This window comes from Carya illinoinensis, chromosome 1 (genome assembly GCF_018687715.1).
Source record: "Carya illinoinensis cultivar Pawnee chromosome 1, C.illinoinensisPawnee_v1, whole genome shotgun sequence".
NCBI lineage: Eukaryota > Viridiplantae > Streptophyta > Magnoliopsida > Fagales > Juglandaceae > Carya > Carya illinoinensis.
In genome coordinates this window covers 40769101-40912555 of record NC_056752.1, presented here as the reverse complement: position 1 = coordinate 40912555, position 143455 = coordinate 40769101, and the positions used below count along the sequence as shown (strand labels likewise).

Sequence of the window (143455 nt, the reverse complement as noted above, 5' to 3'; positions counted from 1 at the left end):
GAGGGAAGGGGCGATGGAGAAGACGAGGGGAGTCGGCTGAAGAGTTTGGATAAAGTTAGGGTTTGGTGAGAGTAATGAATATAAACTATTGACAATACGCACCGTTTCATTACTAAGGTGGGTGTCTGTTTGATTTCCACTCAGTTCCTTTTCAACTCACTTTAATGAAACGAACCAGTGCCACGTAGGATCCCGACTGCGCCGCCACTCCCCAAAACGACTGTAAACAACATTTTCCTTTTTTTTTTTTTTTCTTTTTCAAGAACTCTGAAAAAGTCATATGATATAGGACAGTGCTACTCTGCCACTTTTTTTTTTCCTCTTTTTCAAGAAATCTGAGAAAGTCATGTGATATAAGACGGTATTATTATGTCGCCTAAAGTGTACCGCTCCTTTTAATGGCATGATCATTTTTTTTCAAATTTTTTTAATATATTTAAATATTTTTTAAAAATATAAAAAAATATTAATATACTTAAAATCACTTTTCTTTAATCACTAAATAAAAAATATTAAAAAAAAATTATGACCAGCTATCACTTTGAAGGGCAGGGGAGAGAGGGCATCATAACATTTTCTTTTGATATAAAACTGAAAGCTTAGTTCCTTTTTTCAGTTTAGGGAATAAAAAATAAAAATAAAAATAACTTTTTTTTGTTATCAGCGAGCAGGCTTGAGGGAAACTGGGACACTTCCCTCATAAAAGCATTGGTTCCTTTCAGAAAGAGCAAACAAATTATGCAGTTTTCTATTCCAGTAAAACCAGGATGCGCCTAGCTAATTCTCCTGTATGCTCTTTCAAATGCAACCTCTTCTGTAACCCTCAAAGGAAGATCCAAGCCAACATTCACCATATCGTAAAAGGTCAATAATACAAATAAAATCATATTGAATCATTATAAAGAGTAAAAACTTTACATTTTCAATATGAAATCTTATACATCACCTACCCTTTATTATTTACCAGAACGAGATATCATGTTCTCATACAATTCAACCCTTATTATTTATCAGACAGAGATATCATGTTCTCATATCAGATAATACACACGTTGATCAATATATATACAGCAATATGCCCAACTCTAAACTCTGACTAAACCGCTTGCATGTGAACGCTTGCTTCTGAACTTACATTCAGAGAGTGAGCAGTTTCTTCCTCTTCTTCAGGGAGATCATCGGAATGCAATTCTGGTTGGTTAAGACTCCGGACGAACTGTGTGAATGAAGGAAAGTGCTCTGGAGAGAAAAAATAAGCTCCCATTCTCTGATAACTGAACAAGTCCACAATATTCTCACCCAACAAATTCTTCTTTATCTGCTGAAATCCTCCAGGTGCCATGGAAGCCGAAGAATTTTGTCCACAAACCTCGACCCCGTGCTTTCTGCAAGCTTTCTTAATGTCCGCAAGTAAAAGCTCAGGGCTTGAGAGAGACGCACGAGACTGGTGCTCATCCGAGAGGTCCATTCCAGGTAAAATCATTTTGCATGAATTACGTGCAAACATCTCTGCAACAACTTCATAACCATCTCTTGTGGTTGTGTTATAATACCCTGCTGTCAGCTCAGAAGGATGGGATCTGGTTTTGTACCAGGAGTGCATCAGGGGGATTTTCCCACATACTGTGGCTGCAGATTCACTGAAAGTTGAGGCGGCAAGGGAGAGGAGGAGATTTCCATGAGAAATGAGCTGGTTTGAGTACCAGGAAAGGAAGAAGTCACCATATAGAGAATCCCATGATCCACCATTGTCCCTGAAGAAGTTGTTTGAATTGGGTGACTGGTCATAAGTGGGGACATCGTGGGGACCACCAAGTCCCCATAAAGGATTTCCCGTTGCTTCAGCATGTTGTTTCAGAATGCCAAGCATGTTTTTATCATAACACTGGAATTCCCCAACTCCCGGGATTTGTTTACTTTTGGTTAGCATGTGGTGTGAAGGATATCGAAGCTCACCATCTGGTCCTAGACCCATAGAGATGCCCTGGAAAATAGCAACATAGAACCCTTGCCAGTATCAACATCCATGTTAATTAAAACTAGTACAGTTGCTGCTTATAGAACTTTGGAACCAAACTTCTCACCGTGAGAGTGGAACCCATGAAAGGTGAAAAAGAAGACTTGAAGCTTTCACAGAACTCATGGTAGACTTGGATCGGAGTCCTGCCATCAAGCACTGGAAGATCATCAACAGCTAGTGATAGGCACTCTTTGTAATGCTGTCCTGCCCTATCAGTGAAGAAAATATTGGGGTTGGATTCACCAATTCGGGATACCCACTCAGGTAGAGGAATTTTTGGTCGTTTGGAAGCGTGGAAGGAAAGCGACACGTGAAGCTTGAGACCTGCATCCTGAACCATCTTGGCAAGAGCAAGATAGCCAGACCACTCATATTTTCCCATGGCTTCTTTCTCTACTATTCCCCACCAAACTGGAAGCTCTACACCTTCCACTCCCAATAGCTTTAGAGCCTTTAGGCCAGCTGCAATTGCCCTAGCATGGTTTACTGTATTGCAGTCGGAAACAGAATCCAAGGGCAGCCCAACAAACAATCTTACACCATCACGCTGTAATTAAACATGCCAAGATAACAAGGTCATGTTCAAATTCGCATCAATTAACTAAATAATAAATAAGACCCTCGAATAAAAAGAGCATGAAATCTCTAAAGCATACGAAATCATTTCAGAAGGATTGAAGTAAGTCAAGTTGTCCCTTTTATAATAATTGTGAAGTGGTTAAACTCATTCTTTGCAATTAATTACTCGGACTTGTTTACTCAAGTGATAGCTCTCTACGGTGATTAGAACTGTGTTCTTCTTTCTCTTCCTCCTGCAACCAGGGTGTTTTATCCTATTGCAATACATCCGGCATCCTTGCGTGTGCCGATTGCACTTTAAACAAGATTAATTTTCTTATAAGAAAATAGATACTAAGACAATGTTTGGTTAGTGGGGTGATTTCAAGTCATCTGAATAGTAATGAAAAAATTATCAAAAAATAATGATAAAATATTAAATAATAGTAAATAATAATAAGAAGTAATAAAAATAGGTAAAAATTAATGATAAAATATTAAACAGTCCACTCCCCAAACACATACTAAAAATATCTCAGATGATGTGAATAACAGTGAAATGACCGTTAATAATTTGTAAATAACAGTGAAGTATGAGAATATCTGAAAAAAGTTACGTTTCAAAATTGATCTTAAAATTCCCAGTATTCTGGGATCTGTATATTTTCCATTGACTTCAAGTACATAACAGTTCGAAATATTGCAAAAACATAAAACAACTTCAACCAAAACTCGGAGAGCCCATCCAATTGTATGTCTTTCCCTATTACACTTCACCTAACCCATCTGTCTGCAACAAAATTGAGCTTTATAATTTGCCATTTAATTATAATCACTGGTTCATGCAGATTTGAAACAGCAACCAGGAAAATCACGGAAAAACAAAAATACAAAACCTTGCGTTTAATTAATAATTTCTTATTTTTATAGCAACAGATAAGAGTTCTAAGAAAGAAAAATAGAGATATAAATAAGAAGGGAATGAATTGTGACGCAACTAGCAGGTCAGGCTTACTCCGACTTTCTACAATTCCATTCTCAGCAACCAAACGTATAAGGTCGGGAAAACACTCACCGATCTGGATATTCTGGAAGAAGCCGCGACTTTCTCAGATCGTACCGCTTCAGATTGAACGGCCCTCAAAGTGAATCGAATCCCAGCCTTTCTCCACCTCGTGCTCGGACTGAAACAGACCCTGCTTTTAGCAGAAAACGCCTTGCTAACACCTTTCGGATCGAAACAGCCAAGTTCCCGGTACGCCAACTCGGTTTTCCCAATCTTCGCCTGAGAGCAACCGATCACCGACACCTCCATATCCGATAACCCGAGGAACCACAAAAAAAAGAGACAAAAAATTGGGAACTTTTCACTGCACGAAGCACAGTTTCGAACTCAGATATCGCAATCAGTTTGAAATCTTGAGAAGCAGATAAGGGGAAAAATTAAAAAAGAAGAAGCCTATCTCAGATATATTACAGAGAGAGGAAAATGCGAAATTTTGTTGTGTGTGGAAAAGAGTTTGAAAAGTTCGTGGAAACGCGGAACCTAAATATATAGAGAAGAGGAGAGAGAGAGAAGGTGCTAGAAACGGTGTGCCACATGTCGTTCTGTGGGGATGCCAAAGTTTAGCCGCGTAAAATTAATGGGATTTATTTATTTATTCTGCTGTTACTGCGTAGACTTTTTTGCCCGTTTGGCAGAAAGAAACGAGAAAAATTAAGGAACAGTTTATATTTACGTGTTTGGTAATGGTTGGTCGACGTGGAAAGTCAGGAGTCCTCGTCACGCATCGCGATTTACTTGTTTTTTTTTTCAAAGAATTAATGATGGAGGTCTGGATTGGTATGAACGTGGCGGTGGTACGTGGTGCGCGGCTGCTGAGTCAGGTCCAGGGCAGACTGCTGCCCCGTGTTCCCCCTCTTTTGTCTGCTCTCTCAGATTCTGTGGCCGTTGATTGCCGACGACAGCATTCCAATTTCAATCACTTGCCTTGCCTTGCCTTGCAGAAAAAGCCAAACAGGGACGCCAATAGTTTTGTGGATAAGAAAGTTTTCGTGGTTGAGAAAAATCCATTTTATTTTTTGATAATATTTTATGAGTAATATTACATACAGTCATTTTTACGTACTTTCTGCACACTCTATTGATATGATTGCTGGATTAATTTTTTTTTAATACACAACTAATCATATCACTGGAGTGCATAAAGGAATCCACAAAAATAACTACACATAAAATTTTCTATATTTTATAGTTTATAACGGATATAGAAGTGAATATTAGTAATTATTCGTCTTTTTTTTTTAATTATTTTTTATTAGGAAGAGAAATATTCTTCTTTCTTCTAATTTTATTTTTTTTATTTATAATCTATAAAAAAATAATATTTGCAATCCCCTATTATGTATATTTCACGCGCGCATTATTTTTAAAAAGTATAATATTTTTAGTTTGACGTGGAAAGAAAATGATCGTATTAATGTGAGATTTAGATAATGAAATGAGATTATATAAAAATTAAAAATTTAATAAAACATCAAGATTTAAAAAAATTATAATTATAAAATAAGTTAAAATTATTTTTATATCGAAACCTAGTCTAACTCGTAAGTTTGGTTGAACGTTGAGTTAATTAAATTGCATATATATATATATATATATATATTAGGAAAGATGAACGTGTACCTAGTTAAATAATTTACGAAATCAGAAGTGATTTATAGACCAAAACAAATAAAAAGTTAACTCGACTAATAAATATATAAAAAAAGTTATACAATCTCTTATTATTCACAAAATCTTTTCATATTATATTTTTTCAATTTTTATTATTTTTTTATCAAATATTTAATATATAGATAATAGATAAAAAAAAAAAAAAAGCCTAAAAGGAATAAACTCATAAAAAACTTTTTAAAAAATTTAAAAAAAAAAATTGATTTATGGAGATTGGGGAGCTCTAAATATATTAAACCGACGTAAAACTATTTTGTAAACATCGAAGAACTTGCCGCCCACGTGAAACTTCACGTTCAAAACACTTTATCCTAACACTTTCAAAATAAAAGGTATAATAATAATTTAATACAGCTAAAATGTAAAAGCAAACCTAAGCAACTCAGAAATTATTAGAATTTGACTGGCAGCAGCCATACCCAAAGCAAAACCATGCAGACGCCTCGGGAAGAAGATGAGATGTGTCTGCCATTCCAACATATTTTATATTTGTACCTAGGGGAGAGAGAGAGAGAGAGAGCAGCACAGGCACCCATGTTGGAAATGTGCAGTCAACAGGGGGGACCACATGATGCTCGCCACGGTCGTTTTCTTCCTTATTTTTCTTCTCCGCCATTTCGTCATGGATATCATCAAATTATCAATCATCTCTTCCATCTCCCTCCTCAATCCTTTTTTATTTGTTTTGTTTTTCTTCTTATCACTATAATATTCCTTCGACAACCCAATCCCATTTTTATTCTGATCTCTGACTCATTCAATTATCCCCTTAATAGGAGATTGCGATGTTCAATCATTCAATTGGGACTGTGGTGGCTCAAAGTGGTTCGGTGGTAGCTTCGGGCTGAGAGCACAACCGTGTGATTGAGCTGGTGGTTACCGTGTGTGGAGCTGGAAAGTGGCTTTGGTGGTGACGTCATGGAGGGGCTCACGTTGAGCTTGCACTGTGCCTCCTTGCTCTGTTTTCACTTCTTAAAACAGAGGACATGATGGAGCTATTTCGGAAAGTGCACTGTTGGGATGGATGATGCCGAGGCTGATGTGAACGTCTTGATGGTTCTCGGTTGTTGAACGTGGACGGGCATGGACGCAAAGGAGGTGGTTGAGCTTGCGGAGGTGATTGTTCATCGTTGCCGTGGGGAAGACGTGGGTTGCTTGGTGCGAAGCCGTGTCTCTTAACGGAAAACAGGATAAAATTAACGGAAAAACAAGAATTTATGTTAAATAACCATTTTTTTTTTTTTTGAAATCAAATAACCACTTATTATAATAAAATAGAGTAGATATACAGAAGTTTGATGGTTTTTTACGTACGTTTCGGAAATTATAATGCTCTAGTGCGGACTGTGTGTTTTCTTGTTGTATTATCAGTGTACCGATTTAAAATGTTATCCAGAATGGATGTTTACAAAATAACAATAATAGAAATCCATTAATTAATCATGGAGCTAGGATGCATGGTAAGGCAGCAAGACATGGGACGAGTAGGATATCCACCCGCCCTTCATCTATCGACACGAAGTTACAGAACAATAAAATCCTGTAATTTCTTCATTTCCTCTCTTCTCCTCGCTGTAACTCTCCCCTCCTCTTCATTTCCTTGTTTCTCGTTCTTCTTCTTCTCTCATGGCCTTTGGTTCTTGAATCTTTGGTCGCAGAGGGCTTGCTATCCGGTCGCCACTAGAAACCATTGTTTATGGCTTCGACGGTCTCAAGGTAGAGTACCAGAGAGTTGCGCAGAGACCTTGCTTTCTTGTTTGTGGTCAATGTTTTTTTTTTTTTTTTTATTGGATATGTGATTTCTTGTTAAATTAGTAAAATTAAAATTAATGATGAAATATTTTGTTAAAAATTAAATAAAATATTATTATAATATAACTTTTTAATATTAATTTTGTTTTAAAACTTAAAAAAATTAAATTATTTATTATATTTTAGGTGAGAATTTGATAAAATTATAATAATAAGATAGATGAGATATTTTAATTTTTGATAACCAAGCCACATCTTAGTAATCTCTTCATTTTATATATGGTTAATGAATATTAAATAATTTCATTGTATATATGATCAATTATTATCCCTTGAATGAAAATTATATAATTAACTTATACAACTATTATATAAAATAATATATTATATATAATATTTAAAAATATATATATAATAATTCAACATCTAATCATGAAATTTGTAAATATCGCGTAATCTTTTTAAAAAAGAGTAGAATCTATTATTCAAAAATTAATTTTTTTTATGTTCTATATTTTATTTAATTTTTTTAAAATAATTATACAACAATTGTACAATTTACGATTATAAATATTTTTTAATATATATATACAGTCAATTGGTTTCGGTTCAAAAAATACATGTCGAGACCAGCCAATAAAACTATTTATCCAGTCGGTTTTTTAGATCTAGATTGATAGTCTTACATCCCTAATGGAGACAGGATGATGAGCCAAAAAAAACCACCCTTTGTTTGGACGATTATTACTTTATTACTACTCATCTACTACTTAAATATATTTTAAATTTTTTTATTTTTATTTTTATTTTATTTTTTAATTAATTTTTTAACATTCTTAATCATTAAAAAAAATTAAAAAAATATATAATTTTATTAATATTCATTTTCTTAATTATTAAGTAAAGTAAAAAATTAAAAAAAAAATTAAATATAAAAAAAAGTAATAAATTAGTTGTAGGGCTCTATCGTCTTCCAACGACATTAGGGCCAGGTCGGGACGGGGTGCAAAATGATCACCCTGCCTAAGTGGGGCCGGGGTAAGTGGGGCCGAGGTAGCACCCCTAAATCATGGAATGGATCAATGATGATAGAGCATGTGGTGTAGGAGTAAACAACATGGCATGATAATGCATGTGACCGAAAATGGATCCGTCACTATGAAAATGAAAATGAAAATGAAAATTGATAGAGCAAGTGTTTGACAAAATGCCATACCCAATTGCTTGTCTTTTTGACACTCGCTCAACGTACTGATTGATTGGTAGGGTATGGTTTCCTATATACAAGGAAAATGGCATACGCATGCACCTCTTATCTATATGTTTTTCTTTTTCTTTTTTAATGCCCATGTTTGAATTTTATCATTTTCAGTCATATACAATAAAGGAATTATATATGATTATAGGTAAATATTTTTGTTTCTTTTTATAAAAAAAATAATAATTCAAAATCAGAATGATCTAATTCTTTATATATAACAGCTGATTGTTATAAATGTCGGGTGGATGAAGAAGCTTAGCTAGCTAGCTAGATGTTAGGGCTGCATGAATGCATGCAAGAACCGAGAAGAAATTGCAAGCATCACTGAGAAGCGGATTTTTATGATTAAAATTTAATCACAAAAGTCTACTTTTTTTGTAGTGCGTGATCTGCCTTAATTAGCAGCTTGCTTCGACGCTTCCCATGGCCACCAGCTGCATGCAAATGCAAACTTCCATTCAATTCTCTGACTTTTGCTTGCACGCAGGAGCATCGATCTATGGAGTACACTATATTTCTGAAATATTAATTACATTATATTTGAAACAAAACTGTTATTTGTAATGAAGCCCTCCCTGTGGAATATGGAGTACCACACAAACTATACATGACCATTTTCAATATTTAGTTTATTTTTCGTTTTAATACATAGCATTTCAAAAATCCATATATATCGGACAATCCACTTGATGTGTTTTGGTTGCCTACATGATTGAGGGGGGGCAATGAAATGTTAGTTTAATGAAACCTCAGCATCCAGCTGCATTATGATGATCGAGATCGGCAAACTTTGAATGGATCTGAGTGAATTATTTGTGCTGATCCTCATATGAAAAAGAGTAAACTATTTGTGCCATTATCATGACTGCATTTGATAAGGACCTGTATCAGTGTCATCATGTGGTCCCCTCTGAAGCATCCCACGACCATCAGCTTTATCTTTTGTTTTAATTTTCTTCCCCAGAAAATGCCGCCTAGCTTTACAGTGTGCACTTTTCCTCTGATGTCATTGTTTGAAAGACTTAATTCTTGTAGAAATGTCCAAAAATAGAAAAAAAAAAAAAAATCTTGTAGAGGATATAATTGTAATATACTAATGTCCCACATGACACGTGTATGACTTTTAGACATGGTCTAATCCAAATTTATAGAATATTGGCTGTGGTAGGATAAGGAGTTTCCTATTTCCTATTTTAATGGGAAGTGGAGGCCGAAAGTTACTAAATAATTGACAGTTACCGAAAGGAAATAGGGCTCTGTCTATCCTATAATTGAAGAAATTACTATGGATTCTTATATGTAATTTATTATTGTGAAAACCGGGATAGTCAAGATCTTAGGATACATAACACATGAAGTTGAGATCTATTCCATTTTTACGTCTATGCAATTTATAATAATAAAATAAAAAATGAGATGGAGAAGAGAAAATGGAAAAAGAGATAGAATTTGAGGATTACATTTTTGGTATTCTTAATTTTTATTGAATATATAACATATGTTCTTATTTATAGATGAATGAAGTTAGAGAAAGAATGTTAATACAATGAATCAGCTATACTAATTAATTTACATGACAATAAACTAAATATGTTAAAATAAATCATATTACAATTTACATGCTCGGCTATTATGAATAAATTCTATCATAAGTGTGGTAATATTTTAACATTCCCACAAACTCAAGATGTTGTCTTCGTCATCATTCTCCTGAGTTCAAAAATAAAATCACGTTGTCGGCCAGGTAGATGGGATTTGGGGATCTAATTGATGACCTGACAAAAGGAGTCTCGGTGGCGTCTATGGCACATGGTGCAAGTGGACGACGGCCAGAAAACTTCAAGCAGAGTGTGGGGTGGTTTACCAAAATTGAATATTTTTTTGATGCTATATATGGTAGTAATTGGTTTAAATAAAATGACAACAGGAGTTGTACAAGGCGTGAAAGCAAACCAATGTACAAAATTAATGATAAAAATGAGGACAATGATTTATTAAGTGCGTAGGAAGCTTCTAGATGATATGTGGTGAATAGAAAATAAGAATTTGAATATAAGACTTGTCATGAACGAACAAAAAAGAAGTTGTAAAAGACAACGGAAAATTGGTTACTTTCATGCCAAAATGTCGATGACAACTCATACAGTCGATTGGTGGTCTGACATGAGAAAAATTAGATTGAAAAAGAGACGTAATTATTATCAAATAGATGAAGCACGAACACAAATGATGGAAAATTAGAAAACGAGATGGAGAAGAGATGAGGGAGATAGAATTTGAGAGCTACATGTTCATTATTCTCAATTATTATTGAATACATAACATTTGTCCTTTTTTTTTTTTATAGCGAATAAGGCTACATAAAGAATGGAAATATAATAAATCGACGACAATAATTTATACTAATTAATTTACACAATAAACTAGATATGATAGAGAATAAATCATATTACAAAACATATGATACACGAGAAAACCTAGAGAGCGGTCGGGCTAATAAAGATAGAAGAGCAGCCCACCACTAATCTAAGCTATCATGTGTTGCACAACATCTTACACATAGGCTTTCTCTTCTACATTTTAGCAAACACCTTGTATGGACACTATGTTCTCCATTGCAATAGTTCTTCTACGTTTACATCATCCCTAATATTTCAATACATCAAAATAGAAATTGAGAAATTTTCCGGGAGACCATCATCATCTTCTTCTTCTTTCTTTTGTTATTCTAATCTAATTCCATTGTTTTGTTTACTTTACTCATGTGTTTTTAGAAATTGGATATAAAATTTATTTACTTATTTTTTGCTGGAGTTTGAACGCCATATGATACTTCTCTCCAGCCACCGCCAAAGACTTATACAAATTGAATTTGGTAAATCCAATTGATTTACAGTCAAACCTAAGAAAATATGGATTGAATTTTCTCCAATAGAAAACCAATGATTTTTGTTGCCAAAAAAATGTTGAAAAATTGGAAGATTTCTCTGAATACCGTAAAAAATGGGAAGAAATAGAGCTTTATGTATAGATTTACAGAAATCACATTTCTTCACCGAAAGCAATATTCAGAGGTTTTTATTATCTGTTGGATTCCATCACAATCAGTGCCAGCCGTTCAAGTTGCCATCAGGGATTATTTTTTCAGTCGAGATCTTCAATTGGGTTGGGATGGAGTGGAAGATAGGAGCAGCAAGGAAGACAAACAGACAAAAACAAGAAGTGCTCTTGGGTGAAATTAAAAGTACGTGTTTCTATGTGGTAGAACCTATTTCTCTTATGGTGTATTTTCTTACTTGGCAAGCAGTGATTGGAGGGATGCTCTTCTATGTTTATTAGCCTAACTGTTCTGCAGCGGCTTTATATTATACACCTATAACCATTTTCCATGCTGGGTAATTATACATACACATACAACTAATTTTTTATAACTATTTTACAATTTATTTTAAATTAATCAATGTAATTGTGCCACTTCATTACAAAAAATAATCACAATTTTACATGTACCCTTCATCTTAAATAGAGTCGTAACATAGTTGTAAACTAATTGTAAATTTATCATTTTTCATGCTAAAATATTATTAATATATTCTATTATAAGTACGGCAATATTGTAAGAATAGTAAGATCTAAATTTATGAATTATGTGACTTGATTTGGACCTAGTTTTATCTTTATTGTTTAATGTATAAGGGATGCCATTAAAAAAACCCAAAAAAGAACAAATAAAAAAAGTAAATGGATTAATGCCATTGAAAATGGTCCAGCCAAGTCTGAGATGGACCAGGATGGGTTGCATATTTCCAAAATACTCTGATTCTACTCACATGGCCGTGTATGGTCTTTTAATGACAGGACTGTGCCAGCCCTTTTAAGCAACAGGCTGCTGCTCAAATAGTCGACCATCCCGTCTCCCGTCTCCCGTAAGAAAATTAAAAAACTCGATTTGCAGCTGATCATGTGAAGGATATCTTTTAGTGTAAAGTTTGAAACGACATGGCAGAGAAGGAGCTTTCAACAATACTTCGTTATATATTGTGTTGTTATTATTTGGGACGGAGCAAAACGAGAATCCGGAAGATCTCAACCACGGAGATACAAATAACAGAGCAGAAACTTAGGTGGGAAAAAACGGGGCTTTTGGATTTAGAAATTCATCTCATAATTATAATTTTTTTAAATTTTTACACAAAATATAATAAATAATTTAATTTTTTTTAATTTTTACACAAAATATAATAAATAATTTAATTTTTTTAAATTTTTATACAAAATATAATAAATAATTTAATTTTTTTAAATTTTAAAATAATAATAATATTAAAAAATAAAATTATAATAATATTTTATTTTATTTTATTTTTTCATTTAAAATTATCTCATGTCAGCTCACTGCCTAAACAAATCTTTATTTGAACACATCCAATAGATTTCTCGGCTAGAAATCTTCATAAATGTCTGTAATGGATACAGATGGATACTCTCAATATATAATATGTGAAATTACAACATTAAGGTGGTGGCGGAGGTCCAGGTGGCCCCCCAGGAGGGCCAGGTGGAGGAAACGGGTCAAAAAAGGGGTCAGGAGGCGGAGGGCCACTTAAGGGTAAAGGAGGCCCAGGAGGAGGTGCCCATAAAGGCCCAGGAGGAGGAGGTGGTGGTGGTCCAGGTGGGGGAGGTGTCCATGCAGGCCCAGTAGGTGGTGGTGGTGGTGGTCCAGGTGGGGGAGGTGTCCAAGCAGGCCCAGGAGGAGGTGGGGGTGGTGGGCTAGCAGGAGGCTCAGGTGGACCACCAATGCAGTCTTGGAGCAACCAGCAGCAGCATATCCAGTAGAAGCTGCCGAACAAAAGTAATCACTCGTTAGTTCTTAAATTAAACATTTTTTAAAAGAAAACAAAAAGAAAAGGTTGAAACTTCACTTTTTTGTATGAAAACTCGAGTTCTTAACTTCTTTAGTGAGTTCTTAACTTCTTTAGTTTCATTCTCTCTCTCTCTCTCTCTCTCTCTCTCTCTCTCTCTCTAAAATATCTGTTCATAATTTCCTTTAAGATGGGGAAAGAATAATAAGAGTGATATAAAGCAATCCACCGTTCAGTCAACTTGGAGAAAAGCTAAAACTGGTCAAAACTTAAAAAACATTCGGCCGAATTTATGTCCCCCCAACACATATGCACTCTTGATGGTGAATGAATTATAATATGGAATAATAGAATTGTCACATACCAAGAAGATATGGTGCTGCATAATCCACCGAACAAGCCACCCGCAAAGCCCGGTGGTCCAGGCAATGGAGCCGGAGGGCCGGGAGGTCCAGGAGGACCCCAGCCAGGCGGAGGCCCACCGGGACGCGGCGGTCTCATTCAGGCTCAGTACTGCTGCTGTCACCGTAGAAACTTGCTGCAAAACCAAGTTCTGAGAGTAAAGAGAGTTTGCTCGGGTGTGTGTGTGTGTTAAGGTTGGAGATAGCAAGCAATAAGTGGGAAAGCAAGAAACAAAGAATCTTAGATAGGGAGTTAGTTAGGCTTGTGAAGATGCAGTTAGGCCACTGGACATGTATGTATATATAGAGAGAGGCAGGCTCTCAGATTAATGTACGTACGGTTTCGATATGCTACATTACATATATAGATTTTGCGACAGCCAGAAATATGTATGTGAGACGTAAAGCAATTCTATGAAGTTGTTAGCTTCACAACCTGCCTGTCAAACCCAGCAGCTGTTCCTCTTCCACCTACCTTTCTTTGAGAAGTATAAAATAATATGCTAGTTAGGAGATCAACAGATACGTGGCCACTAATATTTCTAGTTGAGTTGCATGCAAGAATTCATGAGAAAACTGGTGGGGAAGACTCTTGAACAGCCACATCTTTGAATGCTTAGTAGAGGTTGATTCTCTGTTGCCATTTGGAAAGTTTGTTGCTCTGGAACATTAATGGCTGCAGCATGAATAACAGGTAGCAGTTTAGGTCCTTTGAGGATCTCTTCGTTGAACTTCACCTATCTGTTCTCGCAACACCCTACTTCTTTCATACAGAAAAGAAGTCAGGAACAGAAGACAGGTAAGGTAAAAGAGGCGAAGAAAAGTAAAAAGACGGTATATTATTATTATTATTATTATTGTTGTAGTTGTTGTTTAACAGTAAAAGAGGGTAGGAATGGGGTATTGCTTTTAAAATTGGCATGTGAAATGGGCCAATTGAGTGCTTTAATTGCTTTTAGGCAATTGTCAGCGTGCAATGTTCGAGGAAAACACTCAATTACCGTCTGGCATTATTAAGTGAATGATTGGATTTAGAGATTGATTTCGTGCTGGTGAAGCAAGCTAACTGCCCATTAGAGAAGATTTTGTCATGGGTAATTAAGTACATGGAATATTTGATAATGTTCATATTTCAGCATCACTCAATGGGGTAGATTGGTAGTTGTCACCAAACGCTCCTACCCATCTTGAAAATCGCATGAACGGGTTCAGCATCCTTTGTACGTGCGACGCCACGTACGTACACCCCGGACATATTCCGTTTAATGTTCTTATTTCGGAGACATTGGTGGATTGATTATAAATTGCCATTTGAACATTCGGGCATTCGAATCCAAGCTCACTTCTATCCATAGACCCCAACACTGGGAATAAGGATTGACTTAAATATTCGTTATATGAACAGCCCGAAAGCAAGATCTCTGAGAGGAATAACTATATGAAAGTACTTCACTAAGAAGAAACCAAGATATACAGAAAAATCAAACACCACTAGGTAGGGTTTATTATAATTTCAACAGTTCGACTGACCTAATAGAGTATTTCAACTCGAGGGAAATAATATATAAAAAAAATATACAATATTGAGAAGACTCGCGATGCAAAAATAGAACAAGAAATGTGAAAACTGGATTACAAGATGTGTATTACCTCTCTTTTTAATTTAATTGGCTTTCCCGGCTCGAATATACCAAGACTGAGAGTGAGCAGCATTTGCAGCCTCATGAATTAAGATTATATGACATGCCTGTTTCTCTTTGATCCGAGCAGAACCCTTTTATCTTTTCTTTGATGATTTTGACTGTGCATCACCAGATGTATGTTTCTTTCTCCTTGGAGCACCACCAGCAGCAGATTCCACCAATGGCCCAGACCAAGTTTGGATAGATGGTTTTGAATATGAGAAGTGTGTAGAACTGAATGGAACCTCAGGGGGATCAAAACCTGGATCCATATGATGTGCAGAACCCAAAGGATAGCCAAGCGTTCCATCTTGGTGTGGAGGAGGAAACTTCTCACTCTTGCTCTTTGCATTTGCATGTGTTATTAGCCGCCTCCTCTGGAATTAGAAGTAGCATAAAAATACAGTTATCATAACTAATCAAAATTGGAAATAGACTCCGCTGGCTTAGTTTTTAAGTGGTACAGTAAGACCTTGGAGAGAGAGAGAGAGAGAGAGAGAGAGAGAGAGAGGGCACATTTATGAAAGGCTTAAAATCAGCAAAGAAAGAACAAATGTGTTCTAATCTATATCCTATAACTTAGCATACAGAGCACTCTATAATTAGATAATTAATCACTTGGCTCAGATACTAGAATGTTAGCTCACTCTATTTTGGCCCCAGCAAAAAGATATGACCTGCTATCCATTATTAGTAGTTCATACTAGTCAATTGCTACATAGGTCCATACGTGTCAAGCCTAAGACATATATGAGTTCCCAAGGTTTCAAGCATTATCTATGTCATTTCTCAACAATTCCACACACATCCCTTCCATCAATACTTCAAACAACAACACAGCTTAGCCCACCAACTTGTTCCTCATGATACAAAAGTCAGCTGTTCCTTTTTATTTCTCTTATGTTAAGGTAATTGTATGACATTATTCACATATTGGCATTGGTTAACCATATACTAGCAAACAGGTTCTTTTGTTTCTAGGGAATTTGCATGCTTGAAGGTGCTTTCCCTGCGAAAGCAGAGGGAGTGAAAAGGAAGACATCAGAATTATAGATAGAATTATAGATGCTGGGAACCATGGAGATCCATGGGCATCTCCACATCGATCTACCTAATAAGCCAATAATGGAAGAGTTTGAATGTTCCTAGCCTTTCAAGGTAACACTTTCTCCTCCAAATAACTTAATCCATTGAATTTCACCGAAAGTTTATTGACACAAAATTATCCTGTCTGTCTGTTAACTTGATGCAAAACATAAGCTAGAAATTTTTTATTTTCCCCGAAAGAAGCAACTTTTTTTTTTATAAGTAAAATAAACCGAAAGAAGCAACTTATCTGACATACATCAAGATTGGCTTGAAGCTCAGCATTTGCTTCTGGAGCAGGAATTGCCCTTACAGCTCGATCACGCTGGCGAGATCTTTTCACACCATCTACGTTTGCTTTCCCAGCAGCTCTCAATCTATGGTCATGAAGCTCATTTAAGGTTAGAATTGGAGAATCCTTTACTCTTTTTTCTTTTCTTTTCTTTTCTTTTTTAAGATATTTAGACAATAACAGAACTGCTTGTCTTTGCAAAGAAGAGCAGGATAAAGATGAAGAAAAAGGATTTTCAAATGATCTAGAAATGAACTCATATAAGAAATGCCTAACAAACTGGACTAGTAAAAGAGCAAAAAGAAAATAGTTCATCAGACGACAAAGTCCCTATGACAAAAGTGCAATAGTGCTGCAGACATATTATAGAGACACTGGATTTGAGTAACATATGGAAATTGTTAAAAAATGCACTTTGTCAAATTCCCTACACAAATTAATTGACAATTTTTCAGATTTTTTTTTTTAGGTAAAAGGAAGGAACAATCAAACACAAGTCGAGTTCAATGGAACTGGATCTGAGCTATTTTTCAGATTGTTACATGGAACATGGAGCTTTATAAAGAAACCTCACAACATTATACAACCCTATAAAGCCATGCACTAAATTCAACCAGTACCAAACTTGATCACATGAACAAACAGATATCAAAATTCATTGCAGCAATCTACCTTCTAGCTTCCTCGTCCCGTAGCTTAGCATCCATCTCCTTGCTTGGAGGATATTTGGGAAGGCTAGAAGGCTCACATGCAAAAGGTTTAGATGTGAAGAACTGCCAAAAACATTAAAAAAAAAAAAAATGTAACATCACATATACACATCAAATACTCTTCTATAATTTTATTTAAAAAAAAAAAAAAAATTGGTTTCAGCTAATGAATGTGCCATTTAGGCATGTGTACAGCATAAGCTTAAAGAAATCTACATGAAACCAAGCATGGACACTACAAATTTAAAGATCAATACAAGCTTGAACTAATCCCTTTTATTCTCTTTTTATAGATAAAAACTATCAAATTCTTAGCTAGGCTTGGGTCTGCTCATTTGCATCCAGCCATTGATCCATAACCTAATTTATTTACCTGTTTCAATTTGAAACAGAGAAAAGTTAAAATGGAGAGTCTTTTAAACACTACTTGATGAACAAAAATTGTGTTTAAAATGAGAGAGAGAAAAAGGCACTCATATCTCCAGGCTCCAGCAGTAGTAACAAAGCTCCTGTCTAGAAAGTCAAAGACTAAATACATCCAGATCGCTTAAGACCAGAGTAAACAATGCAAATCCAATGTTGATGTCATGGAAATCAGATTGCATTCAAGTAGCCAAAATAGTTTACAGAACCTCGCGTTCGTCTATCCAATACGAAAGTTTATCAGTCTTAATTGGAACTGTTTTGTAATTCATGGTACATATCGGTTCTCCTTATAAAAGAAAATAGCGAGTGCAGAGCTCTTACAAAGTTAACAATTGAAACAAACCTAGACCGTAGATGGCTAACCTTAAAAATGACGTCTAAAGAAACTTAACTTTGAAGAAAATTGGATGCTTCACCCAGAGATGTACATTTTCCAACAACCACCTTAAAATAATGCAATATCCTTTCTTATCCTAACATCAATTGATGTTATGCCTCACCATAAAATTATTCAGGCATCTCTATCTTGAAATACAGATATTCTTAATCAAACCAGCCATACAAAGAGGCAAATTAAGAAGATTAAATATAGTAGTTGAATAAAAATTCTCACTTCACTCCTCAATGCAGCAGTGGCCGTCTGACGTTCAGCTGGGTCAATTGCAAGGAGGGTCTCGATTAGTGGCAACGATGATAGTGGAAAATCTTTGAAAGTCTCGGTGATGCATCGTTTGTATGATTGTTGGGGCTTAAATATGGTTGCATGTGGCAACTTTGACTTTTTCCAATACTCTTCAGATGGAGAACCACAGAGCTTAAATATCTTATGAAGCTGCTCCACCTAATTAATGTAAAAGATAAACTTCATCAGCAATGGCGGCAACAGAAGCAAGTGTTGGGTCACAACAACTTCAAGTAACACAGAATGCAATAGATCTCCAGAATCTCAAAAAATCAATCAGCCCATAAAGAGCATCATAAATATATTGAAGAAAGCAATAAATTAATTTATAGAACCCATTCAAACACAGAGTAGATACCTCTGTGCGACCAGGCATGATAGGCTTCCCTGCCAACAACTCAGCTAAAATGCAACCAGCACTCCAGAGGTCCACACCTACACCATAATCAGTAGCACCGAGAAGAAGTTCCGGAGGTCGATACCATAAAGTAACCACCCTGCTGGTCATAGGCTGCTTCTGATTAGGATCGAAGAATGAAGCCAATCCAAAATCAGCAATCTTAAGAACCCCTTCATTGTCAAGTAAAAGATTTGAACCCTTTATATCACGATGCAGCACATTACGGTTGTGACAGTGTTCAAGCCCGGATAATAATTGGTGCATATAACATTTGACCTGCCACGTCCATAATATAGACGAGATAAGAAACAACAGGACCTCTTCAGGATTACTGGCCCATAGACTAAAAGTTACCCAAGGCATATATCTCTCTTCAACTAAACTAATAAGGAACTGGAAAATAAGACTGCCAATACCTGAGGTTCTGTGAACTTGATTACAGGGCTTGCAGCAAGGCCAGCCAAATCGTGCTCCATATATTCAAATACAAGGTATAAACTACAGGACATTCTCGAAGTCACCAGACCTTCCAATTTTACAACATTGGGATGATCTAAACGGCGCAGGATGAGAATCTCTCTGGCCATGAACTTTACGCTCTCAGGCTCCAAATTGTCAAATCGAACCTTCTTCAATGCAACAATCTTTCCCGTCAAAGCATCCCTGGCTTTGTAGACATTACTGTATGTACCTTGCCCAATCTAATCACGATGGATACAAGTATAAATTAAAAGACTGAGACATCAATAACCTTATTGCTTTAAGAGAATAAAACGGGGGCCAAATTGATTATATTGGCATTAAATTTATTCCAGTTAACCATACTTCAAGTTTGAGGACAAAACAACATAAATGAATCAAAAGACATATAATTTGGTTATCTTTCCCCCACATTTTTCTCAATTACCAAACACAAATAAAACTACTTCAACTTTCATCAAAATAAAGAAAGTCGCACACATACTAAAACTGGAACTTGAGCAGTTGCAATCAAAAGGATTACCTTATCGAGCTTCTCAAAGGTGTCGGCCCGCCGGGGCGTCCAGCCATTGATGGCTTCGCCGGCGACCGCTGAGAGCCAAGAGGGCCAGCCGGCGGCGACCTGTTCTCCATACACGTGCTTCGGCGGATTACTCAACCGCGGATTCGGCTTCGGCCTCGAAGACCTTCTCCGAGGCCGCGCACTCCTCTCCTCCTCCGCCTCCCCCTCCTCATTCTCCTTCCGATTCCCGCCGTTCTGAGCCTCCCCAACCTCAACCTCAGCTCTCTCAGCCCTATCCTTTTCCTGCTTCCTCTCCTTCTGTGCCTCACTGAGCTTCGCCGACACTTCTTTCCCAAACACACACCCCATCCCACTCTCTCATCGACTCATCCTCTCACCACATTTCCCGCAACTTTCTCTGCATCCAAAAACAACCTCCCCAATCAACGAATCACACACACAGAGAAACACGCCGAAACCCTAATGGGATAAAAAAGGGAATGCTGGATTGATTACAGAATGTGCATACGCTAATTGAAGAGGGCGAAAGCTTTTTGGAGACAAAAGTGAGGGAGAGCAATGATTTGGAGTTGCCCACAAATTGTGGCACAGTCGTTAAATTAATTAATTAATTAAAATCTACACCTCTATAGTCTATACACACACAACAGCAACAAACAAACACTTGAAAAAGGGAAAGCACAGAGAAACAGTAAAAATAAACTTTTTTGTGTGTGTGTGTGTGTGTTTTTAGAGTGAGGATTTTGGAATGTATGAGAGTGAGTTTTCAGTCGGACTCGCACAGCTCAGATGCAAAGATTTGTGTACAAAAATAAAATAAAAAAGGAATATTTATGGATCTCTCTCTTGTGGCCCTTGGGTCTTTGAGCTTTTTGACCAGCCTGACCAAAGCCATACAGCCTGTGACTGGGAGAGTCAATTTGTCTTTCTCAATTTCGGCACTGCCCTTTGTCTTCTCTGAATTACAAACGGCTTTGTTACCCATAAATCTACAGATCATATTTTTTTAAAATATTTTTATGAATTTAATCTTCTTAAATTAATTAAAATCTTCTACTCCTTATTTATATACTAAATATTTAGTAACAAAAAAATAAAAATATATATAATATATAATGTGTGGGCTTATATTTAAAATTTTTAATTTCAAAAAATATATATATCAGGAAATTATTAAAAAAAAAGATTTTAATCAGCGTTTTTAGTAAGGAATAAAAAAATAATAACGAGATTAGAGTGTCTATTTTCAATTGGTGGTTGAGTGGACCTTTTTGTAGGGAAAGCTTCTGGTGTGTCCCATAGGATACCAATAACTGGTGGCCACGTCAACCAAAAGAAAAGGGACAACTTTTATTACCTTTCAATTTGAAATATCGCTTGTAATTTATCATTTCATATTTAGAAGATAATTAAATTAACAATAAATTATATTATAAAATACACGTCACGTGTCACTCACTCCATTGAAATATTTGCTGGCTTTTTTGAAAGATCGAGGAGTTAAGAGTTAATATTGGGTGAGATTAATAACGGAGTGGATTAGCATTTAACCATGTAATAAAGACTGAATTAGCTAGTGGAATAACGGACAAAGACTTGGAAACAAAGGTTGTTAAGGTTGGTGAACTAGCTAGCTTCTTTTGAGCATGGACAAACACGTCATATTTGTCGATGATGTCAGTTGAGATCGAAGTAGCTTTGCTTGGTTAGGTGAAAACGATAAGGATAGGACAATTAGAAGCTCATGTAGCCGTCATTACTGCACCAAAACTGAATAATTAGTCATTTTTTCTTGGCTCTTAGGATACCGACATGGAAAATGCTAACTTATTTTGTGATTTTGTCTATTCATTTTGGCTGTTTATATATTTTATTTTATTTTTAATATTTAAAAATATTTAAAAGAAAAAATATATATTAATATATATTCGATAATAAATACTGGATAGCTGACTAGCACTGCTCTAAAGCTATTGTCCGAAGTTCATTTGAATGCTTTCAAGCCAAAATATAAAATAAAAGGTAAAAACAAGGGTGAATAGAACTATTACTTTGATTATACAATGTGGTTTTAATCTTCCATGAAATCTTCTAGTTTTGGCATATTTCTATACTTTGGTTAGTCCTTTGGGAGGGGAGATGGGGAAAGAAAATGGGACAAAACTCGTGAAAAGTGCTCTACAATATCTTAAAATTTAATACCCAAATTATTATTTAATAGCCAAATTATTATAAATGATCCTAAAAAATCAAATTTGTAAATAAGATTTTGTCCTAAAAAATATAAATATATATATATATATATATATATATATTTTCTGAATCCTAAAGGTATAATAAATGCAGTGGAAGTTGATGTCCCACCTTGTCTAAAACATGTTGAAAGCTCTTATTTATTATGTTATAGGTGGCGGTAGTTGGTGGCGGTTGATCATAACTAATAATAAGATCGGAAAAAAGAAAAAGAAAAAGAAAAAGAAAAAGGGTGGAGCAATCGAATTGAGAAGTGCAAGCAAATCAAATCCACCATACTTATTATATTTTAAACAAAAATTTTTTATAAAGACATTTTTACAGATTTTTAATATAAAATAATTATTTTAATCATTAATAGACTATATAAAAAATATATAAAAAAATATGATTAATAGATCTCAATTTTAAAATAGAGCTTTACTGTATACCACTTTTTTCTCTAACTCTTTTATTTTTTAAATTTATTTTTCTAAAATTAATTAAATTTTTTTACTTATCATTTATATATTATATATTTAATATAAAAATGATAAATAAAAATTTTCTTCAAATAATAAAGTTATTAGTAGTACACTGCTGCTAAACAACTTAATAAAATATTATTATTTAAAAAATTTGATTTTCACTCTTTATTTGACGTGAGCTGAAAATTTAACTCTTCGCCATTACAACATGCAAGGTCGACGTAGAAAATCCATTGGTAAGGGTCCGTAAATTGCCGTAACAAGGTCAATTAATCTAAAAGCCACGTGTAGTACAATGATTGGTAAACATAAATATCCGATCTCTATCTCGCACAGAAATTTATCTGCAGAAGTTCGTAATACGCGCTGGACTACTTGCCCTTTTTATCCCTCGGAAGTCGTGATATATGGGAACCATTGCGTGTGCCACACCCTCCGCCACCGGCACTTCGACGACGGCTCAGACTCAGAGACTCGTTGCACATTCCTCAGAGCTATCTGGTTTCCCTTTCTCATCAATCCCTGCCGTCTCGAAACGCTCGGCGTCGCTCCTCAAAAATCCCAATTCCATCAACAAACGCTGTTCCATGGCCAAGCCCCTCCAGCTCAACGCTTCTTCCACCATTGGTTCCCCCCCTCTCTCGCTCTCTCACTTAAGCAGATTTTCTTGCTTCTTTTGTAGTTGGTTTGGGACAAGTATTTAATCGCACTACATGATTTATGATTCAACCGGTTGCTACCCTGACTTAGGTCCCTGTAACCAAAGAGGGCGCACTAGAGTGAAATTTCCCTTCAAGAAACGTTAGAGAAGCCTTTTTTAATGTAGGTTGTTTGATTGATTGTTTGTTGAAGCTGCAGCAAACGAAGCAGTAGAGGCTGCTTCTTCTGGTTTGGTGGGCGAGTATGACCTGCTGATTGTCGGACCTGGTGTTCTGGGTCGCTTAGTCGCAGAAAAATGGCGGGAGGTATTATATAAGAACTATTTGACCTCTTTTAAGTCAGTGTTTATCTTTCTTTTGATTTACTTTTATTTTTCAATCTGGTTTTACAACATTTATCGGCATGTGAATTTGTACGTATATGAAATGATACTTGACATAGAGTATTGAAGCGTCGTCCATTATTTTTTGAGAAAATATAGAGCCACTGAGAAAATTAATTTTTGAAGACCTCGCTCTTTTTTAAAATTTTCTTTTAAAAAAGAGCGCTCGACACAACCCATGAGTGTATCTGGTATTAATCATGATTAAAATAGATTCTTTTGTATGGTATTGGGAGAGTATTTAGCAATTCGTTGTTGTACATTTGGATATTAGTTATAAAAGTTGGCAGAAGCTGCTTGCGATTGTTCCTAGGTACATTACATAGGTGTTCTATGGTTAAAAAAAAAAAAAATGCTAAAGCTTTGGGGGTATTATATTTGAGCAGGAACATCCAGGTTGTCAAGTTTTTGGGCAAACGGTTTCCACTGATCACCATGATGAATTGATTAAGATGGGCATTAATCCATCTTTGAAGGGGACTACAGCGACACACAGGTTTCCGTATGTCATTTTCTGTGCTCCTCCTTACCAAACTTCAGACTATCCCGGTGATGTCAGGTAAGGTTTGAGAATCTCTGGGAAGCTTTGAGAATCATTACCTAAGAACAGCTCAATTTAAACTAGCTTCCTGATATGACATGGATGTATTAGGATTTACCTTTTTCCCCAATTGTAATAGGATTTACTTGTAAATAAAATGATTGCCTGTTAGGTGTTTATATCCGGCCAAAGAAAGGCCTATATATGGTTTATGGACACATCGTGTTGATGATAATATCTTGTGAGAGTGTATATATGGTTTTGATGATGCATTTTTATGTAATAGGGTAGTATTTGATATCTTGCTCAAGAAAGGTCTCTATATCCCTGTTTAATGCTCCTTCACATGAATAGAGCTTACCTTTGGCACCCGGCTAAATATCCTATTATAGGCTGTCTAAGGGGCAGTAAGAGTTAATAGAACCACACTACAGTAGGAGGCTCTATAGGGGCAGCTAGTCTTGGTTCCATGAATATCTACCTAGCCAAAGAGTTGACCCATTCATTCCCTCTGGTTTGTAATTCATCCTACCGTCTACTCATCTGAAGTTGTGTGTTTGCCTTATTGGTTTTGGCTATGTGCCAAGCAGGGTGGCTGCATTGAACTGGAATGGTGAAGGTTCTTTCTTATTTACATCAAGCTCTGCACCATATGATTGCAACGACAATGGACCATGTGATGAGGTGTTACATCTAACATAACACACGGTTCTGCTGGTAACATTTTTCTGTTGTTAGAATGATGAAAGGGTTTTTTGTTCTCTGCATTGACTTATGAAGTTGCCTTTCAGAAACCTATGGTCAGCTTTCTTTTGTAATGTACTGAATGCATTGTGCATGTTGCCTTCTGTGACTTTATGTGGTTTACAAACTTATTTCATGTAGAGTTTTGTCATGTTTTAATGTGTTGACATTCTTATTGTGCAGGACACACCGGCAGTACCTATTGGGAGGAGCCCTAGAACAGATGTCCTTCTAAAAGCAGAAAATGTAGTGCTGGAATTTGGTGGTTGTGTTCTTAGATTGGCAGGACTTTACATATCCTTGTTGATACTTGTCTTGTGAAAATTCCATTTAAATTTGTACAAGAAATTTCGGTGATAAGTTGTCAATAGGATTAACTTAACTATGTACACAAAGCAGATAGAGGTGCACATGTTTATTGGTTAGAAAAAGGGACTGTTGAAGCTCGTCCAGATCACATCCTGAATCTTATACACTATGAGGTGGCAAATGTCTTCATTCTCTGTTTATTATTCATGAATTATAGGCAGATTCCGTATCCTTTTCTTGTAATATGTATTTCAATTCTTGAAGGCTTGAATTTTATTTTCTTTTTTCTGTGAGTTTATCTTACCCTGCTTTCTGAATTTTATGTTAAAAGAAGAAGGAATCGCTTTTGAGTCCCATGATTGATTTGGTTTATCTTTGCATGCATCTGGCATTTCCTCTGGCTCTAGTATTCTATAATGTGACTTGGTGCCGGGATGACATTAAAATACCGGTATTATTCTGACCTGTGTACTTTCTTGACAGGATGCGGCTTCCCTTTCAGTTGCGATCTTAAAGAAGAATTTTCATGGCCGTATTTTTTTGGGTTGTGATAATCATCCTTTATCCAGGTATTTTATATTATTTTTTTACATTGCGAGTATATTTTAACTATGTGGCTCCTTGAAGACTTCAATCCAAAATTTCATGATTTCAGCTTATAGTCCCATCGTTTCCATGTAGCTAATGATATACTGCCAATTAGATTGTTCTTACTTGTCACCATGGGGCTTTCTATATATGCCAACCTTGATTTTTTTATTTTCTTGGCAGGCAGGAAGTAATGGACTTAGTTGCTAAAAGTGGAAAATTCAGCAAAAAGTTTGAGGGCTTTACAGGTAAGCCCCCCTGGCTCTCACCGAGACTTCAATATGAATCAATTGTTCGTGCTATTAAATTCTGAGACTCACCTTGGTTGCATCTCTTGTTTTTGCAGGCACTAGTGATCCACTAGGTAAAAGATTGAACAACTTGAAAACTCGTGAGGAAATAGGATGGAAGCCAAAATACTCAAGCTTCTCTGATTTCCTTGGAGTATCCGAGTAATTGTTGCATCCATCCTCATTGTTGGGACTGACACCGAAAAAAGATCTGGCTTTAGGCACTGCATACCCAGAGAGCTTGGCCATGAAGCTTCTTATGGGCTGAAACCTGAAAATCGATGTGCACAACTTACGAACGAGAGAGAGAGAGAGAGAGAGAGAGAGAGAGAGAGAGAGAGAGAGAGAGAGAACTTCAGGACATATTCAGATTGAGGTAAGTAGGATATCTCTTGTACGTACAAGACGTTAGTTACAGGGGTTGTTTCAGTATCTAACTAATGTTCATGTCGGTTTATATTGCTTACCATAACGGCTTTGCCATCTGTGGTCGCAGAAATCTTCTCTCGGAATTAAAAACATGCATCTGATCTTCATTGTTGTCAACCTTGGATATTACTTGGAAATTGATGTTTTTTTTTTTTTTAATGATTCAGCCAATTATTAACCTTTTACCAAACTTTAAAAAAAAAAAATTACGTTTATTGTTTTTCTTTTAGCAAAATACTTTCATTTTTACCAACGGAATGGAAAATTTCTTGGGAATCATGTGGTCTCCTTGGTCTATGATAAATGGCCATGTGATGTGCCGGTCTTGTGCGCGTGCCCAACTATCACGAATATACCGACAACCTTAGCATAATAATACATCATAGTCTCTCAAGACGCCATGGAGAGCATCACCCTTTCTTGGTCTTTGACGTAGTCGACGTTAGTTAGGGAAAAGTGTAATAATAATTAAAAAAACTTTACAACTAACAAGTATTTAATAGATAACAAAAAATGAAGATTTAGAGAAACCGCGTATTCAAATCAGTAGACTATATAGGAGCTTCCACCACCTAACGCAAAAGCAATTGTCCAAGTCAACTTTCCCCCTTCTTATATACTTCGATCTCCCCTTGCAAGCAAAATAAAAAGACATCAGGAAAAAAAAAAAACTTGGAAAAAATACAGTGGTGCTGGGTTGATCATGGGGAAGTCATGTTGCATGGAATCGGACGAGGGTTTGGATTTCTCGGGCTTCCTCGTAGTGATTGTCCTTGTTCTGCTTCTCATGGTTGTATGCAGTTCTCCGCCTAGACGACGGCCTGCCGTTGTTGCTGTCTATCGACCTTGCTGGTGACTGCAGGATCCTCCTCCTTCTCAGATCATTGATACTCTTCTTCTTCTTCCTCTTTTTCTTGTTTTTGTTGTTTTTTTGGTTCAGACGGATCTTTGTTGGCAACAAATAATAAGTGGTCAGTAGGAATTCTGTATTTTTTGTTTCCGTCTTTTCCATTCGGCGTGCAAACTGTTATTTAATATTTGAGAGGAATATGATTTGTGTCTGAACACTGTTGTTTCATGTCCTGAAACCGTGCGTGTTGTTCAATCCAATAAGAGTACATAACCTCGTGATTATCGTCGATATTTTTGGTAAGTGGAATTTATAGTTTCAAAGCATTCCGATTTGTTTAGCTGCAACTTTAAATTGTTTTATCTTTTGTTAATTTTGTGTTTGCTTTTATGTAATGGAATACCGGGGCCTTACGAAATGTGAACTGGTGTTCCACAAAGACGAGATATTATATAATTAGTTTGCGTCTGGACTTGGACTTGTATGAGTCAACGGTCAGTCTTGTGAACTCACGTTAATAAAACCTTTTCATACGACCATTTTCCATGGCTCTTTTAAAATCAACATGATGGGTGGCTCTACAGCCGCACGTGGGAATCCGATGGTGCAAAATTGTTTTTTTTTAATGTATTTTTTAATATTTTTAAATATTTTTTAAAAATAAAAAAATTCACAATATTATTAACAAATATCACCTTAATCATTAAATAAATAAATATATATATCGTTGTGATATCCCCAGTCGGATCCCTGCTGTGGCTTTAGCATTTCTTAAACATGTTTTTGTAAAGAAAAATTTTATTTAACATCCTCACACTTCACACAATGTATCTATTTTAATTTTTTTTTTATTTTTTTTATAATAAATAAGTAGTATATAAATGATAAATAGAACAACTCGATTAGTTTAACAAGAATAAAATAAAATAAAAAATAATAATAAAATAATATTAAAATATATAACATGTGTGGTGTAAGATGACGTGTAGAATTCAACTTTTGTAAAATGATGCTACAAGCTTTCCCTCTGATCTGCTCAGCCTACGTACCTGAGCTTAAAAAATGTAGCTTTGGTTCTGTTTCTCCTCCAACTCGTTACTCACTCTTCATGCTCTGCCAAAGATTCAAAGCTTCTCAACGCGTTTCTCAATCAAATCCACGTATGCCTTATGTTATATCATCTCTAAAATTATCCAAATCCTTTAAATGCAGCACCCAAAGACTCAACCCCATTTCAGGTTCAACTATCCCAGCCGTTGAAACCGCCCCATCTTCCTTCTTAAACAAAAACCCAAAAGATATTAACATCTCCACGTGTAACGACCCTGCTCAATTTTAATTCTAATATTAGAATATTGATAGTGTTGGAAATTTAGACCTCTCAAATTCACCTTTTTAAAATCTACTATTTGTAAGAATAATAAAAAACAAATAGATAAATAATAAAAATACAATATATTTACGTAAAAATTCCTAAATATTAAAAAAACCACCAGACCCAAGAAGAAAATCTATTACGTGAAAAATTATTACAATCACATAATTTTTCTCCTCACTCTAAACACACCCACAAAACTGTTTCCACTAATAAAACTGTAACTTTATACCTCTTTCCCTTTTACAAAAAGGGTAATAGAGAAATTTAACTAAAGTCAAAAGTTACTAGATAAGCTTTCAACTAGTATACTTAAACTAATAGGCTAAACCTCCTTTTTATAAGTCATGAGTCTTGCCTCTTTCTCACTCACTACTTATGTGGGACTCCAAAGAGCAACATTCAACAATCTCCACCTTGCGACTTTGGCTAGTCTCACAGCCATAGCTTTTACCTCAATGAAGATTTTTATAACTTCCGCTATCATACTTCACCATAAAAGCATACATACTCAGAATAAACAAATTCAAAGCATTTCATTTCGGCCCATGTCGAAAAATAACATTACTGAAAATTATGGTGTAACTTCCACGTTTGGCTCTCCTGAAAGTTCATCAGCCATTGACATGAATTTCCATCGCACACCCTGCATCAGTGCCAAATCAATGCCTGTTTGTAAATTTGTGAACCCATTAAGATTAACACATCATCTATTATAGCAATTTTGAAAATTAGCATTATGTCATGAGGATATACATGTCTCTTTTTTTATGGAGAGAGATAATATTAACATCAATACCAGTATCTCCATTTACTGACTTGGAGCTACTTGCCGAATCCTCTCCTTGTACTAGCCATTTCACATGTCGCTAGTATTACTGTTGATTTCAGAGGTTGGTCTGCCTTTCAACGTTTTGTGTAATTCTGATTAAATCAAAATATCCCTGACTTGTACTCGCTACAAGCCAAAATTGATTCTCTCATCAAATTTCTCCACCTCAAATCTGATAGGATTTGAAACCCCACTTCTTGACATTACTTTGATGAATTTACTATAGAAATGAATAGTACCTCACTAAATAAGTTCCTAGGAAAGATTGAAGGATTACAATGGACACGCTTAAAATTTTCAATCTCCTCGACAGAACTTCTTTAGACTGTATGTATCCACACTACCATATCAAAACTCCACCTCACAAAAAGAACCTAGTGGCTCTGATTCTAATTGTTGGAAATTTAGACCTTCCAAATTCACCCCCTAGGATCTACCATTTGTAGGAATAATAAGAAAAAATAGAAAAATGATAACTTAATATATTTACGTGGAAACTCCTAAATAGAAGAAAAACTACCAGACTCAGAGAAGAAAATCCATTATGTGAAAAATTATTACAATCACACAATTTTTCTCTTCACCCGAAACACACCCACAAAACTTTCCCCACTAGCAAAACTTTTATACCTCTTCCCCTTTTATAAAAAAGCCAACAGAGGAATTTAACTAAAGTCAAAAGTAACTAAATAAGCTTTCAATTAGTGTACTTAAACTAAGAAACTAAACCTTCTTTTTATAAATCATGAGTCTTGATGTGGGACTTCAAAAAGCAACACTCAACATATAATTTTTATTTAGCAAAAATTACATTTAATAGGCCATATTAGATAATCCCATGAGTAATAAATTATTGAAATTGATTAAGAATTTTAAAGAGGCTCATTAATTAGGTTAAATTTCATATATTATTTGTTGAACGAGTTAGACTCTTTTAGAATTTAAAGATCGGCAATTAGAAATTTATTTCAATTTAAAATCATCACTAATTGAAATCTCCTACGTAATCTAAATCATTTCCAATTCTATATTGAATGGACTACTAAGTCATATTTTTAAATTTAAACTTTTTTCTTGAATGGTCGCAACCGAGTCTAACTCAAACTCAAACTTGAACTCATTGGTACCCTCTATCAAATCTCTCTAAATATCTCTATTTTGTATGTTATTTGGAAAAAAACCATAAACCTTCATAAGTGTAGCAGCCAAACCCAAGATACCAAGTCTAGCATTGTGCGTGTTACACGTTCACCACGGCAATAGTTGACTGCCTCATTCCTCTCATAGCATTCCTCACATTTTCTCTCTTCTTTTAGTTCATGTGATCGATTTCATGTCAGAAATATTGGATTAATTATGCGAGGTAAGTAGCTTGATTATTATTAAAGCCAAAAGCCAGTGTTTATGTACCACGCATGTCGTGATATTTACAAGTACGTCATTCATAATGTCTCATTCCGTATATTATAGTTACATTTGTATTATGTATATGATGTATCTCACGTTTCATAAACTATGTAAGCTATTATAAAATCAAGTATAAGATAAAGATCATAGTAGTAAGATGGCCATTCGGATGCTTAGTACCAATGCAGTCAGGGTGGATGTGCAAGTCACAAACTCAAGCATGATCCACCATAGAATTTTATTAGATCAGATTGGTGGTTCTCCTTGTGGCTATAAGATGTGGGACCGGTGCACTACCTTGCACATAAGATTAAGTGTATTGGCCAGTCAAAACAATCAAATAATTCAAATCTGCCAAACAAGCCAATTAATTCAGATAAGTCATGCATGTTGTCAATATATTTACGAGCATTCATGATTTTAAGGTCTCATCATGAAATGTTTTATGAAAAACTTTATATTAAGTATGTTTACATTATGATGAGTTTCTTACTGAGTCATTGACTTATTTTAGTTTGTTTTATGTTTTTAAACCAGCCCATATCAGAATATTTATGAACATAGGGCTGCAGGACGACACTTAGTCCAAGAAAGCGTGAAAGTGGCATAGTTCATATATAAAGATTTTAAGTTATATTTTTTTTATGACATAAATTTTGAGAAATTTTAATAAATACTTTTACGCTATCTCATTTATGATTTCAATAATTTAATACAAAACAATTCTATTTATTGTAATGAATCTTTTTACGTAGTGATTCTTTAAAAAATAAATTCAGTAGTATCACTCCGCTGATCTTTAAATAAATGACGGTGATGGGTTTAACTGGGTATATTGGAAAATTTGTGGTTAAGGAGTTGGTTAGCAGAGGTTTCAATATTATAGGCTATAAGTTTCTTGAGAGAAGTGTGGGATTAGAGGTAGAAATGTCAGGGAAGAGACTTTGAAGCAGTTGGAAGGGAGCGAATGTGTGTTTTTCTGATGTGACCCATTTGGATTCTTTGGAGAAATCCTTAAACAGTTTAGGGATTTCTGTTGATGTTGTAGTCTCATGACTAGCCAGCCGTAGTGGCGTGTGGAGGATTAATGGAAGATTAACTAGGAGGCAACAAAGAATAGTCTTGTTGCTGATAAGAATCGGGGAGCTTCCCATTTTGTATTGCTTTCTGCAATATGCGTGCAGAAGCCCCTTCTTGAATTTCAGCGCACCAAGCTGAAATTCGAGGCTGAATTGATGAAGGAAGCAAAAGAGGATATTGTGAGGCCAACTGCATTTTTTTAAAGCTTGGGGTTCTGGTTGAATTGGTGAAAGTTGGGGAAGCCGTATGTGAAGCTTGGTGATGGAAAGTTGTATTCTTGTAAACCAATTAGCGAGTCAGATTTGGCATCTTTTATTGTGGATTGTGTATTTAGGATAAGGTAAACCAGGTATTACTGATTGGTGGACTGGGGAAGGCATTGACACCATTGGAGCAAGGGAATTCAGACTCTTGGAGAGGGAACCCAAGTTCTCGAAATTGGGATAATGGATTTTGCTATTGGGTTTCTCGATTTCCTAGTTAAAATTTTTCCTTCTATGGAAGATGCTGCTGAGTTTGGGAAAATTGGTAGAGATTATGCAGCCGAGAGCATGTTGGTTTTGTGGGTTGCTCTATTATCATCTGTTGTGAATGCCATGTTACATATTAGCATTCGTGTTGGGTTCTTCTGGTAAAATGGGTCTACACCTAAAAGATGTTCAAAATCCGGTTGATATGACAAACTTCGAACCTTTTCTTCTTAGTTTATATACATACCATCTGTATGTAGGGATCGAGCCATGAGTATTTGAACGTTCTCTAGTTCAATTCCGTGTCAATTCGACCGGAAACAATTCAGACGAAGTTCGGCTTAGAATGCAACCTTGACAGTCATTAATCAACTGCTTTATACTCTCGCCTGAGATCTTGTAGAAATCTGCATAAACTTGTGGCCATTTATGGTGTTTCTAATTCGTCCGCTCAATTTTTTACATCAAGCGGTACGTAAAAAAAGTGCTTGCAAATGGTACCCAGTAACCCAACGGAAGGGCAATAATTTATGTTTTACGTTACGTACTTTATCAAAGCCACGGAGTCTGCAAAGTCCCAAACCGAATAAGTACGTTGAGAGTGAAGTTGAGGCGATCTATAAATGGAGAAGCAAGCAACGTAGATAAGCATACCTTTCTCGGCCTTTTGGCTAAGATCAAGTGTAGTATCTGTTCTTATCAGTTTAATATCTGATACGTGGTCCAATGGGCCACACGATATTAAATTAATTTTTTTAGGGGGAGGGCCCGCCACAGCGGCTTGCTGCTGGGGCCTTCGAGCGTCGCCCATGTGTTGCACTATTGCACGGGCCCGGCGCATCCCACCCAATCCCAGTTCAAAACGTTTTATAGCCAAGTCACTGAACGTTTGCTCTAAATCCGAGGTCCAATGCGCCACCCAAGCCCATGCGTTGCACTGTCGCAACCCGGTTCAAAACGTTTGCTTTTAATTAGATTCCGAAGAAAGGCGTAAAAGGTGAAAGAGCAGACACAATGACACATTAGAGAATATCGAAACGAGCAAATTCTATCACTTCTTTAACAGACACATCGAGGATAATACACGAGTGCAGAAGCGTGCGTCGAGATTATCATCCATCGAAGATATGGGTTTGGCCGTGCATATGGGTTTGGCCTTGTAATCGTATATAATACACAAATTCCTGAAGCCTTGTAAATTGCAGAAGCCAAATCTGAGATATGGGTTTGTGGCCCTTAGAGGGGGATTAGTTGGTCGACTGTGAAGGGAGAAAATGGAGAGCCAGCTGAGAGAGAAGAACAACAGGAGCGAACAAGGAAACAGCAAGGGAGCCAGCGACATGTTGGTAGTATGTATCGTAGGTGAAGCACACCTTGTTCCAGCCCACGTTTCGTTGCCTCTCAACCCCACGTATGCAAAACCCACCAGCGCTGCCAGTGGCTGAAGCTACCAGGCCCAATATCAGCTGCATCATCACATCATTTACAGTTTGTAAGTATATGATTGGGTGATGTTCGATGGTATTTGCTCAGAATTCGTATTTGACACAATGCACTTTTATCTTGAGCTTCGACCATTATTTGTAACGTGGATAACGTTCATACTTTACTTATAATTCTTATTAATACTTAATTGTAATTAGGCATCTACTAGTGTACTCGGACTATGCCTCTCATATCGATAAAATTTATTTTTACCTATTAAAAAAAAAGTTCCGCTAGTCTTCACAAACTCAGTTTTGTATTTCATTATTTACCACTTTTTTTTTTTAATATACGTGAAGTAGGATGCCACCTAACATGTCACGTCAGGCGGTAAAGTTGAGCGGTCCCACAAATAGCACAATAGCACTGCCCTTTAAAATTTCATGGGTGCTGTCAAGTCACTTCATTAGCAAAAAATCACCAATAATGAAAAAAGAAAATGTGTGTTTCAGATTTCTAAGATCTAGTTGGGATATAATTATGCTTTTTTTAACATAATTATTATAGGTAAATCTGTTTGAAATCAACTGCCTTGCTAAAAAAAATATACAAAGCTGCAACTCCTTCTCTGTACTTATACGTGCTACTGCATTTTCATGCAGTGAATTAGTGGCTGGTAAAATACCCCAAGGTTTAGGGGGAAAAAAATAAAAAAATAGAAGATTAGAAACCATATCATGAAAATAAGATGCCAGTTGCACAAATAAAATGAGATGTTTTAAATAATAATAAATAAAATATTATTATAATATAATTTTTACTAATAATTTTGTATTGAAATTTAAAAAAGTTAAATTATTTATTATATTTTATATAAAAATTTAAAAAAATTATAATAATAAATTAAAATGAGATGATATGAAATTTTTCATTATGTATAATCAAGCCTAACAACCTATAATGTTTGCTCTGTCAAAGCCACGAAGTCTGCAAAGTCCCATACCGAATAAGTTTGTTGAGAGCTAAGTTGATGGGATCTATAAAAGGAGAAGCAAGCATAGAGGATAAGCATACCTTTCTCGGCCTTTTGGCTAAGATCAAGTGTAGTATCTGTTCTTATCAGTTTAATATCTGATACGTGGTCCAATGGGCCACACGATATTAAATTAATTTTTTTAGGGGGAAGGTCCGCTACAGCAGCTTGCTGCTGGGGCCTTCGAGCGTCGCCCAGGCGTTGCACTACTGCATGGGCCTGGCGCACCCCACCAAATCCCAGTTCAAAACGTTTTCGGCTTTAAATTAGTGTTCTTAGTAAGGCATAAGGTAAGATCAGCATCGAGGCTGCATAAATCAAATATCGAAATGTTACAAATTCAATCACACGTCATTAACATACACACATCGAAGATAAAATACATAATATGCCCAGACAATACACGGGAACAGAAGCGAGCGTTGAGATTTTATACAACACAAATTCCTGAAAAGCCAATCTGACATATGGGTCCGCCTTTAGAGAGGGGGAGCAGATGGTCGACGGTGAAGGGAGAAAATGGAGAGCCAGATGAGAAAGACAAGAACAACAGAAGCGAACAAGGAAACAGCAAGGGACCCAGCGATATGTTGGCAGTATGTATCGTAGGTGGAGCACACCTTGATCCAGCCCACGTGTTTGTTGCCTTTCAACCCCACGTATGCAACCCCACCAGCGCTGCCAGTGGCTGACGCTACCAGCCCCAATATCAGCTGCATCATCACATCATTTACAGTTACTAGATGATTGGGTGATGTTTGATGATATTTGCTCAGAATTCGTATTTGATACTACCTTATAATTTCTCTCCAATTCAATATGACATGTTTTAAATGACAATAACTTAAAATAAAATAATTATAATGTAAAATCACTACTTGTCCCAATAGTGATGAAGAGTGTAATGTCAAAGTTTCTAATTAGAAACTCTATTATTTATATCATGTGACGTCACTATTTATCTTGAGAACTTAAGCTAATGACAATACATAGATTTAATTATTCATATCATATTATTAATACACTAAAATGGGTGCGCTACAAAAGTAAGTGTGACTGGAGATTTTAAAATCTAAAGTGAAAAACAATAGTTCTTGTTCAGAAATTACTACCTAGTACCTACTGCTGATCTAGATCTTACGTACTTTGTGCACAGAATGAAAGAGAGAGCTTACCACATCCGTATATGCAAAATAGACTAGGAACTTTTTCGAGAAGAATGGCTTCAGGATAACAGAGGTCGATGCTAATATTGTAATGAGACTATAGAGGCCAGCAACGGACAGCGCCACCACAAAGTATCTGTGCATGTACGGTCACATGTGAAATCAATATATATATATTTCCACAGACTATATATCTATATATATATATATAGTTTATACATAGAGAAACAATTAATTAACTATATATAATAATAGTCACTAAAGTTGAAAACGTTCATTTTTCTAAGAGAAAGAAACAAACATTAATTATTTTTCTTTTTTATTCTTAATTCATTGGCTTTATAAATATATATAGTTATAATTTTTTTTCCTTTTTTACATAATGGATTCTCTCGCTGTTTGTGATTATAAGCCAATTACTCCGTTTGGTTACACAGATGAGAAGAGATGAGATGTTTTAAATAGTAATAAATAAAATATTGTTATAATATAATTTTTTAATATTGGTTTTGTATTAGTATTTAAAAATTTTAAATTGTTTATTATATTTTATATAAGAATTTAAAAAAATTATAATGATGAGACAAGATGAAATAAGATTTTTAGTTTTGGTTGATCACCCACTAAGAGGATTTTTTTTTTCCTATTTTCTGGCTAATAATATTTTCTATCCATAAATTAACACTAATTTTCATGCAGTGAATTAGTGGCTGGTTAGCCACCACAACTCTCTCGCCCTTACCTTCCCACCATTTTTTTTTATAAACCTTGCAAATAAGAAAAAATACCACAAGGTTTAGAAAAAATAAAATAGAAGATTAGAAACCATATATATCACAAAACTAACAACCTATATTGTTTGCTATAGCTAAAACAGTACTACTGTATCATGGATTAATGCAATTAACTAACATGAAAGCCGGCGAGTGATTAAACTTGGCCTTGCGATTTCCTAGCAGCGGAATCAGCTTCGTTTGCTCGCCAGTGACCATGATGATGACAGCAGTCAAAGCCGCCGCAAATAGCAAGACCCTGAGAGCCACATCAAGAACAAAACAGTTCACAGCTGGGGGTGCAGCAGCTGGGACTTCTGGCTTGGGTGGTGGGATTTCTTTGCCGTGTTCAGGGTCAGTAGGCTTATCGGTGGAAGCCATATGGATATTGTTAATGGAGATCAGGCTAGCTAATAGTATATATACTGCTTTGAATAGCTAGCAGCAGCTTATAAAAAAAGAGTACACGCAGGCCAGAGATAGGGTTTGGATAAGCGAAAGGTGAAGAACATATGTGTGTATATATACACATAAAAGCCCGTTTTGGAAGAAACCCAAATCGCATGTACATGTCTCATTATCAAGTTGGAGTTTCCCGAAGGCCGAGTCATCAATTATTGGTGTGAATAGTTGTATCTACGTAGCTAGTAGCCAAAACACTTGTTTTTATATATGTTTAATTGTGATATGGAGATTTTGGCAGATTTGGTACAAAAAGACGAGACTGAAAGAAATTGCCACTTGGATATTTAACTATATAGAATAAAGAGCATCAATCAGCTCTTGCAAGTTGTTTGATTGATTTGACATATTATGGGGGGCCAAATCATTAATACGTGTTCAACCCAGACTGACTTTCTTTGTTCTTGATTCTCATAAATTTTTACTGTGTATTTGCATGGAGGCCAGCCTGCTAGCTAACTCTAGGTACCAGATTTTACGTCGGCATGGACTCATGAATTGTGAAGATCATATATATATATATATATATATATAAATCAACATGTTTAAGATCTATATATTTTAGTTATGTACCAGGTAGATTAATTAGACTACATAAAAACATGATTCCCATATATATATATAAAAAAAAAAAAAAAAGACTTCATACAAAAAATGCAGTACTACTTCAAATATTAATGATCCTAGCTAGCTGATTATATTATATGTTTTTCTCACATTAATAAGACTGATAAATCACAAATTAATGCATTTTTAAACATCCCGATGGAATGTGCATGCATGATTCAAGAGATTGTAAATTTTGCTGATCGAACGGCTACACTACCGTACCCTCATTTAGTTTTAAAAGCATTAAGAAATTAAGGACATGCTTGTAAGTGTTGAAACCCCACCACTAGGAAATTAAATGTTGTTATTAGATTATTATATATATATATATATATATATATATATGCATAATGCTAGTATATATGTCTATTCATTTTACTCTCTTATTTTGACTGTTTATATATTTATAAATTATTTTTTAATAAAATTTTGCTTACTGATTAAGAAAGTGACTATTAGTGTATTAGTAATTTTTTTATTTTTTAAAAAGGTTTGAAATAAAAAGTAGAAAAAAGAAAGAAAGAAAGAAAAATATAATTTGCATTAGGAGCACACCAAGTAGACAAATTGAGGGAACATATAAATAACACTACCCTACCCCCTATATATATATGATATACATCATGCACGCAAGTGAAGTGTTTCAATCATGCATGTATATATGCTTGTTTTGATCTATGCATGAAACCAAATTAAAGCTAATTAAACCGGGTTGGTTTCCTTGTCCGATTAATCAAAATATCAAAACTATAGGTAGGCGTACAAGAAACATAAAGCTAGCTAGCAGCTGGTGCATGTCGCTTTCTCTTCTTTCGACTTAACCATCAAACCCCAATAATTGTATGAGGATCCATTTTATTTAGGTGTATACATGCATGCCCATGTGATACCCAATTTACCTACTTCCCATTAGAACACCTACCTCGAGAAATAATCATGATCATCATGTGTTTCATTTTTAATTAAATGCGTCACGCCATACTCTATAATTAAAAAATATAATAAATTTAAATCGAAGAATATTAACGTTGCTCGCATGAATATATATTGTCCGAAAGATTAATAAATTATATATATATATATATATATATATATATATTCAACATTTTCCACGTCATAATTATAACATGAGCGAGCTTATCCATTGGTACTTGAGTCAGTCATGAATAGTCGTCGTTAGTTGAGCATATATGACATAGCCATGATCAATTGGGGGTCATTTTCAGCAATTACCATTCTCAAAAACTTATCAATCGATTTGATGGCTATTAGGGGAACTGTACTGATCTCTCTGCTCATTAGGAAGGAATACAAGAAATTGGAAAGGGTAATTTTGCATTTTTTTCTGCGATGGTACTAAACGAGGATGAATTGCACCGCAAGAAATGCATTAAACCATAAATTCTTCGAAATTTACTTGAAAGCTACGTACCCAATCTTTGTTCATTTCTTGTATTTTCCTTCTCCTTTCTTGCGTGCTCATATTCAAATTCCTTCCTTAGGGCAGGTTTGATAAGTGTGATGAGACATAAAATGCCTATATTATATTTTTTAATTATTATAATTTTTTTAAATTTCACATAAAATATAATAAATAATTTAATTTTTTCAAATCTCAATTCAAGTTTTTCAAATCTTAAAATAATAATAATATTAAAAAAAATAATATTTTAAACTTTTATTTAAAATAAAAAATTCTTATCTCACTATCCAAACATGCATAAGAGATCATACAAACACATGAAGCCAGTCTCATCCTTTTAAGGGTAGAGCTAGGAGGGATTTTTTATAAAGTTTTTTATTCTATTTTAACGACTAAAATATTACAAAGTAAATTAAGTAATATCTTACGTGATTGAAAATATATTAAAAAAATCTGAAATACCCTCCCAATACACTCAAAGAATTAGCTAAAACATATATATTTCCAAAAAGTTGAGAGAGATTATGGATTTCTTTAGACCTTAGGTCATGTTTATTTTCATAACACTTTTTAATTAGCTCATCTCATCTTATTTTATCTAATTTTTATATATTTTTAAAATTTTTATATAAAACAAAATAAATAATTCATTTTTTTTAATTTTAAAATTAAAATAATATTAAAAAATATATTCTAATAATATAGATATTTTTTAATTTTAAAATTTTAATTTTTATATCAAATGAACTCATTTCATTCCATCTGTAAATATAAAATATGATGGTCAATCTAAACCCCACAACATAGGTCCTTTGCACATTAATTATAAACTCAACATTTGCAATCTGTCGCGGCCTTGTATTCATCCATGATGATGACCTTTTTCACCTCTTGTCACTTCGACGCTCAGAGCATTAGTAATGGCGTGCCAAACACGAAAGCAAATCAATACTTAGCTAACAATTTCATTAAATGCATTCAAAGAGTTAAAGGCAATTTTTTTCTTATAAACTACATGTCTCTACATATATGGATGGATAATGTTGATCATTTATTAATTATTTTATCACTTATTTCTCTTTTCTCCCACTTACTTTCTACCTCTCTCAATAAATATAAAATAATAATTTAATTAAATTATTAATTAATATATAATCAATATAATTGTAAAATATGAAAAAAGATTGAGAAAATATATTATTATTATTAAAAAATATTTTATTATTATTTTAACTAATAAATATATAATTCAATGTAAAAATCTCTCTCAATGACAAAGGCAAAAAGTAAAACATATGATTTTAACCAAATTTTACCTTTACCTTTGCTACACTATTGTTAATGCTCTAAGACATCCTATCGCCTGTAGTTGATATACGTGCAATAAAAATAACACACATGTAAACTAATATGACTGTGCATTCAGTTTGATTCAGTTTGGAAAAAAGTAAAATTTATTATTAAAAAATTAATTTTTTTCTTGTAAGTTTCATATAATTTACTCGCTCTTTTCAAAATGAGTGTCTGACGATTGTGCACTTTATAACTATAAATATCATTTCTCTAAAATATAAGTATATGTTTATGGTAGAAGCATAATTTTCTACTCCCAGTACATGTATAAAGGAAGAGAAATACTATGTATATAAATAAATTATACAAAAATAAACTTATAAATTAATATGGTTTCATACAATTTGTTAGATCTACTTTATGATAAAAATAACCTTATAATCTGACATACTACAAATTAAGTCGCATTAGTTTATGAATTTACTTTTATATAATTATTTTGTGACTAAAATATTTCTCATAAAGGAAAGACCACACGGATAAATCAACCTGATAAAGAACATGTCTCATTAAAATAAAACAAAAACAAAATCCTAAAATTTCCTTGAAATAATCGCAGTATAATATTTTTCTTTGTTAGATTAAGGACACGTTTGGATACTTAGAATATTTCAATATATATGTGAATAGTAGTAAAATAATTTGGATTAATATTTTATTGGGTCTTGAAAAATGAGAGAGAGAAACAAAAAGTTGAATAAAATATTATAAAGTTTAAAAAATGATTTGAATATAGTTTTTGTTTTGAAATTTGAAATTGTAGTATTATTTTTTGTATTTTGTTTGGAATTTAGGATGTAATGATTAAGTGAAAAAATTGAAAATTAAAAATTGAAAAGTATTTTATATTTGAATGATATATGAAAATAATGTGACGCTCTCAACTCTCATGTATAAAAACATAGAAATCGAGATATTAGGATGATGACAAATAAAATATACAAGAATACTTGAATCATTTTCTTTGATAGATGCTAGGAATTTATCTTCATTTTACATAATTCAACTTAATTTGGAATCTTCATTTTTGTTGTTTAAACTCCGGATTTTCTTGAGTTTAATTTGGAATATCTTCATTTCAACTTCATTTTCTTAGCTGAGTTTGCTTGAGTTTTCTTGCAAGTCTATTAATACAGAAGCCAGCCCAGACACCAGTTTTTGGGCCTCCTCTACATATAGATATTTGTACCTTCTGTTTTGGGTGGGCTCAAAGCATTTTGTGGTTATAGCCTATAGGAGTGTGCTATAACAGGAGTTTTATATAGCCTTGTGTTTAATTAATTTTCCCCCATGACCATGAGATCAACTCCAGATCAATTCTAGTTTCTATTTGAGATTTATGGATCATGTACACTTAGAACAGACATTCTGCAAGCTGTTTTGCACGTGACTATATAGAAAAACAATAATCATATGTCATAAATTTGTATACAAAAAATATGTCTATAAATCATCTTATAAAGTAATTTTGCTTAAAATTTCCTTAGTTTGTTAGAGACCTTTACAAAAAGAAAAGAAACTGAAATATAACATAGGATTTCCCCTTCAAATTAATCTTGACGAGGGTCTTTTATAAAATAAAATTCATCTATTATCATCTCCAAAGTGAAATTCTTAACAATTTCTTTCTTAATATAACCTAGCAAATGATATGCAAGAAGCTCATGTTCTATTAGAGCACGCACTCTAGTTTTTATAAGTTTCATGGTAAAAAATGCTCGCTCAATAGTGCCAGTAGAAATAAAAAGAGTTAATACTAGATGAATTAATTTATCAATTAAATAATAAATCTTTAACTTTTATGAAATTGCTAGTCCTTTGCATAACTCAGATCATATAGACATATCTTGAAAATTTGAATGCGTTAGCATATCGAGTTTATACTGCTGCAATTGAATTCTCAAAAGAAAAGAAATTTTTTTTGCTTAATAAAATCTTGTAGATAAAACTTCTCAACCAATTTACATATATCCTCAATTTTAAATTATTTGTATGTACTTAGGGTTTAAAGTGATATTAAGAATGAGAAGTTCCATTGTATGGTTATTAAATATATTGTTCAATTCTTGTAACTGGAAGTCTATTGTAACAGTAAATATATCAATCCTAAAATGATGCTCCATTATTGTCAATGACTTGTCAATTTGACGACTAGATTTACCTTGAGCTTTAGTGTAATGACTATTAATATCAGGAATATTAATTTGGTGTTTTTCACAAAATGTTTTAACATCATTAAGCAAAGACCTCCACCTATCATCTCTCAGCTTTTGAATGAGTACTTTTGTGGTTGAAACTAGGCTCATGATATTTACAATGTCTTGGAAATTTTAAAGATTGGCAAAGTGTATTAGTGATTCCCATGTTTTTTTATCATATGTAATATCATAATAAATTCAAAAGATATTAATACCATGTAAGCAACTTTAGCATCACCATGTTGAGAATAATTTGATCCCTCATTCGATATAGTATTGATAATTGAGTAAGTAGTACCGAACATCCTCATCAACCTACAAACAAATTAAAAATGAGATCCCCATCTAGTATCTCCAGCTCATTGTAACGTACCAATTTGATTTGCCCATTTCCAGTCTCAATCTCATTGGAAGCGATCAAACTTTCAATTTCAGCAGCTTAAGCAGATCGTAATTCATCATTACGTGTAGAAGAACCAACTATAATATTGATAATGGATGTTCAATGAATAAAGAACTGATGAACATGTTTGGCTTCTCTAGAGGCTGCAACTAAAGCTAATTATAGTTTATAAGCCCAACAATACACATAATATGCATAGAAACAATATTTAAGAAATAAAGCTCGTAATCTATTCCATTCACCATGCATATTATTATTTCTTCCATCATATCTTTGATCTCGAATATTCTCAATTTAAAGGTAGTAATGATAAAGAAGAACACATGTCTCATTTTTTAGAGTTAGTGTCATAGTATCTTTGACATTCACAATATAAAAAAATTGCTCTATAATAAAACCATATTTATTAACAAATCTCAAAATGATAGTCATTTGTTCTCTTTTGGACCCATCCCCAGCTTCATCAACGAGAATACAAAAGTTGGCATCTCTCATTTCTTAGAAAAGCACATTTCACGCTTTATTTGCAAATATATGCAAAATTTCCTTTGAAATTTTAGGTGATGTATATTTAGCATTCTGTGGAGCATACTCAACTTTCTAGAAGTTTTATCACACACTAGCACATCTGGGAGTGGCAACCCAATAATTCTTCCTCTATCGCTTTTTCTTCAGAGCCATTTTCTTTCTTGAAAAATGGTAATAACAACAAGAGGAAAAGAAGGCCATCCTATATCCAGGTATAGAATAATTCATTTCTTAGTTGAAATCCTTTGTTTTTCTTTATAATGATGGTTTTCCTCTTGGTTATCTGATTTCGTTCTCAGAAAAGTGGTTTTGGGGGCTTTTGTATACTGGTAAAAGCTTGGTTCTTGTGAAGTTTGGATGAGAAACAGATTAAAAATTGACATTCAGGAGTAATCCACGAAAGCTACTTTTACCATTTGTATTTCATCTTCTACCATATGTATTGTTAAAGATCATTTACTTTATGTTTATTGGAGAAGAGAAAATGTTATTCGGATATTTCTCTCATATTTCGTATACAAGTTTTCATGTCTTTTGGTAGCACACCAATTTTCTAGTAGGAGTATTTTGGCAGTGAAGATAACATAATCTTAAAGTTCATGGATATAGTGTTGGTGTTTTTATGTAATGCCGGTACTGTTTAAAGATGAACATTGTGATTGGATGAGATGTGATGATATGGATTAGGGTAGGGCCGACATATAGCCTTGGACAACTCTTTAATTTTACACTGTCCGATGTAATTCGTTTAAATTAGGGTGCAATTACAGCCATGAGTATACTTGACTTGTATTAAGGGTAGGATAAAATAACTAAATATCCTTACATTTAAGGATATATATAGCATGGTGGTCCACAATGCTCGTTAGGGAAGAGATTACGGTCAAGAGTCGCTGAGTACCATAGCACAAAGGCCACATAAGAGACCTCTGCTTGTGTTGCCCATTAAGCAGCCACATGCAGCCAAGGTAGGGACTGAATCTAAGTTATCATCTGATGATGATTCCACAAAGCTACTTGACGCTGTATTTGAGAGTCATCATGAAGCTTTTCTGGCAGAAGTGGCCACATCTAATCCTCTTCCACCAAGTAAGCACATTCATTTGGAGTGTGGAAGAATTTGTGGATAAATAGAAAAAATAGTAAAAATGATGTTCATATATTTATTCTAATAAGGGGTTTGTATTGTATATTATATATAGTGCAACAAACAAAGAAGCAAGGTCATGGCCAGGGTAGCAAGTGGGAGGCTATTTGCGAAGAAATAGTTAAGGCTTGACTATTAGTAATGAAGTTAATTAGGTTAAGACATCATGTACATTTCTATGCAACTACTCTTCATAGATATAGGGCAATTGCGTATTAATGTTGTTGTGAGGTTTGTATAGCTTGACTTTATATTATAATGGAATTGTTTTGAAGTGATGATGTGAAGCGGTTTAGCAATATATTGTAATAATTTGTGAATGAAATTGATGTGCTTGCTTGTAACTTATGAACAGAAATACTTTAGTATTGTAGAAAAATGATGTGTTTGTGCAGTACATGCTTTTAGTTTATAATTTTTTTTAACATGATTCACAGTGTAATAATTCAAGATGGGATTGGAAAAAAATAAAAAATAAAATGTAAGATGGAATTGTAAGAGGTATGCTCAGGTACATGGTGCATAGTTGTTGGCAATAAATTGATGTCCTCATGAAGTAATATGTTTAAGTCTAGTAATGTTTGAAGGAATATTGTAATCATGTATGATACATAAGCAATTAGAGGTTAATTCTCCAGTACAAATTGCAATAACATGTACTACATTATATATATCATGTATATGCATATGAAATCATTTAGAAAAATTAAAGTGAATTAAATGCAATACTATGGGTACATACCTAGGGCTTATTGTAAGGACTTGTTCGTTGATAGGAGTCGGTTAATTCGCAATCATGGTATTTAGCATAAACAAACATTAAATGCAGACATTTGAAACAAAATATAAGTCACAAATATATTTGCAACGAGTGTAGTTATGTTGAAAAAAGTTTTTGCTAAACTAAAAAATTAATTTGCAACGCTACTATTTTGTTGCAAAAATGTAGTTGTAACAATACCCCTCATTGGGAAAAGAATTTGCAACGCTGAACTTTCGTTGTAAAAACATATTAGCAATGTTGGACTTTTGTTGCTAAAAAATTTGCAACCGTTGCAAATAACTACTTGCAACAATAGGGTTTCGTTGCAAAACAATATTTACAATGTTGGCATTCGTTAGTAAAAGTCATAAATTTTTTAGAAACAAACCTTTGTAACGAGACAAATTGGTTGCAAATAAAAGTAATTCCAAGGGAACCTACTTTTGTAATTTCATTGGTAAAAGACCAACTATTTCCAACAACCACCCACTTTACCTATATGGACAATACCAGCAATAATATATCCATTTGCAATAAAAAATATCGTGGCTAAAAATAAGTACTTGTAAGGAAAAAAAATCACCCCTCGGATAGACATTCCCCAACACGGCTTTTGCAAGACGACATATTTTCATCGCAAATACTCACCAACAAAAATTAAAGTATTTGCAACGATTATTTTCCAATCCTTGCAAAAGCTATTTCTGTTGTAGTATGTGTTTGTGCAAGATGAATATTGTTGACTTTGGTGGTGACTGGTGAGACGGCTACGGATGGTAGTAATTTTGTTTGTAGTTAGGATCTTGCGAATGGTGCTTGTATTGATAAGTATTATTGCTATTATAACTTTTTGTTTATAGTTTTTATACGTTTAGGACCTTGATTTTAGACTTTATTGATATTTTATTATAACCCTCGAGGCATTCATTTTGTAACATTACGACATTCTTTCATAAAATATAGAGTATCATCCTCCTTTTCATTTTTGTAGATCACATTAACTAATAATCCAAGAATTATTATATATTTGGATTTACCAATCCTTAGTGTAGAAGAGCAGAGTAAATATTGTATACGTGAATCTACTTTCTCAATTTATTATGATCGTGTACATGGGTATATTTATATACATCACTGGTAACAGAATGGTAACAGAAGGTTTTTATCAAGTATACAAAATTCAAATATTTGTTTACAAGAGATAACAATAATATTTAAAATTTCAAATACTTGATAGTAGGATCCCATGTCCTACTCCTACGTGATAGGAACAACTTTAGTAAGTCTTGAGTCAGCGTCTGTTGAGTCTGTTAGGAGTTGGTCTTCAATACGCCCTCTCAATCGCAGGAGAAGATCTCGGACACTGAGATTGAAGCTTAATAACTTGAACCGAGAGGCTGCAAAAGGTTTGGTGAGGAGATCAGCGAGCTGGTCGCGGCTGGAGATGAACTAAACTAAGAGCTTGTGGTTTGCAACAAGATCACGTAAAAAGTGAAAATCTATTTCAATGTGCTTTGTACGTGCGTGAAACACAGGATTAGCACTTAGATAAGTTGCACCAATGTTGTCACAACACAACATAGGTGAACTATCCATTTGAAGACCAAGTTCTCGTGTGAGAGATTGCAGCCACTGAAGTTCAGCAGCAGTATCGGCAAGAGCTTTGTACTTTGCCTAAGTGTTGCTATGGGCCACTGTACTCTGTTGTGTGTATCACCAAGAAATTAAATTCTGTCCAAGAAAGATGTAGTAAGCACCGACAGACCGTCGATCATCACGATCACCTGCCCAGTCGACATCTAAGAAGGCCTGAAGTTGGGATGAAGATAAACGTGAAATAAAAAGGCCATGTGTAACCGTATGCTTCAAAAATCTGAGAATTCTCTTAACTGTTTGCCAGTGGGACACCTTCGGATGATGCATGAATTTACTTACCCGATGAACTGAGTAAGCAATATCAGGTCGCGTGAAGGATAAATATTATAATCCTCCAACGATGCTCCTGTATAGAAACGGATCCTCAATATCACCGTCATCATTGACTGAGAGATTTGAGGTAGTGGAGATAGGGGTGATACACGGTTTGCATTTATCCATTTTAGACCGTTTCAGGAGCTCAACTATATATTTACGTTGAGTTAAGTACATGCCATCGGTAGAGTATAACGCCTCAATACCTAGAAAAAAAGATAACTTGCTGAGATCTTGACTGGGAATTCCTTGTGTAAGGCAGCAATCACATTATTCACTGGCTGAGTATCAGATCCCATAATTATAATATCATCTACGTAGATGAGGAAAAATATAATCTGAGAGTGAGATCGATAGATAAATAGAGAAGAATCAGCCTTACTATTGACAAAACCCAACTATAACAACGCATCTGCAAGTCAAGAAAACCACTGCCTTGGGGCTTGACGAAGTCCATACAACGATCGTTTAAGCCGACACAAGTAATGAGGATACTGTGGGTGTTGAAAGCCTGGAGGTTGAACCATGAAAACTTCTTCTTGAAGTGAGCCATGTAGAAAGGCATTTTGAATGTCAATTTGTCGAAGGCACCACCCGCTAGATACGGCAAGGGAGAGAACCAGATGAATAGTTGCTGGTTTAATTACTGGGCTATATGTTTCATGAAAATAAATACCGTGTAGTTGATGGTAGCCCTTAGCCACCAACCTCGCTTTATAGCGCTCGACAGTTCCATTGGCACGTCGTTTGATTTTAAAAATCCACCTGCAACCCACGACATTAGTATGTGAATCAGGGGGAACTAACTCCCACGTTTTATTTTTAAGTAAAGCATCAAACTCTAGAGACGTTGCAGCTCGCCAATGACTATGTTTAGCAGCTTTCGTGTAGCAAGATGGTTCGGTAACATCAGGAGTGACTGCAGCGAGAAGTGCTCTGGGAAGAGGATGCACAATACTTCCATCTGGTGCCTTCTTAGGTTTCCGAATATTATTTTTTGACCTGGTGGTCATTGCATGTGTATTAATACACCTGGTGGGAGCTACACTAGGAATCGTGCGTGTTGATGGATGACCGGCTTGGTGTGTAATGTGAGGTGGCCTGGAAGGAGGTGCCTCAACATGTGGATGATCAGATACTGATGGTGCTGCACAAATTATGAGAGGCGGTGATGTAGTTTGCAACATACCTGCAGAGGACATAACAGGAGAAACAACATGGGAGGTTGCTGTTATGGAGGTTGGCAAAGCAACCGTAGTTATCAGGGACTTGGATTCAAGAGGGGATGGTTGTTCATATGGAAATAAATGTTCATAAAAAATAACATGACGGGAGACATAGATTTTTCCACTTGAGAGATTTAGACATTTGTAACCATGATGGTTGAGACTATAACCTATGAAAATACAAGTTTTTGAGAGGAAATCTATTTTGTGTTTATTAAAGGGACGTAAGTAAGGCCAACACGCACAACTGAAGACTTTAAGAAAATGATAGTCAGGTTTTGTGCGATACACAAGTTGGTAAGGTGATTTATTTTGAAGTATAGGTGTAGGTAGCCTATTTATCAAATAAACGGCGATGAGAAAAGCATCTTCCCAGAATTGTTGGGGTAGGCGTGAATGTGAGAGTAGAGATAAACCAACCTCAACAATTTGTTTATGACGTCGTTCAATCGCACCAATTTGTTGATGAGTATGAGGGCAAGCAATACGATGTTGAATACCAGTGTTTTTGAAGTGAGTTGTTAATTTACAATACTCACCACCCCAATCAGATTGAAACATTTTGATTTTAAGCTCAAAAAGACGTTCAACATAGGACTGAAACTGAAGAAAAATAGTCTCTACATCATATTTTAATTTGAGTGGAAAAAGCCACAAAAATTTGGTGCAATCGTCTAAAAAAGAGACATAATAACGGCAACCAGAATTGGAAAGAACTGACGCTGGTCCCCATACATCACTATAAATTAAATCAAGTGGAAACTCGGAGGATTGATGATGTGAACGAAAAGGGAGAGAACAACTCTTAGCACATTGACAATCCGAGCATACTGGTGGATCTTTATTGGAAAGAGGAAGAGTGAAATCAGAGACAGCTTGTTTGACGATTGGAGTAGATGCATGACCGAGGCATTGATGCCACAACTGGTATGAAGCACGAACAACAGAAAAACAACGAGGATGAATGGAGTGTGCAGGGCTAGAAAAGGAGTATAAGCCATCTCTAAACAGATCGTGATGAAGGAGTCTCCCCAAGAAATCTTTGATAGAAAAAAAATCACGATGAAACTCAAAATAGACGTTATTGTCTTTACAAAACTGTTGGACGGAAATTATTTTTTTTTGAATTTCATGAACAAGAAGAACGTGATTTAAGATAAATGGTTTGGCAGAATTAGAAAGAGAGGAAGAACTGATTTTGGAGATTTGCAAATCTGCACCATTGCCGACATGAATTTGATCAGTACCATCATAATCTTCACTCCTTAGATTGAGGTTAACGATGTGATTGGTAAGGTGATGGGTGGCGCCAGTATCAGGGTGCCAGTCAGATTCAGTTGGTGAAGAGCTAGAGGCAACCAGGGCCAAGGGATTGCGCTGATCAGAGTTTGCAAAGTATGTAATGTCAAACCTGTGAAAGCATTTCTTCGCTGTGTGGCCCGGTTTACCGCAAACTTGGAAAATTACAATATCTTGAGTGGATTGTCCACAAGGAAACGAAGAAAAATGCTGAGAACCCCCACAGTAGCCTCGCCCCCTGCCTCGAGATCCACCACGAACACGAGAAAAGTTTTGTGGAGGCTGTCGTGTAGCAACATTGACAGACGCTTGTGGCAAAGGTTCATGATGGTGAGATAGGCGAGACTCGGTAGTGAGAAGCAGCGAATAAACTTCCTCTAGTGTAACAGGATTTTTGCGAGCTGAAATAGTAGTAACAAAGGGGTCATAATCATGACCGAAACCAGCAAGAAGATAGGTGACGATTTCATCACATGTAAGCGGGTGCCCAGCAATGGCTAGCTCATCAGTGTAACAATTAATCTGCATGAAAAAATCAGTAGCAGAAAGAGCCCCTTTACGGGCATTAGCAAGATCAGTATGCAGTTGAATAATACGAGCTCGTGATTGAGAGGAGAAAGAAGTGGCAAGGGCTTGCCAAACACCTGCAGAGGTGGCATGTGAAACAACCTGAACCAATATGGTTTCAGAGATCGTAGAGAAGAGAACAACAAGACAAATAGCATCCTGTCTAAGCCAGTGATCATAAAGCGGGTTAGAAATAAAAGAGATTTCCTGAGTTTCAGGGTTGGTAATGACAATATCCTTAGAAGGGATTATGGTTGTGCCATCAAGATAGCTGAAGAGACCTTGGCCACGAAAGAAGGGAATGAGTTGAGCTTTCCAGACATGGTAATTATCACGGGAGAGTTTGGTGACAGTGATGGTTTGGGGGTTGATAAAAGAAGGAGAAACAGAGGAAGAGTGGTCTGACATATTTGAGGAAGGAGATGACATGGAGGAACGTTGGTCAATTGGCTCAAGCTGATACCATGTAGAAGAACAGAGTAAATATTGTATACATGAATCTACTTTCTCAATTTATTATGATCGTGTACATGGGCATATTTATATACATCACTGGTAACAGAAGGTTTTTATCAAGTATACAAAATTCAAATATTTGTTTATAAGAAATAACAATAATATTTAAAACTTCAAATACTTGATAGCAAGATCCCATGTCCTACTCCTACGTGATAGGAACAACTTTAGTAAGTCTTGAGTCAGCGTCTGTTGAGTCTGTTAGGAGTTGATCTTCAATACTTAGAACGTGCAATTGGAAACAAAAACACAAAAAATAAATATTTAAATATTTTGACTCCAAACTAAAAAAGAAAAAACAAAAAAAAAACAAAAAAAAAAACAAAATGAAAAAGCGAGAATCAATTACATGTCAAAATCAAATCGAACCGGAAAAAAAATAAGATCATGTGCATTCACATGCAATATAATAAATACTGCCAATATTGAAAACCTATGAAAATAGTTTTTTTTTTTTTTTGTTGACAAAACACTTGATCAATGAATGATCATGTGAATTTTTTTTTTCCTTCTAAGCAAGCAGATTCATAGATAAACTAAGTGGTTACATGATACAAAATTTAATGGGGGTGGGAGTCCCTAACAATCATCCCAAAACAAATAAATGTAACACCAGTGGAATAAAAAAAAGGGGGGGAGGGGATCTGTTTACAAAAATTGACTCCCACCCATTTTTCACTAAGGGGAAGCCGCTTATAATGGTTATTGAATAGTCTGATAAACAGACTATTTGACTGTGACTAAAAATCGTAATTAAACAATTTGTTGCATCTTATGTTGTCCAGATGACTAATACAAGAGGGGGGTGAATTGAGTTGTATTAAAAAAATAACAATTATAAATCAAATATACAATATAAAATATAAACAAAATATGAAATAGTAATAAATATAAAAAGTAAGGGTAAGAGAGAAGCAAACTCAATATGTTAACGAAATTCGGCCCTACTGCCTACGTTCTCGCCTCAAGCTACCCCTTGAGGACTCCCAAATTCACTATTCAACCTCATTCAAGTGGAGATAGAAACTTATTACACTTTTAAACAACACCGCTACAAAGGATCCGTGTAGATCACCCTCTATACTTGTAATCACCTTACACGTGGTGATTCAACTATTCCCTATGTAGAACACTTTCTACACGCACAAGGGTTATACACACCATTTTACTGATACAAGAGCTGATAGTGGGTAGGTTATTAGAAACACTCATCAATGAGTGGAATAAGAACAATACAGCGCAAACTATATCTCTCAAAATGAACAAAAATTAAGGCTCAATGCTTAGAGAAGAGAGAATGAAAGTTTTGAATGAATATTGTATGCTCTTGGTGTTGTGAATGTGAAGCTTTCAAATGATCTATTTATAAGCATATAAGACTTCATATTCAAATTTAAAAAGATTCACATGTCAAAAACAATATCATTCATTTTTTAAAAAAAAAAGTCAAATAAAAGGTTCTTCTTTTTCAATTGTCAAAGACAACATCATTCATTTTTTAAATACTTAAAACCTAATTTTTTACTTTTGACATATGAAAAAATAAGCACACTTTACTTTTCAAAAAATTCAAACCTAATCTTTTACTTTTTGCATATGACAAAAGGAGCACATTTTACTTTTCAAAATTTTCAAACAAAATCATGTACCTTTTGCATAAGTAAAAAAAAAGTATCAATCACTTTTGAAAATATTCAAATAAAACATGCACATGTGAAAGATGACAATCAATCATCTTTAATATTTTCAAAGTTCAACCCTTTAATCAAGGTATGCACATGTGAAAGATGACAATCAATCATCTTTCAAAATTTTCAAATTTAATTTTCAAAATATTCATGCACATGTGAGAAATGTATTTTAATGCTTTATGATAAAATATTAATTTTGAACCTTAATCCTAATTTTGAATTTTTAAGAGATTTACAACATTACTCTATGACTTTAATGTGAACTTGTTCCCTTCTTGCTCATGCTTGTTTTCTTGATATACTTGACTCTATTGTGTAGACAACTTGAACTTGAGACTTCTTTATTCTTTGAATTCATTTGTTATCATCAAAATCCATGTGTATATATATAATTACACAAAACTTGAAACCTTGAGTTCAACAATTTCTCTCTTTTTAATGATGACAAATACTTGATAGAACCTGAAGCCTGTATTAATACTTAAGCTTCTCCTGAGAATGTGCGTTAGTTTTTCAAGCAAAAATATAAATATAATTCCAAGCATATATAACAAGTTTAGCAATTCAAACAATGTTAATGTTCTAATCTAACACTTCTCCCCCTTTTGGCATCATTAAAAAGGATCTGCAGCAAATAAATGGACTAAAGAAAACAGTACGTTAGTAGAAACTGTAGATAATTGAAAAAATGGATCCGTCCATGACCCGACAAGTGTGGCTGGAGATTTGAAAAAATTGCATGTTGTTGACAAACGAGATTGAAGGCTCCGAATTTCTAAAAAAAGTCATTTTCACCGATCGGTAAAAAAAATCACATTGCTCTTTGACTTGGATGATAGCTCGTCTTGTTCTTTATGCTATCTCTATAAAATCAGTCTTAAAGTTCATCCAATCCGTATCAAGTTTTATTCTCATCTCTATAACTCATTTACATTCTTTCAATATTCTCGCTTTAAGCTTTCTATTCTTTTCTCAATGGCTCATTTTTTTAACATTTCTCTAGATCCATCCATGAGGTATTCTGCACCTCAACCTCCTGTACTTTCTGCAGCTACTATTGGTGTCATGTTGCAGCAAAAAAATAATAATTTGGCTAATAAGTCAGATTCCGATGCTATCTATGACTTGGTGAGTCTTGAGACTCGCTACTCTTCCTCTATTGTTGTTTTTTCCCGGCGGCTACAAGTCAGAAATCATGAAGTTGAAAAGGTCAAAGAACAAATTGTTGTACTTCAACAAATTTTTCAAGAGTCTCACACAAGGGAAGGAATCATTCGGCAGAAGAATAAACAGTTGAAATCTTTATTAGATTTTTCATTCCGCTTGCCGGTTCCCATGGATAAGAATGACATGATATTGTATGAAGAGAATGAGCATATTAAACATGAGGCTAAGAATCTCAAGTTTATATAAAAGTATTTAAAAACTCTATCTCTATTTTTATTGATTCTGGTTTATCTTTTAAGAGATATTCATAGCATGCATTATATATATTTCTTTTCTGATCATATATAATCTATCTTTTGGTAAAGGTTTTGTGAAAATATCTGCTAACTAATCGTGTGTGTTTGTGAACTTTAGTACTATATCGCCTTTTTGCACATGATCTTGAAGAAAATGATATCTTATTTCAATATGTTTAGTTCTAAAATGTTATATTGGGTTCTTTGAAATATTTATAGTACTTGTATTATCACATTTGATTGGAATGTGATTATACATGAGTTTAAAATCTTCAAATTGTTAATTCATGTAGAGAATTTGAGCACAACAACTACCCGCAACAACATATTCTGTTTCAGCAGTAGATAGTGCAACAAAATTTTGTTTTTACTAAACCAAGAAACTAGTGCATGACCTAAGAAATGACATGCTCTACTAGTGCTTTTTCGATCTATTTTACAGCCAGCATAATCTGCATCTGCGTAACTGATTAGATCGAAAGATATGTGCTTTAGGTATCATAACCCTAGGTTAATTATACCACTAAGATATCTAAGAATGCGCTTAACTGCAATTAAATGTGATTCTTTTGGAGATGATTGAAAGCGTGCACATAAGCACACACTAAACATAATATTTGGTCTACTGACTGTTAAATATAATAAGCTACCAATCATACATCGATATATTTTTGAGTCAACTGGTTTACCGGATTCATCTTTATCAAGTTTACTTGATGGGTTCATTGGTGTTCTAATTTCCTTAGCACCTTCCATCCCACTTTTTGCTTGCTTAATTTGCAATCCGAGAAAGAATGTAAGTTCTCCCATCATGCTCATCTCAAATTCTTCCTACATAGTCTTAGCAAAAACTTGATACATATTTTCATTAGTAGCACTGAATATTATATCATCAACATAAATATGAATCAAAAGAATATCATCATTTTCATATTTAATGAAAAGAGTTGTTTCGATTTTTTTCTCTTGAAAAATCTTTTTCAATCAAGAAACCACTGAGTCTCTCGTACCAAGCTCTAGGAGCTTGTTTAAGTCCATATAGTACTTTTGTGAGTTTGAAAATATGATTTGGGGAAATATGATTTTCAAAACCTGGAGGTTACTCAACATATACCTTTTCATTTATAAAACCATTTAAGAAAGCACTTTTAACATCCATTTGAAAAAGTTTGAAATCTTTATAACAAGCATATGCTAGGGGTGCTACCCGCACCATACGGTGCGGGGTAGGCACCCCCCCGCCCCCCGCCCCCGCATGGGGCGGATGGGGAAAATCCCCCCCGTCCCCCGCCTCCGGTGTGCGGGGGCGGGGTACCCCGTCCCGCATGACGGGGTACGGGGTGGGGGGGCAGTCCGTCCGGCCCCCCGCAGTGGTCTCGCTCTCTCCCAGCTTCAACAGTTACTCCCCCGGAAAACTCGCTGAGATCGCCGCCAGAGTCGTGGAGGAACTTCGCCATGAAGCCGACTCTGACACTTATATCTTTCCCTGGGCTACAGAAAACCCACCTATTTCATCTCGAGTTATCTCAAACGCTGAACCTCCTCAACGACAACAACAAGAAGACATGTCCAATAACAACGGCGAGTACGAGGATGGATACGAGGACGAAGACGATGATTTTGAGTTCGCGTTTGTTTGCAGAGAGCCAGATTCGTCTCCCATCTCAGCCGATGAGATTTTCTGCAACGGCCAGATCAGACCCATCTACCCGATCTTCGACCAGAGCCTACTCGTTAACGATTCCCGTACAAGCACTGATTCTTCAAACACCTCGAAGCTTCGTCGTCTTCCTCTGAGAAGGCTTATGACAGAGGAGCGAGAACGAGAAGAAGCTCGCGAGCCCGCGAGCCATAACAGCCACTGTAGCCCATGGCCACTCCCTTGCGTCGAGAGGCCATAACAGCCACCAACGCCCACGCCACGGTTCTGCAACGCCGTCCTTCCACCAACGCCCATGCCACGGTTCTGCGACGCCGTCCTACGGGGAAATCAACGGCCTCTCCTTTGCTCGGGGCTTCTCCCATGAGTCCCAGCTTAAACTTATATATATATTATATATATATATATATATATATATTATATGATACGGGGCGGGGGAAAAACGGACCGGGGGGGTCCGTCCCCGTCCCCCGCCCCCGCATGGGTTACAGCTTACGGGCCGGGGGGCCCCGCCCCGGCCCTGACGGTGCGGATGCCCCGCCCCGCACTATGCGGGGGCGGGGCAGCGGGTAACGGGGCCCCGCTGCCCACCCCTAGCATATGCAAGTAGCATTCGAATAGCTTCTAATCTTGCGACTGGTGCATATGTCTCATTATAATCGGTTTCTTCTTCTTGATTAAAACCTTGGATTACAAGTCGAGCCTTATTTCTAGTAATGACTCCGGACTCATCTTTCTTGTTTCTAAAAATCCATTTTGTTCCAATAATAGTATGATTTTTGGGTCTAGGAACAAGTGTCCAAACATCATTTCTTTCAAATTGATCTTCTTGCATAGCTAGAATCCAAGATTCATCAAGAAGTGCGTCATCAATATTTTTGGATTCAATTTGAGATAGAAAATTAGTATGATTGCAAATATTTCTAAGAGATGATCGAGTACTTACATCTCGTGAAGGTTCTTCCAAAATTTGTTCTACTTGATGATCTTTCACAAATTTTCACTGTTTGGTTGCATACTTGCATCTTGTATTAAATTTTGATGATCTTTCCTGATGGTTCCACGTTGAACTTCTTCTATTGTGTTCTCTTTGTTAAGATTGAGACTTTCCGTGTTATTTATACCTCCTGTTTCTTCATCAATAGATTTCTTAGAGAGTGGAGAATTAGATTCATCAAATACTACATGCATAGATTCTTTTACAGTTAAAGTCTTTGTATTAAATATTCTATAAGCTTTATTGTAACAGCCCGCTAGAAATTCAATTGTGAAATTTCTATTAACTTTAGGAATCTCGTGAAAACCCCATAAATTTTTACGAATCCCTTAATCGTATAGGTTTTTGTCTAACTACATAGTTAGTGTTATTATTTACTATGGTATCAGAAGTGTGTTTTTGATTATTGGAGATAGTTAGAAGTGTCAAAATGTATTATGGTTTGTGCCATTAGACTCGGAGGGTTATTTAAAATCTTATGGCGCAATAACATTTTTTCATATTTTCAGACAAAACGTCTGTTAAAAACTGTAGATATTATTGGATAAAAAGAAATATCTTGAGGTAGTTTTCATGAATATTATTGGGTAAAAATATTTTGAGTTGATTTTTATAGATATTATTAGATAAAAATATCTTAAGTTGATTTTTGTAGATACTATTGGATAGAATATTATGAGATAATCTTTTATAGATATTTTGGGTAGGAGAAAACTACACTCAACTCTCAATTCTAGCCTCATCTCTTCCATATCTCATCCATAAGTATCTCCAGCCACCTCTCCCCACGAAATTATCTTCATTTACACTTTCTATTGAAAGAATATCAAACACTCTCTCTCGGACAGCTTTTAGGAGGTCTTTTGCACACCCATTTCGAAGCTTTTGTAAGTGTTTTATCATAAAGTCTCCTTCATATAAGTTGTTCCTTTTTTAGTCTAGTTTACATGGATATCTTATTTGCTCTATTTGAAGATCATTTGGTCAGTTAAATATTGTGTAAACTATAGAAAGGTCATTCTGAGAGATAAACTGGAGAATATGTTATAGTTTGGAGTTTTTGACCAAGCTAATGGATAGATATTGGTCCGAAAGTTTTATGGAGTATTGTTAACATGTATATGTGACTATTGGTTGAGGATTTTTGCATGATTAAAGGTTTTGATGAAAGATTTTCTTAGATTTAGAAACTTAGAAACTGGAAGAAGAAAAACAGTTTCTGTTTTGAAAAAGTTTAACTCTTTGGTGGTCTAAACCTATTCCAATGACTTTGATAATTTTATTGGAGGATCCTAAGCATCTTATATACATGTTATATTAATATTTTGAAAATATTTGATGTTAGTTTCAAAGATATGAAATTTTATGTAAAGAAATATTCAGATAAGCCAAAGTGTGGATATTCTTGGCTAAATTTATGTTTTGATTAATTTCTAACCATGTGATCTTGAATTAGAAGCTTATATATATTTTATGACATCTTTTTAAACCATGTGATGGTTTGGTTTGAAGATCATATATTTATAAGTCATAGATCAAGAGATTTATCAAAACTAATTGAGGAAAAAGTTTCTGTTTTTGGACTAAGTGTAAAACCAAAAACTCTAAATGTTATTTTGTGATTTTGGTGACTTTAGTTTGATAATTTAAAGCATGGTTGATGTTAGGATGATATTATGAATATGTTAGAAGTAAGATTTGATTTTTGAAATTCTTGGAGATGTTTTAATTTAAGGTAAAAACTTGTGATTCAAGTACTTGGATCTTTTTACAAAAAAGTTTGGTGTTAATTATTAGCTTTTTCTAAATGGATGTTTTAAGTATGGTTTTGAACTTAGGATTGGAAGATGTTTGTTGCAAAATTTTGGTTTAAGCATGAGTTTTGAAGTTGGAAGGAATTGCAACAAAAATCAAGGGAAATGGCCTATGGATGTTTCGGCCATAGTGTGTTCTTCATAGTTGTGTTTTGTTTTAAATTTTTCTGAGTTGATATTTAAGTTTAGGACAAAATTTACATGAGGAATTTAAATTTTGAAAATTTTTGGAGTTAGTATGCAAAATCCTTAAGTTATGGGTAAAACGGTCATTTTCCCACATGTAGAGAGTAAAATGAAATTCTTTAAGTTAGTATTTTCCATATTTCAAATATTTAGTGATTTAGTTCTAACTTTTAGAATCATTAATTACAGTTCCTCGTAGTCGCACTTGAAGTTTTATAAGAAACGCGGAGATCGAGGTAAGTTAGCTTTTAACTTACTAGCAGTCTACTGTGTATGTGTGATAAGTAAAGGAACTACAGTGTATGTATGTGTGTTATCATATATGTTATGTCATGCCAAGTTATCACGTAATTGTCTATTATACAGAATTTATTCTGTCATCAATTTTTATCTGTTACATAATATATTCTGTCATGTATTACTGTACCTTACAAGTACGTCATGCTAAGTATGTCATCTATTACATGTATGTCAAGTCATGTTATCTTCACTGTTGCAACTATGTCATGTTAAATATGTTGTCTATTATATGTTATGCCATGTTACGAAATGTTTCTATCTCAAGTTGGTCATGTATTTCAAGTTATGTTCAAGTCACGTTATGTTACGTCAGGGCTTCAGTCATTTCGTATTCCAGTCACGTTTCATCTTGATTACTTACGTATGAGGTCACAGCAATTGTGGCGCATACACTACGTGAGACACAACAATTGTGACACGTAGAATACATGGGGCCACAACAACTATGGAATATGTATTTTTCATGTTAAGTCAAGTTTGCGTAGAATACATGGGGCCACAACAACTGTGGAGTATGTATTTACACGTAGAATACATGGGGCCACAACAACTGTGGAGTATGTATTTTTCATGTTAAGTCAAGTTTGTGTAGAATACATAGGGCCACAACAACTGTGGAGTATGTATTTACACGTAAAATACATGGGGCCACAACAACTGTGGAGTATGTATTTTTCATGTTAAGTCAAGTTTGTGTAGAATACATAGGGCCACAACAACTGTGGAATATGTATTTTTCATGTTGAGTCAAGTTTCAGATCAAGTTCATGTCAAGTCAAGTTCAGTTCATGTTTCAATTTAAGTTATGTCAATTATGCTATGTTGTACGCCAAGTTATGTTTTAATTACTTATGAATTTGATTATGCATTTATATTTTTACTGTCATGCATGCTTCATTAGCTTGTGTGGAAGTTTTTTGTTAACTTACTGAGATTTGTAATCAAATCTCACTTTGGTAGTCCCAATTACCATTCCCCCCGAATGGTAGATCTTGTTACAGGACCTGAAGGAGAATCAGGAGCTGATCAACTAGACACAGTTGACTAAGCGACGGTGCGACGTCAATGTTAATATAGTAGTTAACGTAAATTACTACTTGTATAATGGAGTTGCATTTTTAGTAATTTTTGGATCATAACCATTTTGGACTAGTGTTGTGATCTACTCAATAGGTCTTTATGTATGAAGTATGTTCTAAGCATTTGGGATATTTTTAATTTGGTGCATAGTATTGCTAAAGAAAAAAATTATCCGCTGCGAATATTGCATAATGTTAGATGCATGTTAGGAACATTGCATCTTATATGTCATGAACGGGGGCAGGTAACCTTGTGTTGCATGTCTCAACGCATCAAATGTCCGTCCGATCCCAAACAGAATTTGGGGGCGTCACATTTATTATTAGTAGAATACCCGAAAAAAATACCTTCATCAAATTTTGCATCAAACTTGCCTAAATTTTTCCTGTCATTTAAAATAAAACATTTGTATCGAAATATATGAAAGTAACCAATGTTGAGCTTTTTTTATTCCAAAGCTCATAGGGGGTTTTATCTAATTTAGACCTTAGCATAACTCTATTTATAACATAACATGCAATACTTACCGCTTCGGCCAAAAAATAACTAGGCAAGTTGTTCTCATTGAGCATTGTTCTTGTCATTTCTTGAAGAGATCTATTTTTCCTCTCTACTACCCCATTTTGTTGAGGAGTTCGAGGAGCAGAAAAATTATGCACAAAATCATTTTCATTACAAAATGTTTCAATATTTTTATTAACAAAATCTTTTCCCCTATCACTTCAGATACTTGAAATAGTATAGCCCTTTTCATTTTGAATTCTCTTGCATAACTTGGTAAAGACATTATGTGCTTCATCTTTATGAGCAATAAAGATGATCCAAATATATCTAGAGAAATCATCAATAATAACAAAAGCATAATATTTTCCTCATAGACTTGCAACTCTATTTGGTCCAAAAAGATCCATGTGTATCAGTTGCAATGGTCTAGTAGTGAAAATATGTTTCTTGGTTTTAAAAGAAATTTTTGTTTGTTTACCAAATTGGCATGCATCACAAATTTTGTCTTTAAGAAAATTTGTTTTTGGTAAACCTCTCACAAGATCATTTTTTGAAAGTTTAGAAATAAGTTTCATGTTGGCATGACCTAATCTTCTATGCCATAGCCAACTAGTTTCATTTTGAACTGAAAAGCAAATAGTATTTTGGGAGGTAATTTCTTCAAAATCGATTGTATAAACATTGTTGCTTCTAAAAGTAATAAAACAAATATTACAATCATGATCATTTAAAATAATGTACTTATCCATTTTGAAAATAACTGTAAATCATTTATCACATAATTGACTTATACTCAAAAGATTATGTTTTAGACCTTTAACAAGTAGAACATTTTCAATTATGAGAGAAAATTCATTATCAATTTTACCTATTCCCACGATCTTTCCATTCGAATTGTCTCCAAATATCACGTGTCCTTCCTCTTTAGATCTAAGATCAAAGAACTTAGTCTTGTCTCTCGTCATGTGTCTTGAACATCCACTATCTAAAAATCAATTTTTTTTGCTTGTGGATAACTTCATGCATACCTATAAAAATAATTAAAATAATTTTTATTGGTACCCAAGTTCTTTGGGTCCTTTATTTATTAGTATTATAAAAAATAAGATTTTTAGGTACCCATATGGCCTTAATAGTTATTATATGATTTCTTCTAATAGGACAAACATGATAATTATGACCATTTTTATTATAGAAATTGTAAATAGCATGTGACATATATGAAGAACTTGAATGATTATAATAATATCTTTTTTTTGACAAAATTATTTTTATGAAAAGAATTTTGAATATTGGTCTTTGATATAGAAGGATTATTAAAGAAATTTTTATAAAGTTTGTATTTTTATTTTGACATATATATATCCCAAACCTGCCTCACATCTTTGACTACTAAGAAGTTTTTCAAAATTTTTTTTTTCATTCGTAAAGTTTTCAACAATATTTTCTAAATCAGTTTTCTTCTTCTTTAACTCAAGATTTTCTTGTAATAGGACAAGCATGATAATTATGACCATTTCTATTACAGAAATTACAAATAGCATGTGACATATATGAAGAACTTGAATGATTATAATCATATCTTTTTTTTGACAAAATTATTTTTATGAAAAGAATTTTGAATATTGATCTTTGATATATAAAGATTATCAAAGAAATTTTTATAAGGTTTGTATTTTTGTTTTGACATATATCACAAACCTGCCTTGTCAAAAACACATCTTTGACTACTAAGAAGTTTTTCAAAATTTCTTTTTTTATTCGTAAAGTTTTCAGCAATATTTTCTAAATCAGTTTTTTTCTTCTTTAACTCAAGATTTTCATCTTTCAAAACAATACTTTCTTTTTTTAAAATATCAATTTCGTTTGTTAAAGAATAATTTTTCTTTTTCAAAGCAATATACTTAATACCTAATTTTTCAAATTCCTCATATACCTCTTATAAAATATTTTACAATTTTTCATGTGAAGATCTTCAATATTATCAAAATTTGTTATCTCAATATCATCTTTAACCATAAGACAAAGATTTGTTGATTCTCCATTGCTTGCTTCACTATCTGAGCTACTTGAATCATCATCCCATGTAACTTTCGTAACTTTCTTGCCATTGTTTCGATATTTCTTTAGCAGAGGACAATCTAGCTTGATATGACTAGACTTATTACATTTATAAGAAATTAAAGTGTCATTTTTACCTGAATCTTTCTTGGAAAACTTTTTGAAAGATTTCCTTGGAAGAGTTTTAGTTTTCTTTAAGAACCTCTGAATTCTTCTTGTTATCATCGCAACTTCTTCATCTTTGTCTTCATTTTCCTCATCTTCATCACTTTCACTTTCTTGAGAAACAGCTTTAAGTGTCAAGCTCTTCTTTGGCTTTCCTTCTTCTTCTCCTCTTTTCAATGTGTACTCATGGGTGATAAGTGATCCGATGAGTTCATTCACTTCGAGCTTTTTGAGGTCTCCAACTTCAAGAATTGCTGTCACTTTTGATTCCCAGCATTTTGGTAGAGAGTTGAGAATTTTTCTTACTATCTCCACTTTGGAATAAATTTTGTCAAGAGCTGTTAAACTGTTTATGATGTTAGTAAAACGAGCGTGCATACTAGAAATAGATTGATCATCATTCATCTTAAACATTTCATATTCATGAGTAAGAATATAAATTTTTGATTCCTTGACTTGCAAAGTTCCTTCATAAGTAACTTGACTTGCGAAGTTCCTTCATAAGTAACTTCCAAGTTATTCCAAATTTCTTTTACCGTAGCGCAAGTCATTATTCTATTAAACTCATTTCTATTGAGAGCATTAAATAATAAATTCATAGCAGTTAAATTCAAAGTATAAAGTCTATCGTCTTCACGATCAAACTCTTCTTCTTCCTTTTTGACCTTTACTCTATCAACCACTTTTGTTGGAATATAAGGTCCATTTACAATGCATTTCCAAATTTCTCGACCTTGAACCAGAATGAATATTCTCATTCTAACTTTCCAAAATGAGTAATTATTTCCACAAAAGAGTGGAGGCCGACTGCTAGATTGACATTCAGCAAATGAAGTTGCAATGTTAGCCATAAGATCTTAATTCAAAAGATAATTAATCTTATACTAGATCTCTTAGCTCTGATACCAATTGTTGCCCAGATGACTAACACAAGAGGAGGGGTGAATTGAATTGTATTAAAAAAAATAACAATTATAAATCAAATATACAATATAAAATATAAACAAAATATGAAATAATAATAAATATAAAGAGTAAGGATAAGAGAGAAGCAAACTCAGTATGTTAACGAGGTTCGGCCCCACTCCCTACGTCCTCGCCTCAAGCTACCCCTTGAAGATTTCCAAATTTACTATTCAACCTCCTTCAGATGGAGATAGAAACCTACTACACTTTTGAACAACACCGTTACAAAGGATCCGTGTAGAACACCCTCTACACTTGTAATTACTTTACACGAGGTGATTCAACTATTCCCTGTGTAGAGCACTTTCTACACGCATAAGGGTTATACATACCCTTTTACTGATACAAAAGCTAATAGTGGGTAGGTTATCAGAAAACACTCCTCAATGAGTGGAATAAGAACAATACATCGCAAACTATATCTCTCAAAATGAATAAGAATTAAGGCTCAATACTTAGAGAAGAGAGAATGAAAGTTTTGAATGAATGTTGTATGCTCTTGGTGTTGTGAATGTGAAACTCTCAAATGATCTATTTATAGGCATATAAGACTTCATATTCAAATTTAAAAAGATTTACATGTCAAAGACAATATCATTCACTTTTTAAAAAAAAATCAAATAAAAGGTTCTTCTTTTTCAACGGTCAAAGACAACATCATTCATTTTTCAAATACTTTAAACCTAATCTTTTATTTTTGACATATGAAAAAATGAGCACACTTTACTTTTCAAAAAATTCAAACCTAATATTTTACTTTTTGCATATGACAAAAGGAGCACATTTTACTTTTCAAAATTTTCAAACAAAATCATCTACTTTTTGCATAAGTAAAAAAAAAGTATCAATCACTTTTGAAAATATTCAAATAAAACATGCACATGTGAAAGATGACAATCAATCATTTTTAATATTTTCAAAATTCAACCCTTTAATCAAGGTATGTACATGTGAAAGATGACAATCAATCATTTTTCAAAATTTTCAAATTTAATTTTCAAAATATTCATGCACATGTGGAAAATGTATTTTAATACTTTATAATAAAATATTAATTTTGAGCCTTAATCCTAATTTCGAATTTTTAAGAAATTTACAACATTACTCTATGACTTTAATGTGAACTTGTTCTTTTCTTGCTCATGCTTATTTCCTTGATGTGCTTGACTCTATTGTATAGACAACTTGAGTTTGAAACTTCTTTATTCTTTGAATTCATTTGTTATCATCAAAATCCATGTGTAGATATATAATTACACAAAATATGAAACTTTGGATTCAACATCTTGTTTGTTTGAGCTGATTGTTTGGGAAAATAGGAATATAGCAATCGAAGGACGTGTCGATATATTGACATAAGACCTTCACTGTCTGTGGTGGCATGTGTGGTTCATGCGCCAATCTAGGAAATAAGATGGTGGTTGGATCTAAAAGATCCAAAGCTACTAATCCCAGTGGTGCTGTGCGTGACGGCGATAGACTTGTTAGGGACCTCGGTCTAATCTCTAAACACTATGGTTCTCTAAATCCGCTTCACCCAACTATGACCGATGAGTTTATTCTTCTTGCTCGCCTTCTTACTTGAGTCTAGACTTGAGTGATGAGATTTGGTGAATATGGATGATGGGTGTTTGTAGTTTGTGAATTGGATCTTGGTGGAATGGTATGGTGTATGGGATGATGATGGTATGGTATGGTATGATGATGGCCGAATGGTGTGATTAGGCTATGGTAGGCGCCCCTTGGGTGGTATTATGGTAAATATGGAAGTGAGACTAGGGTTTAAGGTTTCCTAAAATATAGGAAATCCTTATGGAGGCTAGGGTTTATGGTAGGGAATATGGAGGCACTAGATCTAGTGTAGATCTAGGACTTTATGATAAAGGGGTTTAGATCTAGAATTATGGAAGGTATATGGATGATAATATGGTGTTGAAATGATATGGAAGTGAAGGAAATATGAAGCGAATAATCCAATAAGGCTAGATCTACTTGGCAAAGTAGATCTAATGTGTTGGGATGATATGAGGAGTCTGATATAATGGATATGGGGGGTGCGATATAATATTAAGTGCAAAAAGAGTAATGCAAATAACAAGTAAATAACAAGATTGAAATTCAATAATGGAAAAGAGAAACAAACTTGCTCATAGATTGATAGATGAAGCAACACCCGTCCACAAAAGTCAAGGTATTGAATCTCTATTTGAGATTCACACTAGTTGTGTAACAGCCCGCTAGAAATTCAATTGTGAAATTTCTATTAACTTAGGAACCTCGTTAAAACCCCATAAGTTTTCACGAATCCATTAATCGTATAAGTTTTTGTCTAACTACATAGTTAGTGTTATTATTTACTATGGTATCAGAATTGTGTTTTTGATTATTGGAGATAGTTAGAAGTGTCAAAATGTATTATGGTTTGTGCCATTAGACTCGGAGGGTTATTTAAAGTCTTATGGCGCAATAACATTTTTTCATATTTTCGGACAAAACGTCTGTTCAAAACTGTAGATATTATTGGATAAAAAGAAATATCTTGAGGTAATTTTCATGAATATTATTGGGTAAAAATATTTTGAGTTGATTTTATAGATATTATTAGATAAAAATATCTTAAGTTGATTTTTTGTAGATACTATTGGATAGAATATTATGAGATAATCTTTTATAGATATTTTGGGTAGGAGAAAACTACACTCAACTCTCAACTCCAGTCACATCTCTTCCATATCTCATCCATAAGTATCTCCAGCCACCTCTCCCCACGAAATTATCTTCATTTACACTTTCCATTGAAAGAATATCAAACACTCTCTCTCGGACAGCTTTTAGGAGGTCTTTTGCATACCCATTTCGAAGCTTTTGTAAGTGTTTTATCATAAAGTCTCCTTCATATAAGTTGTTCCTTTTTTAGTCTAGTTTACATGGATATCTTATTTGGCCCATTTGAAGATCATTTGGTTAGTCAAATATTGTGTAAACTATAGAAAGGTCATTCTGGGAGATAAATTGGAGAATATGTTATAGTTTGGAGTTTTTGACCAAGCTAATGGATAGATATTGGTCCGAAAATTTTATGGAGTATTGTTAACATGTATATGTGACTATTGGTTGAGGATTTTTGCATGATTAAAGGTTTTGATGAAAGATTTTCTTAGATTTAGAAACTTAGAAACTGAAAGAAGAAAAACAGTTTCTGTTTTGAGAAAGTTTAACTCTTTGGTGGTCTAAACCTATTCTAATGACTTTAATAATTTTATTGGAGAATCCTAAGTATCTTATATACATGTTATATTATTATTTTGAAGATATTTGATGTTAGTTTCAAAGATATGAAATTTTATGCAAAAAGATATTCAAATAAGCCAAAGTGTGGATATTCTTGGCTAAATTTATGTTTTGGTTAATTTCTAACCATGTGATCTTGAATTAGAAGCTTATATATGTTTTAGGACATCTTTTTAAACCATGTGATGGTTTGGTTTGAAGATCATATATTTATAAGTCATAGATCAAGAGATTTATCAAAACTAGTTGAGGAAAAAGTTTCTGTTTTTGAACTAAGTGTAAAACCAAAAAAACTCCAAATGTTATTTTGTGATTTTGGTGACTTTAGTTTGATGATTTAAAGCATGGTTGATGTTAAGATGATATTATGAATATGTTAGAAGTAAGATTTGATTTTTGAAATTCTTGGAGATGTTTTGATTTAAGGTTAAAACTTGTGATTCAAATACTTAGATCTTTTTACAAAAAAGTTTGGTGTTAATTATTAGCTTTTTCTAAATGGATGTTTTAAGTATGGTTTTGAACTTAGGATTGGAAGATGTTTGTTGCAAAATTTTGGTTTAAGCATGAGTTTTGAAGTTAGAAGGAATTGCAACAAAAATCAAGGAAAATGGCCTATGGATGTTTCGGCCATAGTGTGTTCTTCATAGTTGTGTTTTGTTTTAAATTTTTCTGAATTGATATTTAAGTTTAGGACAAAATTTACATGAGAAATGTAAATTTTGAAAACTTTTGGGGTTAGTATGCAAAATCCTTAAGTTATGGGTAAAATGGTCATTTTCCCACATGTAGAGAGTAAAATGAAACTTTTACTCTTTAGGTTAGTATTTTCCATATTTCAAATTATTAGTGATTTAGTTCTAACTTTTAGAATCACTAATTACAGTTCCTCGTGATCGCACTTGAAGTTTTATAAGAAACGCGGGGATCGAGGTAAGTTAGCTTTTAACTTACTAGCAGTCTACTGTGTATGTGTGCTAAGTAAAGGAACTACAGTGTATGTATGTGTGTTATCATATATGTCATGCCATGCCAAGTTATCACGTAATTGTCTATTATACAGAATTTATTCTATCATCAATTTTTATCTGTTACATAATATATTCTGTCATGTATTACTGTACCTTACAAGTACGTCATGCTAAGTATGTCATCTATTACATGTATGTCAAGTCATGTAATATTCACTGTTGCAAGTATGTCATGTTAAATATGTTGTCTATTATATGTTATGCCATGTTACGAAATGTTTCTATCTCAAGTTGGTCATGTATTTTAAGTTATGTTCAAGTCACGTTATGTTACGTCAGGACTTCAGTCATTTCGTATTCCAGCCACGTTTCATCTTGATTACTTATGTATGGAATCACAGTAATTGTGGCGCATATATTACGTGAGACACAACAATTGTGACACGTAGAATACATGGAGCCACAACAACTGTGGAGTATGTATTTAAGCAGTTAAAGAATAAGTTTTCGTAGCATACATGAGGACACAACAATTGTGGAGTATGTATTTACACGTAGAATACATGAGGCCACAACAACTGTGGAGTATGTATTTTTCATGTTAAGTCAAGTTTGTGAAGAATGCATGAGGCCACAACAACGGTGGAGTATGTATTTTTCATGTTAAGTCAAGTTTGTGTAGAATACATGGGGCCACAACAACTGTGGAGTATGTATTTACATGTAGAATACATGGGGACACAACAACTGTGGAGTATGTATTTTTCATGTTAATTCAAGTTTCAAAGCAAGTTCATGCTAAGTCAAGTTTTAGATCAAGTTCATGTCAAGTCAAGTTCAGTTTATGTTTCAATTTAAGTTATGTCAATTATGCTATGTTGTACTTCAAGTTATGCTTTAATTACTTATGAATTTGATTATACATTTATGCTTGTACTGCCATCCATGCATCATTAGCTTGTGTGGAAGTTTTTTGTTAACTTACTGAGATTTGTAATCAAATCTCACTTTGGTAGTCCCAACTACCATTCCCCCCGAATGGTAGATCTTGTTACAGGACTAAGTGACGGTGCGACATAAATGTTGATATAGTAATTAACGTAAATTACTACTTGTACGATTGAGTTGCATCTCTACTACTTTTTGGATCATAACCATTTTGGACTAGTGTTGTGATCTTAGTTGTTCAATGGATTTTTATGTATGAATTATGTTTTAAGTATTTGGGATATTTTCAATTTGGTGCATAGTATTGCTAAAGAAAAAAATTTATCCGCTGCGAATATTGCATATTGTTAGATGCATGTTAGGAATATTGCATCTTATATGTCATGAACGGGGCCAGGTAACCCTGTGTTGCATGTCTCGACGCTTCAAATGTCCGTCTGATCCCAAACGGAATTTGGGGGCGTCACAGGTTGCACCCAAATAGCCCAAGTGCCAAGCACTGAAGGAGATCTCAAGAACAAATAAGCCAACCACAAAGGGAATTTGTCAAAAGATAATAAAAAATTGGACTAGGGTGGCCTTTATATAGGCTTACAATGGGAGAGTCCTAATGGTACTTAAACAAGGAAATAAATCCTAGAAAGGAATTAATTCATAGTAACACTAGCCTAAGGAATTAATTCCTAGTTGTACTAAAATAAGGAAATAATGAAATATATAAATACTAGATGATTTTATTAAAATAATAAAATGCTGATAAAATTCTAGCTGTGGGGCCCATGTGAGACCCACGGCCTGACTGGTGCTGAAAATGGCCCATGGCATGGGCCATGGGCGTTGGCTGGTTAGCCATGGTATGGCCGCATGGCTGATGCCATGGTTGCTGGTCGGCTGGTCTGATCCTGCTGCATGGCTGGTGCTGATGGGCAGCATGCATGGCCTGGCATGGCCTGCATGCTGGTCATGCTGCTGGCCAGGCAGGTGGCCTGGCCATGCACACTAGGCTGGCTGGTTGGCTGGCCGGACCAGCCCACTAACCTCGCCAGCATGCTGTGCAGCACCAAGGGGAGGCCAACAACCTCACCAGCGTGCTAAAGCATGCTGGCCGAGCTGTTGGCTGGCTGGTCCGTGGGCTTGTCATGGCATGGGCCATGACATGCTGATGGCTCACCATGGGGGCCGACTAGGCATGTCAATGAGTGTGTCGAGGCTTATCCCGGGATAACTTTTCTAGAGGGTCTAACAAGGCTCTCCCTAGCGCAGTGGCGCGTGAAACTCATGCACGGGATGAGCTTCGCATAAGACTCACGCGTCACTCTTTTGAGCAATTTTCTTCAACTGTCTGACAGGTCGCGGCTGGAGAGTCTGGTGGCTAGGCGCGTGGTGGTCTTAAGAAGCCAATTATAGGCAATAGATCGGTGCTTCTTGGTATTATGGATGGAAAACAATAAAATAACTAAAAAATAAACACTATAGATAGTTCTGGCGTTGGCCGAACAGGAGGAAAGAGAGAGTCGTTGAAGCTCAGCTCTAAACCTCCTCTGAGCGGAGGAAATGGAAGGATGGCTACAGTTGGGTAGAGAGAAAAGGAACTCTCTCCATAGAAACAAAAAAGGGCTGTACAAAAGGGTTGTCTACTTTTTAACGATCATGTGAATGCACATGCGATATAGGAGCTACCAGCTGCGTCCAAATTACGTACTTGCATGCATGGGGGACCTATAAAATACAGTTTCGGGTCAATTAATTAGGATTTGTGGGCATATATATTCATTGCGCAAATACGTCCACGCCACTCTTATTATATATAAGAGTAAAATTAGAATAAAAGAATGGATGGTTAAACAAAATGCTGGCCTAATATTCATGAATGCTTGGTTGGAGTAGCTCGTGAATAACAGTTTATAGATGATCTTCATGTGCATTGTGCTTATAAGTTTCTTTTTTTTGAAGAGCATTGTGCTTATAAGTTTGAACGATAGAACTCGACGTCTAGTCTACGGACCATATTCCAATTCAGACGTTAAAATTGACATCGATCTCATCCATCGGTATCCGTACATGAGAACAATAAATTAGAAGGAAAAATCGACCGGACCCCATACTTGTAATAATAATAATAAAAGTACGAGAACATGAATTATTGATTTTGTATTTTTAAAGCCGGTCGAAATATGGCGACATTTCTCGATGTGCTCACTTTGAAGGTGGAATACATTCACTACCCGTCGTTGTCAAGTTTCAGGTAGAAATTTGCCCATACTGCTACTGCTGCGTACTGCATATATGCTAGCTGAAATTTATGACTTTAACTGCATGCATGGATACTATATATGCGGTCCAATATTAATCTGCAGAATGTTCAATGCATGCCACCGAAATATCCTCTGAACCACGCCCTCATGACCATGGCTTGCTTATTCATATACACTCGCACCAAATCTCGGCCAACTGTTGGACAACTCAAACTTCTGATCGATACCCATTTCTCTCGTATTCTATTGAAAAGTGATATAGTAAAAAATAAATTTAATAAAAATAAACTCATAAATTGACATAATTTTTTATGTTACATTGAATCTACTTTATAATAAAAATAAATTTATAATCTAATATATCATGTGATCAAGTCACGTTAGTTTATAAATTTATTTTTGTAAGATCTTTTTATAACTAAAGTATTCTATAGAGATTGACTTAACTGGCAAAGATTTTGGATTTTGAGGTATACTCCTTAGGACCCCAGGTTTAATGTTTAAATTTCTTTATATAAAAATAATTTTTAGAATTCATCAGACTGTATTAAAAATTTTTCCTTTAATTATTTGAGATACTGTACTTGCAGAAAAGTTATTGAGAGAGCCTGTATATCCCGAGATGAGTCGAGACGTTATTTCCCAAACATCGAGTATCAATAAAAAAAAAATTTAAAAAAAAAAGAAGAGCATTTCTATATCGAGAACTACTAACGTTACAATCAGACGAAAAATTCCATCCACACGCAACTCAACCACCTTTCCCTAATTGCCTTTGACATCAAATCGTGGACCCTTTACTTTCCTCCTCACAACGTCATATATAAAATAAAAATTATATGTACAGTTATTTTTATATATTCTTTTATACACGCATTTTATTAATGTGATTATTTATATATTAAAAAAATTGATCTAACTAATCATATCAATAGAGTGTGTAAAAAATACGTAAAAGTGACTGTATATAACATTATATACAATTATACATAAAATAAAAATTTTATGTACAGTCATTTTTATATACTCTTTTACGCACGCACTCCACTAATATGATTGATTGTATATTAAAAAAATTGATCTAATCAATCATATCAGTAGAGTGTACAAAAAGTACACAAAAATGACTATATATAACATTACTATACATAAAATGTCCATTTCACCAAAACCCCTCTCTCTCTCTCTCTCTCTCTCTCTCTCTCTCTCTCTATTTAAGCTTCCCATTTGGTTTCGTGGATCTTCATTCTCACTTACGAGTACTTAGCAGAGAACAAAAGGCCACCACAGGTACTGAGATGGAGGGGTTAGAGAGGACTATAGCTAGTAATGGGAATTATATGCTGAAAGTGGAGGTGCCAAGGCAAAGAACAGTGGACTTACTTCTCAGGCTTTTGGCCTTAGCACTAACTTTGGTGTCTGCCATAATTATCGGGTTGTCTAAGCAGACTAAGGTTGTCCGAGTTGTGGTGGTGGCAAGCCTACCACCTCTTTATGTTCCCGTTCCTGCTAGGTGGCATTACATCTCTGCCTTCGTGTAAGTTGTTCTTTTTTGTTTTTCAAGCTCTAATTTTCCGCTTGGTTATGTTCTTTGTTTGATTATAAATAAGAATAACGATTCATTCATAGCACTTGAGCAGCAATAAAGAATATCATGACTTAGCCTCCCCCACCCCGGGCCCAAAGAAAAATAAAAAGTGTGTAAATTTTACTTTTTCTTACTAGAACCTATTTTTTTACAGAGAACTGCTTCCAAGTGGTCGGTCTGCTATTCGTAAAATAACAGCCTCCCACTTACAAGCTGCCACGTTAGAAATCACACTAAATTAAACCTACACTCGTGCACATAGAATAGACAATATATCTACTCTAAACCGCATTCCACTCTCTCTCCCTCTCTCTCATCTTCTTCTCCCCCCTTCCGAATGCCTCCTACGTGCACCGTTCTCTCTCGCGAATAATCCTCTCTAATTTTCTTATTTCTCCTTTATATACTCCATGGCACAAGACCCATTTCTCCTCCATTAAAATCCTCCACCCATAATTGTTGTGATGCATATGAACGGCCGAAAAGGCAACAACACCCATTTCTCCGCTAGTACTGATGGTGCTATTGCTTAGCAGTGAAATTTCCTGCAACCCTTAACTTAGTGAATGATTCTCTAATTCACTCGTCTCATTGACTCGGTGTAATTAAGTAAACTCGTTCTCTATATTTTCTACATGTACATCTAAGGTTTTATTGTTTCCAAGTGATCATTTTATTTTATTGTGTTCATTATTACCATTATTAATATTTTGAATTTGATGTATACTTTTCCCAATTTCATGGTCTGGAATTTTGACTAGTAAATGTTGCGCGATCAATTTCTTGTTTCTTTTGCACCAGTTTGAGTAAAATTTATTCTTTCTCGATGTTTGAATTGTTTTAATATACTTGGTGTTGATGATCAGGAGTTTATTTTATTGTTTTGGGGGCGTACATGCAAAAAGAAATGGATTTAGTGTCGGATTGCCAGGTACATACATCGATTGGATGTCGTAGTCCAGTTGTTAATTGTCTTCTTGAGGGAGAATTAGAATGGATTCTACAGTAAAGAAAGGTGAAAGAAAATAGAATCGTGCATACACATGCATGTATAGTTACAGTGAAGAGGCTGCCATCCTCTTACAGCTGCAATGATGCCCTCTAGTGGATACTGTCACGATAAATCTTCAACTGATTTGTTTCAAGCGGAAAGCAGAGTAAGAAGATGAAGATGTGGAAATCGGAAGAGATGAAGGGGCGTTAGACAGAGTGGGTCACTGGAGATGAAGGGGAGATAAATGAAGTGGGTGGAGACGGAGTGCGAAGGCAACCGTGCGAAAGGGGAGTTCCCTACTGAGAGTGGGTGCGAAGGCTGCGAGAGTGGGTCGTGCGATTCCTGGAGAGGTGGGTTTCATCTTTCATGGAGAGGGGGGTGGGAAACGAGAAAGGAAATTCCAATCTGATGCAGTGCATGATAATATTATTGTGATAGAAAGTCTACGTGTCACTGTATTATTGGTGGGCTGTTATTTGGACTTAATAAGCTCGACCGGTTTGCAGGATTTCTCTTTTTTACAAAAAAACTTTCACAATACTTACGCATTTAGAAATTATACATTACTTTAATTTAAAAATTGCAAGTTAACATTCTAATATATATAAGAATTGTAGGTGTTATAACCTTGGGTTTAAAGAAAAAATTATAAGGAAAATTCTATTTACGAGCTGGCATAGATAACCCACTTAGCAAAATGGTTATATGATATAATTTGATTTTTTTTTTAAAAAAAAAAATTAACATTGAATCTTACAAATTAAATATAAATATATAAGTAATATTCGATGTAGACAGTATATTTTATCCACCGACTTACTAACTATTTATATAACATTTCCAATCAATTACCACCAAGGAAAACAAAGAAAAGGATGGAGATTAACATTTGGATGAACTTTTAATATTTGGTAGGTACTTCTTGGTTGCTAATGTCATAGCATGTTCATATTCGACCCTATCTCTAGTACTTCTTTTAATCACAAGGAAGAGGGCGGGTGACAACATGATGAGCATCTTACATTCCATGATTCTCGTCCTCGACATATTAATGGTGGCGTTGCTCTTCTCCTGCAACGGTGCCTCCATGGCTATCGGCATAATTGGCTACCGAGGAAACACTCACCTGCGGTGGCAAAAAATATGTAACTTGTTTGAGAGATTTTGTGGCCAAGTAGCAGCTTCTATAGCGGTTTCTGTGGCTGGAGCACTGATGTTTATCTTGATGGTTGCATTTTCTGGTTTGAGACTCCGCAATAAATCAAGGTCTTGAAGGTCGAGCCCTGGTCTCTATTCCCAACAAAAGTGCCTTCTTCTATCGATCAGGTCATGCTTATCATGGAGGTGTAATATCAGCTATAAAAAATAAAAAAATGATAAATTTATAACTCTCTTACGTCTCTAATTTAAATAAAAGATACTTATATGACATTGAAAGTAGCAATTTTAATAAGTTATTTGTTGCTCTTATTATCTACGAGAGTAATGCTATTCATCATTAATTTTTTTATTATCTCATAATGACATTAAATAATTAGAAATTATTTATTATGTTTTATTTATAAACTTATAATTTGATGTTACATTATGAGATAATAAAAAGATGATAAAAAAATAATGATGAATAGATTTTCTCTATACATAAAGCTGAAATATAAATCTTATGTAGATTTATATGAGTAATATTGAGCGCATTATTAATTAAAGAAGTCAATAATAAATAAATAAAATCAATATTAGACTTATTTAAAACCGATTAAATTAATAAAATAAAATAAAAAGTTGTACAGGTAAGAAAAAAAATAGATGGTTTGGCCCTTCAAAATTCTCATCCCAAACTCAAAATTCTCATCTCATCATTACAACTTTCCCAAATCTCCATATAAAATATAATAAATAATTCAATTTTTTCTTAATTTTTTCAAATTCCAAAACAATATATAATAATATTTAATATTTTATCTTAAAATTTAAAATTCACACCTTACTACCAAACCATATAAAACTTGGTTACTATGAGATCATGTGAAAACATATCACTGTAAAAATATGAGATTTTATTAAATGATAATAGAACAATTATTTCTAACGTGCGAGATGAGTGTACGTGCTAAGTTGTATTTTTTAGTGATCGTCTGATCGCTTTGTCATTTGAACATGATTCTACAAAAATAAATAAATAAAGAGGACATTTTACGAAACAATCTTATAGTGTGAATGAACTAATTGGAAAGATCCCCGCTCTTCGGTTCATTTGGGGCCTGTGCTCAAGTGGAAATACCTTCACACTATCGGGGTAGAAAATGTGATCCAAAAATCAGAACAACTTACAATAAAGTGGAATACTTCCATCCTGTGACGGATGAACTTGGCACTTGGGTCCCAAACATATTCCACGCTTAATAGCATAGCAAGTTTGTTTAGCTGAAGCTCATCTGTTATCATATTCAGTCTAATTTTAAGTTAAATTTAATATCTAAACATTCAACTCTTAAATCAATAAATTTATTTTAACTCAAAATCTCTTTACACGTAAAATCTACAATATTTTTCAATTCAACACTTGTTTACAAGCAGAACCACAACATTTTTCAACTTTGAATAAATAAATCTAAATTTATCTTAACATCCAAGTACATCTAAACTCATCTTAAATAGATCCCACAAAACTTACTCCACCGTCTCAACTCACTACTATTTATAAAAAACTCAACTTATCTCAACATCTAAACAAGATCTTAACATCCCTAAGCACTTCATCAGGCTTGCAAGGCTGGTTAAACTCTGACTGAAATTAGATAATTGGAAAAAGGCCACAAAAAAAAAAACTGCTATTTAAAAAAAAAAATCCAACAATTTTTAGAGGTCTGAACTTCCCAACTGCTCTATCAAGTAATGTAGAAGAGAAAGGTCATTTCCGAATCTGGGTTGGCGTTGGTTGCGGTTGATTGAACGATACTTATCAAATTGTTGCATATATAACATTTACATTCATCAAATGTCTCATTTTCTGGTTCTAAGTCCATAATTGAAGAATAATAACCTGAAGAGTTTCTGAGGCTCACACATGCATGCTAGTTATTTGAATCTTGTGTAGTTATACAAACTCAAATAAATACGAGTAGTAGTTCCCTTTGATTAAGCATGCAATCAAAGATACCCTTCTGTGTAACATGCAGGGTGCAAGCTTTTGCTTTTCCAACCGGTTGGCTAGATGCATTCCTGTAAGTGACCATATTCCCTTCATTGAGGAACTGGAGGGGCAATTGAGCGGGTATTATATGATCTGCAATGGCTGCATTTCTGCCCAATTATGTGGAAGTAGGCTTCAGTAGTATCATTGCAGTCATTACACAGTATCCAGACCTGCAAAAAAATAGCTCCTGTTTCTTAATGTCTTCCAGGTAATTTTGCTCAGAATAAATAAGGGCATTACAAGAATGATGTATGGCCGTGGGGATATTCTAGTTGATCAGAATCCAAAATATTAGATAAGTATATGGTAGGCCCTCTCTGTACTAACTACTAGGCAGTCGAGACTATAAATTTGAAAATGGCATAATTCTGTATCAAGTAATGGCTTTCCCAGTTATCATGCACCCCCTCCTGCCTTTTATCCTTCTATATTATTTCAGATTACATCTGTGCTCGTGTGTGCAAATATACTTACAAATAAAAAAAATTTCTATGTGAAAAGCATGTGCTTGATGAATGCAAAAACCGTAATATTCAATTAAGAGACACTCTCTCTACTCTGTAAACATAATATAATCTAGATAACGAAGTGCTTAGGAGTTAGGTCTCTGCTTGAGCATCTTAAAAATCCATGAAATGTTTGGCAACAAGGTTATTAGATACAAACAAAAATGAAAAGTAGGCACCTTCTGGTACCGGTAATCCTCTGGCATGACAGTTGCTTCTATCTGAAAACATAATCTCATTAGCCAAGTAGAGTGAAAATTTAGTTTATTTTAGAAAAATACCATATACTGAATCTTCTTCAAAATATGCAGATCAAGTATAACAATATACAATATGAGCGTCAATTAAATAAGTCCACCTCCTCATCTATTCTCTTCCAGGTCCGAGACATGTCTATCACTGACTTTGAGCATATGGGACAGCAGTATCTGTGTGATGTAACAGAGTCAAGTCCAGAAGCAAACAGAAATGTTTTTCCAATTTACTAAAGCAATAAAAAGTCAAGATTTCTTACTTGTTGCGCTTTATCATCTCTTCATAACATTCACAATGCATTGTGTGCCCACATTTCATTACAATTGTGTCTTTAAGTGAATCAAAAAGATACTACAAAAATAAAATAGTAAATCAGATCACAACAATGCCCTTCAATATACAAATAAATCATCTACAAAGCACACCTCATAGCATATTGGACAGTGGTGCCGCATGGAGTTTTCCACACACAAATGGTTATCACACAGGCTAACCGAATAGCAAGACCCTGTAAGATTGAAAACCATTACTCGGGGATAACATATTCTAACAAGAAAAAAATCTACTTCAAAATGAAGAGAAAAATGAAAATGAACATATCTATGCATGGGATGAATTCATGCAGCATAATCAAAATTTTCAGCAAAAAGGACCCATGTAGCGTACCCAAATCATTTGGAAAAAACTAAACAAACACTGCAATTCAAAACCAGGCAAAAGAAAAAGAGTAAAATATACACTGCACAAGACTTACCTCTGGCATGACCCATCAACAAGAAAGCTACGAGTTAGGGGACCATAAAAGATGTACCAACAGAAAAATAGAAACCATCAATGGCTAAAAAACCCTTGCATGATATGGCACAAACATAAACGTTTAACATCAGGGAAAAGTACTTATGTATCTGGGATGTACATGGAAATTAAATTCGGACTACAACGGATAAATTATACATACGAAAGAAAGATGCACAAAACAAACTAGAGAAAATGGTAGCTCCAGTTTAACAGACAACAAAGAAAGTCCCGTGCAACATTGTACCTCTGATAACAACTAAATAAACGAAACCAATCAGAATGACAAGTTTCTAATTACAGAGGAGGAAGTGCATACCACATTTTTTGCAATGGAAGTAGTTCTCACGACCACCAACCCTGTTAGACACAACTGAATTCAGGTCCGAATACCATTTGTATTATCTATTCGTTATGCTTAAATTATAAAGAAACAAGAGACACTAATCATCTTTTGATTACTAACCTGCAGATTCCACAATCATCGCAATGAAACTGCCCTTTCTCAGTCTGATAAAATAATGGTTTTCCTCAATAAGAAGCACACAAGAATACTTTACAAGAACACAAGAAACAACAATCAAGGTTCATGAACCCAGATAAACTGTTTACATAAATAACAATCAGGGGTCACGTGCCCAATTGCCAAATATCATCATGGTTCATATGGACAACATATCAAACACAAAAAACAGAAATTTCTTTATTTCCCTTTAAAAAAGTTGACTTGAGATTGCAAGATTACATCGTCATCATAGAATTTGCAAACTTCGCAGAAATATTCCCCCATATTGACGCCACAGTTGGTACAAACTTGAGCAACCTAGAACGGGAAGAGAAATATGAACAAAACCAATTAAGATACTGCAAACAAATAAGGATCAGAAAGATTTACGCAACATTAAGGAGAAAAACACCTACCGGCTGCTCTGTGTCACAAACTGAACAAACAACCTGAAACAACACAGACTTGTCTAATCCTTAACAATTCATGACAAAGTTTACAATCCAAAAATTATAAACAAAAGATGAACAAACATATAGATCGGGAAAGTCGTACCTGTTTAACATCATATCGAACGAGTTCATGCCGATCAAAGGGGTTGCTCAACATGCTCTGGTCAATCAAATACATAAAACGTAACAAAAACCCAGATCAGAGAAGTCACTAAAGCAAACGTATTACGCTGAAACAATCTGAGAAACCTATAATTACTATGTGTTTTATATTTATATTGTGCGTTATCTATTCAAAGTAGATGAAGACCGTGGCCTCGTTGTGACAATGGCGACACTGGTAAATCTCGTTGCAGCAGGGAGCTCGAATCTTGCATCTCCTTCTGTAATGCTTGCATCTAAATGAAAACCACCGGGGAAAATTGTCAAAAACACCAAAACCCCGCGTGAATTCTCAGAACAAATAAGGAAACCAATGGATGTAAGCAAAGGGGAAGAGAAGCAAAATACCCGTAGCCCATATTCCCGAAATCGAGGCGTTCCTTGGCTGAGACTTCCATGAGTTTTGGAGCGGGATTTGCAGAGAAAGCTCAGGAAGGAAGGAAGGAAGAGAAGGCAGAGAAGACAATGACAAAGCGGGTTGTTTCCCCGGTTTGGGAAGGGGGGCGGATTTTATTGTTTGTCTCAATCCTCAAACAGAAAAGGGGTTCCCTGCCATCATCTTCGAGCAATGGAGACGGGGCCCCACACTCCTCTGCTCTAAATTTTTAATGAGCAATGCTATATTTGGAGATTGTACGAAGATATAGGTAATTTTATTTTTAAAATTTTTTAAAATTATTAAAATATTTTTTTTAATAAAAAGTTTGTATACGCAACCTCTACTTAAAATATTTAAATAGAATTTCTCATTTTTAATATTATCTGAATAATAAATCGATACATTTTATTAATATTAAAAACGCAAAAGAACGATTAATAATAAATAAATTACGTAAAATATAGATTATCGAATTTTTAATCGACTAACAAATATTAAAAAATAATTATTCTAACAATAATAATATTTTAACAATAATTATTCTAAAAAAATAAGTATAATAATATCTCACGCCAACTTCGGGAAAAGGGCATAACGTGGGGCAGAGGAAGGACTGGTCATACTGGGATGACTTGGAGAGAGAGCGACAGACACCGCAATATTAGCGGATTGGGAATCAGTGAAGGTGAGCAGGGCAGCAAATACAAGCAATCCTTGCTGGCATTTTGACGAACAGTTCCGGGACGCAGTAATCCCACTTTCCCCCGGGACGAACGAATCCGGTTTTATATTATTTTAGCGGCCTCCAGATTTATTGTTTTAGATTTCTTCGAAGTTGGAACTCTATATACATAAATAAAATAAATTTAAAAAAAGAAGAAGAGAGAGATAAGAAGTACAAACTCTTAATATTCAACCTTTTAAGGTTCTTGAGATGTAATGAGTATTTTATTGGGGTGTGGAAAAAATAAAGTAGGAGATGTAAATGAAATTTAAATGTGATTTTCGCCTAAAGAAAAAGTTGGCATTTCTTCAAATTTGATGTGAATTTCCATCAGCCTGTGCATAATCTTTGTTAGTGTACGTGAATAATTTTTCTTTTAAGTTGTGTTTAATTGTTAAATTAAATTGAACTCATTTTAATTTATTTTAAATTAATCATTGATGAAAATTATTATTTTTTTTATTTTTTACAAAATAAAAATTAAATTCATCTCAATCTATTACATACATTTTAATCTAAAAAGTTAAATTTATCTCAACTAAAAATATTTAGACCCATCTTAATAGAATTTATAAGATATTACTATTTATAACTCATCTTAACATCTAAATATAGTCCTAAAATGTAAAAATCAAATAAGCATCGATATTTTAAATGAAGAATATTTTACTCAAATAACTTAATTTAAAATATAATTATATAAATAATTATAAAAAATACTACACTTTTATACATATTAAACTAGATTATTAATTTACAGACAAATATATATTTTAAAAATTAATAGGATTTTAATTTTTTTTTATTATTTAAAAAGGACAGATGAGAGGAGCGGGAGAAAAGAGCGGTGAGTAGCATTTCTATTTGAGAAATTCTAGTCCTAAGCCGGTCGATTGTTCCAACACCACACTCCGTGACCTGGCAAACCCGGTCTGGTCGCCATGTCACGGTTTTTCACATAAACGGCTTCACACCAAACCCACTTCATCTTCTCCTTAGCGCAAAAGCCAACGAAACGAAACCCACCCATTTTCACCCCTCCTTAGTGCAGAAACCGTGACCCATGCCGCTGCTCTTCTCCTTAGTGCAAAACCCAGCGATTCGAAAACCACCCATTTCGTCTTCTCCTTAGTGCAGAAGTTGTGACCTACGCCATTGCTCTTCTCGTTTGTCTTCTCCTTAGTGCAGAAACCAGCGAAACGAAAACCACCCATTTCGTCTTCTCCTTAGTGCAGAAGTTGTGACCCACGCCATTGCTCTTCTCGTTTGTCTTCTCCTTAGCGCAAAAACCAGCGAAACAAAAACCCACCTATTTCATCTTCTCCTTAGCATAGAAACCGTGACCCACGCCATTGCTCTTCTCCTTCGTCTTCTCCTTGGTGCAGAAACCAAACCCCACGCCATTTCTCTGTTTCTCTTCTCCTTCGTCTTTCTCCTTAAATGGGGGTACCGAGCTTGCATTCTCTAAATGACACTGATGGGAAGGAAGTAAAGATCACCCTTGCTTTGGAAAATTTTCTTTTCTCTGATTAACAAAATTGGTTGAGTGGAAAAGTGAAAGAACAATGCAATGAGCTGATACATGCAAGCTACGACAAGAGAAAGTGCCATGGCGATCTGAAACCATTCCTTCAATGAGGCCATGATCGACTCCAAGTTGGCAAAGCAGGAGACGTGGATACTGATGTAGAGGGAGGATTCGATAGGAAAAAGAAGGTTGGCACGAGCAATTGCATAATCCATTTTTGGGTCTATTGATTTTCTACTCCATATGGACATGAAGAAAAGAGATAATGAATTGACCTCATATTCTAACATCCAGACGGCAGCCAGTATGCTCAACTTGAGACTGCAGACGATTTTGGGTTGGCTGATCGGGAGGGGCGACGCGTTGGAGGGACCTCGACCTCAGCCAATAGATGGCAGACGGCAGACTGGACAGTAGACCAGACAGAGCCGGTAGACCAGACGGTAGCCGGTACGATCAATGACTAACGGCGGACGATTTGGATTCGGCGAGTGGGAGGGACGACGCGTTGGAGGGAGCATGCAAATTCGAAGATTTGGGGGGATTACGTTCATTTTATCTTACCTAGGTAAAACGGCAACGTTTTATTGTAACGTTAAAAAAAATTTCCACATCGATAGAGTGTGGTGTACGTTATTGTGCAGGCTTAAGTGTAGCATAACTCCTTCTATTTTTATAAAAGAAAATACTTAGGTTACTGTTGGCGATTTTCGTTGGAGTTGTTTTATTTTTAATAATTAAGAAAAAATTATTTAATATTATTATAAATTTTTTATATTGTTTTAAATATTTAAAACTATTAAAAAATCTCTATCCTCGGGACTCGTGTTGACTGTTGTGTCATAAATTTTAAAATAAATAATTTCGGCTGCATGGAAAGTGGAAACGGCCACGTGCATTGGTTTGGATGTGACATTCATGGAGTGGGAGGTTTCCGAAGCATGCAGTATCCCTTGGTTTTCCAAGGAAGTTAGAACATGAAGTTCTAGAGGCTCCTGCGCCGATTAAACAAAGTTATATAGAAGTTCGCAGGCCTAGTTTGATTTTAGAGATAGACGAGAGGAGTTAATATAAGATAAATAAAATATTATTAGAATAAATAAAATATTATTAAAATATATTATTTTTATATTAAAATTTGAAAAAGTTATATTGAGATTTTAAAAAGTTGTATTGAGATTTAAAAAAGTTATATTGGAATTTGAAAAAATTGTATTGAGATTTTATTTTGTATGAAGATTTGAAAAAGTTGTAATGATTAAGATGAGATGAGATGAGATAAGATGAAAATTTTGTAAAAACAAACAAGGCCTTAGTTTAGAATCTTAGATTGGTTATGTATGCTTAGGGTAAAAAGAATGATGATGTGAAAATTGAAAATTTAATTATTTGATTTTAAAAAATGTGTTAAGATTTAAGAAATTTAGATTTCTTGATAAATCTAAATCGGAATTATGGGTAGTAGATTAATTAGATGGATAATTAGTTGTGAGGAAAAAATAAATAAAAAAGAGAGAAATGAAAGAAATTTTATGATTTACGAGTGTAACCATTTTGGTTCAGATGCTTTCTATCTTTAGAGAAAACAAACATGACGTGTTTTCAAACGTCTAAAAGTTTTCATGACAAGAAACAAACAGAAAATTTGTTTAACGCTGAACTAAGCTAAAAATAGACCTCGATCCTCCCATGCATACAGTCCTTCAAAAAGTTTGACGTAAAAATCGGTTCCTTTGCAGAGTATCAACCCCAGAATTACACCCATGCAATCCATGCACTGCTCCATCGATCACAGAAGAAAAACAAATACAGAGCAACAGTACTCTGAAACACCAAAGTTTTCGTTCCCTTGCATGTGTCTCCAGGACAGAAAATATATATATACCACGATTTGCTCCCTTTCTTCGGAAAAATCTGCGTCAAATATTCATGCAAAATGGGTTGTGGGGAATCAAAACTCGATGTTGTCTCGGGAAACACCATTTTCCGGCGAAAGAAATCCAATTCCAACCCCAATAAGAGCAAGGACATAGAAACCATCCACGAGACAACCAGTACCACCAAAGATAACACCGCGGACTCATCGGCAAAAGAACAACAACAACCGGCGCTCCAGAACGAAGAAAACAAGGACTTTGATGGTGCAGTTCCGACGGATGCCAAGGACAGCATTCATGAAAATACGGCAGCGAAGGAAGGAGATGACGATGAGAAACGAATTATAGACCAAGGGAAGCTGGAAGTTGTCGATGTTGAAGAGAAGGAAGCAGCTGGGAGGCTGATATCCCATGACTCGCCAAACCATTACTTCTCGCCGAGGAAAAACGATATTGATCAGGGAATCGATGGGATTAATGTATCTGAGGAACGACGGTCTATAGAGTCGGATTATTACTCTCCGAGCCATGCAGCCGGGAAGGAAGACCATTTTTTGAGTGAGAATCATGTGAAAGCAGATGGCGCCGTGGAGGGCAAAGAATTGGCTGGAGATAACGAATTGACGAAAGAAGTAAAGAAAGATGGTTTGTAGCCAACCATGCATAAAATTCACATCATGAACTTCGTGATTCAAGCGCTCTAATCTTTTTGTTTTTTTAATGGCAAATGCACGTTTGAAATCCGAATTATTATTTTTAAATTTTCCCATTAGATATTATTATATATCAGCTGATAAAAGTTTCCTTTCACATTCAGCTGTACATGTAACCCGCCTACCTAGGATTTTTTAAAAAAATAATAAATAATACTAGAAATATTTATGTGATTTTCTTTTTTATCATTATCATAGTATTGAATATTTCAGTTGCTATATATGTACGTATAGGAGAGCCCGTAAACGTGGAGGAAGAGAAAGTGATTAAGGATGTCGAACCTAAGACAATAGTTGAAACAAAAGTTTCAAACCCTAATTCAGATCAGGAGAAGAACTATGCTACTGCTGATCATCAGGATCAGGTATTTGTGTGATCTAATATTTTATTTTCCTCCTTGAAACTATGGCAACGTCCCTTATTTTCGTTCTGAAAAATGAGGCATCGTTTTTGCAGGAAAATAAGGTTGATACTCCTACCAAGGATGAGATCAGCAAAATGTGATCAAGGAAGCATCAGTATGATGTGAAGATTTTCATGCGCTTTGTTTGTTTGTTGGTCTGTCTGTCAAGCTTCTTGTTTCAGGGCTCTTATGTACTTAAATTTTAATCTAGGCCGCTGCCGAAAATTCTTCTTATGGAAGACTTGTGATTTAAATTACCTGTGTTAAATTGTACATGTTGTACGAACGCCCCCTTATATACATCAAAAGTTTGATGTGCAATTCATTTTTGTATATTTTTTACGTACTCTATTAATGTAATTGACCGCATCATTTTTTTTAATATAAAATAACTGTTTTAACCAATTAGATCAATAGAATGTATTATATAGAAGTACTACTATTATAAAAAAAATTCTACAAAAGTAAACCAATAAATTGAAATGACTTTATATGATTAGTTAGATTTACTTTACTTTGTGTATTTATTTTTATATAATTTCTATATAACTAAAACATTATATATATGATATACATTCCTATCAACCAAATTATACGCGCATGCAAAAGACAGGTTTAACGCGGTATTATGATTATCAAAATAGGAGATTTATACAAACCTCAAACGGTTTAACATGGAATTCAACAAACTTTCATGCCATTTTTGCGCTTGATGCCATTAAACGAAACATTGCATCACTTTAAAGCACGAGCATACTCGGTGACGTAGAATTCCCTTACAGGCAGGCAGGCAGGCAGTACTGCCAGAATCATCGTCAAATCGGCTTAATATGCACGTTTAATTCCCCTCGATCTTGAAGCACGTTTGTCAAAAATCATGAAATTCAGAACTCATTAGAGAATAGATCATAATGAAAACAACGTTGGATCATATTAACAAGGATGAAGATGTACACAATTCATATATACACAAATTATTTCCCATTCCCAGTCCCTTGCAATAATATTCAGCTTTAGGACCTTATGGAAGGGCTTAATACAAAAAAGTGAATACACTTGTACAGGCTGTCAATTTAAACCTGTCCTCTCTAAGATATCTTGCAAGAGAGATCATGCTATGACCAAATTAATTCAATTCGGATCTGCCCTCAATACATGCCTCTGTATTCAATCTGATAACTGGAGTGGTAGGAACTCTGGACAAGACAAAGTTTCCGCTAAGATCCCTTGTGCCATACTCTGCAATGCGAGGATCCATCACAATTCTACACGTTCCTGGTACTCCGGACATTAATTCGACACCGTAATAAACTAAATGGTCAGAGATGCTGGTACCAGTTACCGACCTGCACAAAATAGCCAAATAATTTGTAGCAGCTGTTCTGACAAGACTGTTAGTATTGAACTTTCAGAACTCTATCATGGAAAGCTACGACTGTAAAATAAGGGCACATCATAAGAGAGGGCTAGAGGCTAACCTGCTACAGGATGGGTCTTCTCCAGTACCATCACAGACCTTCTCGATTTTATATACAAGACTTTCCAATCCAATGTTGTAAAGCCAAACCTAGAGTCAAAAAACAGGTAGGAAGTAAACAGGGCATTAAAAAAAAAAAGAGAACAGAAAATAAATGTTTTTTCACATCAGTCAGCAAACTCTACCTCTCTTGGGAAGTGGTGGTATGTCTTTTGAGGAAAATAGTAATAGTATGGAGGTAAATGAGGCACGATATCACGATCATTTGTGACTCGTATTGTTTTTGGGACAAGTTTGTTGTAGTAAGATGCAAAAACTGCATTGCCAACACGAGGTTGTCCAAATGTCATAACTTGAACATTCTGGGCCTCATGATTAACCTGTGAAGAAACAGTTACATCAAGTATCAGTTACTAGTTCCTAAATAGGTGTATTCACATGTATACTAGACCTGGGCTATGCCTATCTTTTCATCAATAAAATATCTTATTACTTATAAAAAAAAAAAAAAAAAAAAATTGTCCCAGGACTTCATTTCATTACAGGCTCTCAATGTTTGAAATCCACATATACTTGAACCAACAAATATTGAGCATATATACTTCAAATGAGTAAAAATGAAATGAATAAAAGTACTTCAATTTGAACTCTTTATGGTATGCTTTTTTTTAACAAGTAGATTTTTTATAATAAGTAAACTATTTCTAATAGATTATGTGACATACAAGCCAGTCCTCCCCTCCTCTCTGTTGCCTCTCAATACTCATTCTCTTTGCTGACTCGCTGCTCAACATGCATCCTTTACGTTGCCTCGCCTTTGCCACCTGTCCACCGTCAGTCCACATGCCATCTCGCACAGCTCCTCTCATCACTCTGCCCCGCCTCCCACCAGTAAAGTCTCTTTCCCTATCCTCTCATCTTTGTCTCTCACCATCCCTCATCATCTCAGCCTTCGGTCTCTCTCTCTATTTCTAAACCCATTTTACTTGACCTTTTCTGGGTCAATAATGAGACATTGGAGTTGAGCAACATGTTATTGGGTTCAATGAATCAATACATTCCATATTCGCCAGCTGTGGCATCAGTGACTAGGTAATCTATTTCCTTCCTCTTTTTTTTTTTTTTAATTTGTGTATTTTATTTTGATTTTGGGTATGATTAGTGTTTAGAACCCTATTTAGCTGTTATTGTGCATTTTGATTTCACTTCTATGTAGATTTTAAACTTGGGGCAGGGGCCAGGTGAAGTGAAAATCTGCCCGTATAGGTTAATCATCCCAAAAATACTTCAATGTAACTTCGCAGCACAAGATATAACAACTGGATAGCAAAGGCAAAGGCATATGTAACTCAATGATACAAGCAGGTCTTTGGAACAGATGACAAAAAATGTGAAGATCAGTCCAACAAATACGTACACATGTCAAAGTATCAGGTCACAATTTCCATGTCCACACACTACTGTCAAAGAACACGTGAATGCTAAGACTCCGACTCCAAATTGATCATAGAAAAGCACAGCTCAAACCCATAGAGCATTTGTAAAGAACTTCACAGCAATGGAGACAATTGAAACCATGAAGCATGCAAAAAACTTCCCAGTTGTATCAAGAAAACTGATTACCTTTAGATCAATTCCACAAAAGGAGGCCATTGCCCCTCCCATCGAGTGCCCAGTCACCATAATGGGAATTTCTCCATACAACTCCTTTGCCCTTTTAATAGCATTTAAAACTGCAGGGCGTATAGTTGTGTTGTGGTAAGCATAATAAAATCCACGGTGCACCTACAAAGAATAAAATGTTACTGGGAAGCTCATACTCTTTAACTCCAATATAAATATGACAAAACATTTCTGCAATACAAACCATTGCATCATCCATGCCAGGGTAGTTTAAGTCAAGCTGTTTCCAATACAAGTCTTCAATCCAATTCATTATGCTGTACACATGCAGTTCAACTGTTAATTAGCAACCGATTCAGGGAAGATGAAAACCCAGGAGGCCTCTGGGCAAACCCAGTTTCATAGTGAAAGCTGAAATGATTTTGATAGAAATGATTTACTATTTCTCCCTTCACGTACCAATCACTTTGCCAGTAAATCTCATCAACTAGAGAACATCATCTGAGCATACCACACTTGGCATACTAGCTTGGAATGCCAAGTGAATTAGATTTAAAACGAACACCAACAATCAACAAGACACCAATTGAATTTTTAAAACTAATGCTTTTGAATAGATATAGCTTTAAGGATCATCCTGGCACCTCAGCCAACAGATAATTTGAGAGTTGAAAGGGGACACTCTTTCAGGCAGGTCATAACTTGAGGTATTGACAAACATACATTTCTCGAGGGAGCAAATGGAATGGAACTATTTTTGTATGAACAAAGTGGCACTGTGGAAGGAAAGATAAAAAAGAATTGAAGTTATCTTCAACTTCATCTAAGAAGGTCTTGTGATTTTGAAGCTGTGTATATCAGCCTAGGACCTTTTTTTGGGGTAACAAGTCAATGAGTCAACTTTATGGGCTTTAGGGTAACCCTTCCAAAAGCCATTCCATTCATTTTTCACAAACCAATGAACACATATAACTATCAGTGTATGTAAGTGAATCAAAACCATGCACACAAAAATCTCTTTATAATCTTGTGCTTGTGTGATGACATGCTTGTGCAAATCACGTGGCAAATTTTTGTTTAATCATATGGGAATACACTCTTGTTTTTTTATTCTTTTTCTTCCCTTTTCTTTTTAATTAATTCCATCTCTTTGTTTTTGGGGCCAAATGGTATGCAGTATGGCTATCAGACAACCATCACTTTTTTTTTATAAGTAAACAAATTGTATTAATCAAAGAATAGGCATAAAAGCCAGGTTCAGTACAAAGAATGCCCTAACTATGTAGGAGCAATAGATACCAGGAAATCATCACAACTCATGAGCAACCCCTTTTTCCTATTACATTCACCAGTCAAGGCCGAAAAACATCACAGAACATAAATTACTTCTAGATAAGCCACCAGAATATCTACCTGTGTTCCTGAGTTCCTCTAAATGCAATTATGATGGCATTTAGATCTTTTGCCACTCCGACAAAACCCTGCAGTGGGTAGGCATAGTAATATCAATGCCCAAAGAAAACTCAAGCAAACAAATAACAAGATAAGACTGGAAAGGACATGCTAATTTAAATGCCAGCATGCTAAGATCATGCACCTGTAAGCAGTGCTGAATGTCAACAACCAACTCTATGACTTCAAATTCCTGTTTCCATTTAAAAAAGCACCAGTCTAGCCGTTTTAGTAGGAAAAGTGGCAAAACACCATCTTCTAGCATTTACAAAACTCAAAACCCACTCTTGCAATCACCTAAACATGGGAAGCGAATAATATCAATCCAAGTACCTTGATCAAACCATCACATCTTGCACATGTCCAAGTAAATAATTCTGTCAAATCTGCTACGTACACCTGCAAGAGCAAAAGCTTCATTGGGTCACCAATTTCATCTTACAGAATCTCTTGGCTATATTATCTGATGCTAAAAGTCTTGGCAGTTGCATTATAAATAAAAATAAGATCATCTTAGTTCAAGCAACAGATAACTAAGGAAAATTTCATAATCTAGTCTAATTATTTTGGTAGAAACAACTAAATAGTTCATTCTCTCCATTTAAACCAGGATCAACTGGGCATCTGTGGCTTGAGCAGAAACTACATTGGAGAAATGTTTTATAGGTGAAACTTACATTGGAGAAATTGACTTGTCTATCCCAACATTCTGCTGATTTAAAGCTGAGCTCAAAACCACTTATCCAAAAAAAAAAAAATACGAGCTCAAAACCTAATATGGGGCCTCTCTCAACTTTAAATGCCACCTCTTATTTGAGAATGCGTCTCCCTCCAAGTAAATACTGTTAAACTAAAAGGGAAATGATTTGTGTAGTCCTAAAGTGTGCAAGTCCCGCGTACTCTTTTTGAAAAAAGTGGGCAAATCTGAAAGCCACATGAAAAAACCCACCTTTTAATGGTGAGCCTCCATTTTTTTCGAAGGGAATGCGCGGGGCTTGCACACCCTAAAACTATGTCTTGCATTACTCAAACTAGAAAGACTTAAAACACTAAGATGCTGACCTCAACAATGGGGAAATTTAACTGTTTAACATGGCAAATGATGTGACTACACTAAGGATATTAATCTATTATACAATCCACTGATGATCTTCTAAAACTCCCCCCTGCCACTTACTGCAGATGCATACGACACCAATATCTGGGCCAGGGTATGATTATAAATGGAGCTATGATCCTCCTTGACCCTGAGTTCTGCAAGTAAACCAGGGAAACTTCATTATGATGTGTTATGGAGTACATCCGTTATAGGAACAGCGTGCTTTAGAAATGGCAGCACACACAATTTAAAGTAGCATGGCCCTCAACATGGATAATTACACATGCATGCAATGAGGTGTATAATAAAGTCTCCAATAGGCTTGACCAACTAAAGCTAGCTCAATAAGACTTTGGGCTAATCCCGGTTGTCCAAATTTCAAATGCCAGATTAAATAACTAACTCCATATGTGAGAAAATCATGGCAAATGATTTGTCTCCTTCGATTGAAAACCACGAGTATTGAGTAAAGCCTGGTCATGTTAATCAAATATCACTTAATTAAAAAAATAGTCAAAATCGCTACTCGAAGTTTCTGATTCCTCAAGAATCATTAAGTACTTCCATCACCCAGCAACAATACGTTTTTATTATTAGTAACCCAGCAACTATACTTGCACCTATAATCCAAGAACCCAACATTGCTCGAAAGAAAATCAATACATATTAACACCTCCAAATGTACATATAAGTTTCTCGCAAAAGCATTCATCTAATTCGCCCGGAATTAAAAGAAAACATGTTCACACGGTATCATTACGGCTTCAAATGAAATACAGAACTACGGAATCTTATGAAATTTAAAAGAAAATAAATTGAGAGAACGTTGATTAGAAAGTTCCCTTTGTTACCTCTCCCAAAAGAGAAAGCAATTAGGTATATAAATATTGCCGATATCAACCACCTCCTCTTTCCCATTAATCTGTCCAAAAAAAGGAGGGAAAAACAATTAATATTAGAATCGATAACCAATAAATTTTCATTAAATATTTCTTCCCTCCTATATTCTGAAAACGACACCAAAATAAGATAATTAACAACAAATTTATGTCTATATTTCGAATTGACCGTGAATATGGCACGGAAAACAAACCTAGACCACCCACTTGCACGGTGAAATCGGAGCTCCAGCGACGACCGGATCGTGCCCGTAGAGGTGGGAAAGGCTGCAACTAACGGCTGCTCCGATCCTTTGCTTCAGACTTGGTCCGTACGTAAAGCAATGTCTAATTGTGGAAGAGACACCGATACAGAATAGTACCGATAACGAAATAAGCCGGTGGTGACTGGTGGGTAGGTTTCTCTAATCTAAAACGCAAAAACCGTAGAACTGCACGTGCTGACCTGCGTCTTTTTTTGTTTCGTTGAAGTTCAGTTTGTCCCTTTCGGGCAGTCGGTTTCGGTGAGGTTTTGGACTTCAGATCAGGGCCTCTACTGAGTCCTGACTAGCCCAAGCCCAAGCGCAAGCCCGGGGAATATGTTTTCGGTTTTGATCTTGGGCTTGGACTAATTTGTTGCTTGGGTAATTTATTACGAGAAAGGAACGAGTTCCCTTTAAATTTTAACGGCATGATCATGATACTGTTCAAAGAAAAATGATAAGAGTTATAATATTTTTATATAGTTATATTTTAAATAAAAAATATTTTTAAAAATAAGATACAAAATTAATATTATTTTACTTAAATATACTCATTTCAAAACAGAATTTTATAAAGATTAAAAAAAAGAATATACACTTTTATGGAGCTCATAAAATGGATCGAAAAAATAAATATTTATTTATATTATATATATATAATCTCAAAATAAACTTGAATCACCGCACCATTGTACATAGAAATACGATCGGTTTACGAGCTACCTGAGGCCGGAAACCACCGGTCGGAGGCCGGTAGGCGGGAAATACACATTTCCCTCACGTTGGCGGGAAAATTCTCCATATTCTTTTCCGGACCCAGACGCTTTCGAGCCGCACATCTTCACTTTACCGATCGAACGGCTATAAATTACTCCAACCTCCTCACTATTTTCCATTTTCATTTGGAAGGGGGCTTAAAATTAATTAAAAAGTCGGTCCGTTTTATCGCGCACGCATACGGACGCAAATAGTTGAAGGACTCGCACGCACGAAGGAAAACCCTCGATCCGAGAGAAACCGAACCCATGGCGAAGCCATCGAAGCCACAGGCCTCATCTGATGAAGCCTTATCCAACGGCTCGAATTCGTCGTCGTCGTCGGAGGAGGAGGAGGAGGAGCAGGTCAATGTGCAGGTCAATGAAGAGGAGGACGAGGAGGAGCTCGAGGCCGTTGCTCGCTCGGCCGGCTCCGACGAAGACAACTCTCCCGCCTCGGACGACGACGCCGTTCCCGAGGACGGCGATGCCGATGAAGAAGATGAGGTAATCACGATCATGTCATCGGCAAAGCTCGTACGTGTCTTTACTTTCTGTTTGTTGGATCTAGCGGTGGCTTGCCTCTGTTCGCTACGATTTCTTGTGGAACCTGTTGCGCTAGAGCGCCTTTGACATATTGAATACATAGATCAAGCAATACTGGAGTATAATGCTAACTTAAGCTTATGCGTTGTCGCATTGGGTCTAGATGATGGGCAATCGAAGGTTTTCAAGTATTAATTTATCTATTGTTTATCAATTTGTTTGCTTCTTAATATCTTTCACTTTTTTGTTTTTTTTGTTTTGTTTTTATTTCTATCACTTTAAGTAGCTCAATATGGTTAATAAATAATAAAGTGAAACTTCGCTCGGTTATTTGTTCTCAAGTCGACGTTTTCAGTGTCATCATTTCGTGTAGAACCTTTATCTTCTGCATGCTTTCGGGATTACTTGCAGGATGTAAAGGATATGTCCAATGCCGAAATTAGCAAGCGTGAGAGGGCCAGACTCAAAGAAATGCAGAAAATGAAGAAACAAAAGATTCAGGAAATTCTGGATGCACAAAATGCTGCAATTGATGCGGATATGGTGCGCACCTCATATATGGGACTTATGTTGCTCTGCGTAATTTATGGACTTGAATATGACAGGCAGTTTTATTTTAATTGCAGAACAATAAGGGACAGGGGCGCTTGAAGTATCTCCTGCAGCAAACTGAGTTGTTTGCGCATTTTGCCAAAGGTGATCAATCTGCATCTCAAAAGAAGTCGAAAGGAAGGTATAACTCCTGGTCTCTTAAATGAATCACATATATTGTCCAGCTCTATTGATCCTCAGGGAATGTTTTACTCTCGCGTGTTTACATCTAATTTTTTATACAATCTCGTCCGAGAATAAGTTCTTTTGCCATACAAATCTTTTCGTGTTTGGTATTGTTTTAGCTGTTATTGTTGCATGCGCAACCCTCATGGCCAATATGTTCAAAATTTGATTTTGGACATGAATCTGTTTTATGTAAGTATGGCGTTGATGTAAAGCTCAATGGCTGATTAGAACCTGGGATTTCAAGTAAAGTCAGCCTGTTGGAAGTTTGAGTGGATTAAAATAACAGCTAGTTTTTGGGAGTGTGTTGGAATTATTGTATTTCACTAGAACATGTCATTTTGATTTGAATCTATGTTAAATTGAGATATATTTCATTTCAACACAGGTTCAAATCCAACTGACATGTATGATATAACGAGCCACCCGTGCTAATTGCATTATCTTTCTAGAAAACCTATAGGTGGAGACAATTTTTTTATAAGTTTTAGGTGGAGACAATTTGGTTTGGCCTGCTGTATTATCCATTAGCATTTCAATCTTCATTAGCGATGTTTCTTCCATCTTTATTATGTAGGGGCCGCCATGCATCAAAAGTAACTGAAGAGGAAGAAGATGAAGAATGTCTAAAGGAGGAAGAGGATGGTTTATCTGGGACAGGAAACACACGGCTAGTGACTCAACCCTCTTGTATGTGCCATCTGTTTATCTATATGACTCAGCTATCCCTTTTAGGGCTGCCCTCAAATTGTTGTGACTCTATCTCTCTCTGTTTTCTCTTCTTCTTCTTCTTCTTCTTCTTCTTCTTCTTCTTCTTCTTCTTCTTCTTCTTTTTGCATATGTTGGAAAATGGTTTGTTGATATGTTAGTCAATTGTTTTTTTTTTTTTAATGTTTTTCCATAAAAATGTAAAAAAAAAAAAAAAAAAAAAATCATTTTTTGTGCCATTTTCCTCATCATTACTAAAATTTCTGCTTTGGCACATTTTTATCTTTTTTACTTGTCCAATTCCTTCGTTTTAAATCACTACTATGTTTAGATGACTGTAGCTCTTGGTGTCTGAAAGTGTGAACTCACTAAATGTATGTTTTTTTATATTTTTTTGTCTCAAGCAACCTTGTTTACCAAGCACAAGGTGGCAAAAGCGATTCATGAAGAATTTTTTAATTGTTTGTCCCCATTTTTCTCGGGTGTTCATTGGCTGTTATTAGCTATGTGCTAGTTTGAGATTTTGATTGTATGTTTTTTAGGATTTGCTCATCTGTTAGAAAGATTATCTCCTGTTCCCTGTGGAGTATTTATTTGTGTGCTGATTAGCCTGATTTTTCTTTATCTATTGATTCATTTCTTCAGGTATACAGGGGAAGATGAGGGACTACCAACTTGCTGGCTTAAACTGGCTTATTCGACTGTATGAAAACGGTATAAACGGAATCCTCGCTGATGAAATGGTATGCAGTACCTTTTAGAATTGACTTATTTTGTGTGATTTCTCTATAGGATCACTTACTTTACACCTTGGTCCTTCAAGCTGTATTTTCTCACAGATAAGAGATTACATTGCTTCTGATTACTTGATATGATATGGTGATAAGTTGTTGATTTATTCATCCAGGGCCTTGGTAAAACGTTGCAAACCATCTCCTTATTGGGATATTTGCATGAGTTCAGAGGCATTACTGGCCCTCATATGGTGGTTGCGCCAAAATCTACTCTTGGCAACTGGATGAATGAAATTCAGCGTTTTTGCCCAGTTTTACGTGCCGTAAAGTTTCTTGGAAATCCTGAAGAAAGAGTGAGTCATTTTTGCTTTCCTGAATTAGTGGTGTGGTCACCAGAACCTTTTTGCTGAATAGTTAGTCATTTTCTTATTTTTGCAGACTCATATACGTGACAATTTACTGGTGGCTGGCAAGTTTGATGTCTGTGTAACAAGTTTTGAAATGGCAATTAAAGAGAAGTCTTCCTTGCGTCGTTTCAGCTGGCGCTATATTATCATTGATGAAGCTCATCGGATCAAGAATGAGAACTCCCTCCTTTCTAAAACAATGAGGCTATATCATACTAATTATCGTCTTCTCATAACAGGGACACCGCTTCAGGTAATCTTCATTGTTGTGGATACTTGCCGGCTTGACATGTTGGAAAATGTGGATCCATGTTCATTGAACTTGTTGGTTATCCTTGAAAGTAGACATGGTTGTGTTGTTGGTCATGATGCAGACTTCAGGCAAATGGTTGTTAATTATTTTACAAATGTATGCAGTGTCTTATACCTGAAGCTGTAGTAAAAGTTGACATTACATTGAGAATATAAGTTGAAAAAAAGGTATTATGTTTGTATGACCATGACATTTTTGTAGTATTTAAGTTTATTAGTGGTGAAAAAATGGCTGTAGAGAAAACCAACATAATTTTCTATTAGAATTTGGTCTGCACAATATTTAGTGCAAAGAAAAATGTAGTGGGAGGAAAAGATTCAATTAACTGCACAATATTTTCCGAGTACCTTTTGAGGTCATCCCTAAATTTAGATTCTTATTGATCTTCATGATGAGTTATTTATCGTCATTTGTATTATTGTACCTCTGGGAGGGCCATAACTATATCATTCCATGAATTTTAGTTGACTTCAGTATCTTTGGGGAGTTGGTGATCAGTTTCTTTTCTGGGACTTTATATTTATCTGCTGGGTACTGTTTTCTTTAATCAAAGTGTGATGTTATCTTGTTATTGTGCAGAACAATCTCCATGAACTCTGGTCCCTTCTCAACTTTCTTCTGCCAGAGATATTTAGTTCTGCTGAAACTTTTGATGAATGGTTCCAAATTTCTGGTGAAAATGATCAGCAGGAAGTTGTTCAGCAACTTCATAAGGTAGGTTAAAAAACCTTCCAATTGGAGAGCAATAATGTGTTTTATTTTGCACTCACACATGAACATGCTACCGTTTAAGCTGACAAATTAGTTTTTGTTTTCTGCATTTATAAGGTCCTCCGTCCTTTTCTCCTCCGAAGATTAAAGTCAGATGTTGAGAAAGGTTTACCTCCAAAGAAGGAAACCATTCTTAAAGTAGGCATGTCACAAATGCAGAAACATTATTACAAGGCTTTGCTGCAGAAAGATCTTGAGGTTGTTAATGCTGGTGGAGAACGGAAGCGCCTCCTGAACATAGCAATGCAATTGCGTAAATGCTGTAATCATCCATATCTCTTTCAAGGTGCTGAACCTGGCCCTCCTTACACTACAGGAGATCATCTTATTACAAATGCAGGTGCTCCATCTATTATACAAGGCATTGAGTTTGTATGGGATTATCAATTGACAAATGACCAACTCTAATCCACCAATAATTTTCATTTGCAGGTAAAATGGTTTTGTTGGATAAGCTGCTTCCAAAACTAAAAGAGCGTGATTCTAGGGTCCTGATATTTTCACAGGTCAGTTCTTTCAAAATTATACAATTACATATGTTATTGATAACTATGTTCAGCTCTAATATTTATTCAACACATTTCTGATTCATGATATATTTTTTCAAATGCCGTTAAAAAAAAAAAATCAAATCAAATGCAAAGTTGTGTGTGATGCCATATCTTTTTTGTTTTTCCTGTCTCTGATAATGTGGTTGTCATTGGTTTTTATATTCAGATGACCAGGCTTCTGGACATTCTAGAAGATTACTTATTGTTTCGTGGATATCAATATTGCCGGATTGATGGTAATACTGGTGGAGATGATCGTGATGCTTCCATTGACGCTTTTAATAGGCCAGGAAGCGAGAAATTTGTTTTCTTATTATCGACTAGAGCGGGAGGCCTTGGTATTAACCTTGCTACGGCAGATGTTGTCATTCTTTATGATAGTGACTGGTGAGCATCTTGTTTTTTCTTTGTTGGAGTTGCTGTGTTGGTCTGGTATGCATTTGTGCGTTTCTTTTCCTTCACTTGTGGTTTTGTTGATGCTTGGGATTTTCTCAGGAATCCACAAGTCGATCTGCAAGCACAGGACCGTGCTCACAGGATTGGTCAGAAGAAAGAAGTTCAAGTCTTCCGGTTCTGCACGGAGGTGTGCATCTTCATCTATTTATTATGAACAATGAGAAGCTAAGTAATAACAATAAATGTCAATTTGATTTTAGTTTATTTATGGAACAGTATACTATTGAGGAAAAAGTGATTGAGAGGGCATATAAAAAGCTTGCACTTGATGCTTTGGTGATTCAGCAAGGACGATTAGCAGAGCAGAAGAGTAAGCAGTTTCACATTTTTCTCATGATAAAGTGTCTTATCTTGTCATGTTTTTAAGTCTGTGCGTCAAGGTTTGCTGATGCATTTTTGTGCATGCAGCTGTTAATAAAGATGAGCTGCTCCAGATGGTGAGGTTTGGTGCCGAAATGGTTTTCAGTTCCAAGGACAGTACAATTACAGATGAGGACATTGACAGAATTATTGCAAAAGGAGAAGAGGCGACTGCTGAGCTCGATGCCAAGATGAAGAAATTTACTGAAGATGCAATCAAGTTTAAAATGGATGATAGTATGCATATAGCTTACAAGGATTCTTCCCCATAAATATAGATATTTTTTGCTTTAATAATTTTACAATTTAAAAATGTAAAATTCTGATATTGATGTGGTTTTTGCAGCTGCCGAATTGTATGATTTTGATGATGAGAAGGTAAATGTGATTCCTTCGTGCTTTGTTTATCAACCAATAGGCTGTTCAGCTTGTACTTTGCCTGTATTGCTGCAAGTATTCTGTAGAAACTTACTGCCATTTGTGTGCTATTTTTGTGCTGAAGGACGAGAACAAGGTCGACTTCAAGAAGCTTGTTAGTGATAACTGGATTGAACCACCAAAGAGAGAGCGGAAGCGAAAGTAAATAGCATTTTATTTCTTAATACAATTAAGCTATGCATATTGCAGATATGGTTTTCCATCATTATATGAAACACAATTCTCTTTTTGTCCTCTCTAGTTATTCAGAATCTGAATACTTTAAGCAAACAATGCGTCAAGGTGGCCCAGCAAAACCAAGAGAGCCTCGAATTCCTCGGATGCCTCAATTGTGAGCACGTCTTGAAACACGTTGCACTGTAAGCTGGGGTTGTAGTCTCAACTGCTAGGAATGTTTATTTATTCTTTCTTCTGCTGTCAGGCATGACTTCCAGTTCTTTAATACACAAAGGCTGAGTGAACTATATGAAAAGGAAGTGCGCTATCTGATGGTGGGTTACATTGAGCTCCAGAAAATATCCTGCATATTTGGTTGAAATTTTGTTTTTATTGTATAATTTGATGACATTATTTGCAGCTAATGAAACTATCTGTGCATAATTTATTTTATTATTTGATTATTTTCAGCAAACGCATCAAAAGAATCAGTTGAAAGACACAATAGAGGTGGATGAACCTGAAGGTATTTTGAGTATCTTCCATGATAATGGCATTCCTTTCCTGACTTTTGTTTTTTATTACGTTCTCTAACGAGCATCTACATTCAGAGGTTGGAGATCCATTGACTGCTGAAGAGCTGGAAGAGAAGGAGCGGCTATTAGAAGAGGTAAGTGGATTATATGTTGTAGAAAAGATTTATGATGGTTATCTTTTCCTAAGTCTGGCAATTGATGAATGCTAGGGGTTTTCTTCATGGAGTAGAAAAGATTTCAACACCTTCATCAGAGCATGTGAGAAGTATGGCCGAATTGACATAAAAAGTATTGCTTCTGAGATGGAGGGGAAAACAGAGGAGGAAGTTGAAAGATATGCAAAAGCTTTTAAAGAAAGATACAAAGAATTAAACGGTGAGTAACATCCATTACTATGTCATGTCACTTTAAGTGAAGATATTTTAATGAGAAGCTAATGTAAGCTTCTATTATTGTGATATGTACTACAGTTCTTTAAAAATGATATATGCTGCCTTGAACTTGAGCCTTTTTTACTGGAGTTCACGACATTACATTCGTTGGTGGGCTCCAGGCCCCTTAATCATGATGCAAATGCATCATTGCTTCTACAGAACCAATATCCATGTCTAGTTTTGCAGATGTGAACGTTTTGAAGAAATAGTTTTAATTAGTTTGACCAACTTTGACCTTCAGTTTTGGAGAAAGAGAACTGCAATTAGCATGCACTTTGAGCTAAACTGCTGTTGATCGTGATAAAGAGAACTACATTAGTTTTGCACTTGTTTTTAATTGGTTTGGTTTTAAATGTGATAAACTTTCGGTTATAGCTTTTCAGATGATTTTTATTTTTTAATCTTAGATCTAATTCAGTCTGAATGCATCTCCTCCAGATTATGATAGGATCATTAAGAATATCGAAAGAGGGGAGGCTAGAATTTCACGCAAGGACGAGATCATGAAAGCCATTGGGAAGAAGTTGGACAGGTACAAGAATCCATGGCTGGAACTCAAGATTCAATATGGTCAGAACAAAGGGAAGTTGTACAATGAAGAATGTGATCGTTTCATGGTGCGGTTTATTTTTCTTCACTTCTCTCCCTTTTTCCCTCCTTCCCCATAAAAAACAAGAACATTCTATGCAAACTTTGGTATAGTTGTGGGATCTTCAAATATCGATGTATGATTCTTGCCTGCTACACAATCTGCAGATATGCATGGTTCACAAACTTGGGTATGGGAATTGGGATGAGTTGAAGGCTGCATTTCGCACATCACCCTTATTTCGTTTTGATTGGTTTGTAAAGTCTCGCACAACTCAAGAACTTGCAAGGAGGTGTGATACTCTAATTCGCTTGGTGGAGAAGGAAAACCAAGAGTACGATGAGAGGGAGAGACAAGCCCGTAAAGAGAAGAAGCTTGCCAAGGTTCAATTTGATACTCAAAAACCGCCATGCATACATTCTTCCTTATCTTTCTGTCAAAAACATGGGCATTGGACATCTCCCACCTCACATGCATTAGTTCATTTGGATCCTCTATTTGGTGTTATCAAGGCAATCTTCATCCATCCATCCAAATTGCTACTCATACTGACTTGATTGCATTTTTCTCAGAGCATGACACCATCAAAGCGTGCTCTGGCTAGGCAAACCGACGGTCCCAGTTCCTTAAAGAAGCGGAAGCAATTGACCATGGATGACTATGTGAGCTCGGTATAATCCAGTCCTTTATTATTGAGTTTTGCTTCCTTTTAATGTGTTAGTTACTGGCTACATATTTACTGAAGCAATAATGTTTTCTTTTGCAGGGAAAGCGGAGGAAATGATGTAAATTATTGACTTTTTTTTATTTTTAAATTTAGTTTTTAGGCAGGATGACACGTATTATAATTTTGATGTAGGTCTAAGTGTGGCAAGGAGCGGCTCTGCTCTAGAATTTCATACTAGAGTTTGTTATGATACCCATATTTTGGGGATCGGGATCGATTAACATCACACTGATGGATTTGAAAATGTCGTAGGTTAAGAATTAGTTTCGGGAATTATTATAAATCAAAACATAGGAGCCTTCTCTAAACCTAAGGTATTTGGTACATTGTAGTTACTTCATCTATTGAAAATTATATATTGTATTAGCTCCTTAAAGGCAGAGTTATGAAAGGCCTAGTTTTTCCTCTTTTTGTTTTTTCTGGGTTTGATGATTTGAGAATAATGATAAACACACCACTTTTTACGATAGTTTACACAATAATGTTTTAAAACAAGGGGTATTTTACCAAAATAATATGTTGAGAAATGTGTTTGTGGATATCATTACTCACAATATTAATAAAAAAAAAAAAATTACTTATTTAAAAAAAAAGAAAAAAAAAAGTAAGCTTCTTGGCAAGGCTTAAAAGATCACAAGTGGGTAAGAATGAGTTCATTGTATGATTTGAGTTCCATATGGGAAAGAAAAGGAGAAACTTTTTAAGAGAAGGAAAGGCTGTAAACCAAGCATGTCTAGGCGAGCAAAGCTCGACATATATGGAAGCTCGTGTAAATTTGAGTGGACGCTCGAATGGCTATTGAGTGGAGGTGGGATCTTTTATTAGCTAAACCTGGACCCACTCGTTTGCGTGACTCTTTTTAAGCACCTCAAAATATTTCATTATGAAAAATCCTATAAGGTTCATACACCACAAACTACTCTTTTTATTATTTTTTTAATTTTTTTTTCTCTTACCAAATGTGTGGTACATGGGTGATTAATAGAAAAATTCAATTATTTAAAAAAAAATATAATTAAATAAAATTAAAAATTATGTGGTGTGTGGTGTATTAACTTATGAATAGCAAGCCCTTAGATTATAACCATCATGGCTTCAGAATGAATTCCTACAATAACACAGCAGTTATTAGTTATACCCCTCGGATATTTGTGATTCAATAAAGCCAGTTCAATGAGAGAGAGAGAGAGAGAGAGAGAGAGAATGATCAAACCTTTCTGTATAAGCCGAAAACATAACTCGGACATCCATATACGAGAAACTGTATGAAGGTACAAGATGTAATGACACTCACACCAAACCCACTAGGTTCCCTTCCCCCCCCCCCCCCCCCCCCCCCAACACCCCCACTTACACAGACAATATATATGGGGGTGCAAAAATTAGACATCTTCACTGCTCTACAGACTTCCTGAATTTCCTAAATACATAACTTGGACATGTTCCAGGCATCATTCTGCCCAGTTTTTACCCATAAATGCACCAAATCACCAACTGAACCCCTCCCCTGTTCCACCACTTTCAACTATGATTCCTTGTATATTATTACATACTCTATGCATTCAGTTTCCTTGCTCAACAACAATGATATAAGACAAGAATGATATGCTTCATTTCTTCCCCAGTAGACTCCAAACCGTCAAGAGTTTTGGTGCATTACTCATTTGTACCGTTGAAATTACCCATCACATTGGCCCGCTTGTCTCTCCAATTCTCACCCCATACTTTTGCCTCTGCCACAGCTCTTTCTCTATCTAAATCACGATTCCTGGGGCCTTCCCTGGCTCTCCCAATTCTAATGGGGCTATCTCTCTGAGATTCAAGTCGATCTAACTCATCCAAACCTGCTTTTCTCCCAGAACCACCACCCGTGTCAATCCTTGCTAGTGCTGCACCAGCACCTGATTCCCTTGATTCTCTCTTTCTGAAATCAGGGGAATTTTTATAAGCAGAAGGGGAACCATGCCGCCCACCACGTCCAGCCTCATCTGGGCTATCCAGCCCTTCTACCATGCTTCTCCGTTCATCCTTGTTCCTAGGGGTAGATGGACCAACTCTGTTACTTTGAGCAGCAGTTGCATCTGCGTCATAGGTTTGGGAGGCTAAATATGTGAGAGCAGTCACAACATCCCCTATTAGAGGCCTAGTAGCTGCTTGTTCCTGCAAACACATGGCTGCAACTGCTAGAGCTTGGTAGAGTCCTCGTATTGGGTAATGGCCTTGAAGTAGAGGATCAGCCATTTTGGGAAATTTCCTACGATCCTTGAAAAGTGGTCGTGCCTGCAAATGTACACACCACATAAATTTCCTCCTTTTTGTTTCAAGAAAGAGAGATAACTAACACCAATCCATAATTATAAGACTAATGACCAAGCCATTATTCATAATGTAATCTAAATAACTTATCCAATTTGAGAGGAAAAAATACTCACCCACGCAACAAGATTATGCTCTCCAGGCACACGGGTATTATCAATTGCCTTGCGCCCTGTAATAAGTTCGAGAAAGACAACCCCAAAACTGTACACATCAGACTTAAGAGTGAGTTGGCCAGTCATAGCATATTCAGGAGCACAATAACCGTAAGTCCCCATGACACGTGTGGACACATGAGTTTTATCACCAACAGGACCCAGTTTGGCAAGCCCAAAATCTGAAAGCTTAGGATGATAGCCCTCATCAAGAAGGATGTTTGATGATTTTAAGTCTCTGTATATCACAGGAGGATTTGCTTTATCATGCAAATATTCCAGCCCCTTGGCTGCACCCGCTGCGATCTTCATCCTTGTATTCCAGTCCAGAGGCTTCTTGTCTGGAGGAAGATCTGAAAATAAAGTGAAAGGAAAATTGCAATCACGATGAAAGTTCAGATGTGTAATATGAATTTGGGTTAGGTATACAAGTATTGACGAATAGAGGATTTGAAAATTAATTTCTGAACACAAAGCACTTGTAGAACTCCAATTTGGCAAGTTTATCTTTGGAAGTAATAATTATTTAAGCAAAACAACCTGTTAAGTAAATTACTAGTGCTATTTCTTTGTTCAGAATTAAAATATATAGAACCTAGAAGATCACTCAACATTGGCGATATAAGTTATTCTAATGATTGAAACTAAAATATTAGACTATCACGAGCAAGACAAAAGTCACTACAAATCATTCTCCAGGTACTCTAAATTTGTCAGCATACAATTCCGCTCCCACCCCCCCCCCCCCCCCCCCCCCCCCCCCCCCTCTTCTTTCTTTATTTGTTCACTCATCAGGAAATACACTTTCCAATGATTGATCCCATAACACACTGATAAAGTCATTATGTGTATGTATGTATGTGGGTTTAATAGCATGTTATTGACCTTCACAAAACATTTACTACACTGTGGATGTAAGATGCTTATTGTAGATAAGATAATTAAATGTATGCGCCATTAGCTTCTTAGTAATTAAGTGGTTTAGCCCAGTCCCCAACCCTTTTTTCTTGAAAAACTTAAACCCAGCTCCCTCACCAAATAGCTCATACTCCCGGAGAGGAACAAAAATGAACTCAAAGCATAACAATGCAATAAAGCAATTTTTTTTATAAGTAACAATGCAATAAAGCAATTATTTTACCCCTTTTTGTTTTATCGGACATGCATTATACACACTATTAGGGTTGACAAGAAGAAGCTGTTGTCATCAAGCTCTGCAGCCATTATAACTGAAACCTTGGCAACCATTTATTTTCTATTGCTCTTTTCCGCCTAGATCATCCGTTTTGAAAATCTTTTTCCACTGTGAAACCCTGATGTCTGTACGTTACATGGTGGTACCTGACTACCGTCTCAGAAAAATCTTCTGATCTTATCCCAAATAGGCACAAGATTCAAGCTTTTTAAAAATGTTTCATTTTTAATTCTGCGTTTCCCTTTTCCCTAGATTTGTTCTCATTCATTTTATCATCCACGTTGTGTCTATTCTTATTTCTCAACTTCTACTCACTATCTAAGATTCCAAACCAAAGATCGCCCCCTCTTTCTTCTTGATAACGTGGTGACTAGATTAACAGTCTCGTATTATACACTATAGCTGATCAATATGCCAGTTCCCAGCTCAGATATCAGCTTGGAAGACTAAGAAAGTTACTTTACTGAAGATATATGAAAGATAAATGCTTCATATTCCCCATACGGATAACTGGGAGACCAGCGTTCCTTGACAGAGAGGAAAGCAAATATGCAACAGAGGCACAAATCGGAAACAATAAGTACAAACAGGGCATCACACCATCATTTGAGGTGATAAAACATGCTTAGTATCAGCAGCCAAATTCAAGCAGTTCTTACAAACAGGCGAACATATGAAATTTATGAAAATATTCAGCTGAATCCAACCGATAAGCTCATTTTACCATGCAAAATTTTGTTAGAATAAACAAAAATGAGAAAAGGGGGGGGGGGGGGGGGAGACCTCAAAAGGCTGTATACCTGTAATCTCTGCTGAACAAAACATACAAAATTCAGGTCATCTATAAAGACTAGGTAAGAAAAATAGATGCATAGTAAGCTCTACGTATACAATTGTACTCAGAATATCTAACCAATGTTTCTGTGTGGGAATGTTTTAAACTTGACATTACCAGCATCATCTTTCTAAGATGTCCCCTACCTGATTGCCTTTACAAGAAAAACCAAATTAAGCTTCTTTTGCACCTACAATTCTAAATGTCACACCAGTTCTAGCCACTCAGATCGATATGAACCATCATGTTGAGATTCTTTCAATAAGACCTTCTGCACAGCATCTTGCTTATAGTTGTAGTTGCTTATTTTGACATCAACAACCAAGTTAGCCTTCTTACAACACAGTGGGAAAAACTCCATCACTCTCAATCCTCCACTTAATGCTACTAATAAGAAAGTGCACCCCCTACTATTATGCTTCTTCTTAGACATATGATTCCAGTGCGGCGGGGGAGGGCGGGGAAGCAACATACAAAAGATAAGAGTAGAATTTACCCCAGTTTGAAACAATGTTAACACCGGTATTTAATGGAAGAAACAAAATTCATGTGCAACACAAAGAACCATCTGAAGTCATCATGTAAGTTTTTTTCTTGGCACGGAGATTCGACTACAATTTCCACTAGTCAAAGTTCTCTACCACCACAACTTATCGTATCCACATTTAATTTAATTACTGTTGCCACTGCCACAAAAATAACTACTGCAGCCACTGTTAGTAACTTACTACTCCCAATGCCGTGCCAAATTCAACTGCTGCAGCAACAACTATAGCAGAAATAACAATAATGCTACAGCTATCAGCTGCCAAATTCCAATAACAGTCTTTTCTGCTGGTGCTAACTGCAAGAAGTACCAAATTATACAAGCCCAAAGCCACTATTAATCAAAATAACAGTATCGGCACTATTTTAAGACCTATAATTGTGTGGCAAGTTCAATTATAATACATTTCTCCATTCAAATATTAAATTCCAATGTCTCAAGAGCTCTAGCATTTCCATAGTCAACTTTCTTTCCCTTCATGGCCTTTAAAATGTATTCAGAAAAACAACTACGGCATTCCAAGCACTAGCTGCCTTTTTTTATCTTGTCAAAGAATATCTTTTAAGACACTCACAATTTAGGACAAAAACAAACCGCCAGCAAAATCGGCGCTATACCTAAAAGGACAAATCAAAGTCAAAATCAGATCTCCCCGAATTGACTTGTAAAACTCATTTTCATGTAACCAATGTGGGTCATGGAACATCCACCGACACAATGTAACACAACATCTTCATAATCTGAAATAACACAATACCCTCACTCAAATCTCTTAAGAATCCATCAAGGTCCATGTTGCACTGCAGTGTCAAATCTATGACCATTTGACATGACACATAGAAAGTGCTAGGCTCATCTTGCATTACATAATAACTAACTGAAGTTACAATTGGAGCTCTCTAGAATCACTCATAAAGACCAGATCCGTCTAATAGAAAACCAATGGGTGACTAAGCACAAACATATTTCCACAATCCACCCACCCACCTAATGTGGTACTTGACACAATTTCTTCCTTATCCTAACTATTAAGAATACTATCTCTGTGTTCTCTTAAAAATAAAGAAGAAAATCGTGATGCTCTATATTCATGTTTATTCATTAATTCATGTTTTTGATCCATGAGAGGCCAATGGGCTTGCAGTCTACATTTGCAGAGGTAGCCCTCTCCCATATTTGAAGTCAACATTCCCCAAAAGTGGACATATATTAAATATCACAAGCCACTAATTATCTGGGGAAAACCATAAGCAGCCTCTTCCCTCTCTGATGTAGAGTTGGGATCAGAAACAAAAGGAAAGCAGTAATGGCCGCGAAACCACTAAAACACTTTCAATTCTCTTAACTACTATAATACTTCCATCATGCAACTAATGCAACAGTTTTTTTTTTTTTTTTATAAGTAGCAACTAATGCAAAAATTTATCTCTAATAAATTGATAATTTGGAACAAAAGTTGACAGAAGGAATAATTATCTCTAATAATGCACATCCATGTCACCTCCATGCATATATGTAAAACACAACCACAGAATCTACATATTACTTACGAAAAAATAAATACTTAAAGATAACAACCATCCAAAGTTTTCGCTTCTAAGTTTTATACACATAGTGAGCCTTAATAGAATCCCTGATTAATATATCTTTTTTATAGGTAAATAAAATTTTATTGATCATAAGAATAGACAAGAGCCCAAGTATACAGTACATATACAAGGGCATTTCCTATGCGTGTTAGAATGGACAGTCTATAATGAACAGACTCGATGGCATAGGAACCTCTAAAGATTTTTTAATTACGTGCTACAAGCCTACAACATGGTACAACCTATAAACGAGTAGGTGTATAAAATGATAACTCAATTAGGAGCAAAAGGTACAAAAGTTGTATTTGAGCATAAAAGGAGTGGAATCTAACCATGTAAATGATCCTCCAAGGATCCCAATGGCATAAACTCATAAACAAGGAGACGTTGGTCTCCATCTGCACAATAACCAATCAAGTTGACAAGGTTTGGATGGTGTAAGAGGCTAAGCATGAGAACCTCCACTAAAAATTCTCGATTTCCTTGAAGGCCATTCCTGTCAAGCTGTTTCACAGCCACAACCTGCAAAAACAAGTTAACATCAAACAGGGGATCAAAAAAGAGCATTTGAGACTAGATTGACGCAAATTAGCTATAAAAGGAATAGATTTGGTTTACTGGAGGAATGAATCAGTCATTGAGTAATGACTATATCATACCGAAATGCAGAACAATGTAGAGGTTCTACGTCAAATAAGATCCAGAATCAAAGCCATAGTATACCTTACTTTAGATCGTATTCATAGAAATTGTAATATGGCACCATTTTAACCGATCATAAATTACCTGTCCTGTGCTCTCCAACCGACCTTTATAAACACGTCCAAACCCTCCTTCACCCAACAAACATTCTGGCCTAAAGTTCTTTGTTGCTGCAGCAAGCTCTCGAAATGTAAATGTTTGTGCAGCAATATGAGCTGTTGGTCCATCTTTTGGAACAACTGGTTCCTTCTTAGGATCTGAAACACTTCGAGATTTTGATTTTTCTACAGAAAAAAAAAAAATTGGATTAGATGCCATCCTGTCAGTAGGAAGAAAAGAGCAAAAAGGGGGGAAAGAAAAGGATAAGAAAAGGAAATTAGATATACATAGAGGACATACTGGTACAGTTGTGTAACACAATAGCATGACCCAAGGGCATGAATTCATGAACACAATAATTAGAGGGACCTATATGTCTCCACATTTAATTTTGCCTTCAAAGATGTCAGGAAACTAATGAGATCACCTATGAATTCTAAATCACCTGGGAGAACACATTTTTGTTGGTTATTTACTCAGGCTGAATAATCCATGCTTGTAAAGCGTGAAAAAAAAAATAATGTAGCTGTAGTTTTCAATAAAAATTTTAAGTTGAAGCTTAACACTTTATTTAATATTGCATACTAGGATTTTTACAGAGTCATAAAGCATTCCAATCAAATCTCATCAAATTTTATCATCTTTTAATTTTTTGCAGGAAATCTAAGAACTTTAACTTAAAAAAGCACTTACTATCATCTGTATCTATCTCAAGTTTGACAATTATGAAGCAGCAGAAACGTTTTTACCAAAAGCAAGCAAGCTGATTGGAACTCTGAGAACCGAGACCAGATCTCCAGACATGTTCTTGACAACTAAATAAAAAATAAACAAGAAAATCGTCCGACCAACAATTTACCATTTAACTGCAAGAATGAAACCATAGAAGCAACAAGTTTAGCAAGCCAGTGAAACCAGACTTAACAACCACAGATGCATCAGATCAAAGTGACAACAAAATCTAACGATAACCATAACAAAAGCAATTCATACAAAGCCATAAAAACACAAAATTGAACACAATCAAAGCGTACAAAGAAATCGAACTACCCGAAGAAAAAACCGGAAAATTACCACAGGTAAAAAAAATCAAAGGAACAAGAATCTACCCGAGCTAACTCTATTTACATGATTAGACTGACCGGCTGAGCCTTCTTTAACAGAATCCTTCTTGGCCACTTCCTTCACACCACTTCCCTCCTTGTTGGATGATCCAAAACAAGGAAAACACCCACCCATATCAAATCCAACCAAATCAAAGTCACGCCCACGAACACCACTAAAGAAACACGCTCAAATTCTTTATCTTTCACTCTCCATCTTTCTCGTACCGAAACCCGGCTCAATTCAAACAGATCACTCTTTTCTTCTCTCACTCACTGTCTCTCTCTTTCTTGGATTTTCAGTGGCCATTAAAGGGTAAGATCGAGACCAACATGTCCGACAAGCAGATCAACAAATCGAAGAAACTGATGAGGTGTAAGAGAAGGCAAAGAAAGAGGAAAACAAAAAGGAGGAAAAAAAAAACAATCAAATAAGTAAAACCATTCAGGAAATATTAGAGAGAGAGAGCCTTGGACCCTTTGAGGGTTAAAACTGGAATTACGTCAATTATTTGGTAATTAGACGCCAAATTACGATGGGAAATATCACGTAATAATACGAAGATGCCACCTCACCTTTTCCGGGTTGCTTTAACTTTCTTAACCCTCGAAATGTGGGAAAAATTACGGTCGGAGAGCGGTAAAAAACCATCATCACGGTCGGGAAGTGGGTCCCACTCAAGGGATGCGCTTCCACGCCTGTGACCGATATTCTTAAAGCCTCGAGACAAATGTTTTTCATTAGCGGCAAATATATTCAAATTAAATTTATAAATACAAGAAAATTTATCGAAGAAGATGGATTATAAACTTATTTTTATTATAAAATTATGTTAATTTATAAATTTATATTTATAAAAAGAATGTTACTCTCCTTTAAAAAAAATTGATAAGAAAAGAGATGAAAAACGATAAAGATTCATGATTCCATCCATTTATGACCACTTTCTTATTTAGTATTTGGATTTCTGGCCATTTGATCGAATAAGATGGGGTTGGGTTTGAATAACAGCACGGTGCTTGATAGGAAATCCTGGAGACTCGGGGGATCCATACAATTTTAATTTTAAATTATGGTTGAAAACGTTGTCATATTTTCTTTTTAATTATAATTACTTTGTTTCCTTTCTAATTGGTTGCTCAGATTTTTCAATAAAAGTATTTCAAGAAGAAGATTATAATGAAAGCTAAATTAGGCAGGGAGAAGATTGTGGTCTACAATTGGATTGTTCAAAGAAGGTTTAAGGTGGAGGGTGGATAACGGCCATAATATAAAGATCTGAGGGCATAAATGACTTCATCATCCATCAACTTTCTGTGTACAATCTCAAGTTAGTGGTTTAATTTGGACCAAAATGCATGTGTTCAGGAGCTTATTAATGTTGATGATCACTGCTTGAATAAAGAACTAATCTCAGAGATATTTATGAAGGATGAAGTTGAGCAAATTTATAGCCTTCCAATAAGTTTTCTTGGAGGATCGGATAAAAGCTAATGGGAGTATACCAATGATGGGACTATTTATGTGAAAAGTGGCTATTATACTGCATTACAACAGAAGAAATTGCAGCAGGGAGACTCCTCAATGAGGAATGGAATAGAAAAATGCTGGGAGAAGCTATGGAGCTTGGAGGTCCTAGGGATCGTGAAGAATTTTATGTGTAAAGCACGTCAAGATGTGCTGCCATCAAGGAAAAATCTGTACAATAAACATGTTCTTAATGACCCTTTATGTATAATCTATAAGCAAGATGAATAAACAGTCACTCATGTGTTATGGAGGTTTATTGCAGCTAATAACATGTGGGTGGATAATACCAGCCTAGTATAGAAGTGGAATGTGAAAGAAACTAATTTCTTGAAAATGTGGAAGAGACTCAATGAGTGCTTGATAGAATCTGATTTGAAATGGGTAGTTGTTATTTTGTGAAAAATCTGACTAAAAAAAAAAAAAAATTCTGTTTGAAGATAAGATGGTGGATCCCAGGAAAATAATGCAAGGAACATATGATTTTATGAAGATGTTTCATAATATACAAGAGAAACGGCAGAGGGTCAATCAAGTGAAATTTAACACAAACATCACTAAAAGATGGAAAAGGCCAGCTAAGGGATTTATTAAGGCCAATTGGGATGCATCAATTGATGAAGGTGCAAGGAAAATGGGGATTGGAGTTATTGTGTGTAATAACTGAAGGGAGATATTGGCCTCGCTTTTTGTTAACAAGCCATTCCATTCAAAAGCAGTCTTAGCCAAATGTTTTGCATTATATAGAGTAATGGATTTGTGTAAAGAACTTAATCTCGATAATGTTATTTTTGAAGGTGATGCACATGTGCCTTCGAAGGCAATGAACAACAAGGATGAAAACTTGCTTTGGTTTGGGCAAATTGTGGATGATATAAAAGAAATACTTCATAGGAGGTCAGATTAGAAGGTGTCATGGGTTCCTAGAACTGGAAATTGTCTGACACATCAGTTGGTTAAGTTAAGTTTTTGTTATGAGAGTGAGATTGTAATAATCGAGAAGGATTTTGAGATTATCTTAGATCTTAGATAATATCTTGTTAAACAAACTTTGTAATTGATTTATTCTATCAATAACAAGTTTCTTTAAAAAAAATTATAATTACTTTGTCTCCACGAGTTTTACAAAAGAGATTTACACCTTAACGTGTCAATCAATTTTCTTTTAAGTAAAGGTTTTTAGTTAACTTTTTTTTATACCAAAACTTATCAAGTCAGCATGTAACTTATCTTTTGTAAAAGTAAAAAAAATAAATAATTTTTTAGTAGATGTAATAGTTCTCTTAGGTGCCGTTTGGATAATAAATTGAGATGAAAGTTGAAATTTGAATAAAATATTATTTTTTAAAATTATTATTATTTTAAGATTTAAAAAAATTGAATTGCTTACTATATTTTGTGTGAAAATTTAAAAAAATTATAATAATGAGATGGAACACTTTTACTATCCAAACAAGGTTTAATGTAATATTTATTTTCATAAAATCACAAAGAGTTTATGTTCAGTTATGACTTGGTGTACACTCTAAAGCATAAATGAGATAGTTTACATAAACCAAGCCTACAATATGTAATAGACAATGAATCAGCCTTTTTAAAAATGTATAATAAAAATATATTTAGATGGCAGCTCGACCCTTTGAGGGTGGCTTAGATGGTTAGGGTTGGCCATTCCTCTAGGGGTGGTTGGGCCAACTTAACATAAGGTGGTTGGCCAACGTACTTGCGAGCGAGACGGCCAGTCAGGAGTGATTCTATAGCCATCCTACTCCTTGATCCACCCATCGCAAAGGGGTGGTTCTGCAACAGTCCCATGGTTTGTGGCCACCTTGGCGTCAGGACTCGATAGGGTGGCCTCCAACCATTCCGAATGACTACTTATTGTTTTTGAATTTTTTATTTTTATAAATATATTGAATTAAAAAAAAAATCCATTATAGCGTATTCTCTTACAAAAAAAAAAATCTTGTAGAATTCTTCAATGCATGACGTGATTAGTGAAAAACCTGATTTCACACATCTTGAAAATTGGTGACGTACACAAAGGTCAAAAAATGTATAATTAATACAAAGGTGTCGTGCATGCAAGAAATTCTAGTAATCATTAGAATTTTGTGCCTGTGTTGTACTTGATCGTATATGAAATAGGATAAAGCTTGTGTGCGCGCTTGAGCGGTATCGTAAGTGTATGGTTGGGTAAATTTTTTTTTTATTTAATGATTAAGAAATAATTTTAAATATATTAATGTATTTTATTTTTTAAAAATATTTAAATATATTAAAAAATATAAAAAAATAAACTTGGCGGCACGTCCAATGATAAGAGCTGGGTGGCAGAATAGTCTGCCTTTATGAAATATATGCAAGTCCAATTAAACAACATGTAAAAAGTGATATTTCTTTTTTCTTTATATATATATATATATATATATATATATATATATTTTAAAGGAAGAGATAAGTCATGAATTTTGCATTTTGAGAAATTATCAGATTAGTAAATCTTATCAATTATTCTTCATTGATCTTGATTAAATGAGAAAATATATTTATAATTGTGAATTAGGTAAATACTGCGTAATTATTTTTTTAAAATAAATAAATATATGATCTATATAAAAAAATAATAATTAATTTTTTAATAATTAACCCTATTAATTTTTAAAATAATTGCGTAGGTACGTATGCACTTTATAACTATATGTAACGTTATTTTATCGTATCGCTTTGAAAATATAATTATAATAGTGTCTAAAATAAAGTCTCCTACCGGCCTATTAATTATAGAAGATCTTGTTTATCCTTGTTTTAGGGAGTGTACTTTGTATCGGCATGGTAAATTAATTAGGGTAGTTCTACTTATAAGCCACTCGAGTGTACCCCTAGTGCAATATTTTGGGTACTGTTTTTTTTTTTGTTTTTTTAATGTTAAAAAAAATACACACAAATATATTAGTGGTAATTTATTTAAAGGTCGGGCTATTGAGCTGGCCATATATTACCGCTAAATAACACTGCTAATGTATTTTATTTTATTTTTATATTAAAAAATGTTAAAAAAATACACAAATTCATAACTTTTTTAAATACTAGACAAAATCAAAATGCACTAGCGACCAAATCAGGGACTTTGAGTGGTGCAGTTGAGGGAGCTAACTAGCATTTATTTTCTAATTAATTATTAATGTGTATGATTTTCTTAATAAATGGGAAATTATTTCCCTATCATATATGTCTATGTGTCCATTAATGGTTAGATCTTCTAAATAAAAGTTGTGCATATCCGTCTTTTGCTTGTAAGGGGAAAAAGGCGTCGACGAATCAGCGACCCTTTATTTAACTTTATTAACAAATTAAGGTTATGCGAGTTGCACTTTCGACTTATAGGTTTAGGTTTGAGTTTATTCGTTTAAAAGTACTTTAAACAGTCTAAAAGCTTTTTTAAAGTAAAAATGTATGTTTGAATCAATTTAAAAACACTGCTTTAAGCCCATAAAAAATAAAATAAAAATAAAATAACTAAAATTTCACTTTTTGAAAAAACACTAGAGGTTATTTTGATAGTGAAATGAGATTAGATAAGATAATTTTAGATAAAAATTAAAAGTTGAATAAAATATTATTAGAATATTATGTTTTAATATTATTATTATTTGAAAATTTGAAAAAGTTGAATTGTTTATTATATTTTGTATAAAAATTTTAAAAAAATTATAATAATGAAATGAGATGAAACATAATCTCAACCAAACAAGCTTTAAATTGAGATTTTTCTTGAGAATATCCTATAAATAGCACTACATTTAAAAAAAAATACCATAACTAATTACTTTAAAGTGTTTTAAATGCATGTTTATTATGTAATAAATAACTTTTTAATAATAAATACTTTTAACTCAATTTTACAATTAAAAACTTTAACATAAAAGACTCTATTTTTTACTATAATTCCAAACAAACAAAGCAAGCCAAAAATAAAAAGGAATTAATTGTTTACTTCAAAGCTACAAGATTTCAGGTGTATCAAAAACGGTCATAATTTAGAAAAATATTTATTATTACATCATCTGTGAAGATATGTATCATTAACTGTTGGATGCGAAACTTCAAAAGCGAGCCATGGATGTTCTTTTTCCCATGAAAAAACGTGTGTGGTGTGTTCAAATAAAAATTAATCTTAATTATATTTATTAATCTTATTATATTTATTCTAAAAATTAAGAAAAATTATAATAATAGAATTAGATGATAGAAAATGAGATGAAATATTTTTATTATCTAAAATGAGACCAACAAAATCGACCCATTTTAAACCCTTTTAGGCTCAGTTGCCACTTTGAGCCAGTTTGGATAATGGAGTATTATTAGCATATTATTTAATATTTTATTATTATTATTTACATATTTTTTATTATTTTATATTATTATTTAATATTTTATTATTATTATTTTTTATCATTCTTAGAATATTTGAGATCACCTTAATATTCAAACTCAACTTTCATCTCTCAACCCCCTGCGCGCGCGCGCGCATATATATATATATATATATATATATATGTATGGCCATGCAACCATATATGGATGGCTAATTCTCGAACCTCAACCTAAAAGATTGTCTAAAATTTGATTCCATCTCCACCAACCATGCATGCATGCGTGCGCTTTGAGAGGCCCTGTAGACAAAATAGGAGATGCACAAACGAAGGTAGCATGCATGCATGTGCGTTTGTTTCAGTATTAACATATGGAAGAAGAATAAAAGAGTTTTGTTAATATAAATAAAATTATATATTAATCTACGTATTAATATTAATTTTTTTTATATTTAAAATTTAAATTAATATTATTTTTAATAAAATATATTTTTTAATCAATTATATTAAATTAATGTACATATTAATATATAATTATGTTTATAATTAAATTTTTTTAAAAGAAAATGTGACAGTAGCCAGGTTCACACACGATTGCATCAGCACCATGCATTCCATTAATTGATACCTTTTTATAAAGCAAAATGCTTGGAGTTTCGAGAATAGGTCTCGAGAATCTTGAATTTTTTATATTAATTAATAATTAAATAAATATTTATTAATAATATTATAATAACAAAAATAAAAACCAAATGACCTTCTCAATAAGTTTTATCCAGCACAGATTAGAGAGAGGGAGAGAGTTTGGAAAAAAGTTTTCTCCAGCACGATCTATCATTGTCAAACGCCACATGATGATAGCGCCAAGTCCCAACCGAGATAGTCCTCCACGTCACGTCACTTTCACCTTTACCCTTTTCTTAACGTGGCTCGAGTTCAGACTGAGAGCGTTCATTTTGAGAAGTGCGGTAGTCTGTAGATACTGGGTATAATGTAAAATTAAATTTATAAGTTTACTTCATTTTATGTGATTAATTATTACAGAGCGGTGCTCCTCTTCTATTCAGTGTGTATCATTCAAATTGACTGTCAGGCAATTTTTTTTTCATATTTAAATATTTTAAAAAAATAAAAAATATATTAATATATTTAAAATTACTTTTTTAATCACTAAATTAAAAAAAAATTGTGAATTTAAGGGGACAAGGGGAGAGGGCATAGTGGCTTTTTTCCAAAAACTATTTTATATTAAAAATAATTTTATAATTTAATATATTACATCAAATTATATCATTTTATGATTTAATTTTCTGTAATCATTAAAATATTTCACTTTTATTTTATATTTATTAATTATATCAATTTTGTTCTATGTTGAAAATTATTTTAATCATTTAATAAGAAGAAAGATAATGAAATGTGACAAAAAATAACTATGTAAAGCTCTAGTGCCGTATTGCTATCTTTTGATTTAGTTAAAAAGTTGTGTCATTTGCCAATTATTGAATTATTAATAATTGTGTTATTTGCCAATCGATGCATGATAGCCTATAAATAAGAGTTATTGGTGCACAATTTAACTCACTTAATTCCTTTTATCTATCACTAACTTAAGGAATAAATATTCTCACAAAAGTGTCACTATTTTATCAATTTTATGTTCAATTTTATCTATTTTATTTCTCCATTTTTCTACAAGCATGTTAAGGACTGGAAGAGTAAATACTACTGCAAGAACTACTGGTGTGGCTGTTGGCACTGCTATCCAAGAACCCATTTCTTCCTCCATCAACACTCCCCATACTTCTACATCTCCCACATCAAGGCCTACCCACAAACCTAGTTCCTCAAGTCAACTTTCTCTCTCTTCCATTTCACCTTTTGCTTCCCAAAATGTTCCCATCTCAGCAACTTATGGGATGCCCACTTGGCCTCCTTTGTCTTAGAGTGGTGAGTTTGACTGGGTGTGCCGATGGAAGAGAAGATAAGCGACACCATGGATATTTTGATGATTTTGTTCTCAGCCCTGTTCCTTCCAGAGCATGTGCTTGTTGCAACAATGTCCTTGTTTCTTTCTTGAAATTTCCCCCCATCTCATTTTCGTATCCTGCTCGCCCACCAACACTCTATTTTGCAAGACCAAAATATCCCGTTTTATTTTAGAAAAAATTTAGTTTCAAGCACGATTATGAATTAATCTGCGTAACAATTTAATGTGATTAGTCAAAAAGTAAATTTTATTAAAAATAGTTTTAATTTAAATTTTAAGTATGAAGATATCAGTATTGATATACAGATTAGTACATGATTTTATTTATATGTAGCAAAACTCTTCATTTTGTGGGTGGATGCCAGGTAGACGGGTTGCACAAGTGGTGTGCCAACTTGCCTGCATTTAGTTTGAGTTTAGTTGTTTAACTAAATTCAACTAATTTCAAACTAATTATTGATGAAATTTATTACTTTTTCAATTTTTCATAAAAAAAATTAAACCCATCTCAAACTATTTTATATATTTTAATATAAAAAGTTAAATACATCTTACTGAAATTTACAAAATATTACTAATCACAACTCGTATTAGATATATATATATAAAAAAAAAAAAAAAAAAAAAAAAAAAAAAAAAAAAAAAAGAAGAAGAAGAAGAAAAGAAAGAAAAACTCTAAATACAGACAGTTGGCTCTCTACACTAATGGTTCATAAGCCGAAAACCTTAAAGTACACTAATATAATCACGACAAATGACAAGGTAAATATTGTCATTCCTCCATGATACAACTTACTGTATCGGTCTTTTCGGTTGATCATCTCTAACATCTTTTTTATCTTAGCATATTCATCCTTTTTTTAAACGTTTTTTGTTCCTGCCAAAGAGTATTACATTAAAATATAAATTAAATAATTGGTGATTGACATGTCTTTAAGATAAATAAACGACTTTCCAAGTTTGTTGGGATATAATTGAAAATAGTAACAATATATTTATAATTTTTTTTGTAATTTATTTTAAATCAATCAATATAATTATGTTATTTCATTAAAAATTATTTTTAATTTTACGTGACTACCCTTCGTATTAAATAGAAGAGTATTGCTACTCGTAATCCTCACACACTATACATTACACTTAATATTCTTTTTTTTAATTAATTGAATTCTTCTACTCATCATCCAGACACCACACATTTGGTAAGAAAAAAAAATTATGTCTGGTGTGTGATGTGATGATGATAAATATAATTTTTCTAAGTAGAATTACAAAATACATATATAAAAATTTATTATAAATTTATCATTTTTCATTGAAAGTAAACCAAATCTTTGGGCTAAAGCATTGCTTTTCAGTAAACTCAAATGAAGAAAACCCAAATAAATTTCCTAAAGTAGATTGTAAATTTTAACTACAAATGGTTATTAATTGCTCAATGCAACATTAGAAACATATCTAAGTTTTGTAATTATTATTATTTTATTATTTTTAATGTGACATCAAATTATTAGAAGATAAATGAATCAATTTGTATTAAAACCGAGTTGATTTCCTTACCAAGGTTTTGATCCTCTTCTGCAGAATAATTAATTAAATTCTTGTATTCTCGGCACAACATTCTTTTGTTTTTGCTTGCCACCATGCCGCTTTGTGTTGTGTGTTCTAAAGGACTATAAATTATTTCTAAAGAGATTAGATAAGAATCAATCTGTCTAAAGAGAACAGTATCGATGGGCGCCACCCGCCTTCACTTCAGTCTCTAACAATTCACAAAGTTAAAACTAAAGGGCCAATGAAAGACAGATTTATCAATCAAGAGACAAGCTAGTCACTTAATGCTATGTATGAATAGTGAAAATATTTTATCTCAATACTATAAATTTTTTAAATTTTGATAAAAGATAGATTTATCTATCAAGAGACAAGCTAGACACTTAATGCAATAGTGAAAATATTTTATTTCATTATTATAAATTTTTTAAATTTTTACATAAAATATAATAAATAATTTAATTTTTTTAAATATCAAAATAATAATAATATTAAAAAATAATATTATAATAATATTTTATTAAACTTTCAACTTCCATTTAAAATCATATCATCTCATCTCAATATCCAAATCGCACCTTAAAGGATTATAGTTTATATCAAGATACACTTACATCTTGTTTACTACTGTTTTACTATCTAATTTTTTTTTTCCTTTTACTCTTTGAATCTGAACTAAAAATCTCAAAACATGATTTTTTTGTATAATCTAGTAGAAAATAAATTCAATCAACTAATATAATTATTTAATTTAATTTAAAAAAATCAATTATTTTGGTTGATTGAGTTTTTTTTTTTTTTTTTTTCTAAATAATGTAAGAAAGTTATGTTTTGAAATTTTTAATCTAGAATTAAATAATAGCAAAAATTGCAAAATGATGAAAAAATAATAATAATAATAAAACAGTCTCTTTCAAGAGACGTAAACGTATCTTTACACTTACGTTAAACACATTCTAGGCGCTGAAGTTCTGAATAAGCAGTATTTGCGGGTCATGGTCAAACCAATCATTGCCAACCGCGTGGCTTTCTGAGCAAGGTAACTGACTGTTGACCAATTAACTTTGAACATACGATTCAGGCCGTCCCAAGAAGATGATAGGTTGGGATAGCCTATAGATCATCAAACACCTTAAAAGCAGTACTCCCCAAAGGCCCAAACATCTAGGGATTATTAAACTTTCTATTTTGAAAGGGTGACACGTGGATTGTTGTCGATCCACATTCATCAATCGGTACCGTTTGATTGGTTATCATCTATTTTTCTCCCAAAAGAGAGTTTTTTATTTTTTATTTTAACAATTATCTGAAAATTAAATAGTGTATATAATTTTTAAAATAATATTAGATATAATTATGAGTTATATAAGTTAAGATCTATTATTAAAAATATAATTTTCATATAAATCATATATTTATTTAATTTTTTTTAAAAAATATACTATATTTATATAATATATAATTATAAATATTATTTCTCGAAAGAAAAATATAGTTACAAACATAATTGTGTACTAATCTATACATTAATATAATGTGATTAGTCAAAAAATAAATTTTATTAAAAATAATATTAATTTAAATTTTAAATTTAAATGAATCAGTATTAATATATAAATTAACACGTGAATGTATTTATATATATCAAAACTCTTTTTCAAATTTCGGAGCAGTGATGCCGTTAAACATGCGTGCTTGTGATATGTGCATATTTGGAAGTGCTACAGTGATCGATATCTACATACTTGGGGTAAAGCCCAGTTACTTGAGCCTAAGGTCCCCGACATAAATTGCTGGATCAGCATGACCATCCTAAATGCTAGCAAACGAGGCCACAAAGTCCAGATAAGTCGAGATAAATTCTCTTTCACTCTATTTAAAAAAATATATATAAAAAATAAAAACCTGATATCTATGCAATTGGTTGTTTATATTAATTTAAGCTTGCTTTAAGAACACCCTGATCATCTTGCGTGTATATTGTTAGCTTCAGGAAATTGACAAAGAAGTAAGTTCAAATTAGGTCGTACGTATAATTGCTTGTAGATTTAACAAACTCGTGACAGATGTCTGTCCTAATAGACATATATGAATAATATTAGATACAGTTTACTGTATTTAGGTAATGAAAATATTTCATATATTTTCAGCATACTACATTACTATTTATTGCTTTATTATTATTTTTTATCTATTTTTTATTACTGTTTATTACTTTTCACTATTATGTAATATTTTATTATTATTTTTCATTACTTTTTCAATACCATTCACAACATTTCTCACTATCCAAATCTAACCCTGTATGCAAATTCTTTGTATTTTATTTAAAAATAAGTAAGGTCCATTATTAAATCTAAAACTGTAAATATCGTTTTATATATGTATGCGCGCGCGCGTGAGATTCATGCAAAAGTGCACGAACAGTACATAAACTTTCCCATCGTTTAAAACTCGATAAAAAGGGAAAGTCTCCAAATTTGTAGTCCGAAAGCAGACCCGGCCCCTCGTCATCATGAACATGCATATATACATACATATATACCCACTTACAAGAGCTGCATACATTAATATGCCATGCACAAGCTGGTTTTCGATCCGAATTAGTGCCTCCAGAACAGAATTAGATTAAAGTTTTGGAAGTATGGTGACACATGAATGCGTGAGATCGCGTGGAAGGATCGGCATAGTGGCTTTCTCTATTGTTAGATAAAGTGGAATCAATTCCAATTCCATCGATCACGTACTCGACTATGGACAAATTAAGTGAATATTTGCTTGCCACCACCGTGTTCTACCTTTCCTTCCTTTTCTTTCTTTCTTTCTTTCTGTCTTTTATTCTTTTCGATCTGCTAGCTCTTTCTGGCTTTCCAATGGCATGCATATAAATATATATATATATATATATCTCAGCTTGGCCATATATATAATCATTAATCCATATATAATAGGTATAACTATATAATCCATCAATAATATTGCAGATCGTAAATTGAATTCGAGTAGTGTTGGACCGTTGGTCATTGAGGTCTATCAAAGTACATGCATATATGAACGAGAAGTATGTATTCCTTCAAGACGCGCTAGCTGTTGTGAGTAAACGATATATATCCCTGACGAACATTTATGTATTTTTCTCGGTTTCTTTCTTTTTTCTTTTTTGGCTTCAACGATCGATATCATGTCCCTGCATGGCCCTGGCATTTTAATCAAAGCTCTCTCTCTCTCTCTCTCTCTCTCTCTCTCTCTCTCTCTCTCTCTCTCTCCGGGAGAACCTAATTAATATTTTGTGGCTATTATGGGTGAGGTCAGCCGATGGATGGGGAGAGTGGATATATACCCCAAAAGTTAAAAGTTCTGCTTTTATTGATATATACTCGAAAAGTGGAAAAATTCTCAAATGGTGGTTGATAGCTTCCGTGTTTCGTTATCGATCTTCTTCTCTACGCTCTCATCAATTTGATTTATATATGAAAGAGAGCTTTCTGGCTTAGAGAAAAAGAAGAGAAAAGAAAAAAGAGCTTTGGGTGAAATTTGAAGACTCAATTTGGTCCTAATAATATGCTTAAAACTAACGGTACTTCAAATTTCGCCGAGTCGAACTCAGAATTTCTATTATGATGTCGTGTAAAATCAATACTTTCTTCAAAAGTTTAAACTGAATGAAAAGGTAAATTTAATTATTTATATTATATTTTTAACACCATCTACAGGTTAGAGTGAGTTTGATCTTGCCATCCAACATTTAGCTTATGCTTGGTTTTCTCATTAGATAAATTGATCCAACCCCCAATAGATCATCATCTCCGAATTGACTTTACAGTACTCTAATTTATCAATTCAGGACTTGATCAATGGCTTATATTTTTGTCCTTTTTCCAAAAAATCATTCGATTGATCATTCCATTCAAGTTGGCAAGTCTAGAACTTGTGCGGATAGGGATACCCCCGCCCATTGTACCCCACATTTTATTTTGCTTTGAAGTCATGGACGCGTACGTGATACCAAACCTCTCCTACAGAAAAATTGGACAGAACATGTATGGTCTGGAAATCGTATAAATCAAATCATGTTATGTTAAGGCATCTACGTACAACAATTTACAAGTAGAAATATTCTTTGATGATAAGACTATAAGCTGCACACCACAACAGATGATTTTTTGCAATGAATACTTTTTTATTGCTAATAATGCATCATTTGCAACGAAAATTTTGCAAAGCTAAAATCTCGTTGCTGAACAGTTATTAGACTTTTATTTCAAGCGAGTTGTTTAACAATTGCAACGAGTTGTATAGTAACCTAGCTAATTAAAGTAACCCTTCATGTGTAGTCAAAATTAGAAACTGAAATCTTTAATTCGCAACCAACATTAAGGTGTCGTTTGGATAGTGAGTTTAGATAAAATAATCAGTTGAGATGAAAATTGAATAAAATATTGTTAAAATATTACTTTTTAATATTACTATTATTATTTTAAAATTTAAAAATGTTTATTTGTTTATTATATTTTATGTAGAAATTTAAAAAAATTGTAATGATGAGATGAGATGAAAACATTTATTATCTAAATGGGGCTTAATACTTTGTTATTTCAACTAGCTAGCTAGCCTTAGCCAGGTGCACGTAACAGATAATCATGATGAGTAAGGGATCTCGCGGGAGAGCATATAGGCCTGCATGCATATCATGGTGTTAAAAAGCTCTATGCAATAGATCATTTGAAGTAGTATGGTTTCCAAATGAGGTTTCTGATTTTCCAATAAAAACAGTGTTTACCAGAGATCAGAAAAGGTCCATGCATTTGAGAAGAGAGAGAGAGAGAGAGAGAGAGAGAGAGAGAGAGAGAGAGAGAGAGAGAGAAGCAAGAGAAAAGCTTCATTAGTTAGGGTAGCATATAAATTCGAGATGCTTGTCTCAAAAGCTAAGGACAAGTTATTGTGATGCATCAGAGACAGATAACTAAAACAAGTATATATAGTACTCTAGCTTAGAAGGACGAAATATTCGTGCAAGGAATCATGCACTTTGTTTAGTAACAAGGAAGATGGTGGATTGATCATATATATCTATATAGGGCAATTTATTATATATTTTTAAAATAGGAGCTTTAATTAATTAGTAATATATATATAGTAGTACTTCTTAAATTGATCCAAATTAATTATATTCTCGAGAGCAATATTTCTAGATTAGTAATTAATAAACAAGGGATCGTGTTATTGGAATATCGTATGATCATAAATATTGTGCGAGGTCATCATCCCTATGAAACCCCCTCCCCAAGATCCCCACAACACTAACAAGAAAATAGTTGCTTAATATATATACATATATATATGCCTTTGATCCTGCATGTGCTTGATCATGAACGAGAGCATGTAATTAAGGGAATGAAAATGTGAAATTCGATGAAGTTTCGAAAGGAAACAAAAGCCATTCTTGATACAAGTAGTAGTAATTAAATATAGTACAAGTAGTACTGCCGGCCGGCCAATTTTAAAGTAGTAGTGTGCTATTAAAATTTAGAGATTTTAAGTAAGGAACTACGTACGTACACATGAGAGTACTCTATATATATAATTATTTGCCACATAATCTGCATGACATTAATTGTTCCTACTGGAGCCGCCAGATATTATTAGTTATAGGTAGAAACAAAAAAGTTACACAAAAAGTGGTGGAAAGGCTCAATTAAGAGGGAAAAAAAAGAGAGCTGAGTTAACCTTATTCAAAAACATAGAACGTCTAGGGCCGAGGGTTAGCTAGCTAGATAGATCGAGCTAGGCAAATGATCTGTAATATTCATGTTAATCAGAGCCAAATAGCTCCGGCTTCTTTGAGCATTTTCTTTAGATTGCCATTGAGATGAAGTGTCATGACAGTGTTAGCAGAGCCCACGAATTTACCCCCAATGAACACTGCCGGAACTGAGGGGTTGCATCCTAGCCGCGTGAGTGCCCACTCCATTTCCTTCCCTCTCGAGTCCTCATCAAGTTCGAAAATTGCCGGGCTCACTCCTTGCTCGTAAAACAGCCTTTTAATTGCATGGCACATGCAGCACGAGCTCTTGCTGAAGATCACCACTGCTTTTTGCGATGCAATTTTAACAATGCAATCCATTGATATTATTGATGGTCCTGCTAACTCACAATTGAAGAAGCTTTTCTCTCTCTCTCTCTCTAGCTGTGCTAAAGAGAAGTATAAATGTACGTATGAGCTAGCAGCTTGTAGTACTTTCCGAAGACGAATAAACTTTAAAATAGCTAGAGGTAATTAGCGATCGTGGGTTGTGATGGAAAATATGGCAAATGCAAGCTATGAAGATTGATAGGAGATCTAATACTTTAGAAGGCAGCTACGTTTGTGATGGAAATTATCATGAATTAGCTCTGAAGGCCCTTTTATATAACGTCTAGGGGAAGCAAAAGTTGGGTACGTGGATCGATTATTATATGTATAAAGTTTATTTACTTAATCCGAAGTATGCACGTACGAAAGAGATCATCAGAATGAAAAGGTGAAGGTTCCCTGAGATATATATATATATATAATTTGGATTTTAGCTGGGTCCAAATCAGTGATCAGTACCCTTGATAGAGACTTGTGTGGCTTGCTGCTAACAATCTCTCCTAGTTGTTCCAAGAATCTTCGACCTATAGAGATAAGCCAAACGCTGCCGAAAGTGCATAGATCACTAGGAAAAATATTATTATGGAACGTACGGTACTTCACTAGTGTTTTTTTTTTTGGTAAATTATATATATAATGTTGCATGCCTGCCCTCGATTACTATGTGTGGGTGGGGAATGTCAACTTTATATTATAAATAACGATTGCGTGGGATGAGAGGGTGAAAGATCGATGTAGTCGCGCACGAATAGTTGCATCACCGAATAAACCAGCTAGCTATCTGGTGCATGGCTCTGAGCACATGAAAATTCCACGTAAAGTTTTGATGTTAAGCTCTAGATGATGTCTATGTACGTAGCACCAGGCCATCGATCTCTGTCAAATTAAAGGAGATAAAGAAAGTGGGGAAACAGAAACAACCTCGGGGCTTGAGCCATTAGATAGATATATAATAAAAGGCCCTGCATTGAGTATAATTCTTCTTTAAATTAATATGTTATCTAAGAAAACAATTAGTCTTTAAAATATATACTTTAAAGGTCTATTACCATATTGTACTACTTATGACAGGCGGGCCGTTAGGGTTTGTCACACTATTTTTTCCAAGAAAAATGAAGTTAATTTCATCTAGTTGGTTATTTTGGGGCTAATATGCTTGTGTGCTTGCATGGATAATCGACAAATTTCTAATATTTATATAAATGCTTGTGGGTGCAATTAGCAATAATTTATTACCATCGATCGAGCATTCCGCATATATATATATATAATAAGATCTAGGAGAACATATACTTCTGCAAGATAACACTTGTACATACACACACACATATATATATTCTTCTCAATATATAAAACACATTTTGTTTCAAATCATGAACATGATTCGTGGTTCAAACTGTCTAATCAAATTTGCAAAACCTTCTACAATTAAAGAGAAGTTATGGTTCTCTTGCATGTTTATATATATAAAGCCTAGACGTACGACGATCACATCAACTTTTACTTAACTCAGAAGCTTGAGAGATGCGTACAATATTCCACATTTCACATGTTAATCAGTATATACATGATTATTGGTTATTAATGCACGTTACTCTCGTTTCCAAGATAGAGTAGTAAGCAAAATTACCAAAGATCCCAGATTCATTTACGTGTTAAATGCTGATGATCATGGATTAACAAATAGCGATGATGACATGTGAATTGGCATCCGAAACCGTATTATATATAACTATAGGAGATAGGATGCATACATGCACCACGAGATGAGGCGAGAATCGCAATTCATCGAGAATAAATAAAATGATTATAACACAAGGTAACTGAATAGATCGATGGATCATATCTCTTCACTGGTGATGTATATATTCTGTTCCATGATCGAATTAAATGACCCAAGTATAAGAGAATTTTTTCTTCTTTCTGCTTTTAGATTTTGGATGGAGTTGTATTCTTTCTGTTTCGTATCTAAAAAGTGATAAAGGCAAAGAATATAAAATATGGTTCCTTGGGCCTTTTCCCTTTCCCTTTCTCTCTCTTTCTTGAGTGGAATATTAATCCAAGAGCAATTTGTACGTCATACTTCACCAACCTAAAACCATAATATATGTGATGCCAGGATCCGTCCTTGCGTTAATCTTCTTTATCTTCATGCGCTAAAAGTAGCTTGACATTCTTTCCCCACCTGATCGGGCCACCACCCCAACTTCTGATCTCTTTTTCTTCTATGGACCTTATCCTAATTTCTCGATGCATATATCGATCTCGTATCTATATATGTTCTTTTCATGTCCCGATCCCTCATGTGTCTTGCATGTTGCATGAAAGTGCATCATGCATGCGTATGCGTGTATGTGTGCAATTAACTTACATGATCTCTGATCATCCGGCAAAGTAGAAATCTTGATCATGGATACTCTCATATATATATATATATAAATATCGATCGAACCTTGATCAATCTGAATGATGGTGCAGGTATTAGTTTCTTCACATCATGCATGCCTGATGTATGCTTGTGATTATTCATGAGATTTAGAAGATGACGTATAAGTACGAGAGATCCGTACGGTAAAGTAAGTACCCTAGCTACAAACTGGCCCTTGGCCTCCGAATTGGGCAGGTTATGGATGAGGCACTTGGATTCATGACATATATATATATATATATATGCTATCCTGGCGACATGTGACACTTGGATAAACATAGAAGGAGGGATATATTCTTTTCTGGGCCATACAAATGATACAATAGATCTAGAGTATATATAAATATATATGTGTATACACACGACATATATATATACACACATATATTAATACATATATTTTTTTTTACCATATGACCAGTAATTGTGTACAAGCAGTGAGATTCGATAGTAATTAATGGTGACGAAAAGTTATATCCTAAAAAAAAAAAGCAAACAAGCCTTTTATTTTGATAAAGTTCTTTCTAGAGATGGCATATATGATCCATCTATATATAGCTTTCAAGAATAATATTGGTAGATTTTCCACGAGGAGTTGCATGAATACTACCTTACAGACAATCCTTTTGGCGCAGTTCTATTTCTAATTTGTATTTTCTTCTGATCATCGTAATTAAGATGAAGTAGTACTTCTTTTTATACATAGTTGTAATGCCGTGCACTTCGTGCTTAATTAATAAAGGAATAATTAGGACATGAGGCTGATCATCATCAGTATCACGGTATACATACGTAGAAAGCTATACAACAAATTAAGCGAAACCCGGGAGATCAGGAGTTTATCTTTTGAATAATTCTTACTACAAGAAAAATTACCTGTTATAAATTACATGCGATGAAAATGACTATTTAAGATTAAAATATTCATTTTGATAGAATATAGTCATTTTCACAAGAAATGATGGATTACAATTGAACAATTGTTTTGTAGTGAATTTGTACATATATGAACTTACCACTCAGAAATTAAAAAAATATGAATAATATGGATCACAACTCTTGATGAATCACATCGACGATGGAGTGTAATTTTTATGGTCCATTGCTTTAGAAAAGCAAGTTCATTTTTTATAAATAAGAAGTTTTTATTCTTTTTGACGACAACCGGACCGGGAATTTCTTTCTTTTTTTAAACAAAAAATAAATGGAATATTTTTTTACGACGATAGAGAGATTTCCTAAAAATTGATAGAAAATTGTTAAATATTAAGAGAAATCCTAAACCCACCGAAAATGGTCCATAGTATCTCCCGAATCACTCTTTTCTTTTTCTTTTTAAAATTACTCTCCTCGATCGGACGGAACTCGTGCGGCACTGCTCAAATATCAATTGCTGTTTGAGATCACCAGCAGGCTGCAGTACTAGTTCTGGCATGCATGCATATCAGTTTATCCTTTCGAATAAGTACTTAGACGTATTTTCAGTTGATAGCAATCAAACCCGGCCATAGCTAGCATATCAAGCTTCAGGGGACCTAAAGGAAAATTCTTTTGTTTTTATACTCAGTTTTATTTCCAATCAAAAGGCTGCAATTATATATATATATATATATAAACACTACTATATGCATGTAACCTACCCGCGTACGTACGTGAACAAGTTCTATATATATGAAGTTATATATATATATATATATCAGTACGTCGTTTATCAAGATGGATGTCCTATTCAAGTTTTACCATGGCTGTTAAATATTGTTGGGGTTTCATCTTGATCTTCTGTGTGTGACTTTTGAACAACATTTTCCTTGAAATCTTCTCCCTTCAGTACTTGGCTTTCTCTGTTATCCCTTAATTTCTTGTATTGGACGCGAATCTAATTGCCACTGAAAAAAAAGGGGTCCCGATTGGATAAGTCCTACTCCTTCCTCCAACTCAGCAGATGCTAGCTCCATGATAGATAGATATATATATACGGCAAAAAAACCCACATGATAAAAAAATGTACGTACTCTCTTCGGATTACTAAATATGATACGGTGCGACTTACGAGTTGAAATTGAGAACATTCCATCCAAAAGTTTAAATTATAAAAAAGATATGAATTAATTAATTATGTGAATTATATTTCAACATTCTCTTAATTTATACGTGGGTTCATACTCTTTCTTAGTAGCAACTTGGACACTACCTACAAATTCAACCGATTAGTGCATTTCAAATATTTTTATTTTTTTAGCTTTTCATTTATTCATTTTTTTAGTATCTTTAAATAATTTTTTATTATAAAAAACTTAAAAATATTCACTTACTTAATCACTAAGAAAAAAAAAAATTGGTCAACTATCGGTTCACTAATTAAGAATTATCCTTATTTTAATACTTATATGTTAAATAATAAACGTTTATACCAAAAAATTTAATTAATAAAAATAGTCAACTTTGATATTTATATTATATTATAACAACTAGTCCATATATATATATATACACCCCATTAAGGGTTCATAATTATGTGGGTGGACTAATTATTACAACTAATGGTAAGTGTATGATGCTGAGAAAAAAAAAAAAAAATGGTCAGTGTATGATGAGTGTGTCCAAAACCCAATGAAAGCGGCCACTTGGGTCCACTGTGTACCTGCAAAATGGCCCTTACCTCGAGTCCCTCGTGATTAGGTACGAGAAAAACGAGTATGAATCATTAAAAGCTCTATCTCTCTCAGATAGCATGCTGATAGATAATAAAATATTAATATAAAAAATACGAAGAAATCATTAAAAGCGCTCTCTCTGTCAAATAGCATGCTATAGATAATAAAATATAATATAAAAAAAACGAAGAAAAGAGAGAAAAAAAGATTTTGAAGGTTACATTTTTATTTTTTGAATTGTTACTGAATATAATATATACATTTCTAATTATAAGAAAATTAGATTGAAATAAGATCAGATAAATATTCTAAATATTATAAAAATTAAATTAATATAATATTAAATCAAAATGATTTGATAATTATGAAAATCAAATCAAGATAATATTAAATCAAATTATTGATTTTATATTATTTTTAACATCCTATCAAACTTAAGGTAGAGAACTTTAGAATCTTGAATTTAAAACTTGAGAGTAGTTTTCATATTTATTTATTGATTGTCAATAAGATGATGGTATTGTTGATGAATTGGCTGGCAACTAAAACATCAAACCTGTAGTTTTGGCTTTGGTCAACTATTGGACCAAAATCAAAATCCTAAAATTGGATTTAAGGCTTCAAACAATACTCCGAATAGATCAAAATCCAATAAAAAGATCTTATAGCTCATAGAGATACTTCAAATACATTGATTTAAGACGATAGAGATACATAATTGAATGGTGATATAAATTTTGTAAGAGATAAATCTAGTGGAAGAATAAATATTTCACACGATAGAGCTTAGTATTAGCCAAAAACTCTAATATCATGATAGATAATAAAATATAATATATAAGAAGAAGGAGATGAGAGAGAGAAAAATAGATTACGATGGCTACATTTTTACTTTCTAAATTATTAATGAATATAAGGTATACATGTTTACTTATAGATAAATGAAATTAAAATATAAAAAAAAAGGTAAATATCTTAAATATTATAAAAATTAAATATATCATTATCTTCAACAATGTATACTGTAGGCACTAGTAGATAATAATGCGATCGAAACTCTATGCAGGACACGTCCCTAGACTACAATCGTATGCCAAGATTCGTTGTTGTGCAACTTTACTTGTCTGGTTAACCTCAATCGCTGTCAAGTAATGATCAAAGTGTAATTTGGACTAGGACTGAAATATCTAAAGGAACATTCTCATTTTTTCTTCACAACCACCAGATCAAACTTTTCCTTGGTAGTTGCGCATTAATATTGCAAACCCGGCCACAGTGATGAAAGTCCTATATAAATGGCAGCTCTTGGGGCTCAACTCTCCCACAGCAAAAACCTCATCAGGTACTGCCTTCACATTCCTCACAAAATTGCCTACATGCATTAATTGCTCGATCGCTCTCCTAATTATTCTGTTATTTCTTCATTTTCCAGACCTTTCACTCTGATTTGGCGTTGCACGTTCGGACCCTAATCTAGGTTGGTTCGAAAGTATTGTATTAGAAGTGTCAATATCTTTATATCTTAGAGCTAGCTGCCTTCTGCAATATCGGCAATGGACAGAGTCTCAAACATGACATCAGAGAGGCCCGTGGTGATCTTCAGTAGGAGCTCCTGCTGCATGTGCCACACCATCAAGACGCTCTTCATCACCGAGTTTGGGGTGAACGCCGCAGTCCACGAGGTGGATGAGATCCCGAGAGGGAGGGAGATCGAGCAAGCTCTTCTCAGGCTTGGGTGTAACCCGACCGTGCCGGCGGTGTTCATCGGCGGTGAACTAGTGGGTGGAACCAACGAGGTGATGAGCCTCCATCTCAAGCGCTCCTTAAAACCAATGCTCCAGCGCGCTGGAGCAATCTGGGTTTAATGCATAAACCACTAACCTAATTAGTATCAGGCACGCCTTAATAAATGTTTTGAGTTTAACATATATATAAACACATATTATATATATATGTATGTGTATTAAACTATATATAGAGCTAATGACTACAGTACTCTTGCTAATTCTATATATACTACGTGTATTTTAGCTTTTTTGTAAGGTGTACCATTTCGCTTTTGCTAATAAAAGTTGCAATTTTGCATCAATATTAATATTATATATAAATCTCAATAATAGACAAATTTCGTATAAATCTTCAATAAAAAAAAGTAGGTCCTACCATTAACAAATAGTTCTTTTAAGTAAATTCCACTTCTTAACGAAGACTTATATAGAATTTATCTATTTGAAACTTGTACAAATTATTTCTGCAGTTAAAATTTCAATGCTTCACGGGAGAATGACTTATTTAATTCTAATAATACTATTCAACTAATCTACCTGCGCTTGAGAGAAGAATCATGGAACTGGCCAATGCATTATTCCGCATTGGACTCTATTTTTGGTGCAAAACTTCACAATAACGATCAGTAAATGAGTGGAGAGAAATGATTGGGAAGAAAAACGATAAAAGTTCCTTCATTAGTCACTAATGGGCACCTTAAAATGGGTCGAGGCCTTAATCCCCATGAGCCCAATAGATAGCCTCCTCATGGGGTTAGAAGACTGGGCCTAAACTGATTTTGACATCAAACAATGGACTTTTCGGTTTGCTCAAAGTTGTTTCCCAACCAAATTTTTTATAAAAATTAATTGTAGAAAGATTATGCCGATGGTGTCGTATCACCTATTAACTATATAAGTTATATTAAGATTTTAAGAATTGACACATTAAAAGTTTAAGTAAACAGAATGTATTCAAGTTAATTTATATAATTCAATACTCATAACTTTGCTATCTGTAAACATGAATTACTATATCAAATATCATGTTTATTGAAAGTTGAATAAGAGGGCACATATAGTAAAAGTTGCAAATACTCCATCTAATTGAGTTAATGGATATCTCCGCCTTATAATATAAAATTCAATAAGTTCTGATATAATAGTATAAAGTGAATAAATAAGTAGATTTTTTTTTTTTAATGGAGAATAAATGAATAGATTTGAACCAATAATGCAGTGCGTGCTAAATCACACGAGAGTAACTCAATGAAGAATCCCATTCTGGATATTGGATAAGTAACACGGTGGCCATTTAACTCGATTATAGGTGAAAAACGAATTGAATCCGAGCTTGTGCTAAGTGGTCAACTTTATTTAATAATTTTTTATTCGAGTACGTACGAATTGAGCTTGAACATACAACTCATTTGTTATAATGCGAGCCTAATATTGTACACGATCTACTTTAAATTTGATAAAACTGAATTAGGTAAAGAGTTATGATACAGGCATTAGAGAACTTGCTGGGTCGTACACGTACATAGACAACCAAAAAAAGGGTTACATGCATTTATATACACGCTAACTTTCAGAAAGATGAAAGTTGTTGTTTAGATGGTGAGATGGTTTAGATGAATGTTGAAATATAAATAAGTTGTTTGAATAGTGAGATGAGATGATTTTCTAACAATATTAAAAAAGGTGTTGAGGAATAAAACTTACATTTCTTGTGGACAAGATCAATCTTGGGCATGTTTATAAGTAATGAGCAACCCTCTCTCTTTGAATTGGTTTTATGAGATATGTTAGATTCATAAATTTTTTCATAGTATCGGAGCCTATCACAAAACGAATAGGAGCCCACACTACTTACTCTGTGACAAGGATAAAAAAAAAAAATACTGACCTACATGTGAGAAAGGGTATTGAGGAATAAATCTCACATTGCATGTAGACAATATTTTGAGCATATTTATAAGTAATGAGCAACCATTTCTCTTTGAATCGGTTTTATGAAATGAGTTATGCCCATTAAATTCTTCAATTATTTTTTAATATTATTATTATTTTTTAATTGAAAAAGTTTAATTAAGATTTGAAAAATTGAATTGTTTCCTATCTTATGTGTGAAATTTTTTTAAAAATATAATAATAAAATAAGATGAGATAATTTTTCCATCCAATCACCCAAAATAACTCTCAATACCATGTAACGTGATCATTTTGTTAATCAAATGAAAGGACGATGCCATGTCATCGTGTTTTAGCTCAATAATCCAACTTAGCCCAACTACGCAAATTAAAAATGAAAAATAAAAACGAAAAAACACAACTATTAATTTTTTCAAAAATAATATTTGTAATTTTAGATCAAGTGTGTAAAATCTCGTACATTTATTTTAAAAAAATAGGTAAATATAGGATCTATATAATTTTTGTTTTTAAATGTTGGATTCCATGTTTTTCTAAAGGAAATGTGAGGCTTACACATTTTAAAATTATATCTAATATTACTCTAAGAATAATGTTATTTGAATGTTTTTATACTATATATCATCTACGTGGCATAATTTAATTTAGGAGATAAGTTTTAAAATTTGAATAATATAAATTATGTCATATAAATTATGTGTAGTGTACAAATTTTCAAATAGAATTATTCATTACTCTAAGGCCCTTTTGGTTTCCAAATGGTCTCAACTCATCGCATATCATCTTAATATTTAAACACCATTAAAATATAAACACTTTTCAATTTTAAATTTTCAACTATTTCAAATAATTATTACCATATCATTAAATCTTTTATAAACTTTTAATAAAACACAAAAAACAGTTCAAACTGTTTCAAAACAAAAATATTCTTAAAAAATAATATTTTAATAATATTTTTATTCAACATTTTATGTTCATTTTCCAAAACCCCATAAAATATTTTAACTCAAATTATTTCATTACTTTTCACAAACTATTTCATAATTGTTCACATATTTCTTATCTTATCTCATTTGGATTCTGATAACCAAACTAGGCCTAATTCGTTTGTTTTTGAAAATGAGATGGAATGAGTTGATATTAAAGTTAAAAATTGAATAAAATATTATTATAATTTTTTTAATATTATTTTTATTTTGAGAATTTAAAAAGTTGAATTTTTTATTTTATTTTGTATGAAAATTTGATAAAGTTGTCATGATTAGATAAAATAGGACGAGATGAATTCAAAAGTGTTGAGAAGTGTTGTGAAAATATTGCTATATACACACACACATATATATATATATATATATATGATTGTTAATATAAAAAGAAATAATTTGTACAAGTTTTAAATAAATAAATTTTACATGACCATTTTATAAAAAAGTAAACTTTCAGTTCAAAAAAATAAAAAATAAAAATAAAAATCTATCCTTTCATAATGAGAACCATTTTATTAAAAAAAATTATGAAAATTTATCTATTTAAGGTTATACGAACGTGATACTATGATATAAAATAGGGGTGGGTAGCGAGTGCCTGCCACCAGTTGCATTGCCCTCACATATATAAGGGGAACCCCAACCCCCCCTCTAAAAAAAACTTTTCGGTACTTTTTAGTTTTCTCGAGCCTTCTTCGACAACCCTCTTCTCTCTTGATCTCTCTCGTCTTTGTTTCTCTCAATCAAAATCCTCTTTGCATATGATCTCTCTCGATTTCTCATCTAGCCTCTGCTCCTTTTAGGTAGATGAATCCGCTGCTTCAACCATCTTTGTCTTCTTCATCAAAATCTCCTTCCTCTAACCAGTTTCCTTTGCAAGACTCTCTCTTTCATTTGTAGGTTCTTAGAGCTTTCGTTTTCCTTAAATGTATTTTACAAGAAACTAGATTAATAAGGAAGAAAAATAATAGGAAAAGAAGAAACCAACACGTTCACAAGCTCCACATACTATAGAGGGCAAAGCCTATTTCCAGATCTTCAAACGAGGTTATTTTGGGGGTTTGATTCCATCAGCGAGTTTTGGGGCTTGGGTTTGTCGTTGTAGTTAAAAACTGGTGGATACTGAACACGATAGTAATTGATTGGGGAGGGGAGGGGAGAGGCAGGGGCCGAACAGATGGAGGTCCATCCCCGCATCCCGTGTAGCAGATAGGGTACTCTACTCCCATATAGACAGGAGTGGATTGCGAGAAAAAAATACCCACCCCCACCCATGCAGGGGAGGGGAAGGAGATGGTGTGGCGCCACCCCTATAAAAGGCGCCTCTGACTATGTTGTCCTAATTTTTTTTAATTGTTTTAAGTGAAGTTAAAATATCTACTATATATATAAATATGAATGAGGCAGGAATAGTGTTTTCGTCTAACACTTTTCTTCCCATTTTATCCCTGATTTGCTTACGTTTTTACCCATTTCGTCTAACTCATATTGTGAGGGGAGGGAGCAAAGTTTATGTTTCAGTGGAGGATCTATGAGGTGAGGGAGCAGATCGACAGCAAGGGAGAGGGAAAGCTTCAATGGAGGGGGAGGAGCTCACGGTGTCACCTATTGTTGGTGGTTTCCAATGCAGAAATTTCTTGGAATGAGGGTGGTGGTGCACAGGAATGAGCTTGACGTTCAAGTCTTGGCAAGGATTTGTGGATTACTGAAGAACTAAAGAGATGGTGGGTTAAAAAAAAAGGAACGTTGGGTGGGTTTCAGAAGGAAAAGCTTACCGGAGAAAATGAGTCGCCATGAGAGAAAATAGAAGCATTAGAAGTTTTGGAACTCAAGAGAACGAGTGCTGGATGAGTTTTTATTTTTCCTGCTATTGAAGAAGAAGGATTTTGAATGACTGTATTGAGAAAGATTGATCTCTGGCATCAATGTATTTACAGCTGCAGACTGCAGGGTAGAGCCCTCCTTCATTAAACTCTCTCTCTATGTTCATAACAATGAAAGTCCAAAGTGGTTACAAAGTTTACAACTTCAGTCAAATTTACAGAGTGCTCTTTCTGAAATGAAATAAGGTAAAAAAAAATGTTGCAGAAAATATAGGTAACAAAAAGAGGAAGAGAGAAAGATGAGGGAGAGACGGAGACATAGGGAGAGAGAAAAAAAAGGAGGAGAAGCATGGAGAAACACAAACAAGGTAAAAAAAATGTTGTAGAGAATGTGAGCAAGTAACAACGAGAGAAATATGAGAGAGAGACAGAGACATGGGGAGAGAGAGACTTCTGTGAGAGTTTCTTGGGGTTCTTGACGCCAAATGGAGGAATGGAAGAGAGAGATAGAAGAAAAAAGATGAATTTATAGTACCATGGTTAGGGTTTTTTTTTTTTTTTTTTTTTTTTTAAACGACGCTGTTTTGGGGTTGGGAATGGGGTGGGTTGAGGGTTCCTATTATGAAAACGGCGCTGTTTTGATGTTTTCGACTGGTGGGTGGGCTAGGTTTTGTTGTTGAATTTAGGCTTAGCATTGAGCCGGGATTTTTTTCCAATAAAATAAAAAACTAATTGTTACATGTTTGTAGAACTAACTACTAGCACATAGTTTATTTAACTTTTTTCACTTTGTATTTAAATTGTACATAAAGTTATATTAAGAATTTAAAATATTCTAAAACAAAAATTTACATTATTGTAAAACTTTATTTTTTTTTTACATGAGAAATGATATTTGCAGTCATGGTTGTACAAACACCGCGCAGTTTCTTTTGAAAAAAATGAATTAATATGGAATCCACATGGAAAAAAATTAATTTTTTAATCATGAACTACACTCTTTTTCAAAGCGATTACTCGGCGTTTGTATACTTTACAACTGTATGTAAAATTACTCTATATACATACATATATACCCACTTACAAGAGCTGCATATATTAATATGCCATGCACAAGCTGATTTTGGATCCGAATGAGTGCCTCCAGAACGGAACAGAACAGAATTAGATTAAAGTTTTGGACTTATAGTGACACATGAGATCGCGTGGAAGGATCGGCATAGTGGCTTTCTCTATTGTTAGATAAAGTGGAATCAATTCCAATTCCATCGATCACGTACTCGACTATGGACAAATCAAGTGAATATTTGCTTGCCACCACCGTGTTCTACCTTTCCTTCCTTTTCTTTCTTTCTTTCTGTCTTTTATTCTTTTCGATCTGCTAGCTCTTTCTGGCTTTCCAATGGCATGCATATAAATATATATATATATATATCTCAGTTTGGCCATATATATAATCATTAATCCATATATAATAGGCATAACTATATAATCCATCAATAATATTGCAGATCGTAAATTGAATTCGAGTAGTGTTGGACCGTTGGTCATTGAGGTAATGAGGTCTATCAAAGTACATGCATATATGAACGAGAAGTATGTATTCCTTCAAGGCGAGCTAGCTGTTGTGAGTAAACGATATATATCCCTGATGAACATTTATGTATTTTTCTCGGTTTTCTTTCTTTTTTCGAGAAAATATTTTTTAAAAGCTCTCTCTCTCTCTCTCTCCCCGGGAGAACCTAATTAATATTTTGTGGCTATTATGGGTGAGGCAAGCCGATGGATGGGGAGAGTGGATATATACCCTAAAAGTCACACAAAATCAAAAAACTCATCTCATCTCATCTCAACTCATCATTATAACTTTTTCAAATTCTCATACAAAATATAATAAACAATTTTACTTTTTCAAATCTCAAAACAAAATTAATATTATAAAATTATATTATAACAATATTTTATTTATTACTATTTAAAACATCTCATCTCATCTGTGTAACCAAATGGGACCTAAAAGTTCTACTTTTATTGATATATACTCGAAAAGTAGAAAAATTCTCAAATGGTGGTTGATAGCTTCCATGTTTCGTTATTGATCTTCTTCTCTACGCTCTCATCAATTTGATTTATATATGAAAGAGAGCTTTCTGGCTTAGAGAAAAAGAAGAGAAAAGAAAAGAGAGCTTTGGGTAAAATTTGAAGACTCAATTTGGTCCTAATAATATGCTTAAAACTAACGGTACTTCAAATTTTGCCAAGTCCAATTTGAGGACTTTCCTTAAAGCCTTGAATGTGGTAGGGTACTGTAGAGTCAGGTTCGAATTGAGGATTTCTATTCTGATATCGTATAAATTCACCATTTGTTTCAAAAGTATTTTAAACTAAAAGAAGATGTAAATTTAATTATTTGTATTATATTCTTAATACGATCAGCAGGTTACGGTGAATTTGATCTTGCCATCCAACATTTAGCTTATGTTTGGTTTTCTCATTAGATAAATTGACCCAACCCCCAATAGATCATCATGATCATCTCCCAATTGAATTTACAGTACGTACTCTAATTTATCAATTCGGGACTTGATCAATGTTTAATTTTAATAACGAATGGCTTATATGTTTGTTCTTTTTCCAAAAAATCATTCGACTGATCATTCCATTCAAGTCGGCAAGTTTAGAACTTGTGCGGATAGGGATAACCCAGCCCATTGTACCCCACATTTTAGTTTGCTTTGAAGTCATGGACGCGTACGTAACCTCTCCTACAGAAAAATTGGACAGAACATGTATGGTCCGGAAATCGTATAAATCAAATCATATTAAGGCATCTACAACAATTTACAAGTAGAAATATTCTTTAATGATAAGACTATAAGCTGCACACCACAACAGATGATTTTTTGCAATAACATTTGCAAGGAGTTTTTTTTTTTTTTTTTTTTTTTTGTGCTAATAATGTATCATTTGCAACGATACAAAATATTTCGTTAAAAATAGTAAGCATTTGAAAGGAAAATTTTGCAAAGACAAAATCTCATTGCTACTAATTATCATGAACAGTTATTAGAATATTATTTCTAACGAGTTGTTTAACAATCACTACAACAGAAACGTTTTTTTGAGACAAAAAATTTCATTCCAAATTATAGGGATTTCGTCCCAGAAAATATTCTAAGATGAAAAAAAATCGTCCCAAGGTTGTCCCAACATCACTGTCCCAGAAGGTATTTTGGGACGAAAATTACCATTTCCTCCCAAAATATATCTTTAGGGACGATTGTGAAATTGACCGTTCGAACGGGTTAGTTTTTTGTCACGGTTTAATTTCGTTCTAGAATTATGTTCGAATGGTAATATATTAGGCGTTCGAACGAAATTAAATTAGTTGAATGATTATGAAAACACGTTCAAACGATCACATATTTTGATAACGTTCAAATGGTATAAAATAGATTTCCGTTCGAACATGAAAAGAACAGATCAAACGGTAAATGGATCGAACGGTGTTGAGTTATGTTCAAACGGTACGGTAATAAATTGCGTTCGAACTTTTTTTGACTAATCTGATGTCGTTTGAACGGCTCAATCAATAATGTTCGAACATTACATAGTCGTTCGAACGAAAACTATTTTATTAAGACCCCATAATAATTAAAAACCAATTTGACATTTATAATATTTGAAAAACTTACATTAGAAACAGTTTAGTACTCACGAAAGTTTTATAATAAGTGCGAACTAATAAATAACTATGAGACTGACATTGTTCATACATAATTAGATAATGTCATAATTTATACGTAAAAAACTGTCAGTTGCTTGAAGGCCTGTACTGTTGCATAAGTTGCTACATTTGGAGTTGCATTTCTCTTTTGAACTGTTCTTGTTGTTCTTCATGTTGTTTGAGGCACATCTCCATCTCTCATTGTTTCACCAATTGAGTCTCTAACTCATGCTGCCTTGCAACTAATTCTTCGATTCTGCGATTCGAATTCTCTTACACTATAGAGGCCGCAGAAGCAGACCCAGAAGAAGAGGAAGAAGGAGAAGGTTTTACACAGCAATCCAAACCCCTCAAATATCCTGAACGTCGACTCAGAACTTGTGTGAAAACCTCAACTTCATTTGTTGAGGAGTTTTGATTTGATGCAGATTCAGCACGCATGGCAACCATTTTATCCTACACATAAGATAAATAGTTAATATCATCATAAATATTCTAATATATTTATTTAGAACAATTTATAATACTTACATAATTCTCACGGGTATCAGGATGACTCCACTCTCCATTATGATTAGTATGTGATGCAGCATATAATTTTATCAGATCATAATTGGCATCTGAATCTTGCTATAATAAATATTTGTTAAGATATAAAGTCATTAGGATTCATATATTCAGTTAACTATATACAAATAAAAAAAAATAGCAATACCAATTTCTTAAAGAGGCGGTGGAAAGATCTTGAGCCTGCATGATGAGTAATCTTCAATTTCGATCTATTTGTTTTGTTTATAGAACTTCGCTCCTACATAGGAATTAAAAATATTAGAAAGGGAAATTAAAAATAGGATGACTAAAATAATTAATTTAATCATACCTTATATGATGGATCCTCAAACATGTCACAAAATTTTTTCCAATCAGAAGGTTTAACATCTTGAAAAGGATGTTGGCGTGCATCTTCCATATTCTCGAACTTATTATAATGCTCATGACACCTCGTCTTATATTTGTGGAATGCATTACTCATAAACTCTTCCATAGTCTTACGCTCCTCTCTCTGACCAAAATTTAATTTGAAATCATCCTGTAAAAAAAAATTTAGACAAACATATTATCATTTATAATATTCTAACTTTAAGTAAAATAAAAAAATTTACCAACTCACTATCTGTTTTAAACATTACCAAACAACGCTTTTTGATAAGCTATTTAACATATTGGGGGACTTTCTTCCATGAACTTGTTGCCAAAGGTGCATAAGTTCATGTAAGAGCACCCACATGCGAAGCAAGCCAAGCTGCTAGTTGTCCTTCACCTCCGGTATGTTCGTCAAGAATGTTAACCTTGATTTTATGCACCTTTTATCCTTGTTTGGTGTCTATTAAGTTATCTAAACGTGGCACTAGGTTTTCTTTTCTCTCAAACTTGGGGAACTGTTTCGTGCGTAACATTGAGGGCGCCGACCCTATGCCTTCGCAGGCAGTTGATGGGCAGGTGGGGGACGGTGGCCTAAGCAAGTCTGTGCTGGGTGAGAAGGTTACGGATGGGAAGGTTGGCTGGGAGCCAGCCCGGCGTCGGTTTGCAGAAGTTCTGGGCACTAATCCTCAGCTGTTGCCGTGTGTTAATATCCCGCATAGAGAGCCGGAATTCTTAGATGGAGAGATTTACTTTGTTTTCTCAAAAGCAGAGGTACAGAGCTCGGCGGAACCGTTTCGGTTTTCGGTGGTCTTGAAGCTTCTGAGGCGAAGGCCATCGTTGGACCAAATCAGAAGCTTTATTCAAAATCGTTGGGGTCTGAGAGCTGTTCCAGTGATTGGGCAGTTAAGGAACCCACGTAATGTCCTTGTTCGGCTGGTGATGGAGGAAGATTTTATTTCAGTGATGGCTAGGGGAAACTCGGAAGTGCTGGGCATTCCGTATAGGGTATTCCATTGGTCCCCTGATTTTATTGAGGAAGAAGACTCACCTTGGGTTCCGGTTTGGTTGTCTCTACCTGGACTTCCACCAAACTTCTTTCAGGAGTCTATCTTACGGAGCATAGGTGATGGAATTGGTAAGTTTTTGAAGAGGGATAATGCAACGGCCTGTGTAACACGTCCGGAAGCAGCTCGTAT

The 143455-nt window shown here is 34.4% G+C and overlaps 13 protein-coding genes, 3 non-coding genes and 1 pseudogene across 21 annotated transcripts; 9 read left to right on the top strand and 8 right to left on the bottom strand.

Annotated features, from left to right (window-relative positions):
• Positions 1 to 869: 869 nt before the first annotated feature.
• On the bottom strand, positions 870 to 4107 carry LOC122319268 (inactive beta-amylase 9). The gene is made up of 3 exons (XM_043137263.1): positions 3654 to 4107; positions 2085 to 2567; positions 870 to 1984 (listed from the first exon to the last, which is right to left on the bottom strand). The coding sequence occupies exons 1-3, from the start codon at positions 3891 to 3893 to the stop codon at positions 1097 to 1099; spliced, it is 1611 nt and encodes a 536-aa protein (XP_042993197.1). The 5' UTR covers positions 3894 to 4107; the 3' UTR covers positions 870 to 1096.
• Positions 4108 to 12724: 8617 nt separating this feature from the next.
• LOC122319238 (probable serine/threonine-protein kinase At1g54610) lies at positions 12725 to 20694 on the bottom strand. The gene is made up of 8 exons (XM_043137217.1): positions 19873 to 20694; positions 19286 to 19570; positions 18828 to 19145; positions 18401 to 18628; positions 17324 to 17424; positions 16619 to 16736; positions 13555 to 15650; positions 12725 to 13167 (listed from the first exon to the last, which is right to left on the bottom strand). The coding sequence occupies exons 1-7, from the start codon at positions 20218 to 20220 to the stop codon at positions 15369 to 15371; spliced, it is 1680 nt and encodes a 559-aa protein (XP_042993151.1). The 5' UTR covers positions 20221 to 20694; the 3' UTR covers positions 12725 to 13167; positions 13555 to 15368.
• A 2247-nt stretch (positions 20695 to 22941) lies between these two features.
• On the top strand, positions 22942 to 27732 carry LOC122319246. 4 transcript variants are annotated; one of them, XM_043137229.1, is made up of 9 exons: positions 22942 to 23219; positions 23445 to 23557; positions 24018 to 24193; positions 24766 to 24859; positions 25103 to 25213; positions 25312 to 25401; positions 25712 to 25797; positions 26000 to 26064; positions 26163 to 27732. In XM_043137229.1, exons 1-9 carry the CDS (start codon positions 23000 to 23002, stop codon positions 26270 to 26272), a joined length of 1065 nt encoding a protein of 354 aa, XP_042993163.1. In that variant the 5' UTR covers positions 22942 to 22999; the 3' UTR covers positions 26273 to 27732. The 4 variants fall into 4 exon arrangements, with proteins under 4 accessions (XP_042993163.1, XP_042993187.1, XP_042993180.1 ...); XM_043137253.1 differs by having other exon boundaries at positions 22943 to 23219; positions 23451 to 23557; positions 24021 to 24193; XM_043137246.1 differs by having other exon boundaries at positions 22943 to 23219; positions 23451 to 23557.
• LOC122299166 lies at positions 27239 to 32921 on the top strand (annotated as a pseudogene).
• A 278-nt stretch (positions 32922 to 33199) lies between these two features.
• Positions 33200 to 33395, top strand: LOC122293628. The gene has a single exon (XR_006237321.1). It is a non-coding gene; the product is annotated as a U2 spliceosomal RNA (small nuclear RNA).
• Positions 33396 to 35044: 1649 nt separating this feature from the next.
• On the top strand, positions 35045 to 35240 carry LOC122293590. The gene has a single exon (XR_006237310.1). It is a non-coding gene; the product is annotated as a U2 spliceosomal RNA (small nuclear RNA).
• Positions 35241 to 35298: 58 nt separating this feature from the next.
• Positions 35299 to 37456, bottom strand: LOC122319231 (CASP-like protein 1D1). The gene is made up of 3 exons (XM_043137204.1): positions 37086 to 37456; positions 36183 to 36309; positions 35299 to 35720 (listed from the first exon to the last, which is right to left on the bottom strand). Exons 1-3 carry the CDS (start codon positions 37325 to 37327, stop codon positions 35487 to 35489), a joined length of 603 nt encoding a protein of 200 aa, XP_042993138.1. The 5' UTR covers positions 37328 to 37456; the 3' UTR covers positions 35299 to 35486.
• Positions 37457 to 50672: 13216 nt separating this feature from the next.
• On the bottom strand, positions 50673 to 50811 carry LOC122293905. The gene has a single exon (XR_006237392.1). It is a non-coding gene; the product is annotated as a small nucleolar RNA Z247 (small nucleolar RNA).
• Positions 50812 to 56130: 5319 nt separating this feature from the next.
• Positions 56131 to 56466, top strand: LOC122299114. The gene has a single exon (XM_043109103.1). It carries the CDS (start codon positions 56131 to 56133, stop codon positions 56464 to 56466), a length of 336 nt encoding a protein of 111 aa, XP_042965037.1.
• A 16510-nt stretch (positions 56467 to 72976) lies between these two features.
• LOC122319225 (CASP-like protein 1E1) lies at positions 72977 to 75736 on the top strand. Its single transcript, XM_043137192.1, has 2 exons — positions 72977 to 73300; positions 75261 to 75736. The coding sequence occupies exons 1-2, from the start codon at positions 73062 to 73064 to the stop codon at positions 75616 to 75618; spliced, it is 597 nt and encodes a 198-aa protein (XP_042993126.1). The 5' UTR covers positions 72977 to 73061; the 3' UTR covers positions 75619 to 75736.
• Positions 75737 to 77259: 1523 nt separating this feature from the next.
• Positions 77260 to 80820, bottom strand: LOC122319217 (E3 ubiquitin-protein ligase MIEL1-like). The gene is made up of 12 exons (XM_043137179.1): positions 80565 to 80820; positions 80365 to 80452; positions 80158 to 80214; positions 80019 to 80051; positions 79843 to 79920; positions 79564 to 79607; positions 79417 to 79457; positions 78728 to 78810; positions 78562 to 78653; positions 78406 to 78475; positions 78227 to 78268; positions 77260 to 77711 (listed from the first exon to the last, which is right to left on the bottom strand). Exons 1-12 carry the CDS (start codon positions 80612 to 80614, stop codon positions 77589 to 77591), a joined length of 801 nt encoding a protein of 266 aa, XP_042993113.1. The 5' UTR covers positions 80615 to 80820; the 3' UTR covers positions 77260 to 77588.
• A 3697-nt stretch (positions 80821 to 84517) lies between these two features.
• LOC122302808 lies at positions 84518 to 86162 on the top strand. Its single transcript, XM_043114236.1, has 3 exons — positions 84518 to 85369; positions 85672 to 85802; positions 85895 to 86162. Exons 1-3 carry the CDS (start codon positions 84784 to 84786, stop codon positions 85940 to 85942), a joined length of 765 nt encoding a protein of 254 aa, XP_042970170.1. The 5' UTR covers positions 84518 to 84783; the 3' UTR covers positions 85943 to 86162.
• A 588-nt stretch (positions 86163 to 86750) lies between these two features.
• Positions 86751 to 92822, bottom strand: LOC122319201 (lipase-like). 2 transcript variants are annotated; one of them, XM_043137161.1, is made up of 11 exons: positions 92586 to 92822; positions 92344 to 92414; positions 91571 to 91647; positions 90727 to 90792; positions 90539 to 90586; positions 90355 to 90422; positions 89186 to 89258; positions 88942 to 89103; positions 87504 to 87698; positions 87320 to 87408; positions 86751 to 87187 (listed from the first exon to the last, which is right to left on the bottom strand). In XM_043137161.1, the coding sequence occupies exons 2-11, from the start codon at positions 92408 to 92410 to the stop codon at positions 86968 to 86970; spliced, it is 1065 nt and encodes a 354-aa protein (XP_042993095.1). In that variant the 5' UTR covers positions 92411 to 92414; positions 92586 to 92822; the 3' UTR covers positions 86751 to 86967. The 2 variants fall into 2 exon arrangements, with proteins under 2 accessions (XP_042993095.1, XP_042993101.1); XM_043137167.1 differs by having other exon boundaries at positions 92599 to 92822.
• Positions 92823 to 93547: 725 nt separating this feature from the next.
• LOC122319180 (ISWI chromatin-remodeling complex ATPase CHR11) lies at positions 93548 to 102298 on the top strand. Its single transcript, XM_043137131.1, has 25 exons — positions 93548 to 93895; positions 94346 to 94477; positions 94561 to 94667; positions 95289 to 95401; positions 96065 to 96162; positions 96327 to 96506; positions 96592 to 96813; positions 97453 to 97587; positions 97702 to 97984; positions 98077 to 98150; positions 98362 to 98582; positions 98691 to 98778; positions 98868 to 98961; positions 99060 to 99248; positions 99358 to 99389; positions 99514 to 99590; positions 99691 to 99780; positions 99871 to 99940; positions 100077 to 100131; positions 100217 to 100275; positions 100351 to 100516; positions 101014 to 101192; positions 101332 to 101547; positions 101737 to 101835; positions 101931 to 102298. The coding sequence occupies exons 1-25, from the start codon at positions 93659 to 93661 to the stop codon at positions 101946 to 101948; spliced, it is 3234 nt and encodes a 1077-aa protein (XP_042993065.1). The 5' UTR covers positions 93548 to 93658; the 3' UTR covers positions 101949 to 102298.
• Positions 102299 to 103113: 815 nt separating this feature from the next.
• LOC122319187 (serine/threonine-protein kinase PBL27-like) lies at positions 103114 to 110874 on the bottom strand. 2 transcript variants are annotated; one of them, XM_043137151.1, is made up of 5 exons: positions 110472 to 110874; positions 109315 to 109514; positions 108861 to 109050; positions 104324 to 104715; positions 103114 to 104171 (listed from the first exon to the last, which is right to left on the bottom strand). In XM_043137151.1, exons 1-5 carry the CDS (start codon positions 110566 to 110568, stop codon positions 103548 to 103550), a joined length of 1503 nt encoding a protein of 500 aa, XP_042993085.1. In that variant the 5' UTR covers positions 110569 to 110874; the 3' UTR covers positions 103114 to 103547. The 2 variants fall into 2 exon arrangements, with proteins under 2 accessions (XP_042993085.1, XP_042993078.1); XM_043137144.1 differs by having other exon boundaries at positions 110439 to 110872.
• A 14546-nt stretch (positions 110875 to 125420) lies between these two features.
• On the bottom strand, positions 125421 to 126269 carry LOC122302800 (monothiol glutaredoxin-S10-like). The gene has a single exon (XM_043114224.1). The coding sequence runs from the start codon at positions 126002 to 126004 to the stop codon at positions 125696 to 125698; it is 309 nt and encodes a 102-aa protein (XP_042970158.1). The 5' UTR covers positions 126005 to 126269; the 3' UTR covers positions 125421 to 125695.
• A 6134-nt stretch (positions 126270 to 132403) lies between these two features.
• On the top strand, positions 132404 to 133184 carry LOC122302788 (monothiol glutaredoxin-S2-like). Its single transcript, XM_043114213.1, has one exon. It carries the CDS (start codon positions 132649 to 132651, stop codon positions 132958 to 132960), a length of 312 nt encoding a protein of 103 aa, XP_042970147.1. The 5' UTR covers positions 132404 to 132648; the 3' UTR covers positions 132961 to 133184.
• The last annotated feature ends 10271 nt before the right edge of the window (positions 133185 to 143455 follow it).

Excerpts from the sequence above, each read along its gene's own strand:
- LOC122319268 (XM_043137263.1), bottom strand. The coding sequence starts at position 3,893 with ATGGAGGTGTCGGTGATCGGTTGCTCTCAGGCGAAGATTGGGAAAACC. Across the intron at positions 2,568-3,653 it reads CTTCCAGAATATCCAGATCG|CGTGATGGTGTAAGATTGTT; the intron begins GTGAGTGTTTTC and ends GTTTAATTACAG. Across the intron at positions 1,985-2,084 it reads TCATGGGTTCCACTCTCACG|GGCATCTCTATGGGTCTAGG; the intron begins GTGAGAAGTTTG and ends GCTATTTTCCAG.
- LOC122319238 (XM_043137217.1), bottom strand. The coding sequence starts at position 20,220 with ATGGGGTGTGTGTTTGGGAAAGAAGTGTCGGCGAAGCTCAGTGAGGCA. Across the intron at positions 18,629-18,827 it reads TCATGCCTGGTCGCACAGAG|GTGGAGCAGCTTCATAAGAT; the intron begins GTATCTACTCTG and ends TACATTAATTAG. Across the intron at positions 17,425-18,400 it reads CTGCTGCATTGAGGAGTGAA|TTCTTCACATCTAAACCTTT; the intron begins GTGAGAATTTTT and ends TGTTTTTGGCAG.
- LOC122319217 (XM_043137179.1), bottom strand. The coding sequence starts at position 80,614 with ATGGAAGTCTCAGCCAAGGAACGCCTCGATTTCGGGAATATGGGCTAC. Across the intron at positions 79,921-80,018 it reads TTTGTGACACAGAGCAGCCG|GTTGCTCAAGTTTGTACCAA; the intron begins GTAGGTGTTTTT and ends TTCCCGTTCTAG. Across the intron at positions 78,476-78,561 it reads GAGATGATAAAGCGCAACAA|ATACTGCTGTCCCATATGCT; the intron begins GTAAGAAATCTT and ends TACATCACACAG.
- LOC122302808 (XM_043114236.1), top strand. The coding sequence starts at position 84,784 with ATGGGTTGTGGGGAATCAAAACTCGATGTTGTCTCGGGAAACACCATT. Across the intron at positions 85,370-85,671 it reads GAAAGAAGTAAAGAAAGATG|GAGAGCCCGTAAACGTGGAG; the intron begins GTTTGTAGCCAA and ends ATGTACGTATAG. Across the intron at positions 85,803-85,894 it reads CTGCTGATCATCAGGATCAG|GAAAATAAGGTTGATACTCC; the intron begins GTATTTGTGTGA and ends TCGTTTTTGCAG.
- LOC122302800 (XM_043114224.1), bottom strand. The coding sequence starts at position 126,004 with ATGGATTGCATTGTTAAAATTGCATCGCAAAAAGCAGTGGTGATCTTC.
- LOC122319180 (XM_043137131.1), top strand. The coding sequence starts at position 93,659 with ATGGCGAAGCCATCGAAGCCACAGGCCTCATCTGATGAAGCCTTATCC. Across the intron at positions 96,163-96,326 it reads GAATCCTCGCTGATGAAATG|GGCCTTGGTAAAACGTTGCA; the intron begins GTATGCAGTACC and ends TTATTCATCCAG. Across the intron at positions 99,941-100,076 it reads AGGAAGTGCGCTATCTGATG|CAAACGCATCAAAAGAATCA; the intron begins GTGGGTTACATT and ends GATTATTTTCAG.
- LOC122319231 (XM_043137204.1), bottom strand. The coding sequence starts at position 37,327 with ATGGCTTCCACCGATAAGCCTACTGACCCTGAACACGGCAAAGAAATC. Across the intron at positions 36,310-37,085 it reads AATCACTCGCCGGCTTTCAT|ATACTTTGTGGTGGCGCTGT; the intron begins GTTAGTTAATTG and ends GTACATGCACAG. Across the intron at positions 35,721-36,182 it reads ATTTTGCATATACGGATGTG|CTGATATTGGGGCTGGTAGC; the intron begins GTAAGCTCTCTC and ends GTGATGATGCAG.
- LOC122319246 (XM_043137229.1), top strand. The coding sequence starts at position 23,000 with ATGGGAACCATTGCGTGTGCCACACCCTCCGCCACCGGCACTTCGACG. Across the intron at positions 24,860-25,102 it reads ACAATGGACCATGTGATGAG|GACACACCGGCAGTACCTAT; the intron begins GTGTTACATCTA and ends CTTATTGTGCAG. Across the intron at positions 25,214-25,311 it reads TTAGATTGGCAGGACTTTAC|AAAGCAGATAGAGGTGCACA; the intron begins ATATCCTTGTTG and ends AACTATGTACAC.
- LOC122319201 (XM_043137161.1), bottom strand. The coding sequence starts at position 92,410 with ATGGGAAAGAGGAGGTGGTTGATATCGGCAATATTTATATACCTAATT. Across the intron at positions 90,587-90,726 it reads GATGTGATGGTTTGATCAAG|GAATTTGAAGTCATAGAGTT; the intron begins GTACTTGGATTG and ends AAATGGAAACAG. Across the intron at positions 87,188-87,319 it reads GAAGACCCATCCTGTAGCAG|GTCGGTAACTGGTACCAGCA; the intron begins GTTAGCCTCTAG and ends TATTTTGTGCAG.
- LOC122299114 (XM_043109103.1), top strand. The coding sequence starts at position 56,131 with ATGTCCAATAACAACGGCGAGTACGAGGATGGATACGAGGACGAAGAC.
- LOC122319225 (XM_043137192.1), top strand. The coding sequence starts at position 73,062 with ATGGAGGGGTTAGAGAGGACTATAGCTAGTAATGGGAATTATATGCTG. Across the intron at positions 73,301-75,260 it reads CATTACATCTCTGCCTTCGT|GTACTTCTTGGTTGCTAATG; the intron begins GTAAGTTGTTCT and ends AATATTTGGTAG.
- LOC122302788 (XM_043114213.1), top strand. The coding sequence starts at position 132,649 with ATGGACAGAGTCTCAAACATGACATCAGAGAGGCCCGTGGTGATCTTC.
- LOC122319187 (XM_043137144.1), bottom strand. The coding sequence starts at position 110,568 with ATGGGTGGGTGTTTTCCTTGTTTTGGATCATCCAACAAGGAGGGAAGT. Across the intron at positions 109,051-109,314 it reads GGTTGGAGAGCACAGGACAG|GTTGTGGCTGTGAAACAGCT; the intron begins GTAATTTATGAT and ends TTGTTTTTGCAG. Across the intron at positions 104,716-108,860 it reads CTTGGAGGATCATTTACATG|ATCTTCCTCCAGACAAGAAG; the intron begins GTTAGATTCCAC and ends CTTTATTTTCAG.